At 39.0% G+C, this 144,179-nt stretch overlaps 1 pseudogene; it reads right to left on the reverse strand.

Annotated features, from left to right (window-relative positions):
- Positions 1-128,688: 128,688 nt before the first annotated feature.
- LOC100608580 (large ribosomal subunit protein mL50-like) lies at positions 128,689-129,167 on the reverse strand (annotated as a pseudogene).
- Positions 129,168-144,179: the final 15,012 nt, after the last annotated feature.

The raw sequence follows: 144,179 nt of genomic DNA on the forward strand, positions 1-144,179 counted from the left end.
CTCATAAAGGCGTCCATATAATTTCTTATTTCTATCTACCTTCAATATAAATTTCCACATAGATAGATAGACAGATATCTATATTTAGATAGACAGACAGATGTCTTAGCTATATGCTAGGAGCCATTTACCTAAGTACCTAGCACATAGCTAGGACATCTATCTATATCTATTTATGTATCTATCATCTGTCTATCTACTGTTATCCATATTTATATTTATATCTACAAATATAAGTAGACAATGATAGACAGATATAAGTAAATAACATACCTAGATATAAGTAAAAAGAGTGCCTACCTCTTTACTAGCCAAGCATGCAATAAGAGAGTGTTAATATTAATGATAATGAACACTTTACATTGGTACATCTAAGACTTAAGTATCTGGAGTTTCCTCTACTATATTTGACTTGTCTCTTTTTGCCACTGTCTTTACCATTCAGATCTTAGTCATAAATCATTGCAGTCATTTCTCCTTATGGATAAGTTATCTTTAATGTATTCTCTAATAGGTGAAGCATTTATTTTTTATTTATCATATTGATCAGTTCTCTAACTTGTGGATTTCTTCAGTTCACCATGTGAGTAGATTATATAATTTAAAGTCTCCTTAGGAAAAAATATGACTAAATAAATATATTTAAAAACTTAATGGTTGAGCCATTTAATATTCAAATCAAGTTTACTATGTGACCAGTCCTATTAACTGGGCACACATTGTCTGTAAGGACAGCCAAGAAAAAAAGGAGAGTTACTGAAAAATGATTGATTTCATGATTGTACACATAACTCTAAGTGTTATTTATTAGGTAAACTGTTAATCTCCAGAAAGGCAGTTGCTAGGATTCTTGCATTCCACTATCCCTTTAGAGTAAGAGTGAGCAAACCATTATAAAACTCTTATTTTTGTAGAGTGGCTTTTACATTTTTAAATAGTTGAAAAACTCAACAGAAGAATAATATTTGAAGGCATAGAAAATTATATGAAAATCAAATTTCAGTGTCCATAAATAAAGTTTTATTTGAGAGCAGCTACACTTAATCTACATATTGCCTATGACTGCTTTCTTACTACAGTGGTCAAGGTGGATAGTTGTGACAGACCCTATAGCTCATAAATCTTGAAATATTTAATATTGGCCCTTCATAGAAAAAATTTGCCAAATCCTCTGTTATAATAAGAGCCATCATTTGTGGAATTATTTTTACTGCTGTTTTAAACTGTATTAGTTGGAACTCTCTTGTCTGTAAGTGACAGAAACTCAACTCAAATATATATAAATATAGCTTAAACAAAAGACGATTTATTGGTTCGTGTAGCTTAAAAGTAAATCTGGTAGCAAGCATGATCAGATTCAAGGATAGGCTCTTGACCCAATCAGAACCAAAGTGATCTTTTCCCTAACTGATAGGCAAATCCTAAGAGAAAGACGCTGACTAGACCCTTGTGTTGGTGATGTTAATCCAGCATGTCTCAGTCCTGGAGTTACCCCAAATGGTGGCAAAGATGGCCTCTGGCCACTTTAAGTTACCAGTGGAAAGAGCCCACCTCTTTTCAAGTTGTTGCATTAAATGTCTCAAGGCTAACCCTTACTTTTCTAGATTGAGTGAGGTGCCAGGTACCACCAAGCATAATACCTGGACTGCATGTTGTGGGGGATGTTTGTGCAAAGGAAAATTAGGAAGAAGGAGAAATGACTGTCAAGCTGGCAAATCCAGCAGATGGCCACTGTAGTAAGAAAACAAGGTATTAGTTCTTCGCTTTCAATAGGTGAGAATACCTAATATCAAAAAGTTAAATGATTTATTTAAAATTACCTAGATGGAGAACACAAGCTGTGTAATTCTACCACACCATGATGGCTTTCTAAATAGTAGTTACTGAGGTCCCCAAGTGTATATTTATCAGCCTGATGGACTGTTTCTGAATGTTCCACAAATTAGCTTTCTCCGATGTCGTGTAAATACTCTTGTTAACTACACTGCCCAATACTCAATCCGTCTTTGTCAAAATAACTTCAGACATTTACCAAGGCCCAAGGAAGAGAAACTTAGATAATAGATTAGTTTTGTGCAGAGGAAGGGAGCAAGGAAGTGGAGCAAAGTTTTTGAGCAGAAAGTGTCACCCAGTGAGAGAGCCACCGTGTCCATAGGATTCGTGTGTGTGCGTGTGTATGAGAGAGACAGAGAGACAGAGGGGGAAAGAGAGAGAGAGAAAGGAGAGGAGGAGAGGAGATGCTTGGCTTTTGAGAGGTAGGGGTAAATGTACACTAGAAGGGGGCTTGAGAAGAGCTGCTGGAAGACAATTTCTGCCTATTTCACAATTTTGCCCCATCAGGATCCTGGAACACTTCCCGGGTGTAGACTGGTCTTTACCCAGAGTATAAACTGGGAGTAGAATCAATATGCTAGGCATTTCCATTTGCATTAGGCAAACAATAAGTTGATTTCTTAATAGATTTCTGAGGATAATGAAAGTGCACAGCTCAGCAAAGATGACTCACTTGGTGAGTCGGTTGTTTGATGCTGTCTCTTTATAAGTCATCACTCAAATCAAATTTCAGGTTATGCCAGTGTTTGGGGCCTCATCTCAGCTCAACTCAGGAAGAATTGTTGGTTCAACCCACTGGCCACTTGCCAAGTTTATCCTTTACCTTGGGAGAAGGTACTTGTCATCTATATGCATAGAACACGACAATCTTGGGAGCTAACACCAAAAGAAATAAAAAATTGTCATCTCTGTGGTTTTATATTCAGTTTCCAGATAAGCAAAATGCCTTAGAGCCTTCACTGTGATTTCAATCCAATTCCCAAACATTTAAAACAGCAGGGATATAATAAAGCAGACATTTAGCTAAACAGTGAGCTCAATTATGCTTTGCACAGACAACACGAACTAGATGTTAAATAAATGCCAATATTTATCAATATTTATCAGTGTTTTCCATTTCCAGACTCCAGAATTTCAACTTCCCATAAATTCCTTAGGAGTAAAAGTATAACCACAATCAGAGCTTCTATTAATATTAATTTAGTTCTTGTGTATTTGAACTTTGACATTTCTTGAAAGAATATAATTATTTTAAATCTGAGAAAAACCTTCAGGATCTATTAGACAAAGGTAAGTCTGGCACATTAAAATTGTAAACAGAGGTAAATCATGCTACAGTTCTATATCAAATTCTTTTTTTTTTTTTTTTAGGGATACATACCTATAAAATAAAATTTTATTTTAAAGTAAAAGAATGCTGCTATGCTGTTAGCCAGGTGCAGTGCCTCACATCCGTAATCCCAACAATTTGGGAGGCCGAGGCGGGTGAATCACTTGAGCCCAGAAATTTGAGACCAGCCTGGGCAACATTGCAAAATCCTATTTCTATGAAAATTTTTTTTTAATTGTATTTTATTTTTATTGATCATTCTTGGGTGTTTCTCACAGAGGGGGATTTGGCAGGGTCATAGGACACTAGTGGAGGGAAGGTCAGCAGACAAACAAGTGAACAAAGGTCTCTGGTTTTCCTAGGCAGAGTGTTTGTGTCCCTGGGTACTTGAGATTAGGGAGTGGTGATGACTCTTAATGAGCATGCTACCTTCAAGCATCTGTTTAACAAAGCACATCTTGTACCGCCCTTAATCCATTTAACCCTGAGTGGACACAGCACGTGTTTCAGAGAGCACAGGGTTGGGGGTAAGGTCATAGATCAACAGGATCCCAAGGCAGAAGAATTTTTCTTAGTACAGAACAAAATGAAAAGTCTCCCATGTCTACTTCTTTCTACACAGACACGGCAACCATCCGATTTCTCAATCTTTTCCCCACCTTGCCCCCCTTTCTACTCCAGAAAACCGCCATCGTCATCATGGCCCATTCTCAATGAGCTGTTGGGTACACCTCCCAGACGGGGTGGTGGCCGGGCAGAGGGGCTCCTCACTTCCCAGTAGGGGCGGCCGGGCAGAGGCGCCCCTCAGCTCCCGGACGGGGTGGCTGGCCAGGCAGGGGGCTGACCCCCCCATCTCCCTCCCGGACGGGGCGGCTGGCCGGGCGTGGGGCTGAGTCCCCCACCTCCCTCCTGGACGGGGCGGCTGGCCGGGCGGGGGGCTGACCCCCCCCACCTCCCTCCCGGACGGGGCGGCTGGCCGGGCGTGGGGCTGATCCCCCCACCTCCTTCCTGGACGGGGCGGCTGGCCGGGCGGGGGGCTGAGCCCCCCACCTCCCTCCTGGACGGGACGGCTGGCCGGGCGGGGGGCTGACCCCCCCCACCTCCCTCCCGGACGGAGCGGCTGGCCGGGTGGGGGACTGACTCCCCCACCTCCCTCCCGTATGGGACGGCTGGCCGGGTGGGGGGCTGACCCCCCCACCTCCCTCCCGGACGGGGCGGCTGGCTGGGCAGAGGGGCTCCTCACTTCCCAGTAGGGGCGGCCGGGCAGAGGCGCCCCTCACCTCCTGGACGGGGCGGCTGGCCGGGCGGGGGGCTGACCCCCACCTCCCTCCCGGACGGGGTGGCTGCCGGGTGGAGACGCTCCTCACTTCCCAGACGGGGTGGCAGCCAGGCAGAGGGGCTCCTCACTTCTCAGACGGGGCAGTTGCCAGGCGGAGGGTCTCCTCACTTCTCAGACGGGGCGGCCGGGCAGAGACGCTCCTCACCTCCCAGACGGGGTCGCGGCTGGGCCGAGGCACTCCTCACATCCCAGACGGGGCGGCGGGGCAGAGGCGCTCCCCACATCTCAGACGATGGGCGGCCGGGCAGAGACGCTCCTCACTTCCTAGATGGGATGGCGGCCGGGACGAGGCGCTCCTCACTTCCCAGGTGGGATGGCGGCCGGGCAGAGACGCTCCTCACTTTCCAGACTGGGCAGCCGGGCAGAGGGGCTCCTCACATCCCAGACGATGGGCAGCCAGGCAGAGACGCTCCTCACTTCCCAGACGGGGTGGCGGCCGAGCAGAGGCTGCAATCTCGGCACTTTGGGGGGCCAAGGCAGGCGGCTGGGAGGTGGAGGTTGTAGCGAGCCGAGATCACGCCACTGCACTGCAGCCTGGGCACCATTGAGCACTGAGTGAATGAGACTCCGTCTGCAATCCCGGCACCTCGGGAGGCCGAGGCTGGCGGATCACTCACGGCTAGGAGCTGGAGACCAGTCCGGCCAACACAGCGAAACCCCGTCCCCATCAAAAAAACACGAAAACCAGTCAGGCGTGGCGGCGCGCGCCTGCAATTGCAGGCACTCGGCAGGCTGAGGCAGGAGAATCAGGCAGGGAGTCTGCAGCGAGCCGAGATGGCAGCAGTACAGTCCACCTTTGGCCCAGCATGAGAGGGAGACCGTGGAAAGGAGAGGGAGAGGGAGACGGGAGAGGGAGACGGGAGAGGGAGAGGGAGACGGGAGAGGGAGAGGGAGAGGGAGAGGGAGACGGGAGAGGGAGACGGGAGACGGGAGAGGGAGACGGGAGAGGGAGACGGGAGAGGGAGACGGGAGAGGGAGACGGGAGAGGGAGAGGGAGAGGGAGAGGGAGAGGGAGAGGGAGAGGGAGACGGGAGAGGGAGACGGGAGAGGGAGACGGGAGACGGGAGACGGGAGAGGGAGAGGGAGTCTATATCAAATTCTTTAGCCATTCGCAGCCTCTTGTGTTAGTAGCTCCAGATTGATGGAGGAATTAGACTCTTTGAGAAAAGGAAATGTAATCAACATAGATTACTGTAATATGTTGGGGGGAAAATGATGTGTTTTTTTCTCTTTACTCTTTGCGTGTTATTTCCTCTCAAACTTAATAGTGGTGCACCCCCAGGCAGGTTAAAGAAAATGATTTCTTTGTCAATTGTCAGCTGTGATGAAACCAGCAAGGGGTTGGCAAAATAAGAGGGAATGTGAGCTCAAGACTTAATTAAGATGGAGGCTGAGCAGAGGCTGCTGAGAGGAGGAGAAAGAGGGCCTCCAGGATTCATTTTGCCATTCAGGAGCAATGTCATAAAAAGAAGAGTTTGCGCTGGGTACTGAGGAGCATTTGGGGATTCAAAATATGTGTGCGCAATAAGGATCAATTGTGCTTGCCTGCTCATTTCTTCTTCCATTAGCAGAAAACATGCTCTCCTCCTCTTTGCTCTGTCCATGTGGATTACATAGAGTTGACCTCACCTCATCGTGTCACTCCTCATCAATCATAGTAGTCACATGGCCCTCCAGACCATTAACATAATCTATTCCCTTAGCTTCAGTGAATCATCAGGGAAAGGTGTCAACCCAAGTCATTCCAATGGGAGCGCTAGTGCTTCTTCGGATTTATTGAAAAAGATCTTGGAAAATATCCAATAGAGTTTTTCCTATTTTCCCTCAGATTGCTGGTAGGTTGGAAGTTGGGTGCAATAAACTTTCTCATTTTCATGAAAGAGCCTACCTCAGAAGGAGACTAATATGGGAAAGCTAGACTTGAGTGACTGGCATCCACACGCATACAAAGATACTAGCATTCTTTGCATTTCTGAACCAAACAATGCCTGGTTTTCCTTGACCATCCAGTTATATAAGCCAATAAATCTTCTTACATTTTAATCTAGTCTGAGCTGAGTTTTTGTTGATTTTTCTAATACTTGCAAGTGACCTGACTTACACAAGTTCTCTATTTTCATTTTCATCATAGGTTACAATAGAAAGTGTACAAAGAAAAAAGAAATATGAAAAAGATAAGGAAAGAATCTATATTTATATTTTGTGTCAAGTACCAGATACCCTTGAAATAATCTCCTGTTTGGGAAACCAAAAGCATAGGTATTTTTTATAGCAAGATGTTTTTCTCTCCCTTGAAGCTATTGGGGGAGGATTATCATCTCAAGAGAATTTTCCCTTGCACATTTTATTACTCATCCCATCATCTAGTGCATTCTCAGTTTGAATTCTGATACTTTAAGATGCCCACTCCAATTTATGTTATGACAATCTAATCTTCAAAATATACTGTAAGTTCTGAACGACACCTGAGTTAAAACTGAATCATAGCTATAGAAAAGCTTATGAATAATCACTGTTACAGTACACCTCTAATCACTGTTACAGTATGCCTCTAGTTCTTATTTTTTAAAGCCTCTCATTCATAACTATTCTTTACAGAAATAACTATTACAAATTTCCTCATATGTATGAACACAGCAAAGAAGTTCTGTTATCATACAATGTAGGTAATGAAGACTTACATATTGATGTATTCTTAAGCCTTCTACCTGGATATAGTATTTCTGTTGTTATCATTATTATTTTGAAAAGGAAAAAGATGAAAATGGATAAAATAGTTGACCAGTTTTGAACAAAAGCCAACATTTCCTTGGAATCTGGTTCTTTTCCAAGAGCTATGAGTCACGAACAAATGAGATTATGAATCACTATCCCCAGCACAGAACACATTTATAATAAGGTTATCTATAGTTGCATTTTTTATATTAAAAATATTTTCTCAGAACAATTCAAAACTCTAACATAACCTATCTAACACTCTGGAGGATTTATTTTATCGGCTTGGAAGAATAAAAGGCTAGTTAACAATGAGAATCTAGAGACACAGGTTTATCTCCTGGCTCTGAATAAATTGCTGAATGTCTCTGGACGTATTTCCTCTGTGAATGTGATGCAGGACCAAATTGTATTTTGCAGTTTGATTGTGTCCATGACAAAATGATATAGCTAATGAATATGGCTTACCTGATTTTGTGGTTAAGGTAATGGTATTTAAGTACTACTTTTTGAAGAGCTGGATAGACAAGACAGTAACATATCTGTGAAAGCTAGACTATGTCTCCGTAACACTAAGCATCTTATTTAAAAATGAAAAAAATCTGTTAATCCAGTTGTTTTCTAAACAATTCCCCTTCAATGAAGTGATTTAAAATTTCCCGCAAAGCAGTGAATTTAACTGTAATAACAATGTTAAAGAGATTTTTCTCTGGTGAGGGTGATCCTCCTCAATATCTGCTCAGGCATGGAATCACAACCCCAGGGCTTTTCAGCCTCCTGCTGACTTTATTGAATGATAGACAAGTTTTGCATACCCCTTATCTTCTGTTAATCTTGATGTCTCAGATGCTGTAGCCAGCCTCCTCCCCTGTGCTTTCTTTGTCCATCATGTGAATTCCTTCTCTTTGGCATTCTTTACCTCCCTGGTGGTCTTTCTTGCTCTTGCTCTCATCTGTGGCTTCTCAACTTTGCTTTTGGACATGCCCAAATTCCTTTGCTGAGCAAATGCTCTTAAAATGGGAAGAGCACAGGATTTGTGTCCATGTGCTAGACTTTTATCTTGGCTTGTACTCTGCTCCCTGTTGGCTTTGTGACATCAAGCAAGGCATTTTGCTCATTGAACTGTAGTTTTCTCACATAGAAAATGGGGATAACAATGCTATTTGCCTTATAGAAAAGTTGGAGATGTTCAGTATAGTAAAAATATGTTATACTATAACAATGACTGGTTGACAAATGCAGAAGTCCAGTCCGTTATGCCCCACAATAGGTTGATCCTGCTATCCTGCAATGATTTAACACTTTGCTATTTATTAAATGTTCTAGAGCCATTTTCATTTCGGGTAGGAGCAGTTAGGGAGACTGTACCTTGGTTGCTTAGTATATTTACATTCCAGAAATATTGAGGGCTTTTCAGGAGCACTGACTAGTTTGAGGGAGCATGTCTTTTCCTACATGGATCTCCCAGTCAGATTTATCAGTTAGATCCTATGGTCATAGTTACTAAATGTTTTGAGTGCAACTCCACATGTCAATAAAAGTACACCCTCTGCCTCCCTGATCTCATGACTAAATTTCCATCCTGTTTTCATAGCCGAATTGTGACATTTATTTGAAGAACGTTTCTTGGTAGCCCCATCCCCTTAATTCTTTGGTTTTCAAAATGGCTGCATACCAAAAATTACCATGAATTTGAATTCCCTGTATCTCCTCCCCAACCAACAGAATCAGAATCTATCAAAGTGGGACTATTGTGTGTAATCATGCTCTTTTAGTTCATGATTACTTCAGGACTTACTTCTCTTCAGGTCAAATATCCATTTACTCTCTTATTACCACTCAATCAGACAGGCATGCTGAGTTTATGAAACAGAATCTAGGGCATTGCTTTGGTTTTATTATTATCTCTATTGTGCAGGTGTGGAAATGGAGACTCAGAGATGTTAAGTGAATTGCCTAAGATCAGATAAAGAGCAAGGGATAAAGGTGGACTCAAACCCAGGTCATCTAGTGCCAAACCCTTGCTCTTTCACTATGCCACAGAAGCCTCCTCCTCCTCCACTCATGGCATTTTATCTTTCTAACATGGTTGACAAGTCCACAATCACTGTGCCCAGTTCAATGGGGGATTTTTATCCTCACCCCTCATCCTCTCTCTTCACCAACCATGGATTACCAAGCGTGTCTCAAGACCATCAAAGAAAAATGCCAGACCACTCTGAAGCAGACCAAGGAAAAGAGATACATTAAAAACACAACTTTCCTTCACCTTGTGTGATAAAAATTGCTTTTTCACTGAACATTTTCATACCAATTGGTCTAATAAATTGAAAGAATAGTATATTGTCTCATTTTGCCTTCTTTATTATATTAACTTTAATGACTTCATATTTGTTTTTAATTAAAATCGTGTTGATATTAATTTTATGAAATTACTTAAGATGCTCCATAACCTTTGCTTGTGGTGATCTCATAATACTTCTGGTGCTAACAAACATGTTTCTTTTCAGATTCCGAGTTACATAATCATCTAGTAACCCATAAACTCAAATTAGTTAAATAAAAATAATAATAAGTTAGTTGGCATAACTTTACATACGAATTTGTAATTTATTTTTACCTAAAACTTCTTTCCCTTTTAGAAGTATTAAGAAGTCAACAATAGTCAATGAGTATAATAATAAATGCTTAGGTGAATTAGCAGGGTGTAAAGGCTCTTTTGAAGATTACTAATAATTACGAAAGATACAATAGGTGAGTAGTGGTCGGAAAAATCAATTCTTTGATGATATAATTTCTCAGACATGAAAAATTCTCTGAACAAACTATATTCCCAAGTAAACTGCAGTAAGTACCACTTAGGGGAATAGGATTGATATTGTACAATCTATCATACTCTTTTTTTTTTTTTTTTTTTTTTTTTTTTTTTTTTTTTGAGACGGAGTCTCCCTGTCGCCCAGGCTGGAGTGCATGGAGTGCAGTGGTGCGATCTCGGCTCACTGCAGGCTCTGCCCCCGGGGTTCACGCCATTCTCCTGCCTCAGCCTCCCGAGTAGCTGGGACTACAGGCGCCCGCTACCTCGCCCGGCTAATTTTTTGTATTTTTAGTAGAGACGGGGTTTCACTGTGTTAGTCAGGATGGTCTCGATCTCCTGACCTCGTGATCCACCCGCCTCGGCCTCCCAAAGTGCTGGGATTACAGGCGTGAGCCATCGCGCCCGGCCCAATCTATCATATTCTTAGTGCAAAGCTAGTCAGATAAATTTTTCAGTAAATGCTTTTTGGTTAGTAGGAATATTTGTTATTCTATAGATAAAAGAACTGGTTAACTGAACTTTTAATTCTTCAGCTGAGTAGTACATAAGTAGGACTCAAGCAATGAGAAAACCAAAAAATTGCCTGCTATCCACTGTCTGTTCAACCTTTCTCTTCCTATTGATTCAGTGAAATCTAGGGTAGTTCCCATGACTTTCCTGGTGAGTATCAGAGAACAAATCACTCTTTGGCCTAATACTACTCAATTCAGCCATTAAAATGCCAGTTGCAGTAAAAGTAAAAACTCAAAACTCCATTCAAATATAGAGCTCTTCCCCTCCCACAGCTTGGGGCTGTTGCAGACACACGAAGCCTTCAATGGAAAGGAGAGAGTGAGTTTCTTCTCTATTTTCCAGCATGGTGTTTCTACTCCTCCCTCCACTCCTGCAAGACTGCTTTTGACAATTCTGGGACTCAAGCAGGAGGAAGGAGGAGAAGTCCAGCAACTGATGCCATTACCCTGTTTATAACCCCTAACACTCAGTACAGGGTACCCATAGTTTCCATCTGCAAGTGCCATGACACTTCACCTGAGAGCTTTCTTTGGCTTATAGAGCCCATTCCTTCTACATTCACAGCAGGCCAAAACTGCTGAGGAAATAATGCTCCTTGGAGCAGCCCTCAACAGACGGCTGACAAGAATTGATGAAGACCCAGTTCCCTCAGTTGGAGTAACCCCAAAGTACATTCTTTACTGTGTCCCAGAGCTGAGGATTGAGCTCCACTTCCTATAGCTGTAACTTACTCAATTTCTTATGTGTTATGGGATTCCTTCTCTTCCCTGTCTCACTAACATTCCCCTGTCTATGCTTCTTGGGATCACCTCCCAAATAAACTATTTGTACTCATATCTGTTTTAGTACCTGCTCCTGTGGAAACCTAAACTAAAAGAAGAAGAAAAGGGAAGCCAATATCTTATTTGTAAAATAAATACATAGTATTAGTTTCCTGTGGCTGTAACAGACAGTTAACTTTCTGTGATCTTGCTGAATTCTTAAAAGAATTCTCTTCCTTGAGGCATATATACAGATTCTTCAGGATCTCCATTTCTGGAACCAAAAAACACTCCCGATGATCCTACCAGGCAGGGAGACATCCACCTAGGTGCATCTCAGAGAAGCACAGGGACTAGACTGGCTTGACCCAGGAAGTCAAGCAGCAGCTCTCCTCACCAAAAAAAGAAAAGAAATGAAATGAAAAAGTCTCCCAACAACCCCAATCAGGCAGAGAAACTATTATCTCTTGAAATAGGCTGGTATAAGCATAATATGTTTTATGTGAGGATCTTGGTAACCACAAAGGAAAATTCTTTAGTAGAATTACAAAACAAAAATGGAATGGATTTAAAGTATACTGGTATAGTAAACCATAAAACCACAAAGTAACAGCAACAGAGGAAGAAACAAAATATGTACAAAACAAGAACAAAACTAATGAAATGGTAGTAGTAAGTACTTCTTTATCAATAATTACTTTAAACATAAATTGATTAAAATCTCCAATAAAAAGACATAGACTGACTGAATAAATAAAACAAAAACAAGACCCAACTATATGTACTGGCCTACAAGTCACTCACTTCACTTTGAAGGGCACACACACAGACTAAAAGTGAAAGCTGGAGAAAAATATTCCACACAAATAGAAACAATGTAGCAGAGGTAGCTGTATTTATATCAGACACAATAGACTTTAAGTCAAACATTGTAAAAAAGAAAAAAAGAAAGACATTATATAATAATAAAGGTGTCAATTCATCAACAGAATATAACAATTGTAAGTATACATGCACCCAACATTGGAGCACCTAAATATATAAAACAAATATTTAAGAACCCGAAAAGAGAGAGAGAGATTGCAATACAATAGCACTAGGGGACTTCAATACCCAACTTCCAACCATGGACAGATACTACAGAGAGAACATTAATAAGGAAACACCAGAATTGAACAACACTTTAGACCAAACGGAACTTAAAGACAGGTATAGAACATTCCATCCAACAGCAACAGAATATATATTCTTCTCAAGGGCACATGAAGATGCTACAGGATAGATTACATTTTAGGGCACCAAAAAAAACTTTGGTGAATTTAAGAAGATTAAAATTATATCAAGTATTTTGTCCAATCAAAATGGTATGAAACTAGAAATCAATACCAGGAGAAATTTCAAAAAATGTAAAAATATATGGAAATTAAACAACATGGTCCTGAAAAATCAATGGGTCAAGGAAGAAATTAAACTGGAAATTCAAAAATACCTTGAGATGAATGAAAATAGAAATGCAATATGCCAAAACTTATAAAGCAAAAGCAGTTCTAAGAGGAAAGTATATAGCAATAAATACCTACATCAAAAAGTAGAAATATTTTAAATAAAAAGCCTAACAATGTAACACAAGAAACTTAAGAGGCAAGAACAAACCAAGCCCAAAATTAGTAGAAGGAAAAAACTAATAAAAGTCTGAGTAGAACTAAACAAAACAAAATAGAAACTTTTTAAAAAATGCAAAGGGTCAACAAAATGAAAAGTTGATTTTTTAAAAAGAGACAAAATTGATAAACCAAAACTATACTAACTAAGAAAAAAAGGGTAAAGATGCAAAAATAAAATAAAATCAGAAATAAGAAGGGAGACATTGCAACTGATAACATTGGAATACAAAAGATCATTAGAGACTATCATGAATAATTATACACTAATGAATTGGAAAAACTAGAGGAAATTAATAAATTCCTGGAAACACACAACCTGCCAAGATTGAGCCAGGAAAAAATGCAAAACCTGAACAGACCAATAATGAGTAATGAGGTTGAATGAGTAAGAAAAAGTCCCTGAAAGAAAAGCTGAATGGTTTTACTGCTGAATTCTACAAAATCTATAAAGAAGAATTGACACAAATTCTACTCAAACCATTCTGAAAAAATAAAGAGAAGAAAACTCTTTCTAACTCTTTCCATGATGCCAACATTGCTCTGATACCAAAACCAGAAAGGAAACAACAACCACCACCAAAACTACAGGCCAATATTTCTGATAAACATAGATGCAGAAATCCCCAACAAAATGCTAGCAAACAAAATATGACAACACATCAAAAATATACTACACCATAATCAAGTGGAATTAATTTCAAAAATGCAAGGATGGTGCAACATACACAAGTCAATAAATGTGATGCATCACATCACAGAATGAAAGACAAAAACCATGTGGTCATCTCAACAGATCCACAAAAAAAAATTGATAAAATTTAACATTACTTCAAGATTAAAAAATATCTCTCAACAAATTAGGCATAAAAGAAACATACCTCAACATAATAAAGGCTGTATATGACAAACCCACAGCTAACATCTTACTGAATGGAGAAAAGCTGAAAGCTTTTTCTCTGAGATCTGGAACAAGCCAAAGATGCTCATTTTCACCACCTTTATTCAAAATAGTACTGGAAGTCCTAGCCAGAGCAATCAGGCAAAAGAAAGAAATAAAATGCACATATTATATATATCTATAATGCATATATATATGAAATAAAAGGCATATAATATATATATATATATATACACACACTAAAGACTCCACCAAAAATTTAGAGCTAATCAACAAATTCAGTAAGTACAGTTGGAGGATACAAACTAAACATAAAAATTAGTAGCATTTATATACTACTAGTATCTCTTGAAGTAGGCTGTATCTCTTGAAGTAGGCCAGTAACAAACTAGCTGAAAAAGAAATAAATCAAGCAATTTCATTTATAAGAGCTACAAAAAAATTCCCTAGAAATAAATTTAACCAAGGAGGGGAAAGACCTCTACAATAAAAACTACATAAAGCTGATGAAAGAAATTGAAGAGAACCCAAATAAAAAGACACTTCATGCTCATGGATTGAAAAAATAAATATTATTAAAATGACCATACTATCAAAATCTATCAACAGATTCAATGAAAGTCCTTTAAAAATATCAATGCTATTCTTCACAGAAATAGAGAAAAATAATCCTAAAATTTATATTCAGCCATAAAAGATCTTGAATAGCAAAAGTAATCCTGAGGAAAAGGAACAAAGCTAAAGGCATCACTCTGCTTGACTTTAATATACACTACAAAACTGTAGTAATCAGAATGGCATGGTATTGGCACAAAAACAGACACATAGACCTATGGAACAGAATAGATAATTCAAAAATAAATATACATATTTACAGCCAAACTGATTTTCAACCAACTTGCCAAGAATATACCTTGGCGAAAAAGACAACCTCTTCAATATATGTTGCTGGGAAAACTGGATATCCATTTGCAGAAGAACAAAACTAAACCTCTATCTCTCACCATATAAAAAATCAACTCAAAGTGGATTAAAGACTTAAATGTAAGACTAGAAGCTATAAAACTACTAGAAGAAAACAGGGGAAATACTTCAAGACATTAGGCAAATATTTTATGGCTTAGACTCTGAAAGCATAGGCAACAAAAAAAATAGACAAGTGAGACTATATTAAACTAAAAACGTTCTTCACAGAAAATGAAACAATCAACAGACTGAAAAGTCAACCTGTAGAATGGGAGGAAGTATTTGCAAACTATTCATTCAACAAGGGACTGACAAAGAAAATATAGGGAGAATTCAAACCCCTCTACAGAAAAAAATATACAAACAATCCCATTAAAAAGTAAGGAAAGAGTCTACGTAGCTTAAATCTAAATATGAAAGAAAGAAGTCAAATTGTCCCTGTTTGCTGACAACATGATCTTATATAGAAATCCTACAGACTTCACCAAAAATCTGTTACAACTAATAAACAAATACAGTAGCTCTTCTCCAACCTCCCTTGCTATCCCTCAGCCTCTTTCTCCTTTCAATCTTGGCGCCACACTTCAATCTCTCCCTTCTCTTAATTTCAATTCCTTTCATTTTCTGGTAGAGACAAAAGAGACATGTTTTATCCGTGAACCCAAAACTCCGGCGCCGGTCACGGACTGGGAAGGCAACCTTCCGTTGGTGTTTAATCATTGCAGGGACGACTCTCTGATCATTCAGCCACGTTTCAAGGGTGTCAGACCACGCAGGGACGCCTGCCTTGGTCCTTCACCCTTAGCGGCAAGTCCCGCTTTTCTGGGGAAGGGGCAAGTACCTCAACCTCTTCTCTCCTTGTCTCTACCCCTTCTCTGCTTTCCTGGGGCAGGGGCAAGTACCCCTCAACCCCTTCTCCTTCACCCTTAGCGGCAAGTCCCGCTTTCCTGGGGCAGGGGCAAGTACCCCGACCCCTTCTCCTTCACCCTTAGCAGCAAGTCCCGCTTTCCTAGGGGGCAAGAACCCCCCAATCGCTTATTTTTGCACCCCAACCTCTTATCTCTGTACCCCAATCCCTTATTTCTGCACCCTGACCTCTTATCTCTGTGCCCCAATCCCTTATTTCCGTGTCCCAAACCCCTCTCTGCTTTTCTGGAGGGCAAGAACCCCACTCCCCTCCTCCGTGTCTCTATGCTCTCTTTTCTCAGGGTTTGCCTCATTCACTATGGGCAACCTTCCACCTTCCATTCCTCCATCTTCTCCCTTAGCCTGTGTTCTCAAAAACTTAAAACCTCTCCAACTCACACCTGACCTAAAACCTAAATGACTTATTTTCTTCTGCAATGCCGCTTGACCCCAATACAAACTCGACAGTAGCTCCAAATAGCCAGAAAATGGCACTTTGAATTTTTCCATCCTGCAAAATCTAAATAATTCTTGTTGTAAAATAGGCAAACAGTCTGAGGTGCCTGACGTCCAGGCATTCTTTTACACATCAGTCCCTTCCTAGTCTCTGTGACCAGTGCAACTCATCCCAAATCTTCCTTCTTTCCCTCCCGCCTGTCCCCTCAGTACCAACCCCAAGCATCGCTGAGCCTTTCTAATCTTCCTTTTCTACAGACCCATCTGACCTCTCCCTTCCTCCCCAGGTTGTTCCTCGCCAGGCCGAGCTAGGTCCCAATTCTTCCTCAGCCTCTGCTCCTCCACCCTATAATCTTTTTATCACCTCCCCTTCTCACACCTGGTCCGGCTTACAGTTTCGTTCCATGACTAGCCCTCCCTCTCCTGCCCAGCAATTAACTCTTAAAAAGGTGGCTGGAGCTAAAAGCATAGTCCAGGTTAATGCTCCTTTTTCTTTATCCCAAATCGGATAGCGTTTAGGCTCTTTTTCATCAAATATAAAAATCCAGCCCAGTTCATGGCTCGTTTGGCAGCAACCCTGAGACACTTTACAGCCCTAGACCCTAAAAGGTCAAAAGGCCGTCTTATTCTCAAAATACATTTTATTACCCAATCTGCTCCCGACATTAAATAAAACTCCAAAAATTAAATTCCGGCCCTCAAACCCCACAACAGGATTTAATTAACCTCGCCTTCAAGGTGTACAATAATAGAAAAAAGTTGCAATTCCTTGCCTCCACTGTGAGACAAACCCCAGCCACATCTCCAGCACACAAGAACTTCCAAACGCCTGAACTGCAGTGGCCAGGCGTTCCTCCAGAACCTCCTCCCCCAGGAGCTTGCTACACTTGCTGGAAATCTGGCCACTGGGCCAAGGAATGCCCGCAGCCTGGGATTCCTCCTAAGCCGTGTCCCATCTGTGTGGGACCCCAGTGAAAATCGGACTGTTCAACTCACCTGGCAGCCACTCCCAGAGCCCCTGGAACTCTGGCCCAAGGCTCTCTGACCGACTCCTTCCCAGATCTTCTCGGCTTAGCGGCTGAAGACTGACACTGCCCAATCGCCTCGGAAGCCCCCTAGACCATCACGCACGCCGAGCTTCGGGTAACTCTCACAGTGGAAGGTAAGCCTGTCCCCTTCTTAATCAGTACGGAGGCTACCCACTCCACATTACTTTCTTTTCAAGGGCCTGTTTCCCTTGCCTCCATAACTGTTGTGGGTATTGACGGCCAGGCTTCTAAACCTCTTAAAACTCCCCAACTCTGGTGCCAACTTAGACAATACTCTTTTAAGCACTCCTTTTTAGTTATCCCCACCTGCCCAGTTCCCTTATTAGGCTGAGACACTTTAACTAAATTATCTGCTTCCCTCACTATTCCTGGACTACAGCTATATCTCATTGCCGCCCTTCTTCCCAATCCAAAGCCTCCTTTGCGTCCTCCTCTTCTATCCCCCCACCTTAACCCACAAGTATAAGATACCTCTACTCCCTCCTTGGCAACTGATCATACACCCCTTACCATCTCATTAAAACCTAATCACCCTTACCCCACTCAACGCCAATATCCCATCCCGCAGCACACTTTAAAAAGATTAAAGCCTATTATCACTCGCCTGCTACAGCATGGCCTTTTAAAGCCTATAAACTCTCCTTACAATTCCCCCCTTTTACCTGTCCTAAAACCAGACAAGACTTACAAGTTAGTTCAGGATCTACGCCTTATCAACCAAATTGTTTTGCCTATACACCCTGTGGTGCCAAACCCATATACTCTCCTATCCTCAATACCTGCCTCTACAACCCATTATTCTGTTCTAGATCTCAAACATGCTTTCTTTACTATTCCTTTGCACCCTTAATCCCAGCCTCTCTTCGCTTTCACTTGGACTGACCCTGACACCCATCAAGCTCAGCAAATTACCTAGGCTGTACTGCTGCAAAGCTTCACAGACAGCCCCCATTACTTCAATCAAGCCCATATTTCTTCCTCATCTGTTACCTATCTCGGCATAATTCTCATAAAAACACACGTGCTCTCCCTGCCAATCGTGTCCGACTGATCTCTCAAACCCAAGCACCTTCTACAAAACAACTCCTTTCCTTCCTAGGCATGGTTAGCGCGGTCAGAATTTTTACACAAGAGCCAGGACCACACCCTGTAGTCTTTCTGTCCAAACAACTTGACCTTACTGTTTTAGCCTAGCCCTCATGTCTGCGTGCAGTGGCTGCCGCTGCTTTAATACTTTTAGAGGCCCTCAAAATAAGTAGAGGCTTTTCCTACAGGGTCTGAGAAGGCCACCGCAGTCATTTCTTCTGTTCTGTCAGACATAATTCCTCAGTTTAGCCTTCCCACCTCAATACAGTCTGATAACAGACGAGCTTTTATTAGTCATATCAGCCAAGCAGTTTTTCAGGCTCTTAGTATTCAGTGAAACCTTTATATCCCTTATGGTCCTCCATCTTCAAGAAAAGTAGAATGGACTAAAGCTCTTTTAAAAACACACCTCACCAAGCTCAGCCACCAACTTAAAAAGGACTGGACAATACTTTTTACCACTTTCCCTTCTCAGAATTCAGGCCTGTCCTCAGAATGCTACAAGGTACAGCCCATTTAAGGTCCTGTATAGACGCTCCTTTTTATTCGGCCCCAGTCTCATTCCAGACACCAGACCAACTTAGACTGTGCCTCAAAAAAAAAAAAAAAAAAAAAACTTGTCATCCCTACTATCTTCTGTCTAGTCATACTCCTATTCACCGTTCTCAACAGCCCATTTAAGCTCCTGTATAGACGCTCCTTTTTATTAGGCCTCAGTCTCATTCCAGACACCAGACCAACTTACACTGTGCCCCCAAAAAAACTTGTCATCCCTACTATCTTCTGTCTAGTCATACTCCTATTCACCATTCTCAACTACTCATACATGCCCTGCTCTTGTTTACACTGCTGGTTTATACTGTTTCTCCAAGCCATCACAGCTGATATCTCCTGGTGCTATCCCCAAACTGCCACTCTTAACTCTTGAAGTAAATAAATAATCTTTGCTGGCAGGACTATGCCAAATCTCCTTAAGCACTCTCTAATCAGACATCGAGTCGTCCCATTTCTTAGACCTTTTATACCTGTTTTTCTCCTTCTATTATTCCATTTAGTTTTTCAATTCATACAAAACCGTATCCAGGCCATCACCAATCATTCTATACGACAAATGTTTCTTCTAACACCCCCACAATATCACCCCTTACCACAAGACCTCCCTTCAGCTTAATCTCTCCCACTCTAGGTTCCCACGCCACCCCTAATCCCGCTTGAAGCAGCCCTGAGAAACATCGCCCATTCTCTCTCCATACCACCCCCCAAAAAATTTTCGCCGCCCCAACACTTCAACACTATTTTGTTTTATTTTTCTTATTAATATAAGAAGGCAGGAATGTCAGGCCTCTGAGCCCAAGCCAAGCCATCACATCCCCTGTGACTTGCACGTATACGCCCAGATGGCCTGAAGTAACTGAAGAATCACAAAAGAAGTGAATATGCCTTGCCCCACCTTAACTGATGACATTCCACCACAAAAGAAGTGTAAATGGCCGGTCCTTGCCTTAACTGATGACATTACCTTGTGAAAGTCCTTTTCCTGGCTCATCCTGGCTCAAAAAGCTCCCCCACTGAGCACCTTGCGACCCCCAGTCCTGCCCACTGAGCACCTTGCGACCCCCACTCCTACCCGCCAGAGAACAAACCCCCTTTGACTGTAATTTTCCTTTACCTACCCAAATCCTATAAAACGGCCCCACCCTTATCTCCCTTCGCTGACTCTCTTTTCGGACTCAGCCCACCTGCACCCAGGTGAAATAAACAGCTTTATTGCTCAAAAAAAAAAAAAAAAAAAAAACAACAAATACAGTAAAATTGCAAGAAACAAAGTCAACAAATAAATATCTGTAGCTCTTCCATACATAAACAACAAGTTACCCAAAAGCTCAATTAAGAGAACAATCTCCTTTACAATAGCTACCAAAACTACATAGAAATAAGTTTAAACAAGCAGGTAAAAATCTATACATTGAAAACTACAAAATGTTGATGAAAGAAACTGAAGAAGACAAATGAACGGAAAGATATCCCATGTTCATGGATTGAAAGAATTAATAGTATTAAAATGACCATACTTTCCTAAGCTATCTACAGATTCAATGCAATACCTATCAAAATTCCAATGTCATTTTATATAAAACAGAAAACACGATCCTAGTATTCACATGGAACCATGAAAAAGAGCCAACAAATAGCCAGAGCAATCATGAGCAAAAAACGAGAGGTATTACACTGTTTACAAATTATACTACAAAACTTTGGTAATTAAAACAGCATGGTTTGGGGGGAAAAAGAAAATAGACACATCAAAAAAAAAAAAAAAATAGAGCAGAATAAAGAACCCAAAAATGAACTCACTCATGTATGGTCAATTGATTTTCAACAAAGGGGCCAAGAATACAAAATGGGAAAAACATACTCCTTATAATCAACATTTTAAGGAAAACTGGATATATGCATGCAGGAGAATGACACTGGATCCTCCTTATCTCACACCATATTAAAACTAACTCAAAATGAATTAAAGACTTACAAGTAAGGCCAAAACCTATAAAAAGTACTAGGATAAAATGGGGGGAAAACTGCACAACATTGATCTGGGCAATAACTTTTTGGATTTGAACTAAAAATACGTGCATCAAAAGCAAAAATAGACAAACGAAATTACATGAAACCAAAAACTTTCTTCACAACAAAGGAAGCAATTAACTGTGTGCAGAGATTGGGAGAAAGTATTTTCAAGCTATATATTGATAAAGTGTCAATATCCAAACTATGTAAAGAGATCAAACAGCTCAATAGCAAGAAAATAAAAACCCAATTAAAAATTGGCAAAGGACTCATATAGATGCTTCTCAAAAGAAGATATACAAATGGTCAACTTAAATATGAAATAATGTTCAACTTCACCAATCATTGGAGAAATGTAAATTAAAAGAACAAGATATTATATCATATTTGTCAGAATGACTACTATAAAAAAAGACAGAAAACAAGCGATAGTGGGAATGTGGGGAAAAGGGAACATTTGTACACTGTTGGTAGAAATGTACAGCCATTATAGAAGACTGTTTGGAGGTTCCCCATAAAACTAAAAATAGAATTTGCCATGTCACCCAGCAATCCCATTTATTGGTTTTGGAATTTTTATTTTGAGACAAAGTTTCACTCTGACACCCAGGCTGGAGTACAACAGCTCATTCATGGCTCACTGCAGCCTTGACCTCCTGGGCTCAAGCAATCATCTCACCTCAGCCCCAAGTAGCTGGAACTATAGATGCATGCCACCATGTCTAGCTAATAAAAAAAAATTGCAGAGATGGGGTCCCATTATGTTCCCCAGGCTGATGTCAAATTCCAGGGCTCAAGCAATCCTCACAACTCAGCCTCCCAAAGTGCTGGAATTACAGGAATGAGCCACCATGCCTGGCCCCCATTCATGGGTATTTCCCCCAAAAGATTTGAAAACAGTTGGTCAGAGAGATGTCTACACTCCCATGTTCATTGCAGCACTATTCACAATAGCTAAGTTATGGAATCAACCTAAGTGTACATTAACAGATGGATAAATAAAGAAAACATTGTATACATACATAGTGGAATATCACTCATCCTTTAAAAATAGGAAAATTCTGTCATTTTGACAATGAAGATGGAAATGGAGAACATTACACTAAGTAATATAAGCCAGGCACCAAAAGACAAATACCTCATGTCCTCGCTTATATGGGGAATCCAAAACAATCAAGCTCATAGAAGTGGAGAGTAGAACAGTGGGTACAGAGGTTAAGGGTGTAGGGGAATGGGGAGATGATGATCCGGTACAAAACCTCAGAAGGAGTATGATTTTTTTAGATCTATTGCACAGTGTGGTGAATATAGTTAACAATAGAGTATTGCACATTTAAAATTGCTAAGAGAGTAAATTTCAAATGTTCTCAACACAAAAAAACAATGTTGAGTATTTTAGGTGATGGATATGGTAACTAGCTTGACTTTATTATTCCATATTGTATTCATAAATCATAACAGTACTTTGTTTCCCATAAATGTAAACGATTATAAATTGCCAACTCACAATTTTAAAAACAAACCTCATTTGAACATTCTGTTACATATACTATTATTAAATTTTAATAAAGTTTGTGTTCATATTATACATAGGCACTGTGATGGGTGAAGAATAAGACTCCATTTCTGCCCTAAAAGACTTTCTGTTTAATATAAGACAGATAGATAGATACATTATTACAGTATCAGAGGCAATGTACAATTGTAGAGTTTTACAAGACACAAAACTATTTACAAAGAAATCAATGATTAGTTTTATCACAGGCAGGGAAAGCAAGATATGGAATAAGTTAATAGAACTTTGTCAGGAACATGGGACGAAAGTCTGTGCAGATACGCAAAGAAGCATGAAAAGCATAAAACATTTAGGGAACCAGAAAGGATTAGGGACACTGCTGGAGTGTCCAGGTTGTAGGTGAGCCTAAAAAGAGATTAAGCTAAAAAAGCAGTTGGGAAAGGAATCAAAGTCTTTCCAAAGAGTTTAGACTTAATCCTGCAAGTTTTGAGGAATTTGTGAAGGATTTTAAGTAGGATATTGGCTTCTAAAGGTTTAGAGTTTTGGATAATCACTTCAACTGCTGTATGCAAAAGGGGTTGGAAGAAACCAATGTTAGGGGCAGGGAGGCTAATTAGGAATCTAGGGGAGCCAACTGGTACCATGGACTTGAATAACACAATGGCTATCAAGGGGGAGAGCAAACAGTAAACTACAAACACTTGAGGCCAAGGACTTGATTTTATTCATTTCTATACTCCAAATACTAAGAAAAGTGTCTGGTATAGCATAGACTATCAATAGAATTTGTTGGATGAATTAATGAATGAGTGATTTGTTGTTTGACTACATGCCCTAGATAAGAAATTAGAAATCTAGATTGGATTATACAGGGGAAGTAATAGTTGAAACTCAAGATTGGGGTGAGGAATGGATATATATACAGTACCCCCCACCCCTCATCCTTAGTTTTGCTTTCACAGTGTCAGTCACCCATAGTCAACTGTGGCCCCAAAATATGTGCGTACAGTACAATAAGATATTTTGAGACAGACAAAGGCAGTGTGTGTGTGTGTATTCACATAACTTTTATTTCAGTATATTGTTATAATTGTCCTATTTCATTATTGTTGTTATTAATCTTTTACAGTGCCTAATTTATAAATTAAACTGTATCATAGGTATGTATGTATAGGAAAAAACAGTATTTGTAGGGTTTGGTACCATGTTAGCAATAAACTGGGGGGTTTTGGGCAGTTGTTTCGAGAAAATCTGCAAGGAAATGGAGCTCAGATGCAGTGCAGAGAGAACCGGCAAGTAGAGTTGCTAACAGCATGTTCTGGCAACATCAATGTTGAGGGGTCTTTTGCTCTGGAGCCCAGCTGAATGCCAGCTCTTTCCTCTTCCTGATTATTCGACCCTTCTATTGGTAAATTCTACTTTTTGCTTAAGGTAGTTCAAGATGGGTTACCAAAACAATCCATAATTAATATACATTTGTTTCTTACGCACCCAGACCAAGAAAGGAACTCAATGTTTATCTAGATTATAAAACTAATTTTATAAGTGGGCCGAGCGCGGTGGCTCACGCCTGTAATCCCAGCACTTTGGGAGGCCGAGGCGGGCGGATCACGAGGTCAGGAGATCGAGACCATCCTGACTAACACGGTGAAACCCCGTCTCTACTAAAAATACAAAAAATTAGACGGGCGTGGTGGCGGGCGCCTATAGTTCCAGCTACTCGGAAGGCTGAGGCAGGAGAATGGCGTGAACCCGGGAGGCAGAGCTTGCAGTGAGCCGAGGTCCAGCCACTGCACTCCAGCCTGGGCAACAGAGCGAAACTCCGTCTCAAAACAAACAAACAAACAAATAAACAAAAACTAATTTTATAAGTAATAATTAAAATAACGATAATAGCTATCATTTACTGGGCACCTCCTATGCGTCACATGTTGGTAGGTATTCTATATACATGATTTGTAATCTTTATAACAGGCATCCAATGTACATATTCTTACCTCCAGTTTATAGGTGAGGAATTCAAAGCCCAGAGAAGTTTAGCGACCATGTAAGTCATAAAGGCAATTACTGGGAATTAAGAAGTCCCAATAATTTCCATGGATTATTTTTCTCTGCTGGATTACATTAAATATTGAAAATCTATGATGAAGTCTTCTGGAAAGGCCAATGTGTTAATTCACAAGAGCCCATGAAGTTACATAAAAATGATGGTGATTTAAAATAGATGATACAAATGATAGGTAAATTACATTTAAAAAATTATTAACTCTGCTTCAAGCTATAATTTTACATCTACTAAATTGCAAAACAGAACAAAATACTGCACAAGCACAGACAGTGTTATGGTGAAATGATGCCCTCATACATTGCTCGTAGCTGTAGAAAATGCTAAAAGCTTTTTGGAGAGCAATTTGGAAAAACATTTCAATAGCCATTAAATGTTCACATCCTTTGACTCATGTAATTTTACTCCTGGAAAAAATAACCTTAGGAAATAATCCAAAACAGTATTCATCAAGATGTTTACTAAAGCTATATTTATAACAAGACAAATTGGACACCTCCAAAATGTGCAAAAATCAAGATCTGTCTAAGCATGAATTTGTGGGTTTGTTAATTCATTTGATGAACAAATAATGAAATACCTACCATGTGCCAGACACTATGATAGACACAGAGGTTTACAAAGGTAAACAAGGTCAACACATAAGCCTGTCCTGTGTAAATGTTGTATGTCCATGTAAATTAGGAAAACATGAACATAAACAATAATTTTTATACTCTTATTTATAGCTATTTTTATTCCACAAAGAATATGAAGAGGCTTACAACATGATAGAGTAGAATAAACAAATGCATGACCAGGAAGAATGCACATTTTGAAAGAAAATCAATTTCAGGTAGAAAGAGTAGAGCTCTAAAAAATCCGTTTTGGTTAATAAGAGCTCAAATTTGGTTCTGAGCTTCCAAGCAAGCAAAAGAAAAAAGAAATATTATTAGTGACTGATTTATCTTATTAATGAAGAGGTAATACAAAAGTTCCTCAGGAGAAAGAAATGAGTCCTTACATTTTGTTCTAAAAGATATCTCTCTTTTTGTAAATGGCCAATAGGTGATACCACTTGCATCTCTTAGGGGTTTTGGAAGATGTAGAAACAAAATGGTTCAGGCACATGAAAATGTATGTAGAATTATGTAATGAGTATATATATGTGTATATCCCACATGTGGCCTAAAAATGAAAAACGTTATAATTAAAGCCCTTTTGTACCTTTCCACAATTTTATTTCTTGGTGTCTCTACCCAGAATTAATCATTTTCCTAAATTTGGTGTCTCTCATTTTTATTAAGCTCCATTCATATGTATACATTCATTCAAACAGATAGCATTGTTTTCATGAAATACATAGCGTTTCCATAAATGAAGTGTGTGGGGCCTCTAGCTCCTTCACTTTGTATTGCTGAATAATATTTTATTTTATAAATATGCACAATTTGTCCTCCTGTTGACGGACATTTAGATTATTTCCATTTTTTGCTATTACCAAGCTGCAACAAACTTTCTCATAAATATCTTCTTGTGATACATGATAATGCTTCCCTAGCCCTTTATCTAGAGTGAAATCACTGGCTAGAGGGTATGTGCATGTTCATCTTGGTTTGATATTGCCACATGGCTCTCTGAATTGATCATACCAATTCGCATCGAGGAAAACTAAATTTAAAGATACTCTGTGGTCATACAGCCAGGGATGCAACAATGTTCTGCTGACCACCACTTCCCTCCTTCTACAAGTTTCTACTTGTAGAAGTTTCTGTTGTAGGAACTTGTAGGGACAAGAGTAAGATTTATACTTAAAACTTACCCTTGGAGTGAGCATCTGATGACATCTGAGGCAGAGGAGCAGAAACACAATTGGAGCAAAGGTGTGGGTCTTCTACTGACTCCTGAGTCTCAATCCTGAATTCTCTCAGACACATTGTAGAGAGAGCTAGTTTGCAGGATGGGGCCTGAACCCACAGGGCCTGGAAGAGAAGTCCAAGCCTTGAAAACAAAACCTCTCAACTTACCTACCCTATACTCACATGTAGAAGATGGAAGAGTAAGAGACAGCATGCAAGGGAGCATACATGGGAGCCACCTCTGGCGTATGCGGCCCAACTGATGATCAGAAGAGAAGAAACTGCTCCTCCCTGAAGGACAGCTAGCACATGAGGTGTTGGGAAGAATACTGGAAAACTAGACAAGGCAGGGCTTCTATGTGACCATAGTTAATTTTGCTACCCCACTGATATTTCAACAACGAACATTTTTTAAAGTTTTCTTTAAACCATGGTAGTGGTGGACATGTTCATGTCTTTCTCCTTCATGAAATTATAAAAACCATCATGGTGGAAGGGACTGGCTGGGACGTTCAGCAGGGGTGCATGCCATGCACAGACAGCTGAAGTTTCCACTCTAGGAAGTTCCCTTTTTAAAGTTATGGCGAAGAGTGGAATTAATGTTTAGTGTAACCCTCCTGATAATCTTGGAATACCCTGAAGGTCATTTCATCTAATTTTTCAAACTGTAAATGACTTGGCTAATTTTAGGATTATTGGTTTATGTCCCCCCTTTCTTTAGTAGTTGCCAGTATTCAAACAATCTCTCCTTATCCATGAACTTATTATCTGCAATGTCATTTCTGCTGTAAAAAGAACTTAAAAAATTTTTCAGACAGCTGTGTGTAATTATAAAGGAAGAACATTTGTATACAAGGGCTTTCTACTTTGCTTCCTGCCCATTTCTGACCACTACAGATGACCTAACAGGCTCTCTTTTTTCTTTCTTTTTTCTTAAGATATTAGAGAGAAAGGAGATATGGTAATTGCCCAAAATCATCATATTAATAAACACCAAATAGCCATTACAAAATACATTTCCTATTCCTCACACTTTCCAACTCCAGTGGCAGAAACAATCAATAGACAACAAGGAATTTAAAGTGGTCTGAGGCTGAGAGGGTTATGTTGGTCCTTGCCTGATATACCCTCTCTCAATGTCATACAAAGGATGATGAACACCTAGCCAAGTATTACTTACTGTTGAGAAACCCCTGAAACTTCCTTTAAAAAAGTATTCTGCCAGCCCCTTCCTTTTTGTGAGGGAAACATTGCTTATTTTGTATTCATACCTGCTGCTTTTTTATTTCAAAAAGATTAATCTGACTCCCAGCAGCCTGATACTCCCATCTGGATTTTGCTGAAGATCATAGGAAGAGTTTCTTTATGTGAATTCACAGCCACCTACCTTCAGTCTCCATGTTATGGGAGAGAATAAACAGCTTTCATTCAATCATATTGGAATTTCTATTCCTTGTAACACAAACACAAATCAACCTCCAGGTATACACCCTCTTATAGTGACTCAGTGATTAAGTGCTGGCAATTCTTTTTTCCTGTTGTTTCAGGCTTCTGCCCTCTTTTTTTTTTTTTTTTTTTTTTTTTGAGGCGGAGTCTTGCTCTGTTGCCCAGACTGGAGTGCTGTGGCACTATCACGGCTCACAGCAAGCTCCGCCTCCCAAGTTCACACCATTCTCCTGCCTCAGCCTTCCGAGTAGCTGGGACTACAGGCGCCCACCACCACACCCGGCTAATTTTTTGTATTTTTAGTAGAGACGGGGTTTCACCATGTTAGTCAGGATGGTCTCGATCTCCTGACCTCGTGATCCGCCCGCCTCGGCCTCCCAAAGTGCTGGGATTACAGGCGTGAGCCACCGCGCCCGGCCTGCCCTCTGTTTTTTTAATGGCCGCCACAACTAAAGCTCAAGCTCAATCACTTCATGACTTGTTTGCTGATGTAGCTGCCAAGGGTATTCACCAGATTAATCTTTTATCAAACCCCGCTTTAATCATTTCTGTCCCATAATCAAAAGTCTTTATTAGCTCCTCACTAGTTCAAGTCTAAAAATACAGCCTATTTAGGGCACTTAGCAGCGTTCCCTAAATGCCTTTCCACTCCATTTTCTCCCATCCTTACTGGTGTAGTCCTTCAGCCCACACCTAACAATTTAGTCAGGGTTTCCAGGACACATATTGCTCATTTCCACCTTTGTACATTTCCTCATACTCTCTCACCAATTTGGAAGACATGAATTGACCAGGGGCTAGATATAGTTCTAAGTATGGAGAGGACAAAGATGAATAGATCAAAGTTCCTGCCTCTTCCTCTATAGCCATCTGTAGGCTCAATAACGGCCCCCAAGTATGTCTATGTCCGAATCCCCAGAATTTATGAATGTGTTACTTTATATGGCACAAGGGAAATTGCAGATGTGAAGTTAAAGATCTTGATTTGGGGAGATTGTTTGGGATTATTTGAGTGGGCCCAAATAACTACATTTACATAAGTTCAATGTTCTTTTTTCAGACGGAGTCTGGCTCTGTTGCCAGGCTGGAGTGCAGTAGCACGATCTCGCCTCACTGCAACCTCCGCCTCCCAGGTTCAAGCGATTCTCCCGTGTCAGCCTCCCGAGTAGCTGGGACTACAGGCGCCCGCCACCACGCCCAGCTAACTTCTTTGTATTTTTAGTAGAGACAGCGTTTCACCGTTTTAGCCAGGATGATCTCCATCTCCTGACCTCGTGATCTGCCCGCCTTGGCCTCCCAAAGTGCTGGGATTACAGGTGTGAGCTACCATGCCCAGCCAGCACAAGGTTCTTTATAAAAGGGAGGCAGAAGGGTCAATGTGGGAGAAGGCGATGATGTGGCAATGGAAGCAGAAATTAGAGTAATGCAGCTAGGAGCCTGTTTTTTCAACATTATCCCTAATTTTTAGCAAAAACCCTTGAGTAATAAGGATTGTTTTACAATCTTTCATGTGTTTTATTAAATCTTTTTATTTTCTATTTCCAAGTTCTTGGTTTCCAAGAATTTTTTTTAACATGAGCATTAATACTTACACCAGCACTACCATGCAATGAACACTTAGACAGCTTTGTTACAGAAAAACATTTTAGATTATTTTAATAGAGAGTGTTAAAATAATAGCTCGAGAGTCATCAAAATCATATGTACATAAACAGTAGTAAGCAATTCTAAGAAAGAACATTGGGTATTTCTACATAACCAGCTAAAGTGATACCAACATTTCCTCTCGACAGAAACACAATTCACAGTTTGCCTAGAGAGCCAATTGTGAAATTTGTAAACATTTTTTTAATTTGGAGGGAAAAATATAAGTGTTATGTGGGATGGGAGGAGGGGAGGACAGGACAGGTTTTTGTCGCAAGGACAAAAAACCAAACACCGCATGTTCTCACTCATAGATAGGAATTGAAGAATGAGAACACATGAACACAGGAAGGGGAACATCACGCTCTGGGGCCTGTTGTGGGGTGGGGGGAGGGAGGAGGGATAGCATTAGGAGATATACCTAATGTTAAATGACGAGTTAATGGGTGCAGCACACCAACATGGCACATGTATACATATGTAACTAACCTGCACGTTGTGCACATGTACCCTAAAACTTAAAGTATAATAAAAAAAATTTTTTTTGAATTGCTCAATTCCAAATTAATATACAATGTGACCACATTTATTGTCTTTACCACGCATTTGACCCTTGTAATACAAGGCCTTGATTATTTTAGCTGCCCAATCTCCTTAGCTATACTAGAAGCTTCCTTAAATCTTGTATCTTTCTTCCCTCCACAACTGCTTCTCCCCTCCCCACTTCCAGCATACTAGAATGCTCTGTTTAGGTATTTTCTTCAGAAACTATTAAATTTATTGAAGACTACCTGTTTGAAGCTCTGTAAATAATCACTTACCCTAAAATTATAATTTATGTTACAGTAAAATTAAGTTTTCTTATTTCACTCTTGCACTTTCAAGAATGAAAACAGGGAACAATAGATCAATGTCAACTCACAAGCATCTCAATTTATATGACTCTGGTACTTTAATTTGGAAGATTTGTAAATAATACCCAGTATTAGTTCCCCAGAGTTCTTACCTTTTTTTGGCCTGAAAAATCAAGTTCATAAAAATCTGAAACTCCTGGCTAGGCACAGTGGCTCACGCCTGTAATCCCAGCACTTTGGGAGGCTGAGGCAGGCAGCTCATTTGATGTCAGGAGTTCAAGATCAGATTGACCTACATAGTGAAACCTTGTCTCTACTAAAATACAAAAATTAGCCAGGCGTGGTGGTGAGCGCCTGTAATCCCAGCTACTCAGGAGGCTGAGGCAGGAGAATCGCTTGAACCCAGGAGGCAGATGTTGCAGTGAGCCGAGATCACACCACTGCACTCCAGCCTGGGCGACAGAGCAAGACTCCCTCTCAAAAAAATAAATAAATAAATAAATAAAATAAAAAATAAAAATAAAACAATAAAAAAAATCTGAAACTCATTTTCTTTCAATAATAATATTAAACTGATTCTATTTCTTCCAGGACACAGCATGGAATTAATTTTTGTAAATGGAAATATAAGCTTTGTCTTAAATTAAAATTTCCCTCAAAAGCTTTGCTTAATAGGTCTCAAAAGAAGTAGCAAGTTTCCATGTAGCAAAATGGAATGACATTTTAATTCACAAGTGTGATTCTTCAAAGAGAATGGACTCATCTAGTAATGATTTGCAGCTGGAACTTCAAAATACCAGTGCAAAGTAGAAGAAGATAGTTGTTATTAGTCTTTTAAATTCTACCCCAATGAAGCATTTAGAGGTAGCATATCCTTCTCACAGCAGAATATCTTTGATCAATAAAACTGGTACAAATAAGATTATAGAAATACTTAGGTACTAAATTATAGCCTTTGGTATTCAGTCTGGAGTTCAACTCCAAAGGTCAAATTGTTTTTTTATCTGATTTTGTTGATTTTGTTGTTATCTTAATTGATTTTTATCTGATTCTGTTAACTAGGTGGCATAAAGTGAACATGGGCAAAGGAATCCAGTTACTGAGTTGCTTGGACATTTTGATTTTTAAAACTATTATTAGTCCACCTAACTAGGAAAATGAAAATAGACTACAAGAGGCTACTTTGGGGTACTATAATTCTCAGATACAAAGTTTTTTGTTTGTTCCTTTGTTTGCTTGTTTTTAATCATGCAGCCAAAGAACAAATTGTTCTTCTTTGAACAAATTTTAGGAGATGGAATTCTTAAATTTTGGATTATGAGAGGTTAAATGAGTGAATTTTCATTTCCTTAATCCTAATGGCTAAAATAGCTTCAAAGAAGATTATGGAGGAAAAAATACTAACCTTTGAACGAGGCCATTATGATAATTTTTGAAACAATAATATTTAACTTTTATTTGGCTTTTATAACATTTCAAGCACTTTTATATGTATCACCTCATTAAACCCAAACAATAACTGATGAAGTACATAATATTGTTATTATCCCCCTTTTGGCTATATGGAAACAAAAGTAGAGAGATTAAATAACTTGAATGGCATCACATAGCTGAGAATGGAAGAGCCAAGATGTGAACCTTGGCTTTCTGCCTCCGGAGTCTAAGCACACAATCCCAGTATCACAGTTGTGTGAGGATCAAGAGGACACAACTAGAACTGCTTGTCCAGTGATCATATCTCACCATCCTCTCAGATTTTGAGTTTTGTATTAACATTTCCATAAAGATGTTATTTGTTCCAAAACAGTCACAGTTATATTGTCATTGTGAACTGTGCTGTTTATCTTTATAAACTCATCTTCTCTATGCCATTAAATGCTTTTATCCTCATGTTAATCATGGTATGCCTGCTTTCCTTTGTTTGTACAGTTGTCAGATGCTTCTTTGACTATTCTTTAACAATCAGTCTTTCTGAGTCGGTTTATTTACGTGTATGGAAGGAAAACTGACACATTGCTGTCAGACAAAAGGATAGATGGATTCCTCAGGTTCTACTGATAAAAGGCTTTGATGAAGGTAAAAGCTAACAATACAGCAGCAGAAATAAAGCCAGGTAAATATCAGGGAGAAACGAGATTTCTAGGCACAAATTCCTGTGTCCTTTCTATTTCATAGGATATGCTTTTTCCTTAGGTCCTTACCACAAAGATACATGCAAGATACTTGGTCTCCGAAGAACCACTTTTCAAAGAGGAGTTCTTCACACTTCTTGGTTACATAGTCAAAACCAGGCTATTAGAAATATAAACCAGGTGCAAATATCTCCATGTAGATTTTCTTTTTTCTGAGACGGAGTCTCGCTCTGTCGCCCAGGCTGGAGTGCAGTGGCGCAATCTCGACTCACTGCAAGCTCCGCCTCTCGGGTTCACGCCATTCTCCTGCCTCAGCCTTCCGAGTAGCTGGGACTACAGGCACCCACCACCATGCCCGGCTAGTTTTTTGTATTTTTAGTAGAGACGGGGTTTCACCGTGTTAGCCAGGATAGTCTCGATCTCCTGACCTCGTGATCCACCCGCCTCGGCCTCCCAAAGTGCTGGGAGTACAGGCATGAGCCACCGCGCCCTGCCTCTACCTTAGCATTGCTTTTTCTAAAAGCAATGCTAACAAGTTGGGATAGGTTGCCCCTATATGTCTTGGCTACTAGCACAGGAAAATAGTACATTTCACTTGTGTTAGCCAAGGGTTAGCACCATGGTTTTAGGCATCTCCAGAAATGAGCACAGGTGAGATTAAGCCAGTACTGACGTAGTCGAACCCCTGACCCTTGGTCAAGCTTTTGAAATTAAAAACTGCTCCATCATTTTTCTTTCTGCATCTTTCTCCACCGTTTATAAACCACAAAAAGCAGAATGACAAATGCCCTCTGCTTTTACCTTTAATCATTTGTATCATCCAGTAAGATTTTGGACTGCTTTATTTGCTTATTTATTTACTTGCTGAGACAGGTTCTCAGTCTGTTCGTGGTTGGAGTACGGTGGCACAATCTCAGCTCACTGCAGCCTCAACTTCCTTGGGCTCAGTGATCCTCCCTCCTCAGCCTCCCGAGTAGCTGGGACTACAGGCACATGCCATCACGTGTGGCCAATTTTTGTATTTCTTGTAGAGACGGGGCTTTGCCATGTTGCTCAGGCTGGTCTGAAACTCCTGGGCTCAAGTGATCCACTTGCCTCAGCCTCCCGAAGTCCTGGGACTACAGGCTTGAGAGGACTGCTTTAAATAACAGATTATTTTGCCAAAAAATCTCACACAGACATTATTAATCATGCACAAGTCTAACAACTCTCTTATCTCCATCCACTACTGAAACTTGAACTTTATAAAAGGTGTCAATAGATTGATTTAAAGTAATAATTGATTGCTAATAAAATCTGGTTCTTTTTCTGGCCAATGATTTTCATCAGAAAAGTGTCTTGTGGGAGTTTTAATTTATTCTGCCAATTTGTTTGATCATTGCTGTCAGTACTACCACAGGTTTGAACCAAATTTTTTCAGATATGAATAACGTGACATGTGTTTTGCTTTGGTGTGCAGTTGACAGATATATTTTTGCTATTCTTTTGCAATCAATCTTTCTGAATCACTTTAGCTGTGTGGAAGCAATACTGAAACATTGCCCTGCTGTCATTATAAATATGTGCATCATGACCCACCTTCTTCAGAAAGGAAAAAAAAAAAATGCTCTGCACTGAAATAAACCAAAAATAACAGGTCAGCTTGTCAAGTTCTGGTCCCTGAAATGAATGAAAGATTGAACATTTCCTGTTCAAGGAAGCAATTTCATTCTTGGCTTTTACAATGATAATGTCTGAAGAAATGCCCTGGTCTTTGTGACTATAATAATTTTGAAAACTTTCTGTTTTTTTTTCAACATGTTCAAGTAGTTATAAATTAGTAATCTTTGAGATCTTGGAATTTTTTCTTTAAATGTGTACTGTGTTTTTAATTGGTGAGACAGTACTTCTGATGCCTGACTCCCTTGCACCTCTTTGTAAGCAACATTCTTTTTTGTAAAATGCTGTTGAGGCTGTTTTCCCTTGACAAACATGCCTTTTATGGATCTTGTATATAATATTCTTTTTTGTTTTTTTTTGGTTAGTTGCGTGTGTGTGTGTGTGTGTGTGTGTGTGTGTTGATGTGTTTTGAAAGAGTCTCCCTCTGTCACCCAGACTAGAGTGCAGTGGCGTGACCTCGGCTCACTGCACTGAAACCTCCGCCTCCTGGGTTCAAGGGATTCTCCTGCCTCAGTCTCCTGAGTAGCTGGGACTACAGGCACCAGCCACCATGCCCCCCCTTTTTTTTTTTTGATTTTTTTAGTAGAGACAGGATTTTGCCATGTTTTGTTCTGTCCCAGGCTGTCTCGAACCCTGAACCTCAAGTGATCCGCCTGCCTTGGCCTCCCAAAGTGTTGGAATTATAGGCGTGAGCCACTGCACCCAGCCAGAACACTTTTTATAAATGATTTTTAGACCATTTATTTATCCTTGGCTTCTCTTTGATAAAAAATTGGATTTTTTCTTTTTGTGTAGGAAAAAATGAAAGAGCTATGCTTTTTCCTGCTGTCATACCTCCTAAACTCCTGCTATGAAGGAATAGAAATTTAAGAAGTAGGATGTTTATAGCCTTATAGGGCTACTTACTGTAATCCCTGCCCTCTTCACTTATTTAACACCTATTATGTGGCTGGCATACTTTTAGGCATTGGGAATACACCCATTAACTTAAATAAATAGTCCGTAATCTTGTTCTTCCATTCATTTGAAAAGAGCTAGGCAATAAACGAATAAATATGTGGTAATTTAGATTAAGTGCCTAGAAAAAAAAAAAGCAAAAAAAGGGAATAGAGGGTCAAGGTGGCAAGGTATGTTTGTGATGTCTCCGATAAAGAGACACAAATGATGTAAGGAGGTGATCTCTAGAGATACCTGCGGAGAAAATGTTTCTAGAAGAAGTAGCAGCAAGTACAGAAGTCATAAAGCAGGAGCTTGCTCAGGCAGTAAGTAGGACTAGAGAAAGCAAAGGAGACAGTGGTGGGAGAGGGGATCAGAAAGATGGAGTTGGTGTGGTGTAGATTTTTTAAGCAGCATGGCCCTGAACATTTATTCCAAGATGGAAAGCCTTTGATAGTTTGGAGGTGAGAAATGACAGGATCTTACATTTAAAAGGAACACGGGTTGCTGTGTGGAGAGTAGTCTGCAACAAAGCAGGAACCCTAGTCAGGGGACCAGCTGGGAGGCTGTGGCAATAATCCAGGTAAGAGATGATGGTAACAATGGAAGGGGGGATAATTCATTAGATTCTGGACTTTCAATTTTTTCTTCTTTTCAATGAGAGCCTATGATGGAAAAAGTGGCTCCTATAATCTGGTTGGGACAAGGAAGACAGATGATTAAGAGAAAACAAAAAAAAAATCTTTAAAGAAGCTTATGCAGGCGGTGGTGGTTGTCCTCTCTTCCTCTGTATGTCTAATTACTGAAAACATAAGAGCTTAGCTCCTGAACTATCACAAGGATATTGGTGGGGTCAGAAAGTGGAAAGGTCGAACAAACTAGACCAGGTGGCTTCCACATATGAGGCTCTATTGAGAAATCGTATTAACTAAAAAGGAAGAGGTAAAAATATCTGTTTAGGCGAGTAAATAACCCCATACAACTCCTAATAATAATTTTATAAGACTTTATTGAGATATAATTCACATATCACACAATTCAACCATTCGAAGTATAAGATTGGATGGTATTTAGTATATTCACAGAATTGTACAGTCATCATCACAATCGATTCTAGAATATTTCATCACCCCAAAAAGAAACACCAAGCAATTAGAAATCACTTTCTATTTCCCCCCCAAACTCTACCCCCCAACCTGGGGCAACCACATGTCTACTTTCTATCCCTACATATTTGCTTATTCTGTAGATTTCATATAAATGGAATTATACAATATATGGTCCTTTGTTACTGGCTTTTTTTTTAACTTGGCACAATGTTTTCAAGTTTCATCCATGTTGTAGTATATATTAGTCCTTCATTTCTTTTTATGAACAAGTAATATTCCATTGTATGAAATATATGGGACATGTATATAGATATACATTTTGTTTGTGAACCACTCGGTTGAGGGACATTTGGTGGTTTGCAGCTTTTGATATTAAGAATTATGCAGCTATTAACACTCATTCATGTACAAATGTACAAGTTTTTGTGTGAACCTGTTTTTGTTTCTCCTAGGTGGAATTGTTGGATCGTATAGTAACCTACAGTTAACTCTTTGAGGAACTGACAACTGTTTTCCAAAGGGGCTGCACCAATTTCACCAGTTTACATCCCCACCAGCCATGTGTGAAGGTTCCATTTTCTCCACATCTTCACCAACACTGTTATTGACTGCCTTTTTAATTATAGTCTACTAGGGAGTGTAAAGTACTATCTCATTGTGGTTTTGATTTGCATTTTCCCTAATGAATAATAATATTGAGATTATTTTCATCCATTTACTGGCCAATTGCATGTCTTCTTTGAAGAAATGTTTATTCAAATTCTTTGCTCATTTTAATTTAATTTGTCTTTGTGTTATTTGGTTGTAAGCCTTTTTAATATATTCTGGATACAAATCTTTTATCAGATATATAGGATTTTAAAATATTTTTCCCATTTTCTGCTCTTTCCCTTTCTTGATAGTGTCTTTAATGTACAATTGTTTTTAATTTTAAGCCCAATTTATTTATTTTTTGGTTGCTTTATGCTTTTGGTGTCATATCTAATAAATAATTACATAATCCAAAGCTATAAAAATTTACACCTACAGTGTCTTCTAAGAGTTTTATAGTTTAGCCCTTATATTTAGGTTTTTGATCCATTTTTCACTAATTTTACATATTCGTATAGGAGAGCCCATTTCGTTCCTTTACATGTGGATACTCAATTGTCCCAGGACTATTTTTTGAAAAGGCTATTCTTTCCTTCATTGAATTGTCTTGGCACCCTGTCAAAAATTAATTGGCCATAAATATATGGGTATGTTGTGATTTTTTAAAAATAAAATTTAATATGAGTTTTTTATTATGAAACTAATACATGTGCCATGTGTTGGAAAATGCAAAAGTAGAAAATAATGGAACCTAATATTTTTATTATAAATGCATATTTATTTAACAGTATATATTGTGTGTATATGTGTTTGTATAGATATATACCAACTCATAAGGTTATTATTATGATCTAAAGGAATCAAATGATACACTACAAAATGCTGAGAAAATATTAATTGGTATAGCTAAGATTTATTAAGCACTAATACATTAAACAGTCTGTCCTCAGCACTGTGAGTAATTATCTAATGTAATTCTCAGAACAACCCTAGAAGGAAGGTTCTGTTCTTAGGTCTACTTTACAGCTCAGGAAATGGAAACTAAGCTCCAAGTACTGCCTAACCACTTGTTAGAATAAAACCCTCTAAATTATGTCCTTAAGGTTCCATAGCAAGGTTTTACTCTGTAATACTTAGGTCTTCTCTATGCCTATGCTAGGCACACTTATACTCACAAACTCCTTAAAACGTGAAAGAACTCTATAGGGAGTATTTTTAATTTCCATTTCATAGATCAGGAAACAGAAATTCAGAGATTTGGCAAGTTACATGGCAGAACTAGAATGCAAATGTAGAACTTCTCATACCAACCTGTTGTCTTTCTGAAACACCTAAAGTGATTGAAAAATTACATTGACATGCATAGAAACATTGCATTTATATTTAATTTGGTTACTATAAGTAATTTAAACAGTCATAGAAGCTGACTCAAAATCTGACCTTGGGCAAGATTTCTGAATTTCAATTTGTTCCTTTTCAAAATGAAGATTTTGAGTAATTTTTAACCATGTTTTCCATCATGGATTCCTTTGGGAATCTAATCTAACACTTGACTTTTGGTACTCAAGAAAAATGGATACACACACACACATGCACACACATTCGTATATTATTTCTGAGGGTTTATGGACTTCTTAAGTTCCTTCAAGAATACCAAGGACCCACAGCTCTGCGGTTTCTAAATTCCTTCTAGCTCCAAAATTTCTGTGATGTCAAAACAAAATTCAGTGAAATATTGTAAAAATATTTAGAGAAACTAGTTTTTCTCCCTGCTTCAGCAGCAAAATCAAAGTAATGCAAGTTGGCGTTAAGTCAGCAAATGGATTTATTTCCAAAAAAAAAAAAAAAAGATAATTGACGAACAACCCACAAGCTGAACCCACATGGCAAGTCTTCCTGCAGAAAAATCCTTGTTTCTAAATTTAAAGTGCCCCACTCCTACGGCACATAAGATAATATTATTATTAGCAGAAAGAAAATTCATCGTGACATGGGTTTCAATAAATATTTATTTGGTATTTCTGGGAAGTGGGATGTTTCTGAAAAGTAACTGAGCTATGTGGATAAATGTAAAAGGATTTCTAAATCCTTTGGGCTAAGCAGGATATGAAGCAAAATGGTGGGAAGCAAGATATGCACTTTTTCAATTTGCCTAAAAAACTAATTTCAGTTTCTCAAAAAATACTGCCCCATTTCCAAGGGGCAGCCTGTTCCTTCCTAAAGAAGGGGAGCCTGAGAATTTAGATATTTCTTAATAACCAGGATAAGTAGCAGCCCAGGCCCAACATATATGACAATCACTCAGGAATTTCTAAAATCCACTGGGCATCCTCAGTTCAGAGGCCTGAAAGCACCTTGCGGAAAGCCCATCAAGAGCAAGCAATTTCAATAAGGAATTGTTAGCAATAAGGTGCAGTAGCAACACTGTGGTGCCACCATAAATGTCCACTGGTCCTGGTGAATTAGTGGCATATAATGGCCTCACTATCATTAGGTTGGCATCTATTAACATGTAAACCCAATTACAGGTAGGGCAAAAAGGGCAGTTACAAAACTGTATGTTTTAAAGTGATTCCATCTTTGTGAAAAAACAGAAAAGTGTTTACATGTAACAGCCATTGAAAAAAAAAGGAAGACTATCTAGCAAAATGTCAATGGTTGTTATTTCCAGATGGTAAATTTTTTAACCTTTTTCTTTTTTTTGCATTTTTCCCCAGTGAGTGTATTATTTCCATAATCAGAAAGAAAAATAATAAAATTATTCTCATTAGAAGGATAAAAGGTCTTATTATATAAAACTATCATTGACTAGATTTTTCTCCTGTTTTTGTATTTTACCAAATAGTTAAAAAAATCCAAATTGTTTTCTTTTAATGCATTGATTTTCATCTCTCTTGGTATACTCTATTTTTAATACTCACATCCTTATCCAAAAATAACCTTCAGTGTTTCTGATAAATTGAAAACAAAAAAAGCAAAGGAAGTAATCATCTTTGATTTATTGGTTCCTGATGTTTGAATTCACACAGACAAAAATCAGGACAGATATATTTTTCTCTGATTAACAGAGCAACCACTGTATTTATAACTCTGTAACACTAAGGAATTATTGAGCACTTATTTGTATAAGGTGCTTGAAAGGATATTTAGTTTTATAAGACACAGCCTCCACTCTCAAAGTACTATAGAATCTATAACTTCCAGATGCCAAACATGAAACTGGTGCTGAATCCAACCCGAAAGAATTTACTCCCAAAGGATTAACACTTGGCCTCTTAAGTACAGCTTTAGTGCATTCTTCCATTCCCCTCTGCCTCAGTTGAATACACTACACCCAGAAGATGTGCATGGCAGAGTCTGAAGGAATTATCAGCTGTCAAGTACATGAAGAGGGTCAGTTGGACCTTAGTTATAGGCAGAATGGGTGATGGGTTGCTTGCTATGAAATGAGGTGTGCCAGGCCATCCTCTGGCCAAAAACTAATCTATCTCCACCAAGACCTCAAGTAACCTGAAATTCTTGTATTATAGATATATTGCTTTGAATCTTGAAGACTTTTTACCCTTCAAATATTCCCCATGAATAGGAAAACATCCTTTGAGTGACAACAACTAAGCAACTGTTAGCTCACATCTTGAAAAGATATAAATTTATGTGCTATTTTTTCAGAACCATAAATCAGGGTACATGGTAAGTTTGAGAATACTTTTGTAAATAGTAATATATTTTTCAAAGTGATGAATTTGCCTAGAAATTCAGGATGTATAGTCACTATATCTACCATTACCCTTTTCTATTGGCTTAGAAAAGTTTGGAGACCTCACTGAGAAACTGCCCAATCCCTTCTTTCCTTCCTTCTTTCCTTCCTTCCTTCCTTCCTTCCTTCCTTCCTTCCTTCCTTCCTTTCCTTCACTCCTTTAAGGTTCAGTCTTTCCAGCTGTCCAGACATTCAAATAAAGCAGAAGGTCATCTGGCTTGAGTTGCTTTATATCCACTTGACACATAAAGACATAAAGCCCTTCAGGCCTGTGATGCAGATATTCAGGGAGGAAAGGAAGAAGAAATAATTAGCAGGAAAGGATGTTTACAAGGGTGCTGAGATCAGAGTTGACCTAATATGAATACATACATTCATATACACACACATACAGGACTGTGTCCAGGAGTGGCTCGTGCCATGAAAAGGTCTATACTGTTTATGACCTTATAGATTACCGGTTAACACTTGTTGTTTACTAAATCATAAAAAATGCCAAAAATGACTAGTAGTTATTAAGATATATTTGAAAGGGGGACATGGAGGAGCAGAGGAAAAGGAGAGCAGTCATGCTGTCTGTGCTTTTCACTTATAGATACTTTAGGAATATTTATTGAATGAAATAATGAGTAAAAATGATGGCAAGCATGATAATGGTAATATTACAGTAATAACCACATTAAAATGCAAGAGGTGAAAGACTGATAAGTAGCTTTCCATATGTCATCAAATTAAGCACACTCTTGTCTCCACATTGATATTTTGAAAAAGTACAAAACACACCAGCACTTCCCAAGGGGGAAAAATGTCTAATAAACAAACCAAAATACCAAGTCTTGAACCCTTGCCTCTGTCTTTGTTATTTTTGTCTGCTCACTTTTCCAAAACAAGTAACTACTGACATTCTCAGCCTTTATAAATTGGCCTGGAACTATTATTTCCACTGGTTGACCTTAACATGAATCAGAAGCAACCAAAACCTTTTGCTTTTGTTAATTACAGGTTTTGAACTGGTCAAAAACTTCATTTGAGGCAAGGCCAGGTGGTGGAAAGTCCGCGACCCAGACTTAAGTGAATCATCTGTCAAAAAAGGGAGAACATGCTTCTCCATCACAGTGACATTTAAGATAGTCTCATCTTCTAGTTAGGAAGTGCTTTGCACATGTGTTATGCAGAAATGAAGCAACTCCAACCAGATGACCTTCTGCTCTATTTGATTTCCTGGACAGCTGGAAAGGCTGACCCTTAAATGCGTGAATGAATGGATTGGGCCGTCTCTTAGTGAGGTCTCCAAACTTTTCCAAGCCAATGGAAGAGTAATGGTGGATACAGTGAATATACATCTTGAATTTCTAGGAAAATCTAACATTTTGACAAATCTATCATTATCCACAAAAGTATTCTCACACATAACATGAACTCTGACTTAGGGTTCAGAAAAAAATTGCCCATAAATTTATGGATCAAGTCTCTTACTGGACAGTAGCTTGTGATTATAGAAATGATGCAATAGAATTGTTAGCTTAGTTTAAATTTGTTATGTTGTTATAAACTAAGAAAAATTAATCTCGATTTAACCCACTCTGCTTCATGGACCAAATGTTACATCCCAAATGTCTTTGAATATAACTGACAATGGTCCAGGCCAAAGAACAATAGATAAAAGGAATACACTAACAAAAATAGTAAATGATAATGGAATTCTCTTCTTAATCAGATTTTCTGATTACCTAAGGATTAGGCAAATCAACTTTTGCAAAAATAAACTTTCTAAAATGTATGAGTCATCCTTAAGAGTACAAATCTGGTGAATGAAATTAAATCTGTTTTTATGGGCTCAGGGTCATTATTCTCTACTTTAATTTTTCAGGGGTCATTTCTGAAAGTAGATGGGCAGACAGTGCAAGCCATTGGGCTAATGCTGGCTTGGCTTTAAAGCAGATTCCAAAAGGTATTTAGGTGAGTGAGTTAAAAAATTAGATATATGCCATAAATTATTTTGTTTTTAAAACTTTTCTCCCAGTTCTGTTTACGATTGAAGGGTGCTATTTAATAAATCTGCCTATTTTCTCATTGCCCATCTTTTTCCTACCTGCTATTATTGGTAGATGAAGGTTTTGCTGCCATTTTTTTAGTCAGCTTCTCTGAATTCTAGATATTTCTTCTTATTCTCATTTGAATGCCTGACTGTATCTTTGTCTTGTGTTTGTGGGAGGTGTCTGTGAACCTTGAATAAGAAACACCATCTGTGGTTCACTTCCTTGGCATAAGAGTCCATTTGGAGAGCTTTTCTGCCATTTAAAATGAAACTGCTGTGCTGCCCTCTGGCTGCTTCTGATAAAATCTAACAGAACAAAAACCACCACCTTGTTCCCTATAGGTCTTTCTCAGTTTGGGATTTCATGATTGTATCACAGCCTAGTTAGATACTCACTAATCACATCAAGTTGTGATTTTATTTCTTTCTGAGGACTGCAGACACTTTGAAATAAATTGCCTTGACCCTACCACCTGTTAAGGTCCTCTGTAAGACTGCATGTGCACACTTGTGGTAATTTTCCAGCCACTAAGCTTGAGTGTATTTCCTGACAGTTCAAATATGCTGCTATTTCCCATTTTCACATCCCTTTGTTTGATACCTGCAGATCAGGAAAGTACCAGGTGAAATGCTATTTTATTTCCTGTACATTTTGCAAAAGGTAGAAGATTTTTAATGGTCTATCTCTGCAAGTGTCCAGAGGGGAATAAATAACTCATGTTGCTACACTGAAAATTTAATTATGATAAACACATTATATCTCACCAATTAGCTTCACCTCAGATCAGAAGGACACACACCTTTAGCTAGCCCATCAGACAGCAGAAGCAGTCTCTACTTTTACACTTCAAAATGCTGAAATTCCTTCCATCCTTTCCAAGATGATAACAATCTATCAAATTCACAAAATTTTAACAATAACTGTAGCTTAAATTTATAGAGGACCATTTGTCATTGCCTCTTGTTTGAAGAAGTTTTCAAACACAAAAAAATGAATGTTAAGAGACTTTCATGTTCAGTTCTGACAAGTAAGAGCTTAGAAATTGTCACTCCGAACTTTAGAACAAGAAAAAAAAAAAAACGCTGAACAAACTGAAAATCAATAACTTTTCTTGGACCATCAGAAAATTGAAGTCGCAGGACAAATAGCCACTCTGAAATCTGGAGAGATGAGAATATGAAGAAACACAGCCAAGATTAGCTAGCCCAGAGCAGAAGTTACTGGAGTCATACATTAGTAGAACTACCTAAATAGTTATTTGGATAAATTGCTCTAGGCTGAATGTAGGCTAGCATGAGAATGAGAAAACCTGGGGACTCAAGTCTTAGGGAGGCCTACCCAACTTTCATAGATAGATTTTACCTCCAGGAACCTCACCAGGTTCCCACAATAAAGAGCCAAGAAAAAATCACCTCATATCTTTAGCAAGGGAAGGGGGAAAATGATCATTTTGAAATGTTTTCAGTGTGTTCTTCACAACAAATTGCTCTGCTCAAGTGAAAAAGACTTCAGCAGAACCTTATCTCATATAGGCAGAGGAGCAATACCCAATTCCAGCTCTCTTTAGCCTTCTATCTCACTCGAGGAGCAAGAAGAGGGGAAAAAAAGAAGTTGTAGTGAAACTTACAGCCCACAAGACAAAGGCCCACAAAAACTCAGCTAATCTTAAGATTACTGAATACGACCCCTTACTCACTCCTTAGCATCACTTCAATAGGGCCTCAGTATAAACATAGATTACCACTTAGACTGTTTTAAGAAGGAATTCTTGGAAAGCCCAAAGACAGCAATGGGGACAAAAAGAAGAACACTAAAGGATTTTGAAATTCATAGCATCTACAGCTACAACAGACATTATAAGCAACATAACTCATAGCTACAGCAGCATAAAACCTCACACTAAAAGTCTATTTCTCTCACTTGTTACTACAAGTTATATCGTGTTTGGCTTTCAACAAAAATTACCAGGAATATAAAAAGGAATTCTGAAGTGACAAAGCAAGTATCAGAATCAGATTCAGATATGATACAGATTTTGGACTTATAAGACCTGGAATCTAAAGTAACTTTGATTATTACATTAAGGGCTCTAATGGAAAAGGTGGGCAACCTGCAAGAACAGATGTGTAATGTAAAGAGAGAAATGGAAACTCTAAGAAAGAATCAAAAGGAAATGCTAGAAATAAAAAACACTGTAAGATAAATGAACAATGGCTTTGATGCACTTATGAGTAGAGTGGACACAGCTGAGGAAAAAATTCAGTGAACTTGAAGATATGTCAATGGAAACTTTTTGAAGTGAAATGGAAAAAAAAAACCCAGAATATGCAAAAACTGTAAGGCAATTTCATAGAATGTAATGTAGCATAATTGGAATACCAAAAAAGAAGAGACAACAGAGTAAAAAAAATATTTAAAGTAATATTTCCAAAGTTAATGAAAGATGCCAAATGCAGATCCAGAAATTCAGAGAACACCAACAAAATAAAAATTAAAAACTCTATACCTAGAAATATCATACTCAAACTACAGAAAACCAAAGACAAATGAGAAAACTTGAGAGAAGCCAGAGGAGAATAAAAGCCTTACCTAGAGAATAAAAAGATTAAGGTTTATAGGAGACTTTTCTTTAGAAATCATGCAAGCAAGAAGTGAGCGGAGTGAAATATTTAGTGTTAGAAAAAAAAAGCCCTAGAATTTTATATCCAGCAAAATTAGCCTTGAAAAGATAAGGAGAAATACTTTCTCAAACAAACAAAAACTGAAAGAATTTATCTCCAACATGCCTGCCCTGAAAATCATAACTTTTTTTTGAGAAAAAAAGGTCTCCAGAGAAAAGCAAAGTGATAGACGTCAGAAACTCAAATCTACATTTTAAAAAGTAAAGCATCAAAGAAGGAATAAGTGAAGGTAAAATGAAACCTTATTTCTTCTTTATTGTTAATTGAGCAAATAGATTTTTTTCAAAGTAATAGTAGTAATTGTGTGATTATATCATATGTATAAGTGAAATAAATAAAAATGCAGCAATTTTCTAAGGGACAGGAGAAAGAAGCTGGGAATACTCTGTTATAAGATATCTGTGCTGAAAAGTGGTATAGTATTATTTGAAAGTAGACTTAGATTAGTTGTAAATGTATATTGCAAATTTAAGGAAAAATACTAAAATAATTTTTGAAAGGAATGTGAAATGGTAGGACAGTTTGGCATTTTACAAAGCTAAACATTGTTTTGTCATGTGATCCAGAAATTGCATTCTTAGGTAGTTACTTAACTGATTTTAAAACTTACGTCTACAAAAAAAACAACATGAAAATGTTGCTTTATTTATAATTGTGAAAAACTGGAAGCTTTATTCATAATTGTAAGAAAAACTGGAAGCAACCAATATTCCCTTCAATAGGTGAATGGATAAACTGTGATCATCTACACAATGGAATATTATTCAGTTATAAAATAAAATGAGCACCAATATTGATAGCAGCATTATCCATAATTGCCAAACAGTAGAAACAATCCAAGTATCCATCAACAGATAAATGGATAAAATATGGCATACATATGCAATGAAATATTATTCAGCCTTAAAAAAAGAATGAAATTTTGGCACATGCTACAACATAGATGATCCTTGAAAACATTATGCTGTGTGAAACAAGACAGATATTAAAGGACAAATATAGTATGGTTACATTTATATACAGTTTCTAGGATAGGCAAAATTATGGACAGAAAAATAGAGTTTACCAAGGGCTAGGTGAAGGAAGAATGGTGAGTTATTATTTAATGAGCACAGAATTTCAATTGGAAATAATTAAAAGTTCTAGAAATAGGTAGTGGTGAAAGTTCACATTCAACAACGTGAATATGCTTAATGCCACTGATGTGTACCTTTTTAAATGGTGGTTGAAATGGCAATTTTTATGTATACTTTCCCTAATATGCATGCATAGTAAATGTACAGTAAACATTTGTTGAAAGAGGGAAAAAAATTCAAATGAGCTAATAAGCCACAGAAGTCACGGATTAATCTAAAATGCATATTGCTAAATGAAAGAAGACCATCTGAATACTCTATAACATGTATAATTCCAATTGTATGACATTCTGGAAAAAGCAACACTATAGATACAGTGAAAAGATCAGTGGTTATTAGGGGATTGGGTGGGAGTAGGAGGAAGGTTTAAATAGGTGAAGCACCAGCAATATTAAGGGCAGTGAAACTATTCTGTATGATTCTTTAATAGTAGATACATGGTATTGCACGTTTGTCATAACCCATGGAACTTTATAGCACAAAGTGATATACCAACTGCATTAAAAAGTATGAAACAATTTCACTGGAGGCGATGAGGGGATAATGTGCCAACCTAAGTATTTCTGGAAATGAGTAGAGTCTGTAAGACTAAAAGCAGAAGGAACTACACATAAGCTCTGCACTCGAGTCAATAAAGTTATTTTCTATCAGATTATGAGTGCTTATATTGCTATAGATGTATACGGAACAATTAAGTAAATAGATGGTGAATGGTGAGAGCCAGCTTTCCCACTGTTGCAGTGGGAACTTAAAGATAAGCAAGGGAAGGAGGCAAGAATGATGATCCATGTGGCAATGAATTAATGCTAGAGATAGCATTTAGAATTCATGTTTAACTTAATATAGACATGCATGATTGCACATAGAAACATGTATATTTGTAAGTATTCACACATATTTTTCCTTGCTCAGTCAGCTGAGAGAGCCTGGAAGCAATGACACCCCAGTAGCAATAAGCACACCTAGCACCCAAATCTTGGTTTCTAATACTACTCTCCAATTAAAAGAATAAGGGATCCTTGGAGAAATGTTGGATTCTGGGACACATCTGAGACTGAAACAGGTAATATAAATGAGGAGAGTGGAGTATCACGTAGTGCCATAAAGTAAGGAAGTGCTGAAAAAACAAAGAACAAAAGCACACCCCTGAAAAACCCACATTGACAGCTGCATGTCAAAGAGACACAGAAGTCAACTGAAAGATATCCCAATGACAAAAGCTGGAATGATTGAGTTACAAAACAAAATCCCATTGTAATATAACCCAAAGTACAAAATGAATATCCATGAATCCATACTGATATAAATAAATGATTACGTAAACATAGGGATTGGAGATTCAAGATGGCCGAATAGGAACAGCATGGATCTGCAGCTCCCAGCGAGATTGACACAGAAGGCAGGTGATTTCTGCATTTCCAACTGAGGTACCAGGTTCACCTCACTGGGACTGATTAGACAGTGGGTGCAGCCCACAGAGGGCAAGCCGAAGCAGGGTGGGGCATCGCCTCACCAGGGAAGTGCAAGGGGTCGGGGAATTCTCCCCCCAACCCAAGGGAAGCCATGAGGGTCTGAGTCTGGGGAACGCCGACACAGATCCTGAGCTTGTCCCACAGTCTACACAACCCGCAAACCGAGAGATTCCTCTGGTGACTACCCCACCAGGGCCCTGGGTTTCAAGTACAAAACTGGGTGGCCAATTGGGCAAACACGGAACTAGCTGCAAGAGTCTTTTTTTTTTTTTTTTTTCATACCCCAGTGGCGCCTGGACCGCCAGCAAGACAGAACCATTCACTGCCCTGGAAAGCAGGGCTGAAGCCAGGGAGTTAAGTGGTCTGGCTTGACGGGTCTCACCCCCACTGAGCCCAGGAAACTAAGATCCACTGGCTTGAAATTCCCTCTGCCAGCACAGCAGCAATTTGAGATACACCTGGGACAGTCAAGCTTGGTGGGGGGAGGGGCGTCCGCCATTGCTGAGGCTTGAGTAGGCAGTTTTAAGGCCACAGGGTAAACAAAGCTGCTGGGAATTTCAAATTAGGCGGAGCCCACTGCGGCTCAGCAAGGCTGCTGTGGCCGGACTGCCAGATTGCTCCTCCCTGGACAGGGCATCTCTGTAAAACAGGCAGCAGCCCCAATTAGGGACTTATAGCAGACTTAAATGTCCCCGCCTGATGGCTCTGAAGAGAGCAGCAGACCTCCCAGCACAGCGTTCAAGCTCTGCTAAGCATCAGTGTGCCTCTTCAAGTAGGTCCCTGACCCCTGTGTATACTGACTGGGAGACACCTCCCAGTTGGGGCGACAGACACCTCATACAGGAGAGCTCTGGCTGGCATCTGGCAGGTGCCCCACTGGGTCGAAGCTTCCAGACAAAAGAACAGGCAGCAATCTTTGCTGCTCTGCAGCCTCTGCTGGTGATACCCAGGGAAACAGGGTCGGGAGCGGACCTCCAGCAATCTCTAGCAGACTGGCAAAAGGGGGGCCTGACTGTTAGAAGGAAAAGAAACAAACAGAAAGGATTAGCACGTCCACTCAAAGACCCCATCCGAAGGTCACCAACATCAAAGACCAAAGGTAGATAAATCCACAAAGATGGAGAAAAATCAGTGCAAAAAGTCTGAAAATTCCAAAAACGAGAATGCCTCTCTTCCTCCAAATCATCACAACTCCTCACCAGCAAGGGAACAAAACTGGATGGAGAATGAGTTTGACGAACTAACAGAAGTAGGCTTCAGAAGATGGGTAATAAACAACTCCAAGCTAAAGGAGCATGTTCTAACCCCATGCAAGGAAGCTAAGAACCTTGAAAAAAGGTTAGTTGAATTGCTAACTAGAATAACCAATGTAGAAAAGAACATAAATGAACTGATGGAACTGAAAAACACAGCACAAAAACTTCATGAAGAATACACAAGTATCAATAGCTGAATAGATCAAGCAAAAGAAAGGATATCAGTGATTGAAGATCAACTTAATGAAATAAAGAGACAAGACAAGATTAGAGAACAAAGAATAAAAAGGAATGAACAAAGCCTCCAAGAAATATGGGACTATGTGAAAAGACCAAATCTACGTTTGATTGGTGTACCTGAAAGTGATGGGGAGAATGGAACCAAGTTGGAAAATACTCTTCAGGATATTATCCAGGAGAATTTCCCCAACCTAGCAAGACAGGCCAACATTCAAATTCAGGAAATACAGAGAACACCACAAAGATACTCCTCAAGAAGGGCAACTCCAAGACACATAATTGTCAGATTCACCAAGGTTGAAATGAAGGAAAGAATGTTCAGGGCAGCCAGAGAGAAAGGTCTGGAGGTCGGGTTACCCACAAAGGGAAGCCCATCACACGAACAGTGGATCTTTCAGCAGAAACCCTACAATCCAGAAGAGAGTGGGGGCCAATATTCAACATTATTAAAGAATAGAATTTTCAACCCAGAATTTTATATCCATCCAAACTAAGCTTCATAAGCAAAGGAGAAATAAAATCATTTACAGACAAGTAAATGCTGAGGGATTTTGTCACCACCAGACTTGCCTTACAAGAGCTCCTGAAAGAAGCACTAAACATGGAAAGGAACAACCGGTACTAACCACTGCAAAAACATACCAAATTGTAAAGAACATTGACACTATGAAGAAACTGCATTAACTAATGAGCAAAACAACAGCTAACATCATAATCATCATAATGACAGGATAAAATTCACACATAACAATACTAACCTTAAATGTAAATGGGCTAAATGCCCCAATTAAAAGACACAGACTGGCAAATTGGATAAAGAGTCAAGACCAATCAGTGTGCTGTATTCAGCAGACCCATCTCATGTGCAAAGAAACACACAGGCTCATAATGAAGGGATGGAGGAAGATCTACCAAGCAAATCAAAAGCAAAGAAAAAAAAAGCAGGAGTTGCAATCCTGGTCTCTGATAAAACAGACTTGAAACCAATAAACATCAAAAGAGACAAAGAAGGCCATTACATAATGGTAAAGGGAACAATGCAGCAAGAAGAACTAACTATCCTAAATATATATGCGCCCAATACAGGAGCACCCAGATTCATAAAGCAAGTTCTTAGAGACCTAAAAAGAGACTTAGACTCCCACACAATAATAGTAGGAGACTTTAACACCTCACTGTCAATATTAGACAGATCAACGAGACAGAAAATTAACAAGGATATTCAGGACTTGAACTCAGCTCTGGATCAAGCAGACCTAATAGACATCTACAGAACTCTCCACCCCATCAACAGAATATACATTTTTCTCAGCACCTCATTGCACTTATTCTAAAATTGACCACATAATTGGAAATAAAACACTCCTCAGCAAATGCAAAAGAACAGAAATCATAACAGACTCTCAGACCACAGTGCAATCAAATTAGAACTCAGGATGAAGAAACTCACTCAAAACCACACAAATACATGGAAACTGAACAACCTGCTCCTGAATGACTACTGGGTAAATAACGAAATGAAGGCTGAAATAAAGATGTTCTTTGAAACCAATGAGAATGAAGATGCAACGTACCAGAATCTCTGGAACACAGCTAAAGCAGTGTTTAGAGGGAAATTTATAGCACTAAATGCCCACAAGAGAAAGCAGGAAAGATCTAAAATCGACATCCTAACATCAAAATTAAAAGAACTAGGGAAGCAAGAGCAAACAAATTAAAAACCTAGCAGAAACATGAAATAATTAAGATCAGAGCAGAACTGAAGGACATAAAGACACAAAAAACCCTTCAAAAAAATCAATGAATCCAGGAGCTGTTTTTTTGAAAAAGATCAACAAAATAGACTGCTAGCAAGACTAATAAAGAAGAAAGAAGAATCAGATAGATGCAATAAAAAATGATACACAGGATATCACCACTGATTGCACAGAAATACAAACTACCATCGGAGAATACTATAAACACCTCTATGCAAATAAACTAGAAAATCTAGAAGAAATGGATAAATTCCTGGACACATACAACCTCCCAAGTCTAAGCCAGGAAGAAGTCAAATCCCTGAATAGATCAATAACAAGTTCTGAAATTGAGGCAGTGATTAATAGCCTACCAACCAAAAAAAGTCCCAGGCCAGACAATTCACAGCGGAAATCTACCAGGGGTAAAAAGAGGAGCTAGTACCAGGGAATCCTCCCTAACATCTTATGAGGCCAGCATCATCCTGATACTAAAACCTGGCAGAGACACACACACACACACAAAAAGAAACAAAAAAAAAGAAAGAAAGAAAATTTCAGGCCAATATCCCTAACGAACATTGATGGGAAAATCCTCAATAAAATACTGGCAAACCGAATCCAGCAGCACATCAAAAAGCTTATCCACCACGATCAAGTTGGCTTCATCCCTGAGATGCAAGGCTGGTTCAACACATTCAAATCAATAAACGTAATCCATCACATAAACAGAACCAAAGACAAAAAACACATGATTATCTCAATAGATGCAGAAAAGGCCTTCGATAAAGTTCAACACCCCTTCATGCTAAAAACTCTCAATAAACTAGGTATCAATGGAACAAAACTCAAAATAATAAGAGCTATTTATGACAAACCCACAGTCAATATCATACTGAATAGTCAAAAACTGGAAGCATTCCCTTTGAAAACTGGCACAAAACAAGGATGCCCTCTCTCACCACACTTATTCAACATAATATAGGAAGTTCTGGCCAGGGCAATCAGGCAAGAGAAAGAAATAAAGGGTATTCAAATAGGAAGAGAGAAAGTCAAATTGTCTCTGTTTGCAGATGACATGATTGTATATTTAGAAAACCCCATCATCTCAGCCCAAAATTTCCATAAGCTGATAAGAAACTTCAGCAAATCTCAGGATACAAAATCAATGTGCAAAAATCACAAGCATTCCTATACACCAAGAACAGACAAACAGAGAGCCAAATGATGAGTGATCTCCCATTCACAATTGCTACTAAGAGAATAAAATACCTAGGAATCCAACTTACAAGGGATGTGAAGGACCTCTTCAAGGAGAACTACAAGGAAATAAGAGATCAAGGAAATAAGAGAGGACACAAACAAATGGAAAAAAAATCCACGCTTATGAATAGGAAGACTCAATATCGTGAAAATGGCCATACTGCTCAAATCAATTTATAGATTCAATGCTATCCCCATGAAGCTAGCTTGACTTTCTTCACAGAATTGGAAAAAACTACTTTAAACTTCATATGGAACCAAAAAAGAGCCCACAATCCAAGACAACCCTGGGCAAGAAGAACAAAGCTGGAGGGATCACGCTACTGACTTCAAACTATACTACAAGTCTACAGTAACCAAAACAGCATGCTACTGGTACCAAAACAGATATATAGACCAATGGAACAGAACAGAGGCCTCAGAAATAACACCACACATCTACAACCATCCAATCTTGACAAACCTGACACATACAAGCAATGGGAAAAAATTCCCTATTTAATAAATGGTGTTGGGAAAACTGGTTAGTCATATGCAGAAAACTGAAACTGGACCCCTTCCTTACACCTTTTAAAAAAAAATCAACTCAAGATGGATCGAAGACTTAAATGTAAGACCTAAGACCATAAAAATCCTAGAAGAAAATCTGGGCAATACCATTCAGGACATACATATGGGCAAAGACTTCATGTTCAAAACACCAAAAGCAAGGGCAACAAAAACCAAAATTGACCAATGGGATCTAATTAAACTAAAGAGCTTCTGCACAGCAAAAGAAACTATCATCGGAGTGAACCAGCAACCTACAGAATGGGAGAAAATTTTTGTAATCTATCCATCTGACAAAGGGCTAATATCCAGAATCTACAAAGAACTTAAACAAATTTACAAGAGAAAAACAACCCCATCAAAAAATGGGCAAAGGATATGAACAGACACTATTCAAAAGAAGACATTTATGCAGCCAACAGATATATGAAAAAATGCTCATCATCACTGGGATGTTTATTGTTGCACTATTCACAATAGCAAAGACTTGGAACCAACCCAAATGTCCATCAATGATAGACTGGATAAAGAAAATGTGGCACATATATACCATGGAATACGATGCAGCTATAAAAAAGGATGAGTTCATGTCCTTTGCAGGGACATGGATGAAGCTGGAAACCATCATTCTCAGCAAACTGTCACAAGATCAGAAAACCAAACATCATATGTTCTCACTCATAAGTGGGAGTTGAACAATGAAAACACACGGACACAGGGAGGGGAACATCACACACCGGGGCCTGTCGGGGGTGGGGGACCTAGGGGAGTGATAACATTAGGAGAAATACCTAACGTAGGGGACGGGTTGATGGGTGCAGCACAGCAAACCACCAGGGCATGTGTATACCTATGCAACAAAACTGCACGTTCTGCACATGTAACCCAGAACTTAAAGTATAATAATAAATAAACAAACAAACATAGGTGGGGAAGAATAGATGCCTCCTAGGCAGAAAAATTCCAGATCATTTATGTAGATACTCTACCTTCAAAAATGGAAAGCATAACCCTCTACTCCTTAAGTGTGGGCTGTGCATAATGACTTCCTTCCAAAGAGTATAGTGTGGAAAGGAGGAAAACTATAACTTTATAGTGGAGAAACCTGACAAAGACTACTTCAGCCAGGTGACTAAGGTCTATATCAGCAGTGATAAGTCATCTTGATAGTAGGAACTCTTGATATGATGTGATGAAATGGCACTTTATCTCTGTCACCTTCCGCCCAAAAACCCATAATGCCTATCTATTCATGAAGCAAATATTAGACAAATTACAATAGAAATTTGCCCTATAAAATGCTTGGCCCAGCCAGGCGTGGTGTCTCACACCTGTAATCCCAGCACTTTGGGAGGCCAAAGTGGGTGGATCACCTGAGGTCAGGAGTTCAAGACCAGCCTGGCCAACATGGTCTGAAGCAACAAGAGCAGCCTCTACAAAAATACAAAAATTAGCCGGGCATGATGGCAGATGCCTGTAATTCCAGCTACTCAGGGGGCTGAGGCTGTAGAATCGCTTGAACCCCGGAGGCGGAGGTGTAGTGAGCCGAGATCGTGCCACTGCACTCCAGCCTGGGCAACAGAGCAAGACTCCATCTCAAAAATAAATAAATAAATAAATAAATAAATAAATAAATAAATAAAATGCTTGGCCAGAACTCCTCAGAACTATCAAAGTCATGAAAAATAAGGAAAGTCTGAATAACAGTCACAACCTAAAGAAGACATGACAATGACATGTAAACGTGAATGGGATTCTAGAACGCAGAAGGCATGTTAGATAAAACTAAGGAAATCTGAATAAACTATGATCTCTCGTTAATAATAATATATCAATATTGGTTCATTAACTCTAACAAATATACAATTCTAATGCAAGATGGCAATAGCAGGCAAAACTGGGTAAGGGAGTGTAAGGGAACTCACTGTACTTCTATCTTCGCAATTTTTCTATATATCTAAAGTGTTCTAAAAATAGTTCTATTTTATTAAAAAAAGCAAATGTTAACATATTGAGAACAATAGGAAAAATGAATGTGCTTAAGTTATTTTTCCAGATACTCCTTAATTTGTAATTATGAGGGGAAAACATGTTCCAATTTGAAGAAAAACTATTACTTTATTAAAGAAACAGAAAAACAGAACAAAACAAAAACTGAAGTCTTTACTAAAACTTTCCAAATTGTTTAACATTTAGATTAAGGAAACAAGTTCTATTGTGTATTAAGATCAACAGATATTCTCAGATATACTCTCAAAATTGCAGTCAAAACTCTTAATTACTTATCCACCAGTTGATTTGGAAACAGGACGTAACATCTATGAATCTGACACTGCGCCATGCCTCAGCTACAATGATAAATCAAATTCAGCAAATAACTTCAAGGAGCTCGGTCTTATAGGGAAATTCCCTATAAACAGAACACTACAACAGTATGATCAGACCTCTAATTACATGATGAAATTTTGTTATGGAAACACAGAAGAGAAAGAGACCAAAGAAGACCAGAAAAGACTTCACAGAGGAGGTGACATTTCAACTGAGTCTGCAAGGCTGAATGAAAAATCCCAGAGCCCTCATAGACGGGACTGAAGTCTCTTTACCTTCTAGTTGCTGTGGCACAAGAAACAATGTGGGCAAAGGCCCTGATGCCTGTGGGAGCACAGTCTCTTTGGGAAACTTGCAATGTGGTGGGGGAGAAAAAGTGGCCATCTCATGAAGGGGTTTGTAGTCCACACTACCCTGATGTGTATAAGGCTATTTTCTCACTCTTACCATTGTGATCAACTGCAGAGAGTTCTAAGCTTCTGCAGTATACATAAGTGCTTTCTCTAGAACTCTGGCTATTTTTGCCTACATTGGTTTTGGAGTATGTGTGTGTGTGTGCTTTCCAGAGCTATACAAAGGCAACTCCCTTCCAGTGCTGTAGAATGACTGCTGCAACTAATACGCATGTTTTCTTCTCTGTGGAATGAGAGAAGTTTTGAGTCCCATGTGTGTTGTCAGATAAATGACCACTTCTGATCTGGGTACCATCTAGAAACACCATATCATAATATTCAGAAGTAATTTATTCTGTGCTTAATTCCTGTGTCGCTTTTCCAACAAAGCCTCTTCTCTGCAACCTCTGTGGTTTTACTCACTAACCATTTTTTGCTCTCTTTACTGTAGATTCGTTACACAAGCTTCCAAAAGGAAGCAAGTTCAATCATTCATTTATTCAAAAATATTGATTGGGTACCTACTATTTTATTCCAGGAATAAACTTGGATGGCTATATTTGTTAAAGTAATGCTATATGCTGCGGCAAATAAACTCCAAAATCTAGTGGCCTAACATAATAGGAACATATTTCTCACTCATGAGACAGTTCAGTGCAGGTGCTGGGCTGGAAGCTATTTACGAACCAGGCTTTTTTGATCTTGTGGCTCCACCTTCCTTTAGGGCCTCAAAATCCTTCACTTCCAGGGTCCAGATGTGAAGGAGAGGATGAGTAAGGCACATCTGCTTCATAATCACATCAACCTCGAAGTGATAAATCACATCTGCTCACATTCCATTAGTGAGAACTAGTCACATGGTCACAGGTAGATACAAGGGCTTGGTGGGGGAGCAGGCAGGCATGGGCAGCTGGACAATTTAGCCCTCAGTGGGGCAGCACCTTCCAGCCACAAGTCTACACTGTAGAGGCAGAATATGCATCTCTGATGGATGGCTAGCCATCTCTGCAACCCTGCTGGAGATTCTAAGACCTAAGATGAATCTGACTCATTCTGATACATGTGAGACTCTCTAACTAAACAAGACAGAAAGAATTAACACCTAACCAAATCCTTTCCATCTCTGCTAATTCACACCTTCTGAGAGTTAATTTAAAGAGCTAAAAAGAACCTAGAGAAAAAGTGTAAAAGCATTTTGCTAGGATCCATAAAAGTGGGTACTGACTACAACAGAAGACCATAGACAACAACTTGGCTTTCTGCCACAGGGTGCCAAAAATAAGGGTTTAGACCCATTGCATACAACAGAGTAGCCCATTATCTAATAGTGTGAGTTCCCAGGCTCAGGATTAGACTTCACCTAATGTGCAACATCACACTCCATTGCCTAGAGCCCAATTACTCCAAAGCATGAGGCTGTGCCCCCCAATCACTGTGCCTATGTAAGCAGATTAGAGTCACCACATTTTTTGTATTAAAGATGATCTGCTTTTTATTTACCTCAAATGATTTCAATTTCCAGGAAGCAGGAAGATGACAGAATGTGTGCTCGAGTAGGCAGCGGGAGGCAACGGGGCGGAAGTATCATTTCTGTCAGCATTGCCATCTTGCCCCTGGGAGTTCTAGCAAAGAGCTGAGAGAGGGATTTAGAACAGCAGTCACCTTTGATTAAGAACAGCGGTCACCCTCATTTTGCTCACTGAAGCTTTAATTGTGGATTCTGATCTGCTGGTTGGGGACTTTTGTATGAGACAGAAGCATGTAGCATTATCCTCGTACAACAGTGAATATAAATTGTTATTATATAATCCTAGCATGACTAGGAAACTGAAATTCAGTTTATCAGGATGCTCCCTTAGACCCTGGATTCATGTATCCATTGGAGGGGATTTCTATGACTCTTCCTTCTCATACTCCTCCATCCTCCAGTTGCCTAGGCAGGGCTTTTGCTCCACTCTCTACTGAGGCAGGGGGGAAAGTCTCCATCACCATCTCACTTTGTATCTTAACTAGTTCCTTGCCAAGGGAAGGGGACAGTTGCTGAACTGAGAGTTTAGCATCTACGGAGGTATGTTTCCAGCCCTCTGTTTTCTGTTTAATTATTTTTCTGCTGCTGCTTCTATTGTTTGTATCAGGGTGGGCAAATTGAAGAAGCAACATGGACTTTTTTCCACCTTCTCTGTGCTGTCCACCTCACAGTGGCCCTCTTCTTTTTCTTCCTCCCTGTGAGGGTGAGTTCTGCCTTCCAGACACAAGGCTGAAGGTTCATATATCCCTGGTATTCAAAATCTATTGGCAACTCTGTATATAAAGGGGTTTATTATCCTCCACTTTTAGGCAAATGAATTCGGGGTCTATTTTTGCTCCAATTCTCCCCACCAGCAAATCACAAGGTCTGAGCATGAGCAGATGTTAACAGAATGCTTCCATTTTGACTTCAGACTAGGCTATTTTCTCCCATCCAGCTTTCCCAAGGAGCCCTTTATTTGGAGAACTGTGTTAGTCTGTTTTCTCCCCACTAATAAAGACATACTCAAGACTGGGTAATTTATAAAGGAAAGATGTTTAATTGCTTCACAGTTCCCCATGGCTGAGGAGTCCTCAGAATCATGGTGGAAGGTGAAAGGGGAGAAAGACACATCTTACATGGCAGCAGGCAAGAGAGTGTCTGCAGGGGAACTCTATTTATAAAACCATCAGATGTTGTGAGACTTATTCACCACTGTAGGAACAGTGTGGGGGAAACTGCCCACAAGATTCAATTATCTCCACCTGACCCTGCCCTTGACATGTGGGGATTATTATAATTTAAGGTCAGATTTGGGTGGGGACACAGCCAAACCATATCAGGAACCATTAGGGCACCATTTGTAAAGCCAACTTATTAATCACTATTGATTCCCTGAGTCTGTTCCCTACCAGTTAGAACCAAGTGAGAGGAGTGATGAGAGGTTGGAACCTCTACCTTTTGACATGGATAAATGAGTTAAATAAAGGATCCCAAATAATCCTACTGTACAGTACTATGTCTATGTACCCTCAAATCTCAAAATATAATCAATTATGTAGAAACAATACCAACTGAAGGCACTTTTTTCTACCTCTTTTTCTTACCAAGTAATTGAAACCATATCATTTGTCCTTTATATACTTCAGGAAAAGTAAAAAATATGATAGGGGAATTGTGAGATGTATTGCCTACCATTTCTGGTTGTCAGTTTTAATGTTTGCTGAATACTGTATTGGCATATGACATCTGTCTTAAGTAGCAGCAATGCATCCTCTTGGACTCCCTTTGAGGTAATGCATCTTCCCTCCACTACTGAGCTGGGCCTTTTTGCTACCCCAACATTTTGCAGCTGCTGGAACCTCTCCTCAGGCTGGGATGCTTTCCTCTATGCCATCCAGAGTCCTAAAGGGAACACTGGCGGAAGAAGGGAATTAGAAAAAAAAAACTTAGAATTTATCTAGTTCACACATACCAAGTTAATATTTAATTTTTTCAAACTCATATCTTTTTTCATGGATTTCCTACAACTAACAATTTATGGTACTAAATCTGAATGAAAAAAATTCTGTAACCTGAAGAATTCATGTCCTAAGTTTTCTGGGATAAAAATAAGCAGAGCAGCAATTAAAATTTGTATTTCTCAGAAGGTAACAAGTATGGGGTCAGTACAGAAATCCCCTCAGGTGTCCTGAAGCCACCTCTCCCCACTACCTTACTGATGCTCTTATTGATTTTCTTCTCCTTAAATATGGAATGTATTTGCAAAGTCCCTGCACCCTCCCTTTTTGGAAAAATAAAGAAAACAACAAAGATACCCACTGTAACAGAAAAATAAAATATACTGTCAGCTGGAGAAGCTTATCCAGCCCTTGCTGGAGCAAGATCATTGTGGTCTCTGAAGAAAAGGAATGATGACAGAGGAGAGAAAAGTAAGCATAATAGAAGGACCAGACTGAGAGAAAGAGGGAGAAAACAAGGGTTATGGGGATGAAAGGAAATAGTAAGAAGGAGGAGGAATAAGACTGAGGAAAAAAAGGTATGTGTTTTGTGGGATAAACTTAAAATCACAGAAGGCATAAAGTATCTGCCTGTAAGTCAGGAAGAGAATATATGGTGAATAATTGCATCTGTGCAGGATAAATGCCATGGCAAGATATCACTAATCCAGGGGGTAAAATCCATTCTCTGCCACTCAATTGCTGAGAAAACTTCCGTAGCTCCACATGACCTGCGACTGAGGGGCAAACACTAAAGTGGCAGACACTGGAGGTGTATGATAATATGCCTCCATTTTTCCAAATACAATGGGATATCCCTTCACTCCCTAAGGTGAACCTCTTCTCCCACCACATGCTTACGTCCTGCAAGTCCAGAGAGTTGCTGGCACTGCTTGACCACACTTCTGCCCCTGCCTGTATTACCCTTTTCATTCTTCCCACACATCTACACGGAAATCCTATTCGACTATCAGGACTCACTTCACATTCCATCTCTTCCCAGAAGTTTTCCATAACCACCCCAAGCCTCAACTGATCTCCCCCATTCTTTGAAATCTGGTTAAATTAGACCTGAATTATTCTCTTTCTGAAAGAAGTTGGAGAGTGAATGAACAAATGAATGAATGAAGCAAATAAACTGTTTGCACATTTATTTACATTCTTAATTACTCATTGCCTTGCAGTGTTGATTACCGCATGTGTAAACCTTTCTCTTCTCTTACAGATTGCACACTCTAGCAAAGTCAGAACACAATAGACGCAGCATCACAAAAATACTTTTAATACTGAAATTCTTCTGCCTCTCTACCTTCAATGGATAACATTTCTTAGTGTCAATCAAAGGGAAAAGGTGTTCTATATGTGAAATTCCTCTTTGTCTAAATGTGTCTGTGGAATTCAGGTTCTAGTAGATTCTGTTTTTTTAAAGAAACATCTTCTGCTTCAACTTTTAAAGAACAGGAAGCAATTTCTGAAAATCAAAGGAGGTTTCCCTTTTCCACACTAGCATCCCTCTTGGAAGGAAAGACGACTCCTGCCTGCTGAGCCATGTGGAACCAGGAACTGAGACAATGTCACATGAAAACTGTCCCACTGACTCGGCACTCATTTGCGTGATACTGTTTTTAAACAGAGTTTGAAGAGCCACATTCGCTGAGACCAACTGGCACGAAAAAAGTCTACCAAGAGTAAGCTTATAGTGGGGGCCACATTTTCATTGTTAATGTCATGATTTTAAAAAAAATACTTTTTAAATTCGTGAAAGTAAGTTTATTTTATCTTAGATTTAATCACATTAGACAAGATTGTAAATATACTCTATTTATTAGCAAAGACAGAGTGAACCAAACAGAGATAGCTAAGTTTTCTGACAAAACTGATTACATAACACAACATCGTTCATCATACATTCAACTTACACAGTATGATTATGAAAAAAATTACTTTTGCAAAAGTATTTAAGAGTGTCATCAATTTTCCAAATAATTTCTCTCAATACTTTGGTAGGCAAAGACTGTACCTTCTTTTGAAGGTATCATATCATTGCCCTTGCTGATTCTTTCCTCCAGCATTTTCTGCTCAAATATTACCAGATTTTCTTTGTCAATGGCTTTAGAGGGATCTACCCAGCTCTTCAACATTAACTTATTATCTTCAGGAAATCCTGCATCTTTTATGAGATTAGAAGTTTCACTTTATTATTGAATTCTATGCATTCACATTATATTACCCGTTATTAAGCAGGAATAATGTTAGATCAAAAAAGATATTGACCTGTTGGGCCAGCTAACATAACAGTGATAAGTAGTAAGAAATAATTGAATTGACTAATTTAATACAGGTGTTTTTCAAATGGCTATTGCTTTCCCATAGAGCTAAGTGATGTCTGGATCTCAGAGAATAAACACTAGGACCATTAGGATCCTCTACTGTATACTTCAGTGCCAAAGTAAGTCTTCAGAATAAATTGATCTGCAAACAATTTGCTTCTAGTCTTTGAAAAAAATAAATACAGAAATTTAAAGTTAATTAAAGTAACTTTTATAAAAATTTGGCATTTCTGGGACAACAAAGCATGGATCAGTGAATCTGTCTAATTGAATGAGATATAGACTATTTTGGGTGTTGTTGGACTTATGCAATGAGCCAGCATGCTGCAAGCTGCATACTAGGCATTGTGCAGTAGAAAGACCATGTGTTAGTCTGTGATGAATTGGGATTTTTAAAAATTGATACTTCACCACAGATACTTTGAGAAATACTGCTCTCTTTTATTCCATATAGCATCCAATGGTTCAAAAAACCATAAACCTTACCCATGTGGCAATACACGTCCTATAGTAAACGCATCTTTCCAAGAGGGACTTTTGGTCATCCCTTTTTTTTTTTTAATAAAGTGACAAATCCTTTGTTTAAAATTTTTTTTCTCTCATTACATTTTACATCTGTGGATACACTTTACCATTGTAACTTTCTGAAATGAGCTGTCTCAGAATAGAATTCCTGACTTGTGAGATAGAGATCCCCATTGCTGGAGTTGTTTAAGCAGAAGCATGAGAACCACCTGGGGATGATTTTGCTAAGGGAGATTAGTATATGAGATGAATTTTGGAATTGTCAAATTCCTTCTGACTTAGAGATTCTTCAACCATATGACGGGACTTCAAATAGTTCATGGGAAACTGGAATTGAAAGATAAAAGTTTTAAAAAATGAATTTTATTTCTCAACATAAGCTCTTTGAAGTTCAAGGCACTTTTGGAAGTGATGATACCAGCCATTTAGCCCATCCCTAAAGAACTGAGAATCCTGGGAATTTAATCATGTCAATTCAATCTGTTTTACATTATTAACTTAAGAATATTGGGCACCCTTTATGGATTTTTTTAAGATTAGAAAACAAGCCAGGTGTGGTGGCTCACACCTGTAATCCCAGCACTTTGGGAGGCTGAGGCGGGTGGATTACTTGAGGTCAGGAGTTCAAGACCAGCCTGGCCAACATGGTGAAGCCGTGTCTCTACTAAAAAAACAAAAATTAGCTGGGCATGGTGGCATTCACCTGTAATCTCTGCTACTCGGGAGGCTGAGGCAGGAGAATCACTTGAACCCAGGAGGCGGAGGTTGCAGTGAGCTGGGATCATGCCATTGCACTCCAACCTGGGTGACAAGAGCAAAACTCCATCTCAAAAAGAAAAATTAAAAAAAATATATATATATACACATATTTGTTTATTATACTTTAAGTTCTGGGGTACATGTGCAGAACATGCAAGTTTGTTACATAGGTATACATGTGCCATGGTGGTTTGCTGCACCCATCAACCAGTCATCTACATTAGGTGTTTCTCCTAATGCTATCCCTCCCCCTGCTCCCCTCTGCCAACAGGCCCCAGTGTGTGATGTTCCCCTCCCTGTGTCCATGTGTTCTCATTGTTCAACTCCCACTTATGAGTGAGAACATGCAGTGTGTGGTTTTCTGTTCTTGTGTTAGTTTGCTTAGAATGATGGTTTCCAGCTTCATCCATGTCCCTGTAAAGGACATGAACTCATCCTTTTTTATGACTGCCTAGTATTCCATGGTATATATGTGCCACATTTTCTTTATCCAGTCTACCATTGATGGGCATTAGGGTTGGTTCCAAGTCTTTGCTATTGTGAACAGTGCTGCAGTAAACATACATGTGCATGTGTCCTCACAGTAGAATGATTTATAATCCTTTGGGTATATACCCAGTAATGGGATTACTGGGTCAAAAGGTATTTCTAGTTCTAAAGATTAAAAAACAGAAAGAAGTCAGAAAGAGCCAAATCAGGACTGTAAGGTGGATGGTAATGATTTTCCATTGAAACATTTGCAAAATTGCCCTTGTTTAGTAAGAGGAATGTGCAGGAGCATTGTCATGCTGGGAAAGAACTCTCTGGTGAAGCTTTCCTGGGCATTTTTCTGCTAAAGCTTTGAGTAACTTTCTCAAAACACTCTCATAGTAAGCAGATGTTATCATTCTTTGGCCCTCCAGAAAATCATCAAGCAAAATGCCTTGAGCTTTCCAAAAAACTGCTGCCATGACCTTTGTTCTTGACTTGTTCTCTTTTGCTTTGACTGGACCACTTCCACCTCTTCGTAGCCATTGTTTTGTCTTCAGCATCATAGCGGTAAAGTCATATTCCATCCCATGTTGCAATTATTTGATGAAATGCTTCAGAATCTTGATCTTACTTATTTAAAATTTCCATTGAAAACTGCTCTTGTCTGCAGCTGATCTGGGCTTAATGGTTATGGCACTCATTAAGTGGAGAGTTTGTTCAGCTTTAATTTTTCAGTCAGAGTTGTGCAGACAGAATCAATTGAGGTGTCTATGGTGTTGGCTGTTGTTTCTGCTGTTAATCATTGTTCTTCTTCAATTAGGGCACAAACAAGATTGATTTCTTTTCCTTCTAAATTGATGTTGATAGTCTGCCTCTGTGAGCTTCATCTTCAACCCCATCTTGTTCCTTCTTAAAATTAGTTATCCATTTGTAAACTGCTGGTTTGGGATATTTTTCTCATAACTTTTTGTAAAGCATCAGTGATGTCTCCATTCTTCCACCCAAGCTTCATTATAAATTGATGTTTGTCCTTGCTTCAAGTTTAGCAGAATTTATGTTGCTCTGATAGGGGCTGTTTTCAAACTAGTGTCTTATCCTTCTTAGTGCCTCAAACTAAGTTCTGTTCACACACACTATAACAAGTTAGTTGTAGTTTATTTTGGTGCAAAAAAATTTGAAATACATTTATAGTTTCTTCATACTATGCATTTTCCAAGGACTTTTTGAAGACCCCCCCTCATACTTCATCACTAAGGGAGTCCAGCTAAATGAATTTCTAGATGTTTTTCCGGAAAAAATAAGCGAGACACAAGAAACAACCACGAGCAAAGAAACTTGGAAAGTAGTGGATACATTTAAACAAACACGGAATATATAAATATAAAATAATCATAATGAATTATTTTCCAGGTTAACCCCATTACTTAGGTGCACAATTTTGAGCCTCGTAATCATTGTTCTGGAAATACTATAGTTTATTTTTGTAGCAGACCTGCTCAGTGCTCACCTGCATAACACCCCCAGGACAGGCATTTGATCACTGTAAGACTGGAGCTCACAGTTAAAGTCTTCTATTTTCTTCCCCCATACAGACCAGCCTGAGATGCTATGGTTCATAAGCCTATGAGAAAACACCCCATGAGATCAAGCCATCAGTTCTTCTTGATATCAAGCAGTGGCCAAGTTTTTAAGGGACTCTCATGCTGATTCTCTTTTCTTTCCAGCCTCACTTCTCTTTCCTTTCATTCCCACTCCCCTGATATAACAGTAGTACATAAGTGTTTGCATCAGTCTCTGCTTTCTGGGGTACCAAAGCTAAAGCAATAATTATATTAATGCAAGCCAAGTCTCACATGCTTTCCTGTTAGTCCTATTATGCCACTAATTTATTTTGAAATTTTATCTAAAACTCTGAAATCTGTTTCTTTGTTGCAACAACATTAACAACAACAATAATATAACTAGCATACACACTGTTTATTGTAAGCCAGGTGAGTGTAGATGCTATATAGATATTAACTCATCCAATCCTCCCAACATACCTAAGAGACAATTACTTTTATGATTACCAATTTACAGCTGTGGAAATTGAGATGCAGAGAACTCAAGAACAAGCACTTAATTTGCTTGTCCAAGATCACACAGCTGGTAAGTCGTAGTCCCTGGAGTTGGACCAGACACAGTCCTCGAGTCTGTGCTCTACTCGCTCTTTTAGGTGCATTTCCACTGCTAGATTTTTAAAACCAAGCATGGGATTTTCTATTTATTTCTCTTCAATTTTATCTCATTAGAGTTCAGTTTATCGTTTAAGCCAGTCAATAATTTTGGGATGACCATTTATCATTATCTCTTTTCACCAACCTTCCAGTTTCTTACCCCATTGAAACTTCACTGGCCTTCCACTAATATTTTTTGCTAGTCATTAATAAAATGATTAGTCAGGCAGGCAGATATGAGGACAAAGTCCTATGACAAATTGCCAGAGATTTACTTCCAAGTTGATCAATCTTGATCAACCAATAACAAATTTAATGTAACTATAGCATAGTCCCTACTTATTTATCTCATCTACAGAGAGAAGCAAGAAAGATATCGTTAGTCACCTTAATAAGATCCAGTCATACTACATAAAAGCACTCTCTGAATCTATTGCTCTAATAAATAACCCTATTAAGAAAGAAATTTGGTTTAGTGACATATATTTCACTTTTAGTCAATCCATATCAACTCTAAATGATCATCTTGTTTCTTGAATCATCTGTTTGTTATTTTATTCCAGAATTTTGCTTTGGAGGAATCTCTAGCTCACGAAAGAAAAAAAAAAAAAAACCTTCTTTCTTGTAAAAAAAAAAAAAAAAGTTCATCTATTTTTTCCTTTGCAGTTTTTTCATATGTCTTCCAGTCCATAGAGTTCCATAAAGGGTACAGAAAATGCTTCTTACCTGCAAGCTATCTTTGTGCCTCACAGGGTTATCTCTTCAGATCAGAAGACTTGAATTTACTTAGAATGAAAAATGTTCAACAGAAATCATTCCTGTCTAGATCATCAATTCTCTTTCATTGAACTGGCCCTGGCCTTTGTGTCATTTTATACAATGGAAGTTCAGTAAAACTTGTGTAGTTCTGCCTCATCTTTAAGTCACGGATGTTGCATTTACAACTACTTGGAGCTTTTTAAATTTTGATTCTCTCAAGTGCTTTTACATCATATTAACAAGCTTAAGTATCTGTAAAGTTATTTTTTATTTTAGTTAACACATAATAATTGTACATATTTATGGAATACAAAGTGATGTTGCAACGCATGTATACAATGTGTATTGATCAAATCAGGTTAATCAGCATATCCATCTACTCAAACATTTATCATTTCTTTGTATTGGAAACATTCAACATTCTTCTAGCCATTTGAAAATATACAATAAATTATTAACTATTAACTATATGCACACCACAGTGCTATAGAACAATGAAATTTAATCCTCCTATGAAATTGTAATTTTGTAATTATTAACCAACCTCTTCCTATCCTCCCCTCTCCCTACCCTTTTCAGTCTCTAAAAACTACAATTCTCTTCTCTGCTTCTATGCAGTCAACTTTTTTTAGCTCCCATACGTGAGAACATGCAATATTTATGTTTCTGTGTCTGTTCTCCAGGCTCATCCTTGTTGCCGCAAATGAGGATTTCATTCTTTCTATGGCTGAATAGTATTCCATTGTATATATATCACATTTTCTTTATCCATTCATCTGATGTTGAACACTTAGGTGGAGTCCATGTGTTGGCTATTGTGAACAGTACTACAATAAACATGTAACTGCAGATTTCTCTTCAGTATACTGATCTCCTTTCCTACATATAAAAACCCAGTAATGGGATTGTTGGATTATATGGTAGTTCTATTTTTAATTTTTTTAATAATCTCCATAGTTTTTTTATTATGGCTATAGTAATTTACAACCCCACCAACTGTGTATAAATGTTCCATTTTCTCCACGTCCTCATTAGCATTTGTTATTTTCTATATTTTTGGTAATAGCCATTCTAACTAGAGAGAGATAATATTGTGGTTTTGACTGCATTTTCCTGATGATTTGTGGTGTCGAACATTTTTTCATATACCTGTTGGCCATTTGTATGTCTTCTTTTGAGATATGACCATTTGAATCCTTTACCTATTTTTCAATTAGATTATTTGGGTTTTTCCTGATAAATTATTTGAGTTCCTTATACAGTCTGATATTAGTCATTCCTTGTCAAATGAATAGTTTGAAAATATTTTCTCCCATTCTACAGGTTGTCTCTTCACTCTATTGATTGTTTGCTTTTCTGTGAAGAAGCTTTTTAGTTTGATATATTCCCATCTGTCTGCTTTTGCTTTTGTTGCTGTACTTCTGAACTCTTACCCATAAAATCCTTGCCTAGGCCAACGTCCTGAACCATTTCCCCTGTGTTTATTCTAGTTAAGTCTTCAATTCATTTTTAGTAGATTTTTATATATGGTGAGAAATGGGGGTTTAGTTTTCTTCTTTTACATATGGATATCCAGTTTTCCCAGTAGCATTTATTGAAATGGCTGTCCTTTCTCCAATGTATGTTCTTGGTGCCTTTGTCAAAACTCCATTGGCTGGAAATATGTAGCTGTATCTCTGGGTTTTTTATTCTCTTCCATTGGTCCGTGTCTATGTCTATTTTTATGTCAGCATCATGCTGTTATGGTTACTGTAGCTTTGTAGTAAATTCTGAATTCACACAGTGTGATGGTCCAGCTTTGTTCTTTTTGCTTAGTATGGCTTTGGCTATTCAGGGTCTTTTGTGGTTCCATACAAGTTTTAGGAATTTTTTTTCTATTTCTGTGATGAATGTAATTAGTATTTTGAAAGGGATTACATTGAATCTGTATGTTGCTTTGGGCACTATGGTCATTCAACAATATTAATTCTTCCATTCTGTGAGCATGGGATGTCTTTCCATTATTTTGTGTCTTCTTCAATTTCTATTGTAGCTTTTACTGTAGGGTTCTTTCACCCTTTAGATTAAATTTATTTCTAAGTATTTTTACAAGTATTATAAATTGAATTGCTTTTTTCCATTTCTTTTTCAGCAATTTTGTTATTAGTGTATAGAAATGCTACTGATTTTCCTATGTTGATTTTGTATCCTGTAACTTCTCTGAATTTGCTTATCAGTTCTAAGAGATGTGGCTGATGCTGAAATCTTTGTTTTTTTTCTGCATATGAGATCTTGTCATCTGCCAGGAGAGACAATTTGACTTACTTCTTTTCAATTTGGATGCCTTTTATGTCTTTCTCTTGCTTAAATTCTCTGGCTAGGACTTCCAATACTATGTTCAGTAAAAGTGGTAAAAGGGGGCATCTTGTTTGGTTTTAGTTCCACTCAGTATAATGTTATATATAGTTTTGTCATATATGGCCTTGATTGTGTTGAAGTATGTTGCTTCTATGCCTAATTCATTGAGAGTTTTTGTCATGAAGGGATGTTGAATTTTTTCAAATGACTTTTCTGTGTTTATTGAGAGGATTATATGGTTGTTGTCCTTCATTTTGTTGATATGACATTCATTGATTTGGGTATATTGAACCACCCTTGTATCACTGGGATGAATCTCGCTTGATTATAGTGATTTACCTTTTTAATGTGTTGTTGGATTTAGTTTGCTAGTGTTTTGTTGAATATTTCTGAGTCTGTGTTCATCAGGGATATTGGCGTATAGTTTGTTGTTGTTAATGTTGTTGTGTCCTTATCTGGTTTTGGTTTGAGGGTAATTGCAGAATAAGTTAGGAAGAATTGCCTATTCTTCAATTTTTTGGAATATCTTGAGAATAATTGGTGTGGTTCTTCTTTAAATGTTTGGTAGAATTTAGCAATGAAATCATCTGGTCTTAGGCTTTTATTTGTTGGGGGACTTTTTATTATTGATTGGATCTCATTACTCATTAATAATCATTATTAATCTGTTCAGGTTTTTTAATTCTTCCTGATTCAATCTTTTTTAAATTTTTGTAATTATCTTAATGTATTTTCAATGTGAGAATTGAAGCTCAGTTCCTACATCAGTACTTATTCTCCACTGAAAGAATTCTTTTAAAAACACTCCTTTGGTTTTGTTTTGTTGTGTTTTTTTGTTTATTACTAGTTCAATCTTGGTAGGTAATATGTGTTCAGGAATTTATCCATTCCTCTAGGTTTTCTCATTTCTTGGCATATACTTCTTCCTTGTAGGAAAAAAAAGAAAACAAAATTTCTGGGGGCTTCAGGATGGCTGACTAGAGGCATCGGGCACTAGCCTCCTCCACAAAAGAGAACCAAAATAGAAAGTAGATAATTACCCTTTGAATAGATCACCTAAGAGAACACTGGAATTCAACAGAAAGTGACAGAAAACTCCTAAGGCAAGAAAGGAGAGGGAAGAGAAGCAGCCTGCCCAGCAAGGATTGGCTGGGAGCCCTGAGAGCCTCCTCAGTTCAGAGAAAGAGTAAGTGAGAAATTCCCAGCAGTCTATTCCCACCAAGAACTCCTGCAATCCTAGCCACAGGAGAGCCCCTCGACCCTGATGGAGCCTGAGACTAACATAAGGAGCTGCCTGGAGACTGCTCAACAGTTTCATTCCAGGGATGGGCTCATTTGGAGTTCTATACCCCTCCCCCAAGACCTAAGCAGCTACAGCATGGTATCATTTTGAGAGATCAGCCATCACCAGACTGCATCGTGCCCTAGAGCCCGATACCCCTTGCATCTCCACATCCCTGGAGCCCTATCGTCATCCCCATCAGTAGTTACTGCAACTGTTGGCTGCCACCATGGCCAAAGTGCACCCACCTCTCTGGCAGCCAATTTTCCTCCCTCAGCAGTGGGACTGGCCACATGAATTTGCACATGCCCTGAGTACAGGCTCCTCTACCTAAGCTGCTGCTGCTGGCAGTTGCTACTGGGGCCAAAGTGCAAGCTACTAGCAGCAATCCCACTGCCCCTAGCTGTGTGACTGCCGCACATTTGTGTGTGCATTGAAGACAGACTTCCCTACCCATGTCCACCACCACCACTGGTTGCTGCCATCAGGATGGTAGGATGAGCCATGTGTGATAACCCCACCACCTGTAGCAGTGAGGCCTCCGCACATTTACATGTGCCTTGAGGACAGCTCCCTCACCCACAACCACTGCCTGGTGCCAAATTAGGCACTCCCCAGGTGCCTACCCAGGTGTTAGAGGCTGCTGCTTCTAACAACAGCCCCACCTGCCCCAGCTGCAGGGATACAGAGCAATTGCATATGTCCTGTGGGCAGGCACCCCCACTCACCACTTCCACTGCCTGCCTCACCGAAGAACTTCACCAGAGGCCTGGGAATTAACCCACCTCTGCATACCGAAGTCAGTGTTCATATGCACCATCAGGAGTCCTATGAACATGCCTGCCAGACCCGGCTCCACTATCCTCAACCAGTGCCTGAACATGCCATTTTCAGGCCTAGAGATCACCCCACCTCATCCACCACAATTGGCAGTAGAACACTCCTCTCAGAGGCCTGACGATGGGCCCACCTTGCCTGCTGCTACCACCACAGTGGGCACCAACCTGCATGCACCACCTGCTGGCCTGGAGACTGACACACACAGCCCATTGCAGCTACTGCTAACACCAGCATGGGCCACTCGTGAATCAGAAGGCTGTCCCACCACAACTACTGCCATTGCCCATGCTATGCCCACTGTCCCACTCACTTGCTCATCACTGCTCATCACTTGCTCATCATTTGCTCATCAACCCAAGGACCTGCCCACTCACCTTGCTCATCACTGCCACTGCCTGCACCTAAACAAACCAACTGTAATCTCAAGAATTGGCCCACATGGGCCCAATAACACAGGTGCCATAACACAGACACATCCAGCTCGTCGATGCCATCACTGGGGCCCAAGGACTGGCACACCTGACATCTCCATCACTACCAAAACTTCACCACAGCTCCTACTAACAACCACACCCTAAATCACTAGGGAAATCAGACCCCACTGACACCATTTAGAGCCAAATAAATTATACAGACTACACCATTGCATGCACCCAGAATGAAAGCCAAAGTGTCCTACCCCACCAACTCCGTAGATACATTTTCAGCTCTTCAAAGTAGTCTCTAATAATCCTTTGTATTTCTGTGATATCAATTGTAATATCTTTTTTGTTTCTAATTTCATTGATTTGAATATACTCTATTTCTTACTCTAGCTAATGGTTTATCCATTTTGTTTATCTTTTTACATACCAATTTTTGTTGCATTGATACAGTATATTCTGAGTTATTTTTCTCTATTTTGTATAGTTCTACTCTGATCTTTTTTATTTCTTTTCATCTACTAACTTGGGATTTGGTTTGTTCTTGCTTTTCTAGTCCCCTGAGATGTGTGTTAGGTTGTTTATTTGAAATATTTCTACTTTTTTTAAATGTAGGCATTTATTGCTATTAACTTTCCTCTTATTACTGCTTTTGCCATATCCCATTGGTTTGGGTACATTGTTTTCTATTTTCATTTGTTTCAATATTTTCATAAAATTTTATTCTGAATTTCGTCATAGACCCATTGGTCATTCAGGAACATGCTGTATGATTTTCATGAATTTGTAGTTTCCAAAGTTCCTCTTGTTATTGATTTCTAGTTTTATTCCATTGTGATCTGAGAAGATATTTGATATGATTTCAACTTTTTTAATTGTTGATAATTGCGTTCTAACATATGGTTGAGCCTGGAAAATATTCCATGTGCAGATAAAAAATGTACATACTGCAGCTGTTGGATGATGTGTTTTACAAATGTCTCTTAGATTCATTTGGTCTTCTGTATAGTTTAAGTCCAATGTTTCTTTGTTAATTTTCTTTCTAGATGATCTGTGCAATGCTGAGAGTAGGGTGTTGAGGTCTTCAGCTACTATTTCATTGGGTTCTCTCTCTTTTTAGCTCTAATAATATTTGATTGGTTAACGTATTTGGGTGCTGTAGTATTGAGTACATATATATTTATAATTGTTGAAGCCCCTTACTGAATTGATCCCTTTATCATTAATTAACAACCTTCTTTGTGACCTTTGATGTTTTCAACTTAGTCTATTTTGTCTGAAATAAGGTTTCCATATGCACAGAATATCTTTTTTCCATCCCTTCACTTTCAGGCTATGTGTGTCATTACATGTGAAATGAGCATATAGTTGGATCTTGTTTTATTTTAATCCATTCAAACAATCTATCTCTTTCAATTGCAAAACGTAAGCCATTTATATTCAATGTTGTTATTAATAGGTGAGGACTTACTTTGTCATTTTGTTCATTGTTTTCTCGTTGTTTTATGTATCCATTATTCCTTTAGTCCTCTCTTATTGTTTAGCTTTGTGTTTTGTTTGTATTCCATAGTGATAACATTTGATTTCTTTCTATTTCTGATGTGAGTTTCATATTTTCATGTGTTTTCATGATGGTAGATATTATCATTTTGCTTCCAGATGAAGGACTCCCTTAGCACAGGGCCAGTCTAGTGGTGTTGAATTCCCTCAATTTTTGCTTGTCTTGGAAAGACTAGTTCTCCTTCATTTCTGAAGGATAGCTTTGTTGGGTATAGTATTCTTGGCTGACAATTTTTTTTCCTTTCAACGTTTTGAATATATTACCCCATTCTCTCTTGGTCTAGAAGTTTTCTGCTAAAAAATATGTTAGCCTGATGGAGAGTCCCTTGATGTGACTTGATGCTTTTTTCTTGCTGTTTTAATAATTCTTTGTCTTTTGACAATGTGACTATAATGTGCCTTGGAGAGGAATTTTTAAGCTTCCTGTATCTGGATGCCTATATCTCTCCCAAGACTTGAGGAGTTTTCGACTATTATTCCTTTTTTTTTTTTTTTTTAGACAGAGTCTTGCTCTGTTGCCCAGGCTGGTGTGCAGTGGTGCAATCTTGGCTCACTGCAAACTCTGCCTCCCAGGTTCAAGTAATTTTCCTGCCTCAGAATCCCGAGTAGCTGGGATTACAGGTGCTTGCCACCAGGCCTGGCTAATTTTTATGTTTTTTGTACAGATGAGGTTTCACTATGTTGACCAGGCTGGTCTTGAACTACATACCTCAGGTGATCCACCTGCCCTGACCTCCCAAAGTGCTGGGGTTTCAGGCATGAGCCACCATGCCCAGCCTCAACTACTATTTCATCAGGTAGGTTTTATATGCCTTTTCCCATCTTGATTCCTTTTGTAATTACCATAATGTAGACGTTTATTCAGTTAATGGTGTCCCATATTTCAGAGATTTTTTTTCATTTTTAAATTTTTTTCATTTATTTATTTATTTAACTAATGGGTTTTTTCTTTCTTTTTTTTTTAAGTTTGGAGCAAGAGTTTAATAGGCAAAAGGAAAGAACAGCTCTCTGTTACAGAGAGGAGTCCCAAGTGGGTTGCCAAGTTGTGGTAAAAATGTCAAGGTTTTTATAAATGGGCTAATGAGGAGGGGGCTAGTGAGGAGAGGATGTCCTGTCCTCCTAGGGCCTGAAGATTTAGTTGGGACTAGGTGTGCAATCTGTATAGAAAAGAGTTTTTATCAGACTTTCAGTCTGTGTTTCTTTGCTTTGCTTATCTGGGAGGGAGAGTTTCTGGGTCTGTGCCCATACACCTTCTGGCAGCTACAGGAATCCCTCCACTCCAGTCTGCTTTTAGCTTCCCTATCTTAGTGTGCCTAAAGGGGAAAGAATGTGCTTATTAAGGCCCACTGTTTTACTGGGGCCCATTGTATAAGTGTGAAGTTTGGTGATTACCCAGGAGACATCCCCCCAACACCCCACTAATGGGTTATTTAAAACCTGCCCTCATGTTCAGAAATTTATTCTCCTGCTTGATCTTGTCTATTATTGAGCTTTCAATTGTATTTTTTATTTCATTCACTGAATTCTTCAGTTCAAAGATTTCTGTTTCGTTCTTTTATGTCTATCTCTTTGTTGAATTTCTCACTTATCACGACTTGTTTTCTTGATTTTGTTGAATTGTCTATTTATGTTCTCTAGTATCTCAGTTGTCTATTATGTTCTCTTGTATTTCACTGAGCTTCCTTAAGATTATTATTTTGAATTCCTTTTCAGGCATTTCATAGATTTCCTTTTTGAAGGGTCTGTTACTAGCGAATTATTGTGATTTTTTGGAGGTGTTATGTGTCTTTGCTTTTTCATGTTTCCTGAGTCCCTATGTCAATATCTGTGCATGTGGTGGAAATCTCACTTCTTCCAATTTTATGGAGCAGTTTTCATAGCGAAAAACTTTTTTCTGTAGATATGTCCTGCAGTGTCAGTTGGGTAGGGTGCTTTGCCTTTGGTTCCTGGTGAGAACACTAGTGTAGTTTCTGTATGATTTCTTCAACTGTAATCAACATCAGCAGTGTCTATAAGTGCTTAGTGGCCTAGGCTACAGTTGTTTGTGGAGGCTGTGGCATGGCTTTTCTGGTGATACTGATGCTGGGTAAGCCAGTCCTCAGGCACCTAGATGGTATGTGTGTTGGTCCCACTGCTGGAGGGAGTGGAATTGCCAGTGGGGCAGCAGCGCACCCCAGGCAGACTAGTCCTCCACCCCTGCATGAGTATGACACTGGAGTCAGGTAGAACTTGTACAGTTCTTCATCTTCAGACCACTCAGGTCATATTTACAACTACTTGGAGCTCTTTTAATTTTGATTATCTCAAGTGCTTTTACATAGCATTAAGAAACATAGCATTATGCTATGAAAAAGCATAAGATTCTTATTCAGCCACAACCACCCACAGGATAGTAGTCTGAGAAATACCATCTTCTCAGGACCATTCTTCCCAGTCCTCCTTGAGGGTACAGGCTATCCACTTCTGTGGTATTTATAATAATTTGTTTATTCTCTTCTATTTTTTTAATATTTAAAATCCTCTTCCACTTCATTTATAATTTATTAATAATTCAAATTTTATCATAAAGTACATTTCTTATGCTTAATACCCAAGTACAGATTTTCAAGTAAATATTCAGCCTGAGGCTGTAATCTGCATCTAAATGGAGCTTCCTCCCACCTCCAGGTAGCATATTCAAAAGCAGTCCAATGTGAAGTATGCATGAGATAAAAATTATTACCCCAAGGGCATTAGGATTATTGTGATCTGTTCCCATTTCCATTCCTGAGATGACAGCAAGATACGTTATATCTTAATGTAATTACTCTTTCTTCAGACCATGATCTACTGTAAATTGCGTTCACTTTGTATTTGTTACACAATGGAATTATGGCATTTGGGTTTTGTTGTTGTTGTTGTTGTCGTTGTTGTTGTTATGTTTGCTTTTTGAGGATGAGAAGATGATGTACAGGACATGTGTGTAAAATATTCCTTTTTGAAGCCTTTGCCATCAAACCAGAGAGTATAGCAAGCTGTGTGCTGAAAAGTTAAAGTCTTGTCTAATTCTGAAAGGGCAATATCAAGGTCAGTTTTTTCTATTGGTGCAGGCTACTTCAGGCTGCATTCATTTGCTGTCGGAGGCATTGTCAGTGAAAATGAGAGACAGAGTTAATTTTTAACATTAGAAAAATTCCTCCCTTTCATGGAAAGCAGTTTCAGCAATGGCTAAGTACTCAATAAATATTAGAAATTACTTTTATTATTTTAATTTCCTACAAATAGTAAGAAATTTTTATTTTCTTTCTAAGTTTATCTTTACTGTTTGTTAGCACTTTTTCCTATTCAGGCCTCCACTCCAGTTCCAGATCAATATGTCTCAAATATCCAAGTATGTGCCAGCTGAATGGGTCCTATTTCTGGTCTAAAGACCTATCCGTGTATTTCTCCAAGACATTTGGGTTCTGCAGCAATAAATTCAGGAAAATACTTGGCTTTGGCCAAGCATTAATCTACCTGGGATTTGGGGGTGGAAGAATATTTGGGTTCTGCAGCAATAAATTCAGGAAAATACTTGGCTTTGGCCAAGTATTAGTCTACCTGAGATTTAGGGTGGAAGCACATTGGAGGTCTTTAACAATAACTATATTTGTGCCTGAGTAAGGGGGGCAATGGACCAGGCCTACCCTGTCATTGGATTCTATAACACTGAGATCAATGGGATACTTCTGGCTCAATGAGGGGGTCTACATGATACATCTTGGCCAGCCTCATTTGGGCTCAACCTCTGATCTTCTGACTGAAATTTTCTAGAGGAAGGACGTGGAAATCTGAATTTGAAATGATTTTTATCAGGCTACTTGGGGAAACCTGCATTAGTGGACACTGCGTTCTGTTTTGGTAACCATTTTACAGAAAACAGGTGCCATACAGCTTCAAAGGCCCAAGATCTCAGAATAAATAAATGGTAGAGCTGGGATTTGAGCCAAAAGCAAAGCTCCCTCTGTGCTGAGAGATGGCCTGAGTCTATTATTCCCTCTGGCTTTCCCATCTTCCTTGATTCCCTCCCTTTAGGAAACAGAAGTATAAGCATTAAAATAGAGGGTCCTTCATTACTTGAAATTCTGTTCTTTCTGAGGGTGGGATGCTAGTCACTATGACAAGACTCAATGATACAGTCCTGACTCAGGAAGTCACAATAAGAACATTGCAAATCATCAATCACAAATGCTACATTTAACCCACCCAGATCAACCCAATCCCTTTGACCTTTGCCACTACTATGTGAGAGGAGACGGGGCAAAGCAGACAGGAGGTTATAGGCTCAACCATTTAACGGATGTGGGATCAAATTTTGGCAATGCTGCTTATTTGCTTCTCATTCTCAGCCTCAGTTTTCTCATCTATAAAATGAAGGTAATAGCACATAGCTATTCTGTGGACTACTGTGTGCTCAGGACACAACAGGTATTTAACTGATTGTTCCACTGCATCTGTGATGGTTAATATTAGCTGTCAACTTGATTGGATTAAAGGATGCCTAGATGTCTGGTAAAGTATTGTTTTTTGGTGTGTCTGCAAGAGTATTGCCAGAGGAGACTGACATTTGAGTCAGTGGACTGGGAGAGGAAGGCCCTCCCTCAAGGCTGTGGGCACCATTCAATTGGCTGCCAGTGTGGCTACAACAAAGCAGGCAGAAGAAGGTGGGATAAGGTTGCATGCTGAGTCTTCTGGTTTCCTTTTTTCCTGTGGTGGATGATTCTTTCCATTCCTCCTGCCCTTGAACATCAGACTCCAGGTTCTTTGGCCTTTGGATTCTTGGTCTTGTACCAGTGGTTTGCCAGGGGCTCTTAGGGCCTTTGGCCACAGACTGAAGGCTGCACTGTCGGCTTCCCTGGTTTTGAGGCTTTCAGACTCGGGCTGAGCCACTAGCAGTTTCTCTCTTCCCCAGCTTATAGATGGCCTATCGTGGGACTTCACCTTGTAATCGTGTAAGCCAATTCTCCCTAACAAACTCCCTTTTATATATGTACATATATCCTATTGGTTCTATACCTCTGGAGAACCCTGACTTAAGCATCCAAGACCCAGGTTAGAGAGCAGGGGAGGAAGAAATGTGTTGTGGGACCTTGTGACACACAGGGTAATGGAAAATTAAGGAGAGCACTGAGATAAAGTGCTTTACAGCAATTAAACTGTTTTTCCCTACAGTGCAGATCTGCATTGTAAAAGTATTTACAGGTGTCTAATTTTGTTGACTATGCAGGAAGCCACCTCGGCAGGATAAATAGAGCTGCCCAGTGCATTTTTGTGCTCTTTATTTGCAGAAAGGGAGATAATTAAAGAACTAATAACAGCCTTCAGGAGCTTGCATGCAGCAGTATCCTAGCTGACACCACACACTCCAGGCCAGGAGCCCTGAAGGATAAGCCTTTAGACTTGACAAGGGCCTATGCCTTGTGCTTCTGATTATTCTGTCTCCTGCTCATTTCTCACCAGGCAGCAAGGAAGAGGTAAGCTTCTTTTGAAGTCCTCATTCATTAATAACTGGAGTTACCTGACAAACATACTTTACATTTAACTTGAGCACTGGGAGACTAAGATGAGGACAAATAAAGGGAAGGAAACTAAAATTTATCAGTGATTAGTGTTGTCTAAGTATCATACTACTGTGTTCTCCTTTAAAAGAACTTTATATTTTGACATAATAGTACACTCACAGGAAGTTGCAAAAATAATACAAAGAGTCCTGTGTACCTTTCACCCAGCTTCCCTCTATGCAGGAGGCTGGGCAATGGGATGAGCAGAAGCATGTAGGTAGATGCAAGTCATTGTTAGTGTCCCAGTTCTTGATTTGGTTGGTAGTCTTATGGGTATCCATTGTATTATTATTTTAGTTATCTCTATTTTACTATTTCTGTTAACATCACTAATTGGGAAGCCATTAGATTCAGTGTAACCAGTCTTAACCAATCAGAAACTGCCAACTAGCCTTTCACTAGGGACTTTCCACTGGAATGATCCAAATAAGGCTACTTTAACCAATCAAATATTTTATTTGCCCTGCTTTTTTATTCACCTTCTAAAAGCTTTCCTCACCTGCTCCTTTGGCAAATCCCTGAACCACTTGTGGTCTGAAGCTGCCCAAATCATGATTTTCTGTCTGCTCAACTAAACTCTAAATTTGAGGGGTTTTTTAATTTAATTTAATTTAATTTTACATTCCAGGATATATGTGCAGGACATGCAAGTTTGTCACATAGGTAAACATGTGCCATGATGATTTGCTGCACCTATCAACCCATCACCTAGGTATTAAGCCCTGCATGCATTAGCTATTTATCCTGATGCTCTGCCTCCCCACTACCCACATCCCCCCACTGCCACCTAATAGGCCCCAGTGTGTGTTGGTTCCCCTCCTAGTATCCATGTGTTCTCACTGTTCATCTCCCACTTATAAGTGCAACTCTAGAATTTTAATGTGCCAGTGTTTATCTTATAACATTTCTTACAGTTCTCTGGCTTGACTGAGACAGCTGGACATCAGCATTCTTCTGATGCTCACCCTTGGGGTCCAGTCACAGCTGGGAATGGAACATTCAAAATGGCTTCGCTCACATGTTTGTGGCCTCAACAAGGAAGAATGGAAGGTGGGTTTCAGCAGGGACAATGGGACACTGGGCTTCTCTCTCCATGTGGTCTCAGGACTTCTCCTTCTCTACCGCCTTTCCACACGGTCTCTCCTTGTGGTCTTTCCAGTAGAGTCATTGGGCTTCTTATATGATGGCTCAGGACTCCAAAGTACACAGAAGCAGAAGTCACCAGGTCTTCTGAAGACTGCCACAGTGACCCTTCTCCTGCATTCTCTTGGCTAATGTGAGTCACAACACCAGTGCCGATTCAATGTGATGTGACATCAATACCAGGAGGTGTGGTTCACTAGGGGATACCTTTGGAGAGTAACTATCATGTTTGAAATATAATAGAGCTTCCAAGGACCAATACTGACCCAAAAAAGTATTGTATCATATTGTATCATGTATTGTATCATATATATGTTAGTGTATACAAATAATATCTAGAAGGATCAAAATTGACAAATGATATTTACTTAAACTAAAGAGCTTCTACACAGCAAAAGAAACTCTCATCAGAGCTAACAGACAACCTACAGAATGGGAGAAAATTTTTGCTATCTATCCATCTGACAAAGGTCTAATATCCAGAATCTATAAGGAACTTAAACAAATTTACAAGAAAAAAACAATCCCATCAAAAAGTGGATGAAGGATATGAACAGACACTTCTCAAAAGAAGACATTTATGCAGCCAACAAACAAATGAAAAAAAAGCTCATCATCACTGGTCATTAGAGAAATGCAAATCAAAACCACAAAGAGATACCATCTCATGCCAGTTAGAATGGAAATCATTAAAAAGTCAGGAAACAACAGATGCTCACAAGGGTGTGGAGAAATAAGAACGCTTTTAAACTTCAATCATTGTGGAAGATAGTGTGGTGATTCCTCAAGGATCTAGAACCAGAAATACCATTTGACCCAGCAATCCCATTAATGGGTATATACCCAAAGGATTATAAATCACACTACTCTAAAGACACATGCACATGTATGTTTATTGCAGCGCTATTTACAATAGCAAAGACTTGGAACCAACCCAGATGCCCATCAATGATAGACTGGATAAAGAAAATGTGGCACATAAACACCATAGAATACTAGGCAGCCATAAAAAAGAATGAGTTCATGTCCTTTGCAGGGACATGGATGAAGCTGGAAACCATCATTCTCAGCAAACTAACACAGGAACAGAAAACCAAACACTGCATGTTATCATTCATAAGTGGGAGTTGAACAATGAGAACACATGGACACAGGGAGGGGAACATCACACACCAGGGCCTGTTGGGGGATGGGAAACAAGGGGAGGGAGAGCATTAGGACCAATACCTAATGCATGCCGGGCTTAAAACCTAGATGACGGCTTGATAGGTGCAGCAAACCACCATGGCACATGTATACCTATGTAACAAACCTGCACATTCTGCACATGTACCCTAGAACTTAAAGTTAAAAAAAAAAAAAGGTCGGGTATGATGGCTCATGCCTGTAATCCCAGCACTTTGGGAGGCTGAGGCAGGTGGATCACCTGAGGTCAGGAGTTCAAGACCAGCCTGACCAACATGGAGAAACCCTGTCACTACTAAAAATTCACAAATAGCTGGGTGTGGTGGCATATCCCTGTAATCCCAGCTACTGGGGAGGCTGAGGCAGGAGCATCACTTGAACCCGGGAGGCAGAGGTTGTGGTGAGCCAAGATCATGCCATTGCACTCCAGCCTGGGCAACAAGAGTGAAACTCCATCTCAAAAAAAAAACAAAAAACAAAAAACAAAAAAACTATACCATGCTGTCAACACTGTGTTATTTCTGCAGTTGGAATTACAGGACACTTTTATGTTTGAAGTTACGTATTTTTCTAATGTTGTGATTTTAACTAATGAATATATCTGTAAAGTTGGGTTGAGCATGGGCACAGTGATATGATTTCAAAATCAATACTTTCTCAGGGACCAAAAGCCAAATTTTATCTCCCTGAAGAAAAGACATCAGCTGGCGGCTTGAACAGCCTGGCAACTTGAGACTGTTTGACAGGTTGTGCATGCTACACCCATTTGTCAATCCATGTTTATAGGTGGGCATCCATCTTCAGAGAATTAGGACTTTATCCTGTTCAGCCAGGCAGTTGTGGCCACTGGCTACTGATGTGACATGTGAGGCCTGTATTTAGCATGTATCATTAAAATACATTGGGTTCATTAAAAAGAGGAATTGCAGCACATAAAATATAATGTTTGAGAACTGATGTATGGAAGCTGATATGGTTTGGCTGTTTCCCCCCCAAAATCTCATCTTGAATTGTAATCCCCATAATTCCCATATGTCAAGGGCAGGACCAGGTGGAGGTAATTGGATCATGTGAGGAATCTCTCCCATGCTGTTCTCTTGATAGTTAGTGAATCTCAAGAGATCTGATAGTTTTGTATGTGTCTGGCATTGGCCCTGCTTGTACTTTCTCTCTCCAGCCACCTTGTGAAACAGGACGTGTTTGCTTCCCCTTCCACCATAATTGTAAGTTTTCTGAGGTCTTCCCAGTCATGCAGAGCTGTGAGCCAATTAAACCTCTTTTTTTTAAATAAATTACTCAGTCTCGGGTATTTCTTCACAGCAATGTGAGAATGAACTAATGCAGAATTCATTCAGTTATTCAACAAGTAATATGGCTTAGGGGCTGGAGGATCAGGGCTACCCAGTTCTGGCCAAAGAGAGAAGAGGAAATCTGCTGGCTGGCTTCTAGACAAAAAAAAAAATCCTCTCTGAGAAAAAGAAAAATGTATATATTTAATAATAATAGCAGCTACCTTCACCCCTAAACTTCAGCCAACTTTCTGCTGGAACCATCTGCCCTGAGTACTCTGGAGACGTCAACAGTTAGCCTTTCTTTTTTTTAATTGACAAATAACAATTATGTATATTTGTGGGGTATAATGTGATGATTTGATCTATGTGTTCATTATAGAAAGATACAATCAAGCTGATTAACATATCCATCGCCACACCAACTTATCGTGTGTGTATATGTGGTAAGAATGTTAAAAAGCTATTTGGACAACTTTGAAATATGTATTACATTATTATTATTAACTGTGGTCACTATGCAGTACAGTAGATCACTGAAACTTATTGCTCCAGTCGAACTGAAACTTCATACCCTTTAATCAATGTCTTCCTTTTCCCATCCCTCCCCCCACACCCCTGGTAACCACCATTCTACTCTCTATTTCTATGAGATTAACTTTTTTAGATTCCACATGTAAGTGAGATCATACAGTATTTGTATTTCTGTGCCTGGCTTATTTCACTTAGCATAATGTCTTCCAGTTCCATCTATGTTGTTGCAAATGACAGAATTTCCTTCCTTAGGGGTTGTCGTTTCTCAGGAGTGTGCCAGGAGGACTTCATTCTGCTTTGTGAGGGTCAGACCAGAAGCCTGCCATGCTCTTGAACAGTAACATGCTGCCCACTCACCATGGTGGGTCTATCCAACAGGAAGAGGGTCTGGAATGAAACAGGCACACAAACACACACACACACACACACACACTTTCTATCATTTTAGGCTCCTTTAATTAAATGTAAAAGAATTATAACTATTTCCTTGGAGAACAGGAAACTAAGGGAAAGTGACAGTTGGCTTTAACTGCCTGAAAGGAAAACGAATTAGACAAATCTATGTTTGAACCCAAGACAGAACAGGAATCATAAATTTAAAAGAGTTAAAAGAAAACAGATTTCAATTTTTTTATGGAATCAACCTGGAGTGTTCATCAATGGATGAATGGATAAAGAAAATGTGGTATATATACACAAAGGAATACTATTCAACATTAAAAATGAAGGTCATCCTGTCATTTGTAACAACATGGATGAACCTGCAGAACACTATGTTAAATAAGCTAAGAAACAGAAAAATAATTACTGTATCTCACTTATATGTAGAATCTAAAAAAGTCAAACTCACAGAAGCAGAGAGTAGAATGATAGTTACCAAAGGTTGGTGGGAGGGGGTTGTAGTAGGGGTTCTGGGGAAATGTTGCTCAAAGGATAAAAAATTTCAGTGAGACAGAGAATATGTTCAATAGATTTATTGTACAACATGATGACTATCATTAATAACAATGAATTATTACTTGAAAATTAGTATATTTTAAGTATTCTTACTGCAAAAAATAGTATGTGTTAATTATCTTGATTTAGTCATTGCACAATATATACATGTTTCAAAACATTATGTTGTACACCATAAATACACACAATTTTTAATTTGTCAATTTAAAAATAAAATAAAAATAAAATAGACCTGGATGCCTCATTGAGTCATGAATTCCTTGTCAGCAGATATATTCAAGCAAAAGCCAAAGTTGTTTTAAAAAGAATTAAAGTATTGGGAAGATAATTAAATTGTAAAAGCTTCTAATTCCTTTCATTTCTGAGACACTTTGGTTCTACTGTATGACATGGCTGTGGCCACAACAGCACTGTGTAAGCAGTCAAATATAAAACATTTGCTAACTAGAGTGGAAATGACTTGTTCTTAGTTATTTTGGACAAACCTTTGCTTTCTCCTATTCTGATGAGACTGAAAGTGCATTTTCAATTATTCATAAAACTTTTAGTCACATGGTTGCTTTGACACTGAGCTTCTCCAAACACCTGGGCAATGTGGATCTCCACTGAGGGATGATCCTGAGAAATTAATACTCAGTTTATGTAGTAGAGTCACTTATCCAATGAGAATGAGAGCCCTGTAGAGACAAGATTTCTGATATTTTGTTTTTTATTTTGAGGATTAATAAGGAGATCATATAAAATGTTCAACTTTGAGGTTATGGGACACATGAATGAGGTTTTAGAGTATTTATAAGAGAGCTCATGCAGTCCCCAGGGCTAAGCTGAGGTCCAAAGTAAATGTGGCAAGAAGGCAAATTGTGAGAGATAAATTTACAACAATTAGAGCTGTCTGAAATGGGATGAAGTATCTTGTGCAGCCATGAGCAGCCTGTCAGCACTGAGGATTCTCAATCCAACTGGATGGCCACTTACAAATTAGTACCAACCTCCGGGGGCTTGGATTAGAAGGTCTCTAAAGTGCTGATTCTCAAAGGATGGGCCCCCAGTACACTGGTTGCCTAGGATAGTTTCTGAGAGCCTAAAACCAATCCACACACAAGTCCTCTGCTCTCTTCTATGACAAATGACGCACAGCTCCCAAGATCTGTTTTATAAGTGCAATTAATACTCATAACCTACCAAGAATTATTAAGGATAGCCAAACTTTAATTATTATGATAATATCACATTATTTTTCATTAAACAACTAATACTCAAATACATTTGTATTCATTTTCTATTGCTGCATAGCAAATTACTACCAACTTAGCGGCTCAAACTAACATCCATTTATTATCTTATGGTTTCTGTAGGTCAGGTGTCTGGGCATGGTGTGGCTGCACTCTCCTGGTGTCTGAGCATTAATGAGAAGTAGAATTGCCCCAGTAATAGATTATGCACATTTCAATGCTCAGAGTATCATAAGGCTAAAGTCAAGGTGTCAGCCAGGCTGCTTATCTCATCTAGAGCTCAGGTTCCTCTTCCAAGGTCACATATTTGGTGCAGAATTCAGTTCCTTGCTGTCATAAGACTGAGGTCCCTGTTTGCTGGCTGTTGGCAGGGGCTTTTCCCAGATCTTAAAGACTGTCTGTATTCATTGACATGTGCCCGTCTCCAACAATGAGAACTCCTCAAATAGAATACACTTCTTACTTTGAATCTCTGACTTCTTCCACCTCTGACCTCTAGACTCAGATGGTAAGGGCTCGTGTGATTAGGTTAGAGCCACCTGGGAGTAGTCTCTCCTTTTCCTAAAGTCTCTGTGCCACCAAACATAATCTAATCATGGGAATAAAATCCATCAAATTCACCATCCCGGGGACTATGCAAGATGTGTACACTAGGGGGAAGAGCTCCTTGGGGGCTACCTTCGAATTCTGCCACAACCACCACAACCACAACACTTTAATTGTAAAGTCAAAGTGTCACAGAAAGGACTAGAGTTCTACTTGACCACCAGCCACAGCTACCAGAGAGATCCACTTTATCAGTTTGGCATTTATCCTTCTAAATTTTACTATGGACTTGTATACATCTCCATATACGTAAAATATGAGATGTAGTCTTTTAAAGAAAATTCTCAAACTGTTCTATAGTTATTATATAGTTTTATAGTTTGCTATTTGCACTCAACAGTATACGTTGAGGATATTTTCTGTGTCCGTTTAAAAAATTTACATTGTTTAGTTTATATTGTTTATTGCTATACCATAATTTATATAATTTTCCCTCTATGGATGGACACTTTTCAATTGTTTGCCATTTTTGACTGCTATGAACAATGTTGCAGTGTGCATCTTTGAAGGTCCCTCCTGGTGTCTGAGTATGAATGAGAAGTAGAATGTCCAAGACATAAAGTATGCACATTTTAACTTATAGAAGGCAATGCACAATTAAGAGACAATATTCTTAAATATAAAATATTGAGTAAAAGGTTAAATTTTTCTTTTTTATTAAAGCACCTCATATATGCACCCTTTTGATTCTTATCATCAAATTCCTTTTTCACTAGGAACTGTGAAAGCATGAGGTTGGTGGGCAATAGGGCTCGCTACCTGCCTAGGTTGCCAAAGATTCTACAAGTGTGGCCAAGAAGCTTAAAGCATTACCAAATGCCTGGGCTGTATCATCACACTTAACTTGTTTATTGAACTTGCTTATTAAACTTGTGAGTTCACAAGTTTATTGAACTAGTGAGTCATTGGAAGCATCTAAAAAGTGGGAGGCCCGCTTTCCCTCTGGGTTGCAGCCACAGGTGTTTATTGAACTTGTGAGTCACTGGAAGCATCTAAAAAGTGGGAGGCCCGCTTTCCCTCTGGGTTGCAGCCACAGGTGGGGTGGGGCAGGCACACCCATAGCTTATGGTTTCTCCCAGCTGGGAATATCTCTGGGTGTCAGATGCCAAGCCTGCGGGACACAGCCTCAGCCGGTGACTCTCATAACCAACAAGTGTTCAGTGGTGGGACTGGCAGCAGGTTAACCATGTCTTAACCATGACTTAACCTATCACCTGCCAAAGTTCAATTCAAAATTTTTATACAACGAATCACATAAAATTTGCTTTCCTGGAATAAATAAGCCCTTTTCCCCTTAAAATAAGACAATGAAGTAAGCTTGTTAAATATCATTTATAGTAACTGTTCATCATATTTATCCAGAAATGAGAAGTAAGAGACTTATACCACAGAAAGAGACTTAGGTAAGACGTCCAAAAACAGTTTTCTGAAGAGGGATGATCAAACCATAGAACCAATTACAAGAAGAAAAAAAGATACATTATTTTTTCCCCAGGGGCCTTAAGAAGCCAACAAACACCCATTATTGTATTAGGCAAAGTTAAGGAAGGAAAAGTAACTAAAAACCTTTGATAGCACGAACCAATAATCAGACCACATCTTATTTCATACCCAGCCAAAGCTGCACAATACATAATTTGAACTCTGTAGAACCTTCAGATAAATGTGGTCACGAAAAACCACACTCTCTCCCCACAGAGAGTTACTTGAGATGGAAAGAAACTGATACCTGAATACTTTTGGATAGACCAGGCCTCCTCTTCAACACACTAATCTTTTATGTATAAGTATGTATCAAAGTTCAAATGACCTTGAAGTTCACTTGGTGCAGGTGTAATTTTCTCCAGAGGGAAAAATTGGTAGTCACTGTGAATTTTATGCTCTATTAGCATTGCTGACTCAACATCAGTTTTAATTACTTATAATCTGTTGAGTTAATACTTTCACAAGGAGAAAATAGTGAAGCCAAAAGTGTCTCACCTTCAAAGCTGATGAGGGACCATATTACAATATTCAAAGACTGCTGAACGTCTGCTCATTCTAAACATTAGCTCACCCAGTTGCAAAGTGTGGAAATATAATACATTACTTTAAAAATAAAATAAGAAAAATAAATAACTTGCTATTGCTGTCGAAAACATTCCTTATTGTCTTGTAAACAAACGTTTGACAGAATTTCAAAATTTTAAGTTCTTCACCTTTTCCTACAGAGACTTCAGTAGGAAGAGGAAACAAATGCTGAATTATGAGTCAGTAAACCAGAAATTGTTCCTTGAATGAGACACTTAACTTCTCAGTGGCTCAGTTTTCTTTATTGAATTGTAAAATTAGAGAGTGGTTAGTTTTTTCTAAGTTACTGCCAGCTTTCATAGTAAAGGGACAAAAATTCAATTATCAACCATTGGAAAAAATTTATTTTATTACCAATATGTATGGAATTTCCTAATGACATGCATTCACCTTCCATTGCAGGGACATTCATGTATTATTAGTAATTACATGTAAGAAGCAAAAATGTAAAGACATTAGAATTTTCCTACTGATCCCCTGACTATTTTGAGTTTAATAAAGCAAATTAAAAAAAAAAAACTAAGCACTCTCAAATTCCCCTCATGTGCTCCTTCATTTCTCTTTTAAATAACTCTGATAAAGATGATGGAATGATAATTCTACAATCATCTTTTCAATGTTTTAGGGATCACTCATATCAATAAACACCTTCCAATTTCCCCAGATGTTTTGGAATGTTATGTTCTGCAGGATTGATGGTGATAATTTGCAATGGTAGCAACTGACAATATTTGACCCTGATCAGAAATTAGATAGATGACAGTGAAACATAATGCTATCCAACACTTGTAACATGATTTATAGTTTCTAAGTTTGGTCTGAACAAGGCCTGCAATCAAGACCTAAGATGACATTCACAGAGCACTCATTCCGCCTTGGGGTGCACTTTACTTGAAAGAACTAACAAGAGAAAGGAAAAGTTAAGGATTGGGGCAGAGGTAGGCAAATCAGCAACTACACCTCCTCGCATTTGAAGAAGGGCAAACTGCTAAGACCTCAACTTTGTTACTAGACCATAGGCACTGGGGAGTGAGTACTCACTACACACATTTTTGCAGGCCCCCTGTGCAATTTTCTATACTGAGTTCTTTGGCTATGTCCAGCCAAATTTCTTGTAGTCTGTACCTTCATATCATTTTGCATTCATACTAATCAGCATTTTTCTTGGTCTTCCAATTTGGGCCATCGGGCAGAATCTGGGTAAAGCCACCTAGGCTATGCTTTTACTTCCTTCATAAAAATTGTGATGATGAAGTTTTATATGATTTATGATCCTTTATAACTTTTTGGCCAATAATTGGACTGGGTTCTGCTCTAGATAGCATTCCTGAATAGTTACTTGTTCCTAAACTAAGTGCATCACAGTCATTTGATAACCATTTTAAAATACATATTCCATAACTCCACTCCAGACCAGGTCTAACTCAGAATATGTCAAGTTTCCCAGGGAATATGTTTGTGTGTTGCTGGGGTTTTGTTGGTTTGTTACTGAGACAGAGTCTCACTCTGTTGCCCAGGCTGGAGTGCAGTGGTGCCATCTCAGCTCACTGCAACCTCCACCTCACAAGTTCAAGTGATTCTCCTGCCTCAGTCTCCCTAGTAGCTAGAATTACAGGTGTGTGCCACCATACCCATCTAAGTTTTGAATTTTTAGTAGAGATGGGGTTTCACCATTTTGGCCAGGCTGGTCTTGAACTCCTGGCCTCAAGTGATCTGCCTGCCTTGGCCTCCCAAAGTGCTGGGATTACAGGTAAGAGCCACCACACCTAGCCTATTGCTGTTTTTAAAACAGCTACCCAGCTGTATGTAATGTAATACGTTATGTATGTAATGTAATACGTTATGTATGTAATGTATATGTATGTAATGTAATGTAGCCAGTCCAGATACAGAATATGGACAGATATGGAATCTGCTGAGAATTAACTGAGATGCAGAGGACTTGGTCCCAGCTGTGATCCTCAATGTTGTATGACCCTGGCTCAGATTTACAATTTCTGGACCTCATTTTTCCCAACTATAAAATAATAAAAATTAAAGTCCTGTCCTTAATGATCCCTCCAAATCTAACTTTCTGTAAAGCTAACAAAGCCAATAATTAAAATGCTAAGGAAATCAATTAGTGCCTTTAAAAAAAAAAAAAGCAATACATTAAGTTGTTTAATGAGCACATTTTCAGTGGCACAAGGAACTAACTAAAAAGAAATTGTTAGCAGAGAGGGTGAAGATTCATCTGCATGCTTATTTTAAAAACTCGTGTGTGTGTGTGTGTGTACATAAAATACAATGTAAATCCAATGAATAATGGAATTTGCATTACAATTTTGGCATACATTCATCTTGTTGGAATGGATGATTTTTCTATTTTCTGAAATGTGTACAGTCATGTGTCACTTAACAACAAAGATCTGTTCTGAGAAACGTGTCGTTAGGCAATTTTGTCATGTGAATGATGTAGAATGTACTTACACAAACCTAGATGGTATAGTGCTATAGCCTACTACACACCTAGGCTAAATGTTATAGCCTATTGCCCTTAGGCTACAAACCTCTTCTGCATACTGCTATACCGAATACTGTAGGAAATTGTAACACAATGATGAACATTTGTATATCTAAACATATAAAAAGCATAATAAAAATACGGTATTTTAATCTTATGAGACTACCATCATATGTGCAGTCCATCATTGACCCAACACTTTTTATGTGGTACATGACCATAGAGAGCATCTTATAAATTAAGCTTTTTTTATATTAGAACTAAAGAGTGATGAAAGGTAAGAAATGATGAACAAAATTTAGTTGGCCAAAGGCTTAACATTGGATATTAAACAGATAGTCCTGCATAGAGAGTTAAATAAACTTAGAGTTAACTGGACAGATTCTGTGGCCAGCAAGCAGGATCAGGTGGTGTTGCTATGCCTTACTTGGAAGTTCACAGGTGTTAAGCCTAGAGGGGGTCTGTAGAGATGCTGTGGAGTATGGGTGGGGGAGTGGAGGAACATCCCAGACCTCATTAGAAAAATATATAACAAAAATAACAGGAAAGTACTTGATACTGGGCCTCAGATGAAAAGAGCAAAGCAGGAGAGAGATGAAAAAAAGATGAGTAAGCAACAAGTCACAATCTAAATCATGGACCACACAAAGGGGTTGTTTAGAACCATCCACCTAACAGTATCCTTAAACATGGTCCAGCAGAAACTCCAAGACTGAGTGTGGATTCCTAATGGGACCAAGCTGTCAGACAGACTTAGCCAAGGCCTTTCTACTTGACATTGGAAAATAACACACAATTTCAGATAAGTGACTCAAAAAGTAAGGGAAATTGAACAGAAACAAATGAAAAATCTTACAGTGAGGTCGGCTATTCCAACTGCAGAAATGTACAATGGGAGTGGCGTGTCTTAACAGCAGGCTGTGTGAAATCAGCTTGGGTTGATTTGGTTTGGGAGGTGAAAGCTTCACAGGAGTGCCGCCTCTTAGCCCTGGGGAGCTTGTGGAGACCAAAGTACATGGAGAGTCTGTGTTACTTCTGACAATAATGGTTAATACTTATCAGATCTCTATTATATGCCAGATACTTGGCATCATTCCATTTCATCTTCTGAGGTTGACATTGCCATTTGCCCCCATTTTACAGATAAAGAAACCAAGGTTAAGCAGGGTTGATTTTCTTGCTCAAGATCACATAGCTGATGTGTGGTGAGATAGGGTTTTAGCACAAGCCACATGGCTCTTGAGCTAATGCTCACCTGTTACGCTTTCTTCCCTTCATTAGGGAGGAGTGGTATACCCATGAGGAATCCAGCTTCAGTTTCAGTTGGATTAAATGACCCCAACCACCCTGCCCATCCTTAGAAGTCTATGATTCCAGACCCTGCACTGCCATCAAATGGATGTACAGACTTTGAAAAGTCTTTTCCCTGAGCCTCATTTCCTTTTTCTATAAAACTAAAAATCAGAAGAGTCTTAAACATTTGTTAGCTGCTGGATTCTTCAAATAAAATCTTGCTGAAGCCAAACATACACATCAGATAAAACCAGGGCTGCTCTGACTGAAAAAACAGTAGGAGCCCACCCTGACCAATTTATCAACCGTCCCAGTTCCCTCCTGTTGTTGCCTGAGGCCCCTGCCCTCTAGCTCCAGATTCTACTAAATATGTGTGAAATCCACTGGGCTAGATTGTTTCTAGGATCTCTTCCAACTGCATGATTCATGCTTCATGGTCTAGATATTATCAAAGTTACACAAATGTAGCAAATTAGAGTAGGCGCTCCAGCATTCAGAGTAACCTCTATGGGTATAAGTTGAAATTATTACCCCTCCTTTCTTTCAAGAACCTGTAGAGAAAGCCAAAGGCCCAAGTATTGTGAGAGATACTTGGAAAATGATTGTTTTGCATCCTAGGAAAGTGATTAATTTGAAAGAACAGCCAGTTATCAGCAATACCTGATGAAGAAGCATTAACATTAACAAAATATATGGCCAAAAGATAACATTGATTTCTCTGAGTTAGTGCATAGATCTGGGATCAGCAAATTACAGCCCTACACCTTTTTTTTTCTTGATAATAGCTTTATTGGGGTATAATTCACATATTATACAATTCAATAGCTTTCTTTTTCAGTATATTCAAAGACTGTGCAATGAGGACCACAATCAGTTTCAGAATATCTTCATCACTACAGGAAGAACCTCCTTATCTTTCATCAGTCATCCCTCAACCTCCTTAACCGAGGCAAGCACTAGTCTCCTATCTGCCTCTATAGATTTGCCCATTCTGGACATTTCATTTCAATGTAATCACACGATATAAGATATTCTGTAATTGGCTGCTTTCACTTAGCATAATGTTTTCAAGGTTCATACATGTTGCAGCATATATCAGTACTTCATTCCTTTCTATGGATGAATATACCATTTATATTGTATGGATACGTCTGTTGCATTTATCCATCCATCCATCGATGGATATGTGGGTTTGTAAAAGGAAAATAAAATCTCAGGATCCCAAACTCACTATGCCAAACGGAAAAGTTAAGCTTCAAAACTGAGTCAACAAAAACAAAAGCAAACAAACCTTCCTTTTGACCGAAGAGACAGCTGTAATTTCACATGTTTACATTATCATATGTAAAATGTAGATCTGCAAAGAACACAAGACAAATGAATGCCTAATTGACTTTTTATCCCAATCCTCTCTTTTCTTGTGTAAAATGTGGATTCAGTGGTTGCTAATCAAAGCCTCAAAGATTTGTAACTGCTTGTCTCACTATCTAACCCCCTTTTTTTCCCTCTTTCCTCCCTCCCTTTCTGCCCATTCTTTCTCCTTTAAATATTGAAGCTGTCAAAACTTATTTGGAAAAAGCACAGGCTACAGATTCTACTGTAATTTGTGTTTCTTTTTCCCAGGTGTGTCCTCAACCTTAGCAAAATAAACCTCTAAATGTATTGAGATCTGCCTCACTTTTTGGTTTACAGGTTGTGTCTGCCTTTTGGAAATGGAGCAAGTGTCAGTGTCTCCATGTTGCTCCCCCACCACCATTTGCTGTCACTCTTGCCTTGAGAAATCAGATTAGGATAAGGGGAGTAGCCACAGACAAGAATTCTCTGTGCTTTCCACCCAGAAGGAATTTTAGGTGGAAGAAGAGAAATGGCCTCTAAGATCCTTCCCTTCCTGGCTGTTATTTTCCAAAGCCTAAACTCATGTATAAGCCTATGTGATGTATCCTAGGGGGAGAGAAACAAACATCCCTAAAAAAGGCACCAGAGAGAAGGTAATTCTTCCTATTTCTAGGGACACAGAGGGCCAAGTGGGAAGAGAGACCACTAGGCCTGGGGAGCAGCGGGCAGCCCTTGGCAGTGCCCTGGGACTATCAGCAGGGAACGGTCATCATTCCCCCCAATGTGTCCAGCAATCAGAGGGAGAGGGCCCTGGGTCAGTGGGCAATTCCTTCAGGAGAGAACCCCAGTAGGGACTGAAATTTAATTTCTCCCTTGACTACAGGGCTAGAGGCTCAGAATTACTATCATGTTAGCCTAAAGTTGCATTCCAAGCTGAGTTTTTGGACTGAGATTCATACTCACAAGAGACAGGAATGACTACAGGAGACTAATAAAATAAATAAGTGTGTGACTAGGACTCAGAAGAGCAGTGCCCCAAGCCCTCCCTGTTGGAGGTAGGCAAGAACAGAAGGAAAGCAAGTATTAGATTGGTGCAAATGTAATATCAGTTTTTGCAATTACTCTTAATGGCAAAAAGAGCAATTACTCTTGCAGAAACCTAATAATTCAGACAAATTCAGAATGGCCCCCACTCTTTGGTACTAAAGGTGAGGTTCAGGTGAATATCAGGCACAGCAGCTCCAGTAATCAACAGATGCTCAAAGACAAGACCTCTGGGCCACCTGAGTGAGTCCTTCACTTCTATTTCTCTTTGTAGTTTGTATTTTATCCTGAGCTCCACTGCAGGCTTTTCTTTTTTATTTAAGTAAAAGAATATAGTACAGAAACTACATGTTTTAATGAATATATATATATTTATATATTTATATATATTTTTTATATATTTATATATATTTATATATTTATATATTTTTTATATATTTATATATATTTTTTTATATATTTATATTTATTTTTTTTGTATATTTACATATATTTTTATATATATATATCTCTTTGTGACTATTAACAATTCCTTTGCTCTATCATGATGATAGATTTCTATAATCATAGCTATTTTACTCCTGCCAAAACCTATTTCACAGCCAGCTTGCAGGCACCAAAAACCAAAAGTGGGTGGATAAATGTGAATTTGGAAGTAAATTTTAGTAATGTCTTAAGATGTGCTTTTAACAGAAAATTTTCCTCCCACAGGAGGCAAAGTCATTGCTCTTGTCCTTTCCACCAGAGGAGAGTTTATTTCTTTTTTTGTATTTTACTTTAACCAGAAGTCTTCTTACCTTTGCAACTGTGTCACCAGTGACTCCCCACCACCCTTGGTCTTCAGCCCCAAGGGAGCTGCTTATCATATCTTACTGACAGTCCCCTGTATCTTTGTGCAGAATATTCAATTTGTTCCCTCTGTCTACACAATCCCTCCCTCCTTCATTCTCCCAGAGCACTTTATAGCTACTTCTGTCTCTGTCCAGATTTTCCTGACAAAAGCCAAATTATCATTTTCTAAAAGTCCATTGAATTGAAGACTCAAATACGGCCCCAATTTTATAACAATTCTGAAAGTGAATCAGTTCTAAAAATGTGACTTAGAGACCATGAGATCTGGAAGGCAGGAGAGTGTTCTGTCTCGTTAGCTGTCTCTCCAGTGCCTAGAACAGCGTCTGATGCACAATGGATGTTCAATAATGTTTGTGGCATGAAAATGTGAGATCACATAATTCAAACTTAAAGCTGTTGGAACTCTAAATTATTTTGAGCCTTGAGAGGAATATAACTATGTGGCCTAAGTCAAGCAGCATGCAGCTGCAACTTCTGTTTTTTCCTGTAAATGATTAGAAATAGCCGAATGGCGTCAGAGATTAAGAGCCCCTCTGATCATTACCCCTCCTCAAAGAATGTTAAAGAAATCTTCCTTAAAATGTAGCAAGCTACAACCAATCAAATCGCTGTAACATATACACTGGCCTTGAATGGAAAATGTTGAACCCTGTGAAAATTCTCGGTTTCTGCCTACATAAGTGAAACCTTAACTTCCCCACTTGGGAACACTGATCCTATTCTTTTGGAATCTCTTTCTTGGTGGTCATTTCTAAACTTTGTGCTGGAATAAACTCAATCGTATTTTCTGACTCTCGTTGTTTCAGGCTGACAAATAAATGAAAACCTGGGCTTTATTCTGTTGATTTTACAATACCCTGTTCAATCCTTTAGGAGTTATGAAAAGGCCATATTTTTACTTCCTTTTCTCTAAGGCATCATCGTGAATGCTCTGCTTGACCCACCCTCCTCCTTCCCACTTCTCTCCTGGAAGAAGTCGCAGGAATTTTAGCATTTTCCAGACAAATGACAAGTAATACTTAGAATCTAATTGTTATAGAAATGCAAAGTTCAATACCGGGACCAGGTATCTGACAGGACAGGAAAAGCTATCGGAAAAGCAAGCCTTTAGCTTTCTCCATCTCATTAGTGTACCACTGAGACAAGTTTGTTTTCATCTCTGTGGCTTTTTTCATAGTTCAAATTACCCGTCAGTACTTAGAGACCCATCGCTCAACTAATGCACTTTATTAACATGCAACAAACCAAGAAGAAGAATATTTTAACTTGTGAGGCACTTCAAAGGGAAAGAAATAATTTGCAGTCTTCAGAGCTACCCAGAAGCACACACTGCTTTTCATTAGAGAAAGGCAATGTTGGCAGGCATTCTGTTGGCGCAACATCCTCTTAAACAAAACCTTGATGCTAATTTCTCCCTGGCTAGCAAATCCATCATGACAATTAGTTCGCTCAGCATTTCACTTTCCAAATGGCAAATAGAAACACAACTTGAGAATTTTCCTACAGATCATTTCCTGAAAACTGACATTTCCTGAAATCCTGACAGTTAGGCTTAGGGGTTTGCAGAAGGGGAAGCCTAAAAGGCAGGTGGCTCCAATACAAGCATTTGGGAAGGGATGCATGAGCGGGTCTCTAGCTCTCTATTTGGCAGCTTTCATTCCCCAATTCTTCACCCAAGGTCAGAAGGGGTGCCTAAAAAATGTGTTCTTTCATGCCCTTCCAGTGTATTTCCCCAAACCCATTTATTATCCTCTACCCCAATGAGACAGCCCAGGCGTGGGTTCAGTGTAGGTCAGTGTGGGAGCTGCCATTCTTACTTCCCATAATCCTGTCCCCTCTTATGCTGAGTGACCTTGATTTTCAGCAGTTAGATTCACCAAGAAGGCAAACTCCTGAGATGGTAACTGAGATCATACTGAGCTCAGGCCAGGGCAACAGGTAGTGTAGAAGCCCTGGAGTAGAATTCACAAGACCTGTCATCCCAAAGATAGAGCATCAGTCTCAGGTCCATAGTTAGTCCACTGGCTGAGAAATCTCAGTCAAGTCACTTAACTTCTCTATGCCTCTTCCATTTTTCATGTATAAAACAGAGATAATAAGAGATAATAAAACATAGTCTTGCTTTTTTATTATGAAAATCAGAATAGGAAAATAAATTTAGTAATTGATCATTGTTACTGGGTAATGTCCCCACTAAAAGTACCTTCTGCAAGTTAGCAGGTGCTCAAGAAGTGATGCTCACTCTGTTCTAAATAATTCACTTATTTAAATTGGGCTGTAACATGTACCATACATTTCACCATTTTAAAGTGGCCAATTCAGTGGTTTTTAATATATTCACAAGGTTGTGCAGCCATTACCACTATTTCATTCCAACACATCCAAAAAGAAACTTCATACCCATTAGCAGTCACTCACATTCCCTCCATCTCCTCAGCCTTAGGCAATTTTGATCTCTATGGATTTGTTCACTCTGGACATTTCATATAAATGGAATCACGTAACCTGTAGCCTTTGGTTTCTTTCATTTAGCATAATGTTTTCAAGGTTCATCTATGTTGTAGCATGTATCAGTATCCAATCCTTTTTATGACTGAATAATATTCCATTGTACGAACATACTACATTTTGTTTATTCATTCATCAGTTGATGGACATTTGGGTGATTTCCACTTTTCACCTATTACAAATAATGTCATCAAGAATATTCATGTACAAGTTTTGTGTGGATGTGTGTTTCCATTTTCCTTGGGCATATTTTCCTAAGAGTGAAATTACTGGGCTATAGAGTAATTCCATGTTTACCTTTCTGAGGAACCGCCAAATGTTTTTCCACAGCAGTTGCACCATTTTACATTCCCACCAGCAACAAATAAAGGCTCCTATTCCTCCACGTCCTCACCAGCTTCATTGACTTTTAGGATGTTATTTTCCTTTGTTTATGGAACATTTCTAAAATGCGGGATGTGATCTTCAAAGGCTGAAGGGAAAGGAATCTAACCCTGAAAGTGGCTCACATGGGACTTTGGAGGGGGCAGGAATGGGAGGCTACAAGCTCTACAGAGAGTCAGAGCCTCTGGGGTGGAGAAGCTGCAAGGTCCCCTGTGGAACATTAGTGAGGGTCCTTCTGGCCAACCTAGCACAGGCAGTGGTCTCTACTATGACTGGAGTCACCCACCTGCAGAAATTCCAGTAGTGACAATAATAGGTTGAAATCCACGGCCTCTACCCCGTTGTCTTAACACTGAACTTTCAGAGAACTTGAAAATTGAGCTCAGAGCTGGATACAATTTTTAAAATAAAGAAGTCATCTTTCACCTGTAGCATTATAAAGCACTTCATAACTGTTTACATCTGCATAGCATAGGGAATATATATTGTCATCCTCAGATTTTTTTTAATTTACTTTATGGATTTAGGGATACAAGTGCAGTTGTATTACATACATCTATTATGCAGTGGTGAAGTCTGGGCTTTTATTATACCCATCATTCATATAGTGTACCTTGTACCGATTAGGTAGTATTTCATCCCTTACCCCCTTCTCACCCTCTCACCTTTTGGAGTCTCCAATGTTTGTTATTCCACTCTGTATGTCCCTGTGTTTATACGACACAGGTTCAGAGAGGCTAAGAAATTTGCAACTAACTAGCAAGTTTAAGAGCTGGAATTCACAGCCTGGTGGGGTGAAAAACAAACCCTTTCTGTTCCCACCACACCATCCTCATCTTAACCATAGGATTCTAGGGCATGCAATCTACAGTTTGAGACTGAAGGTAATTGGGAAAAAAAAAAAAGGAGAGGAGAAAAAAGGGCAAGGGAAAAAAAACTTCCTGTTGAGCAGCAGTTCCTCTGGCCTGTGCTTCTCTTTCTCTGGCCTGCGCTTCTCTTTCTCCTCTTTGCAATACAATGGGTTGTCTGATGTGTCCATGCTTAAAAGAGGGCAAATTTGGACTAATTTGAGTCAAAAGACAGTTTACTTTATTTCTATAAGAAGGGGGATGATAAGCAAGCTGGACATGTGTCATTTTTGCAGGATTGGGAAAACGTAATGCGCTGAGGGAGAAGCATATACTCTCCTAAGTGTTCTCCAAACTAGGAACAATCTTTAATTTTTTTGTAATTGCATTCGTCAACTTACTTTATACATTTTAATTTTGTTTAGAATTTGATTTCATCTGCTACTTGTTTCTTTTCTTTTTTTTCAAAACAGTCTAACGCTTCCAATTTTCTTTCTCTTTTTAATCTCAAATTAAGGCCAGAAAGATTTAGTCATTTTTAAAATTTCATAGCTTCATTCATCAATCTCTTAGTTCGCTTTTTATTGCCTAAGCAAGAAACCAGCTGGCAGGATCTTAACCATGAGAGGGAACATTAATCAAACCCCAAACTTTGAGATGATACATTTATAATGTAATGACAAATTATTAATAACATCCTCTTCATGAAGCAGAGTAGGACATTAACATGAAAAAAAATTGAGGAGCAAAATATAGGAGAAAGTGTTCAGTTCTACCAAAATAGAATGTACAATTAACTCTGTTAGAAAATGAAGGATGTTCCCTAGAGGGTTACATCTTTCCACATTTATATTATTTTCATCACTAATTGGCATTTTTTAGAACCTGTAAACTCATGTTTTTATTTAGTGATTATGTTTTAATATTCCCTTTTCAATTTTTATCAGTTCTCCTCTGGAAGCTCTCAATATGATATCTTACTCATATTTATTGGAGGAAAGAAGCAGATTACAGTCAGGATTTATTGTACTTGATGAAAGAGACTCACTGGATAAGGACACAATTTGAACAATTAAGTTGGGGAAATTTCCAACAAAAAGATATTCCTAATTCTTTAATTATATGATTTCATGCAATAGAATAATCTTTGTAACACCTTCAAAGGGTAGTGAATTAACCAGGTTTCTTTCAGCTGAAAGTGACAGAAACCCAACTTAAAATAGGTTAAACAAGAGAGAGAGAGAATTTATTGACCAATGGAATTGAAAGGAAAAGTTTCTGAGGGGAATAGAAATTTCATCTTTTTTCTTTACCTTCTTCTCTTTGTTCATTAACTTCTTCCTTCCTCCCTTTCTCCTGCCTTCCTCTATTTTACTCAAATCTCTTCCCAAGTGTTAGGGAATAAATGTCTGTGCTCCCACACCCCAAAATTCATATGTTGAAGCCCTATCCCCCAAAGTTATAGTATTTGGAGGTGAGATCTTTGGGAGATCATTAGGTTTAGATGAGGGTAGGGGCCCCATGATGAGATCAGTGTCCTTATAAAAAGAGAAACAGACCGGAGCTCACTTGTTTCCACTCCCTCTCCCCCGTCTCTCTCTCTCTCTCTCTCTCTCTCTCTCTGTCATGTAAGGACACAGCGACAAGATAGTCATCTGCCAACCAAGGAGAGAGTCCTCACCAGACAATGACCATGCTGGAAACTTGATCTTAAACTTCACAACCTCTAGAACCAGGAGAAATAAATGTCTGTTGTTTAAGCCATGTAGTCTGTGGTATTTCATCATAGCAGCCAAAGCTGCCTAAGATACCGAGCTAATACACTTCTTTATGTGTAATAATAATTTAAGCAGTTGATATTTTCACTGGATCATAGCTGAAGTAAGAAAATTAATGAGTTTTCTATAGCAGAGCAATTTTTGAAATGCCAATGTTTATAGAATTTAAGGATGAGCTTCAGAAACCTGAGCCTGAGGACTTAGAACTGGGGACTGAACTCAGTATATCTCTCTTACCTCAGCTCAGCTCATTTTTACATGTCAACCAGCCTCATGACCTCTTTCTGCAGATAGGCCTTCCCTAGGTGGCAGGAACAGGGCCACTGGTAATTCTGCAACCCTACCAGAAAAAAAGCACATAGTTTTTTCCAGCCATCAAAAATCAACATAATCCCAGAGTAGGCTTCTGATTGGCCCACTTGAGTGACATGGATATCCCTATGGCCAGGATCCTTTCCAGGAGGGGGATTGGAAGATTTGATGCATGGATCAAATTAGCTACACAGTCCACATGAAATGCAAATTTGTTTTGCTCCCTCCATGGCAGCTAAGTATAGTACAACATATTAGGATGTGAGAAACCTTGCCTAAACCCCCACATTTTCCTGATAACTCACTAGCCTTATACAAGTCTCCCCATCACCAATTCAAGCTCTGCAGTAAGCCACACCGCTTTATCAGACCCTGGACAGCCTTTCTAGGCACTGCCACAGGCCACTAGAAACCGTTGTTTATATTGAAATAGCAGAACTTACTGTGACCTTTAAAAATAAAGTATTAATTTATATCCTTATGCTGTGGTCTGAATGTTTGTGTCTCTGCAAAATCCATGTGTTGATATCTAGTCCTCAATGAGATAGATTAATGCGCTTATAAAAAAGGCCTAAGGGAGGCTGTTTGTCTCTTCCACTGTGAGAAGGCACCATCATTGAGGAATGGTCCTCACCAGACACTGAATCTGCTGGTGTCTTCATCTTTGACTTCCTAGCCTCCAGAACTGCAAAACACAAATTTCTGTTGTATATAAGGCAGCCAGTTTATGGTATAAACAGTTTATAACAGTTTTGTTATAGCAGCCTGAATAGACTAAAACACCTTATATATTCCTTTACGTTTCAACAAAAAGTGGGTGTTGCTTTTTTTTAATAAGATAATGCATGATGAGTATTTGGGCCCTCAGGGACATAATTAATTGAGAGACATTTTAAAAGAGATTTTTATTACAGAAACTAATATTATGAGAGCACAGTCACTGCCACCTGATCCATCTGCTTATTTTGGGTGGTAGAAATTAAACAAACCAACAGAAGCAGAAGTGGCTTTTCACTAGGAAACCACTTTTAAGTTTTATATCACACATATTCAATCATCATTATGAATTATCTTAATTTCTACCAAACTCTAAAGCAACATGTTAGTTTGGTAACTGGTTGCTTGCCCCTGAAGAAAGAAAAGACTGAAATTTTCACTGGACATTTTAATGGGTTTGGAGCTTCCTAGACAGCATCAGTGGTGAGCTTAAATTCAGATTTCTGATTGGGCAGCCGAACTCTTAATTTAGAGCCAACGGTAGCAGAGCGTGGCTCAATGCTAAACATTGGACAATGGTATTAGGGAACACAAAGTCACCTGCTAGTACAATTTTATCTCATACCATGCTCTGCTAGTTGAAAAGCAAAACAGGAAATGTTCATGAGATTTGCTTCAGAGAGAACACTTTATCTTGTTTGGAAGGCAATTACTAAAGAGAAAAGAGCACGGGCTTTGCCAAAAGTGAGATGAATAATTGAATCTCAGCTCTTCCGTGCACTAGTTGTGTGACATTAATTAAGTTACTTCATCTTTCAGAGACCCTGAAAGGAATCACAGTTACTTTGCAATGTGGTTGTTAAGTATAAATGAATATATGAATGTGCTTAATATCAGATACAGCATATTTTAATGTGCAATAAATGGTAGTTTCTTTCCACTCTTTGAAACTGAGAAAAAGGCCAAGAGACATAAAAGGATTCTACTCAACTGTTCAAGAAAAGCATCTGCTCTGTTGTGTTCATCCTATTAGAAAAACCCCCACTTGATCCAACATCTGATCCAGTTTCTTACCCATTTCTTGACTCTGCCTTAGAGCAAATCTCCAAAGAATTAACTATCCTTGCTGTTGCCAATTTCTTTCCTCACTTTCCTTCTCAAACTCATCTCAATTAGGCTTCCCTGCCAAGAGAAAATGCTCTTGATGAGGTCAGTAATGAGCTCTCATGGAGTCCTCCTCCCCTGCTGTTATTACTACTCTCTTGATGACGTTAAGCAATCCTTTGGCCTTAGAAACCACCAATTCTATACTGACAGCCCCAAAATTATTATCTCCTTCCTGAGCATCTCCTTTGAACTTCAGATTCTTACATCCAATTGCCTACTCAATATCCCTACCTTAACATATGACAAATATCTCAAACTTAACATGTCCAAAGCTGAACTCTTAATCTTCCCTTTGAAACCTATTCACCCTAATTCCATAATCTTCCCATCTCAGTCTATGGAAACTCCATCCTTTCAGATGTCGAAAACAAAGTCCTTGAAGGCAATCTGTATCCATGAACTTTCACTGAGTTATGTCACAATAACAACAACAACAAAAATCTAAGAAGCTTAGAGCAACAATTCCTGCTTGCTCATGTTACATATCAGCAGAATGTGGACTGTGACTGTTTCACGTCTTCTCCACTTCAGAATCTAGGCTGAAGGGATACCCCTATCTGGGACATTGCCTTTCTCATGACAGAGGACTGAAGACGCTCCACATGATGGTGCTTAAATATTCTGCTGGACAGGGGCATATCACTTCCCAATTCACTGCATGGAGCAAGTCACATGTCCAATCCTGGTGACAGTGGGGTGCAAGGATAATTCTCCCAGAGTGATGTGCTCTGTAGGAAGGACCCGCAAATATTTTGGCAATAATACAAGCCACCACAGAATCTTTGACTCCTCTGATTCTGTCAGATCTCATATCCAATCCATGAGGAAATCCAGTAGGTTCTCTCTTTTTTTATTTTTATTTTTATTTTTTCAAACAGGGTCTCACTCTGTCACTTAGACTAGAGTGCAGTGGTGTCATCATAGCTCACCGTAGCCTTGACCTCCCAGGCTCAAGCAATCCTCCCACCTTAGCCTCCCAAAGTGCTGGGATTACAGATGTGAACCTCCACACATGGCCCCTGTAGTTTCTATCTTCAAAATAGATCCAGAATGCAACCATTTTTCATCACCTTTAATACCCTTCCCTGGTTCAACATAGCACCATTTAGTGCCTAGAGTATTTATTACAGTAGCCCCCAACTGTGTTTCTGCCTTGGCTTCCATACTGCCTGTTCTTAACTCAGCAGTCTGGATGATGCTGTGGAAATATAATCCAGATCATGTCAACCTTCTGCTTAAAACCTTCCTATGTATCTCCATTTCTCTTAAAATAAAAATCAGTCTTTACAATGGGCAATGATCTACAACAGCAGCCCCCAACTTTTTGACACCAGGTAGTGGTTTTGTGGGAGACAATTTCTCTACTGATGGTTGGGGGATGACTGAATGGTTTCTGGATATAACTGTCCCACCTCACATCATCAGGCTTAGAGTCTCATAAGGAGTGCACAACCTGGATCCCTTGCATGCACAGTTCATGACATGATTTGTGCTCCTGTGAGAATCTAATGCCTCCAGTGATCTGACAGGAGGCAGAGCTCAGGCAGTAATGCTCTCCCTCCTGCGTTTCACCTCCTGCTGTTCAGCCTGATTCCTAACAGGCCACAGACCAGTAGGGGTCTATGGCCCGAGGGTTGGGGACCCCTGGTCTACAAGACCTTACATTATCTGTCCAACATTCCCCATGTCCTTCCTAACTTCATCCCCTGATATCTGCCCCCCACAACTTCAATCCAACCACATTTACCTTCTTGCTTTTCTTCCAATCATAGGTACACCCCAGCCTCAGGGCCGCTGCACTGGTTCCTTTTGCTTAGAAATCTTGTCCTTCGAATCTGTGCTGTGCTTACTCCTTCCTGTCCTTTAGGTCTTCAGTGTACCTTCTCAAGCCTACCTCAGTCACCTCATATAAAATTTTAGCTCCTTACCCCATATTAATTTTTGCTATGAAATGATACATTAATTAACAACATCCTATTAATGAAGCAGACTACGATATTTATTGCATTTTAATTTACTACCTAATTTACTTACTGATTATTCTTATTGTTACACTCTGCTAAAATGTAAGCCTCACAAATACAGGAAACTTTGTCACTATTCCCTAGTGAATCCCAAGGTAGAGGTATCTAGAACCCTAAATATGACTAGTTAGACCCAGAGCAGAACAAAGTTGGGTATATGGTAAGTGACTCAATATTTGTTAAAATGAATTCAGTGAATGAATGAAGCTTGTACAATTTTCTTTTTTTGCCTCATCAATTTTTCTCCTTAACATTGTAAAGTTTAACTGTTCTGTCACTTAGGAGGTATTCCCATTAAGTATCTATAGCTGATATACAAACGTCTTTGTTCTTCATTAAACTTTATACCCTTTAATTTCCCAAAGGAAAAATAATAAGTATTGGATCAAGTAAAATTGAGACTCATTTTGTCAGAGAAAAAGTTTTGCTATTTCTCTAACAGCATTACAACAGTAATATTAACATTTAAAACACTTGGGTGTTTTGTCCAGACTTGAGTCAGTGATGGGGGTTGAGGGAAAGAGGTGGGGACAATTGTTTTCAAACCTATGCTTAAGTCTTAGAGACTTTGTTAAAGAAACCCCAAAATTATTTATCTAGAAAGAGTAGCACCTTAATTATAATCATTTATGAAAGCAATAGCAGATATATATATAAAATAGCTCAGAAAGAAGGAGAAATGATAAATGCATATATTTCCAGATAATACTAAGTTATTTTTTATTTTGAATAAGACCCTATAGTTAAGCTGAGGTATTTTTGCAGCTCTGCAGTCTCCTTGGAGGAAAACCAATTTTTTTGGCTATCGTCTCCCTTTTACTCTTTTCTAAATCAATTGAGCCAATCTCTCCTTAGTATTTCAAATGCCATCATTGATAAAGTCTCAACCAATTCCTCCATATAGTAACAGATATCAAAATACTTAACCAGAGTGGTATGAATATTAAACCAAAAAGTTATAGGTAGAATTAGTACAGAGAAAATAAAATTGTGATAGCAGCCACATTGGTTTTGCATATAATGGACAAGGCCCATGGATAGATTATTGGAATTGACTGCGTAAGACCAAATGTTTGTTTTCTTCATAACCAGAAATACATAAAATGAAAATATTTCAATGAGGATGGAGGAGCTATTGGGCAAAAGGTACCAAGTCATGAAAATGTACAATGGTCATACCACAAACGGTCTATAATTACAGAGAAGACAAGCTGTTCACCCAAAATTCATGGTCTTCCTTTCAGAATGCACAGCTGTTACTAGAAAGTTCCTGTCCAACCAGACCCTCTTGTAACCAGGTGGAACCATGTGACAAGGTCTCATCAGTGGAATGTAAACAGAAAGGATGGCATCCAACAGAATGGGGGCCACTTCTTGGCAATGTGATTAAGAAACAAGTACCTTCCCCTAATCCTTCCTCTTCTGCTAGCTGGAAGCAGACTTGGAGGACCTAGGGGATGGGCACCCAAGGATGGAAGGGGCCTGGGTCTGTGGATCTCCATGAAGGGAAAGCTCAAAGTCTGAAAACTCAAATGGACTGTTATCTTTTAAAATATTCAAATTTGGAAAAGAAAAGCCATGAACATATTCATTCATAGCATTATTTATAACAAAAATGGAAATAAACCTTAATAGCAAGAGATTCATTAAGAAAATCATGGAGTTGCTTCCAATATGGCCAAATAGGAACAGCTCTGGTGTACAGCTCCCAGCAAGGTCGACACAGAAGACAGGTGATTTCTGCATTTCCAACTGAGGTACCTGGTTCATCTCATTGGGACTGGTTGGACAGTGGGTGCAGCCCATGGAGGGTGAGCCAAAGCAGGGTGGGGCATCACCTCACCCAGGAAGTACAAGGGGTGAGGGGATTTCCCTTTCCTAGCAAAGGGAAGCCGTGAGTGACTGTACCTGGAGGAATGGTACACTTCTGCCCAAATACTGCACTTTTCCCATGGTCTTTACAACCAGCAGACCAGGAGATTCCCTCCCGTGCCTGGCTCGGTGGGTCCCAAGCCCACAGAGACTTGCTTGCTGCCAGAACAGCAGTCTGAGATTGACCTGGGACACTGGAGCTTGGTGGGCAGAGGGGCGTCCGCCATTGCTGAGGCTTGTGTAGGCAGTTCTATGCTTACAGTGGGAACAAAGTGTCAGGGAAGCTCAAACTGGGTGGAGCCAACCACAGCTCAGCAAGGCCTACTGCTTCTCTAGATCCCACCTCTGGGGGCAGGGTATATCTGAATGAAAGGCAGCAGACAGCTTCTGCAGATTTAAGCATCCCTGCCTGACAGCTATGAAGAGAGCAGGAGTTCTCCCAGCACAGCGTTTGAGCTCTGATAATGAACAGCCTGCCTCCTCAAGGGGGTCCCTGACTGGGGGACACCTCCTAGTAAGCACCAACAGACACCTCACACAGGTGGGTGCCCCTCTGGGATGAAGCTTCCAGAGGAAGATTCAGGCAGAAATATTTGCTATTCTGCAGCCTCCGCTGGTGATACCCAGGAAAACAGGGTCTGGAGTATACCTACAGCAAACTCCAACAGACCTGCAGCTGAGGGGCCTGTCTGTTAGAAGGAAAACTAGCAAACAGAAAGGAATAGCATCAACATCAACAAAAAGGACATCCACACCAAAACCCCATCTGTAGGTCACCAACATCAAAGACCAAAGGTAGACAAAACCACAAAGATGGGTAGAAACCAGAGTAGAAAGGCTGAAAATTCCAAAAACCAGAACATCTCTTCTTTTCCAAAGGAACACAACTCCTCACCAGCAAGGGAACAAAACCGGACGGAGAATGAGCTTGACGAGTTGACAGAAGGAGACTTCAGAAGGTCGGTAATAACCAAATTCTCTGAGCTAAAGGAGCATATTCTAACCCATTGCAAAGAAGCTAAAAACCTTGAAAAAAGTTACACGAATGGCTAACTAGATAAACAGTGTAGAGAAGAGCTTAAATGACCTGATGGAGCTGAAAAGCACAGTAAAAGAACTTCGTAAAGCATACACAAGCTTCAATAGCTGATTCGATCAAGTGGAAGAAAGGATATCGGTGACTAAAGATCAAACTAATGAAATAAAGTGAGAAGACAAGATTAGAGAAAAAAGAGTGAAAAGAAACAAACAAAGCCTCAAAGAAATATGAGACTATGTGAAAAGACCAAATCTACGTTTGATTGGTGTACCTGAAAGTGACGGGGAGAATGGAACCAAGTTAGAAAACACTCTTCAGGATATTATCCAGGAGAACTTCCCCAACCTAGCAGGGCAGGCCAACATTCAAATTCAGGAAATACAGAGAACACCACCAAGATATTCCTTGGAAGAGAAACCCTAAGACACATAATTGTCAGATTCACCAAGGTTGAAATGAAGGAAAAAATATTAAGGACAGCCACAGAGAAAGGTCAGGTTACCCAAAAAGGGAAGCCAATCACACTAACAGTGGATCTCTCAGCAGAAACCCTACAAGCCAGAAGAGATTGGGGGCCAATATTCAACATTCTTAAAGAAAAGAATTTTCAACCCAGAATTTCATATCTAGCCAAACTAAGCTTCGTAAGTGAAGGAGAAATAAAATCCTTTACAGACAAGCAAATGCTGAGAGATTTTGTCACCACCAGGCCTGCCTTACAAGAGCTCCTGAAGGGAGCACTAAACATGGAAAGGAACAACCGGTACCAGCCACTGCAAAAACATGCCAAATTGTAAAGACCATCGAGGCTAGGAAGAAACTGCATCAATTAACAGGTGAAATAACCAGCTAGCATCATAATCACAGGATAAAATTCACACGTAACAATATTAAACTTAGATGTAAATGGGCTAAATGCCCCAATTAAAAGACAAAGACTGGCAAATTGGATAAAGAGTCAAGACCAATCAGTGTGCTGTATTCAGGAGACCAATCTCACATGCAAAGACACACATAGGCTCAAAATAAAGGGATGGAGGAAGATCTACCAAGCAAATGGAAAGCAAAAAGAAGCAGGGGTTGCAATCCTGGTCTCTGATAAAACAGACTTTAAACCAACAATGATCAAAAGACACAAAGAAGGCCATTACATAATGGTAAAAGGATCAATTGAACAAGAAGAGCTAACTATCCTAAATATATATGCAACCAATACAGGAGCACCCAGATTCATAAAGCAAGTTCTTAGAGACCTAAAAAGAGATTAGACTCCCATACAATAATAATGGGAAACTTTAACACCCCACTGTCAATATTAGGCAGATCAAGGAGACAGAAAATTAACAAGGATATCCAGGACTTGAACTCAGCTCTGGACCAAGCAAATCTAATAGACATCTACAGAACTTTCCAACCCTATCAAAACAATATACATTCTTCTTAGCAGCACATCGCACTAAATCTAAAATAGACCACATAATTGGAAGTAAAACACTCCTCAGCAAACGTAAAAGAACAGAAATCACAACAAATTGTCTCTCAGACCACAGTGCAATCAAATTAGAACTCAGGATGAAGAAACTTACTCAAAACCACACAACTACATGGAAACTGAACAACCTGCTCCTGAATGACTACTGGGTACATAATGAAATTAAGGCAGAAATAAAGATGTTCTTTGAAACCAATGAGAACAAAGACACAACGTACCAGAATCTCTGGGACACATTTAAAGCAGTGTGTAGAGGGAAATTTATAGCACTAAATGCCCACAAGAGAAAGCAGGAAAGATCCAAAATTGACACACTAACATCACAATTAAAAGAACTAGAGAAGCAAAAGCAAACACATTCAAAAGCTAGCAGAAGACAAGAAATAACTAAGATCAGAGCAGAACTGAAGGAGGTAGAGATACAAAAAACCCTTCAAAAAATCAATGAATCCAGGAGCTGGTTATTTGAAAAGATCAACAAAATTGAGACCACTAGCAAGACTAATAAAGAAGAAAAGAGAGAAGAATCAAATAGAAGCAATAAAAAATGATAAAGGAGATAGCACCACCAATTCCACAGCAATACAAACTACCATCGGAGAATACTATAAACATCTCTATGCAAATAAACTAGAAAATTTAGAAGAAATGGATAAATTTCTAGACACATACACCCTCCCAAGACTAAACCGGAAAGAAGTTGAATCTCTGAATAGACTAATAACAGATTCTGAAATTGAGGCAATAATTAATAGCTTACCAACCAAAAAAAGTCCAGGACCAGATGGATTTACAGCCAAATTCAACCAGAGGTACAAAGAGGAGCTGGAACCATTCCTTCTGAAACTATTCCAATCAATAGAAAAAGAGGGAATCCTCCCTAACTCATTTTATGAGGGCAGCATCATACTGATACCAAAGCCTGGCAGAGACACAACAAAAAAAGAGAATTTTAGGCCAATATCCCTGATGAACATCGATTCAAAAATCCTTCATAAAATACTGGCAAACCGAATTCAGCAGCACATCAAAAAGCTTACCCACCACGATTAAGTCGGCTTTATCCCTGTGATGCGAGGCTCGTTCCACATACACAAATCAATAAACATAATCCATCAAATAAACAGAACCAAAGACAAAAACCACATGATTATCTCAATAGATGCAGAAAAGGCCTTCAACGTAATTAAACAGCCTTCCATGCTAAAAACTCTCAATAAACTAGGTATTGATGGAACATATCTCAAAATAATAAGAGCTATTTATGACAAACCCACAGTCAATATCATACTGAATGGGCAAAAGCTAGAAGCATTCCCTTTGAAAACCGGCACAAGACAGGGATGCCCTCTCTCACCACTCCTATTCAACATAGTATTGGAGGTTCTGGCCAGGGCAATCAGTCAAGACAAAGAAATAAAGGGTATTACATTAGGAAAGGAGGAAGTAAAATTGTCTCTGTTTGCGGATGACATGATTGTATATTTAGAAAACCCCATCATCTCAGCTCAAAATCTCCTTAAGCTGATAAACAACTTCAGCAAGGTCTCAGGATACAAAATCAATGTGCAAAAATTACAAGCATTCCTATACACCAAGAACAGACAAACAGAGAGCCAAATCATGAGTGAACTCCCATTCATAATTATTACAAAGAGAATAAAATACCTAGGAATCCAACTTACAAGGGATGTGAAGGACTTCTTCAAGGAGACCTATAAACCACTGCTCAACGAAATAAAAGAGGACACAAACAAATGGAAGAACATTCCATGCTCATGGATAGGAAGAATCAATATCGCAAAAATGGCCCTACTGCCCAAGGTAATTTATAGACTCAATGCTATCCTCATCAAGCTACCAATGACTTTCTTCACAGAATTGGAAAAAACTACTTTAAAGTTCATATGGAACCAAAAAAGAGCCCATACAGCCAAGACAATCCTAAGCAAAAAGAACAAAGCTGGAGGCATCACACTACCTGACTTCAAACTATACTACAAGTCTACAGTAACCAAAACAGCATGGTACTGGTACCAAAACAGAGATATAGACCAATGGAACAGAACAGAGGCCTCGAAATAACACCACACATCTACAACCATCTGATCTTTGACAAACCTGACAAAAACAAGCAATGGGGAAAGGATTCCCTATTTAATAAACAGTGCTGGAAAAGCTGGCTAGCCATATGTAGAAAACTGAAACTGGATCCCTTCCTTACACCTTATACAAAAATTAACTCAAGATGGATTAAAGACTTAAATGTAAGTCCTAAAACCGTAAAAACCCTAGAAGAAAACCTAGGCAATACCATTCAGGACATAGGCATGGGCAAAGACTTCATGACGAACACACCAAAAGCTATGGCAACAAAAGCCAAAATAGACAAATGGGATCTAATTAAACTAAAGAGCTTCTGCACAGCAAAAGAAATTATCATCAGAGTGAACAGGCAACCTACAGAATAGGAGAAAATTTTTGCTACCTATCCATCTGACAAAGGGCTAATATCCAGAATCTGCAAACAACTTAAATAAATTTACAAGAAAAAAGTAAACAACACATCAAAAAGTAGGCAAAGGATACGAACAGACACCTCTCAAAAGAAGACATTTATGCAGCCAACAAACATATGAAAAAATGCTCATCATCATTGGTCATTAGAGAAATGCAAATCAAAACCCCAATGAGATACCATCTCACACCAGTTAGAATGTCAACCATTAAAAAGTCAGGAAGCAAGAGTTGCTGGAGAGAATGTGGAGAGATAGGAAAGCTTTTACACTGTTGGTGGGAGTGTAAATTAGTTCAACCATTGTAGAAGACAGTGTGGTGACTCCTCAATGATCTAGAACTAGAAATACCATCTGACCCAGCAATCCCATTACTGGGTATATACCCGAAGGATTATAAATCATGCTACTATAAAGACACATGCACACGTATGTTTATTCCAGCACTGTTCACAATAGCAAAGACTTGGAACCACCCGAAATGTCCATCAATAATAGACTGTATAAAGAAAATGTGGCACATATACACCGTGGAATACTCTGCAGCCATATAAGAGGATGAGTTCATGTCCTTTGCAGGGACATAGATGAAGCTGGAAACCATCATTCTCTGCAAACTATCACAAGGACAGAAAACCAAACACCGCATATTCTCACGCATAAGTTGGAGTTGAACAATGAGAACACACGGACACAGGGAGGGGAACATCACACACCGGGGCCTGTTGGGGGTGGGGAGTGGGGGAGGGATAGCATTAGGAGAAATACCTAATGTAAATGACAAGTTGATGGGTGCAGCAAACCAACATGGCACATGTATACCTATGTAACAAACCTGCATGTTGTACACATGTACCCTAGAACTTAAAGTATAATAATAAAAAAAGAAAATCATGGTTTATTCACTTAGATTGGTCATTATGTATTAAAGCTGAAGAAATTTATATAAAATATACCCTGGAGCTGGTGAGAGTATAGTTGGAGAGGTGGTGAGGACAGATGGGTAGACAGATGATTGAGAGAGAAGGGGCCAGGGGATACAACAGAGAGGGCAAGAAAGAGAGAGGAAACAAAGCAGAAAGGAAGAAAGAAAATGGGCAAATCACTAAAAACCTGAGCTTAAGGAGAAGAATCATGTTATACTCTGAGCCCACAGACACACACACACACATACACACACACACAAACACAAAAGATGCTCTCATGTCTGAGAGGTTTCAACTGTCGATGGAAGGCTTCCTCATTCATGCAGTTTGGGTGACTGGTGGTTCTTCCCCACCATTTCCTGGAAGCCAGACTTCACAAATAAGGCTAAGATCAAAGGAACTCAAGCTTTCACCCTTTATACTTTAGTGGCTTAGAAATGAGTACACTTTCACCTATCATGTACCTCTCCCTGTCATCAGTCGCTTTCTTTCAGGAATGATGGCACTCTACTTCCTTCTAAAATATAAGCTCCTTAGGAGCAGGGTCATGTCATTTGCAACTCTGCATCCATACTGGTGCTAGCACACAGCAGGCTCTCCATGGACTTATTTAGTAATTTATTCTACAAAAGTTTAACATGCCTACAATGTGCCTGGCCTTCTTCTAAGCCCTGGGTGCAGGACTGTGAGCAGTCACCGCCCTCATGCAGTGCATGGCCAGTGGAAGCATGTGTCAGGTTGGTGCTACCTGTTTCCTCCCTCCCTGACACAGAATCCATCTGGGCTTAAGGACATAGTTACAACACTTCAAAAATAGATTTAAGAAACTGTCCACTACATACTCATTAGAATGGCTATAAGAAAAAAAGATAGATGATAACAAGCGGGGAATATGTGGAAAAATTGGAACTCCCATACGTCGCTGGTGGGAATGTCCAGTGGTACAGCCATTTTGGAAAATAGTCTAGCAGTTTTTCAAAAGGTTAAAGATAGAATTACCAATGGCACAGCAATTGTACTCCTAGATGTATACCCAAGGAAAATGAAAACATATGTTCACAGAAAAACTTATACATGGATGTTCATAGCAGAATTAGTCCTAATAGCCAAAAATGAAAACAACCAAAATCTCCATTCATAGGTGAATGGATAAATAAAATGTGGTATACCTGTACAATGGAATATTACACAACCACAAAAATGAATGAAGTAGTGATACATGCTACAATATGAATAAACTGTAAAAATATTATGCTAATGAAAAGAAGTTAGTCACACAGGACCACATATTGTATAATTTCATTTATATGAAACTCCCAGAATAGGCAAAGCAATTGAAACAGAAAGGAAATTAGTGATCGCCTAAGCCTTGGGATAAGTTGGGGAAATAGGGGGTGGTGATAGCTAAGGAGAATGGGACTTCTTTCTAGGGTAATGAAAATGTTCTAAAATTGATTATGGTGATGATGATTACACAAGTCTGTAAATATACTAAAAAACATTTAATTGTATGAATTATATTATCTGCAAATATATCTCAATAAAGCTGTTTTAATAATAGAAAAACTTGTTCAATGAATAAAATATTAGTCTTTGGTTTGAAGGTTGGGTGTTTGGAGTTAGCAGGAAACCTTCTACATGAAGTTTGACAATGATTTTGAGAATCTAAAGCTCCTTTCAACACAACTCAATGGTGTTAGCAAGAGAGTAATTCAATTCATCATAGATTTTTAACGTTTTTAAAAAACTGATAATTAGCATCCCATGACAATAAACTGTCTTTTTTTTTTAATGGCAGAGGCATTAGAAAAAGTCACCAGCTCTTTTTTCAGTAGAAATACAATATCCAAAGTTGCACAGCTGGAGTACATCAATAGACTGAACGTTTTTGCTTCCCTGACAACTGTTAGCAACAATGAGTCAGACAGGAAACAGCTAGCCCTGTCTTTCTGTCCAGCTGGAATACACTCATTAAATAATAGATGACAACAGAAGTAATGTTAGCAATATTTCAGTATAAACCTTAAAGTAAAATAGTAATTTAAAAATCTGTAGTGGATAATGCAATATGTATATTACAGAATAGTGTGTTGGGAGCAGATCTGTTTCTACAACAAAAATGCCAATGAAAACATGGGTTTTATCATTTGCAGCATTCTAAAGTTAGTCCATTAGCTGAGTTATGACACTGAAAGTTAGACTAGCTCGGAAGGGAATTGGCCATTTATTTGTGTCCCGACCACAGGCAATCTGCCCTTCCTAGATGATGGGAGAGGAAGAAGCTGTGGCCTGTGGCCTCAAGGGGTCTCAGTTCAGTGCCTGGTGTGGCTGCAGCTTTTCAGCCTGCTGGGAGGGATGGTGTTTCATACCCAGGGGCAGGTCAGCCTGAGGAACGCTGTGTGCCCTCACCACATACACTATCCCATTGCAGCAAACCCCTGTAATGTTTACTTTATAGTTTTGTTGATATGATCTCAACACCATTTCCATGTTTTATTCTGACAGGGCCTTGCCCTGGGTTCAGTGTCTGTGTCTGTTGATTTAGACACTTCCATGGTATGCAGAGATCACAAAACTCTCTTTTCTAAAACTAAGGCTGGCTACAACACTAGGTAAACTGGTTCAAATGGCACTCTTTGTTTACATTCAAAATAGGCTTTTGAATGTCAACAAAGAAGTCCTTTCGGGTGGCAATGCTGCACATTTGGCATTATTTCTTTATTTTCTACTATTAGTTCTAAGGAATAAAATCTTGCCCTTGCCACAATCCCATGCAAATAATAGCAGAGAGCTTTATTAGTAATGGAAAGTCAGGATTGATACACCTGGTTGAGATACATTTTGACACAGATCAAAGTCCTCCCTGAGCACTCAGTCAGCTGTATGCTCAAGGGCAAGGCTTTCATCCTCTCTGTTCCTATAAAATGAAGGGATTAAATTACATGCTTTCTAAGGTCCTTGCTGCCTCTAAGGTATTTTTCCTTTAACTCAGCTAGAAATGGCCTCTGTAGAACCCAATCAACTCTGTTTCTCATTAATATGCAAAATTATTATTATGTGAGAAATTGGCTCTCGGTTACTCATTCAAGAGAAATAATCAGAATTCATAGCAAATGGCACTTATCTTTTTGCATTTAGGATTTTGGCTTTAATTTGAGACTCCCTTCCCGAAATGCCAAATGAAAGAATTTAAAACAAGCAACAGCTAAAAGATTCCTGGCCAAGAAATTGCTTCGGCAGCATCTTGATTTCTCAAGTCATTTTTTAGACCTTTCTCTGCAGTTGTGTTCTGGCAAATCTGATGGAATCAATATGTCCTTTATGGCCAAACTGTTTTCTGGCTTCATCTAATCATCTGTTCTAGAAAAAGCCATTAAGTCAGTAAAAAGAAGTTGGGGAAAGTTTTACTGCAGAGAATGAGGCGTTTTTTTTTTTTCCAATACAAAACACTGACCCAAGAGGAAAAGTGCGCATGTAGGAGTTTCAGAAATCAAAGTCAAGATCAGTCTTAACCATGAGCAGAGTTAACTGTGGCCCCGTCATGTGTTGGTCTAGTGAAGACTACGACAATAAACTTTTTTCCGCCCTGACTTTCACTCAAAACCTCAGAATACAATAGGAAATATCTCCTTTAGATCAGCAAACATCCTATTTTAAAATATACATTTTCTGGTGAGGTGTCAGAGAGGAAGATGAGCACGCAGGTGAGGAGTTCAGGGCGCTGCCGGGAGTGGTGAGATTGCAGTGCTGGGCTTTTGGAAAAATCCCCCAAGAACATCAAACAGCAAAAAAGAAAATATCTCCTGAGACAAATCTCCTCACATTTTGGGTTTCATTTCTTCCTCAATAATCTTGATATTTGTTTTTCATTTCAAACCATCTCATATACTTCTAGGAGAAAGGCAAAGTATGAAATTGAACTATTAACTAGGGCTGGGTGCTGGCTGAAGCAAAAAGATGGCTGCTCTTTCTTAAAGTTGAAAGGAAAAGCCTTCACCCTTTCTTATTTGAAAAGATTCTGTAGTTGTGAAAGCCTTTTGAGGCCCAAACTTTGAAGAGACAAATTCTGTGTTTTGTTTTGTTTTGTTTTCCTAGCAGATGTGCCTCTAAACAAACCAAAACAACAACCCCTCTTCTTGAGTGGTGGTACCATCTTTCCAGATTCTGCCTTTAAAAAACTTAGAGGATAAGCAGAGTAGTAGGAGGCTCAGTCCTTTGATTGTGCTGTATTACAGGCACACCACACAGCTCGGGGCTGTTCTGGGCACAAAGAAGCTCCACTTACCCTGATTCTGCAGAGTGAGGAGGAGTGGCAGCAGCACTGGTTTTCTCCCCTTTCAGAGACGCTTCACTCGCGGAAGTCAGTGCTCAAGCACGCTAACCAGACAGACAGAAAACCTTGACTGGGTTGTATCCAGCCACTGTAACCCAGGCCCAACCCCTGCAACGTCATCGTTCGCCTCAGCAAGGGGCAGCTTTGGTTCGGAGGAGAGTCAGCAACAGAAACTACAGAAATGGAGCCAATCGACAGCCAGGCCCTTGAGGGATGCTGAGCTGAAGCTACCTAGGATGCTGTAGGCTTCTAGTATGAGACCCTCAGATCTATCGCTGGCACAGAGCCCGTGCGTGAAGACATAATTTGTGTTCTCATCAACTCACCATCTCCATGAAGCCTCCCCAGACCCCTGAAACCCACGTCGATCTCATCATGACTGCCTCCCTTCAACTTTCAGCGCTTTCAGTGTTCATCTCGCCTACTGATGCCAGTTGTTTAGTGTGGCTCACTCAAGGACTTTGAGGGAAAACATCCTGAGCTAGTTTGGGGCCTGGTAGGAAAGAGTCCCATGACGCCATGGCTGAGTAGGGATGTCCACCATGAGCGGACAGGAAGCAGAGCAGTGATATTCCAGCCACATTTCCTGGCAGTGTGCCGATGACATTTTCACTTACCTTAGTTCCCAGTGGGGAGATGAAGTCCTTCAGCTCTAAGGCCATGTATTCTGCCTCTCTTGTATTCTCCCCCAGCGCCCAGCACAGTGCTAGAAACATTTATTTACTTGTTTTGAACTGTCATTGCAAACTTTCAGCAATTCTAGAATCACTGGCACAGAGTCTGCACGGCCATTCTATTGGTTTGCTACGCAATCTCAGTAATCATCTCAGAACCTTTCAAATCACATATCCTTTCTCTCTCTCGCTCTCTCTCACTCTTTCTTTCACTGCATTAGTATAGATGATTGGGGTGATAAAATGCCACACATTAGAGAACATTGACATATGGTATATAATCAAGTGCCTAATTACGTGGCACACATAGCAGGAATTCAGGGATAATGAACATCGATATGTAGGCATACCCGGTTTGTGAGTGGATTCTCTTGTTTCACAAATATTTATTGAGGGACTGTTATGCGCCAAGACAGTGCTAGGCACTAGAAACAATTATCTCAAAATAATAAGAGCTATCTATGACAAACCCACAGCCAATATCATACTGAATGGGCAAAAACTGGAAGCATTCCCTTTGAAAACTGGCACAAGACAGGGATGCCCTCTCTCACCACTCCTATTCAACATACTGTTGGAAGTTCTGGCCGGGGCAATTAGGCAGTAGAAGGAAATAAAGGGTATTCAATTAGGAAGAGAGGAAGTCAAATTCTCCCTGTTTGCAGACGACATAATTGTATATCTAGAAAACCCCACCGTCTCAGCCCAAAATCTCCTTAAGCTGATAAGCAACTTCAGCAAAGTCTCAGGATACAAAATCAATGTACAAAAATCACAAGCATTCTTATACACCAATAACAGACAAACAGAGAGCCAAATCATGAGTGAACTCCCATTCACAATTGCTTCAAAGAGAATAAAATACTTAGGAATCCAACTTACAAGGGACGTGAAGGACCTCTTCAAGGAGAACTACAACCACTGCTCAATGAAATAAAAGAGGATACAAAGAAATGGAAGAACATTCCATGCTCATGGGTAGGAAGAATCAATATCGTGAAAATGGCCATACTGCCCAAGGTAATTTATAGATTCAATGCCATCCCCATCAAGCTACCAATGACTTTCTTCACAGAATTGGAAAAAACTACTTTAAAGTTCATATGGAACCAAAAAAGAGCCTGCATCGCCAAGTCAATCCTAAGCCAAAAGAACAAAGCTGGAAGCATCACGCTACCTGACTTCAAACTATACTACAAGGCTACAGTAACCAAAACAGCATGGTACTGGTACCAAAACAGAGATATAGATCAATGGAACAGAACAGAACCCTCAGAAATAACGCCGCATGTCTACAACTATCTGATCTTTGACAAACCTGAGAAAAACAAACAATGGGGAAAGGATTCCCTATTTAACAAATGGTGCTGGGAAAACTGGCTAGCCGTATGGAGAAAACTGAAACTGGATCCCTTCCTTACAACTTATACAAAAATTAATTCAAGATGGATTAAAGACTTAAATATTAAACCTAAAACCATAAAAACCCTAGAAGAAAACCTAGGCATTACCATTCAGGACATAGGCATGGGCAAGGACTTCATGTCTAAAACACCAAAAGCAATGGCAACAAAAGCCGAAATTGACAAATGGGATCTAATTAAACTAAAGAGCTTCTGCACAGCAAAAGAAACTACCATCAGAGTGAACAGGCAACCTACAAAATGGGAGAAAATTTTCGCAACCTACTCATCTGATAAAGGGCTAATATCCAGAATCTACAATGAACTCAAACAAATTTACAAGAAAAAAACAAACAACCCCATCAAAAAGTGGGCAAAGGATATGAACAGACACTTCTCAAAAGAAGACATTTATGCAGCCAACAGACACATGAAAAAATGCTCGTCATCACTGGCCATCAGAGAAATGCAAATCAAAACCACAATGAGATACCATCTCACACCAGTTAGAATGGCAATCATTAAAAAGTCAGGAAACAACAGGTGCTGGAGAGGATGTGGAGAAATAGGAACACTTTTACACTGTTGGTGGGACTGTAAACTAGTTCAATCATTGTGGAAGTCAGTGTGGCAATTCCTCAGGGATCTAGAACTAGAAATACCATTTGACCCAGCCCTCCTATTACTGGGTATATACCGAAAGGACTATAAATCATGCTGCTATAAAGACACATGCACACGTATGTTTATTGCGGCACTATTCACAATAGCAAAAACTTGGAACCAACCCAAATGTCCAACAATGATAGACTGGATTAAGAAAATGTGGCATATATACACCATGGAATACTATGCAGCCATAAAAAATGATGAGTTCACGTCCTTTGTAGGGACATGGATGAAATTGGAAATCATCATTCTCAGTAAACTATCGCAAGGACAAAAAACCAAACACCACATGTTCTCACTCATAGATAGGAATTGAACAATGAGAACACATGAACACAGGAAGGGGAACATCACACTCTGGCGACTGTTGTGGGGTGGGGGGAGGGAGGAGAGATAGCATTAGGAGATATACCTAATGCTAAATGACGAGTTAATAGGTGCAGCACACCAGCATGGTACATGTATACATATGTAACTAACCTGCACATTGTGCACATGTACCCTAAAACTTAAAGTATAAAAAAAAAAAAAAAGAAAAGAAACAATGGCCAGTGAAACTGGCACATGGAACTCTTTCATACCTGATCCTGTGACATTTACAGGCTCTTCCACTCCCAGCTGTGTGTACATATATGGGTACCCAGAGCAGGGAGCAGGCTACTGCCACCCTGAACCACCGAATGGGGACCTCAGTGCCCAGTTTCCAGCAAACCATCTTCCACACAATAGGCAATCACCTTTTCAATTTTTTTCACCATAGGTTAGTTCTGCCTATTCTACGAGTTCATATAATTGGAATCATATAGTATGCACTCTCTTGTGTATGGCTTGTTTCACTCAGAATATTGCATTTAAGATTCATCCATACTGTTGCATGCTATAGATGTTTGCTCTAGTATTGCTGAGTAGTATTCCATCACGTGGATATACCACAATTCACAATGTACCACTGCTATTTGTGAACATCTGGACTATTCTCAGCTTGGGGGCCTACTCCCTTCTTGCCTCTCATTTTGCCTTCTGCCTGCTTATATGGGCCGTCCTCCCGTATTGAAGAGACTGGTCCATAGAGACAAACTGACAAGGGTTGGAGCTACTTGCAGAGTGACATTAGCAAGTTGTTAGGCTTCTCTGACTCTCCATTTGCTCTTCTGGGGACAATAGTGATAACACCTAGTAATACCTTAGAGTGGGAAGGAACTCAAAGAACCAGAACCTGGAACATCGCAGTATTTAATAATAACAGCTTTATTTTTATGACTATTATATTAGTTTCCTATGGCTGCTATAAGCAAGAACCACAAACTTGATAGCTTAAAATAACAGCAATGTATTCTCTCACAGTTCTGGGGTCTAAAAACCCAAAATCAAGGTGTAGGCAGACTCATACTGTCTTTATAGGCTCTAGAGGAAAATTTGTTCCATGTGTTTCTCTGAGCTTCTGGTGTTGACAGTAAACCCTGCGGTCATTTGGCTTGCAGGCACATCATTCCAGTCTCCACCTCCATCTTCACATGCATCCTTCCAATGTTTTTTGTCTCTGTGTCTCTTCTCTTTGTGTCATAATGACACCAGTCATACTGGAATACAGGTCCACCCTACTCCAGTATGACCACATTGTACCTAATTACATCTACAATTACCCTATTTCCAAATAAAATTCACATTCTAATATTCCAGGAAAAGCATGAATTTGAGAACACTATCCAACCCGGTACAACTACTCCCCAACTAAATTGTAAAATAATTTACTTAAAGGATTGTGTTTTATATCATATTCCTGTGCGTCCCTCAGTGGTCAATAAATGTTTAAGTGAAGCAGAAATGGATAATGATGATGGATTTAAGCTGTACTTTGAGGATTGGTAAGAAGAAAAGATCAAACAGCAGAATAAAGCATAGAATTTTAGCCTCAGTTTCTGTAGATTTCATTGTATATTTTTTGGGAAGTTTTGGAGTCAAGAAACTAATATACTTCCACAAGAAGTTAGCATTTTCATGTAGCTAATCAGAGATTCATGTTGTTCCACCTAGGAGACTTAATAAAAAAATAAAGTTAGAAAAAGATTGAAAGTGATTTTCGGATTTTATTTCAGCTATAGTAAGACATTTCTTTAACATTTGTTCTCAGATAAAACAGTGCTCTGACATTCTCCTAGACCTGGTGAATTCCCTCTAGGAGCAGAGGTTGCTGAAGTATATAAACACTGCACCACAAAATCATTCACTTCCCAGTTCTTCAGGTAAGAACAGAAAAAAAAATAAAGTTCAAATTCCCTGTTTACACAAGGGTAGATATTAATAGGGACCACATATATCCTGATTTATTTTGTACCTTCTCTGTTGTTTATGTAACTTTGCCCTGATGGCCAAATTCCATAGGAGTAGGGTATGCCAAGTGTTAGAATCACAATTAGATATAAATTAGACAAAGTTTCAGTCTTATTATCAATAATATCCAACTATAGACATATAAAGGATATATGAAGCCTACCTGGTTCTTCTTATGGTCTTCAATCACTTTCTAGAATAAAAAGATATAAAACCTCCCCAGTAGTGTTATGTCTCAAAGATTATGAAACATTTCTAGTAGCAAAAAAAAAAAAAAAAAAAATACCCCACAAAATGACCATTTTCTCATTGGTAGTCTTCTATGTAGTTCTGCAACCTGGTTATAGGAATATACATTTTTCCTAAAGGACTCAATAAAAATGCTTTTATTTTGAAAGTAAGCAAAATAAACCTAAAAGCATTTATATTTTTCTGAACTCACAACAGTTCTAAAGTAGTTTCTCTTCACCCCACTAAAATAATTGCTTGAAAGTTTGCCTAACTATCCAAACCAATTCCCACACGTCGTAAGAGAAAAAAAACAGCAAAGCCAACTATATAGTTAAGCAAAAAAGGCCACCTGCTTACATAGTGAAGGTATGGAGCAAAAAAACAAAGGAGCTCCTCGCATGTCAAATATGATCCATGCATGCTCTTCCACTTTTACTAAATTTTGTCAATTATAATCTAGTTTGATTTAAGCCTCAAAGAGTTAGATTAAAATTCAAACTCTTGCTGAGAGAGATAACAAATAAATAAATAAATAAATAAATACCTAGAAATTTACATGTCTAGGTAAATTTATAATATCAGATGATGTCTTGGTAAGGACCTGAGGGAATGAGACCTTGTGCAAACACATTTTTGCAAGTATGAGAACTACATTTGCAATACTCCTTATGGTTCACAGAGTATCTCCTTATTTTTTTTGTAATATCTTTATAAGAATCCAATAGAGAGGTTTTTTAAAAATTGATGTTATATTCACATAACATAAAATTAAGGACTTAAAAGTGTACATATCAGTGGCATTTAGTACATTCACAATGTAGTGAAATTACTTCCTCTATCTAGTTCCAAAACATTTTCATCATTCCAAAATAAAACCTCATACCCATAAAGCCGGTGCTCCCCATTTCCGCCTCCCCTCAGCCCTAGGCAACCAGCAATCTGCTAACTTTATGGATTTACCTCTTTCTGCTGTGTCACATCTATAGCCATTACATTATGAATGACACAAAACATTAAGAAAATATTCTCTCAATGTTCGAATATTATTCTCTCATTCAACAAAGAAGTCACTCATATCATTGACAGATGGAATAAGTAAAGTTCCAATACATGACATTATATTTAGTTTAATGAATTTGTATGCATATGAGAAATAGGCTAACAGTGGGCCAAATATAATAATGACAATAAATTTATTGTGAAAAGAATTAAAGCATTGGATGCAACTTCATTTGTCAAATCATTGTTGAATTACAACATTTGGCTAAGGATACAAGAATTAGACAAAAATCAACAAAAAATTCTGGCAGAATCAGTTAGCTATGTGGAATTCACAATAAAGAGTATTTTTATGATAGTTTTTAAATGTGGCTACAAATTCTGAACAATAAAATGGTAATAATTTGTGTATGTATATATGCATATTTTGGGAAAACTGGTTATTAGACATTTACCAGTACAGCAATACCCTCAAGCATTAATGACTTGAGTCTTTAAAAAGAGAAGAAGAATAATACTGATTGCATAAGGTTAGCATGAGTTTCTCCTAGTGCAATTTCTGGCAAAGAGTAAGAGCAGTAAGTATTAGCTATTGTTATTTACAGACAACCAAACTGAAGTTCATTGGAGTTAAGTAATCAGCCAAAGGTAGTTTAGTTTGCAAAATTATACACTCTACTATAAGCTTCTTGAAGACATGGACTTCATCTCATTCAACTGGAAGACATTCCCAGCACCTTGAGAAAAATTCACGTATTTGATACTCCAATGTGCTACAGAAAATTATTTTGAGGATTCTAATCCAGAAGAAAGAGCACTAGATTGATTGTTGGGAAGACTGGGCTTGGGTGTCACCATTGCCACTAATTCAAGAGAGAATTTTCACAAACCATTTATTGATCATCTCAAACCCTTCACATTTGTGTTCAACTTTGATCACCCTAAAATTTGTACTAACACATTTATACTGTTATAGCAGTATCAGTCAGACTCAACCACAAGCTTGGCAGGTCATGTAATGCTATTTAATATCGAGTATAACATATTGAAAGTCAAGGATAAGAGTTACAGGTTTAAGTTCACGCCAGTAAAAAATTAAGTATTTGGTACAACAAGCAAGACCTTTGCAATGTGACTGTGTAAGAGAGGGTGGTCAGGGCAGAACTGGTTCTACTCTAATAACAACAGCACTACAAGAGTATTTAAATATCACAATAAAGTTGGATGCTTTTTGTGTCAATGTGAGGCTACACTGTATTATAATTATTGCAATTAAAATATTATACATACATATACAAATAAAACAATTACAATTATTGTAATTATTATTCTAAGTAATTATATGTAATATATTTGATTGTGTGATATATTTAATTATATAATAAATATAAATTATATAATAAATATTATATTATAAACTATATAAGTAAAATTATTATTGTTATTGATTTCTGTGCTACTTGATCTCAGTAAAACTTCTGGCATAAATGCCAGTATTGAAAACTGTGCTGTGAACACACAGAAGTGAGGACACCTATGCCAGTCCATGTTCTTCTAGTGTGCTTTTTACTCTGGAAGCAGTTTTGATGTCTTCCTATCCAGCTCTTTCTTCTGTGGGTAGGTTTGGTTCATCCTGGTATTCACAAGGAAGGTTATATCTTCCAGCTGAGGGTTCCTACAGGATGGTAAAGGCCTAGAGGTAGCAGAGACTGATCAGTATCCCAACAGGCTTCTATCTCCACTTCCAGCCTTTTGAACCAAATGAAATTGGCAATATTTGACTGCTTCTAACCTTCATAGAATTCAACTTAAAATTTCTACTTCATTCTCAAGGAAAATTCTGGAAACACTTGGATTTTGCTATTTGGACTTCTTTTTATTTGCAGTGTTCTGCTTCATTTGTAACTTGAAAAAGACAGTTCCTAATATATGAATCAGGGTTTAAGGATATGTTTTCTAAATGAAAAGAATTCCTTTCTCATACTCAAGCACTAGCTAAAATCACTCTAAACAAACATAAGATAGCTATTTGATAAATAAAGAAGGGACTGCAGTGAAAAATATCAGTAACCTCTTAATGGTAAATAATTTGAAGAAAGAGCACAAACCACCAGATAATGAATATCTGTTCAGTCATGATTAAATTTTACTTTACCTGTTAAATGTTTTAAATTATTAAATTTAACCAATAAAAATAGGCTCACACAATTCAAATAAATGCTACAGGGGTTGTAGATATACATACATACGTACACAAATAGCAAATGTATTTTCTAGTTTTGCCCACTGGGAGAGCCTAGAAACAGCAACATTCCAATAGTAATGAACTCATAAGTGCCCAGATCTTGGTTTCTAAATATCATTCTCCAGTACAAAGAACTAGAGATCCTTGGAGAAGTATTTAATAGTTAATTTCAGGGCTGTATCAGGGAAAACATAAAAATAAGCCTGCTTCATTTTGTGATATCAGAAAGTAAAGAAGTGCTCGAAAAAATGATGAAGATGGCTGGGCACGGTGGCTGACGCCTGTAATCCCAGCACTTTGGGAGACCAAGGGGGGCAAATCGCAAGGTCAATAGATCGAGACCATCTGGTCAACATGGTGGAACCCCATCTCTACTAAAAATACAAAAATTAGTCGGGGGTAGTGGTGCGCGCGTGTAGTCCCAGCTACTCAGGAGGCTGAGGCAGAAGAATCGCTTGAACCCGGGAGGCGGAGATTGCAGTGAGCCGAGATCGTGCCACCACATTCCAGCCTGGGCGACAGAGCAAGACTCCGACTTAAAAAAACAAACAAAAAAAGATGATGATGAAGACATGATGAAAGGCACAGGGGCCAACCCAAAAGTGCTCCCAACAGCCAAAGTTTGAATAATTTGAACAAAATAAAGAATGATAGTTTGGGATTAGAATAAAAAGAATAAAATAAATATTCGTGAGTCCATCCTGATATTAATTTTTTAATGAATAAAGAAATAAATGGGAAAAGGAAGAACCACTGTTTCTTTCAGAAAAATTCCAATTAATAAATGTAGAAAGTATGAAGAAATAGTATATCATCATTAGACTACCACAACAATAATGATGGCGGCTGGCTCAATCCACTGACAACTACTAAAATTCATGGGCAAAGATTTAAAAAGAAATAGAGTATTTGCATAGTCCCAATGTATCTTCTCCAAAATAAATACTTATTAATTGCAAGGAAAAAACAATAACTGCACAGTGGAGAAAGGGGCAAACGCCACCTAGCCAAGCAATCAAGGTGGGCATCACTATTAACAAAACTTATTGACGAAGTCATATACCCTTTTAGGATGCGATGCACTAAAAAGGGAACATTGCCTTTTTGGTATCCTTCCCAAAATGCAAAACCTCAGTCTAACCTTGAAACATATTAGACAAGCCCAGACTGAGAAATGTTCTACAAAACGTCTGACCTGAATTCTTTACAGCTGTCAAGATCATGAAAGACCAGGAAAAACTGAGAAACTGTCACAGATTGGAGAAGAGACAATTAAAAGCAATGTGGGATCCTGGACAAGTTTCTGGAACAGGAAAATAAGGACATCAGTTAAAAAAAAAAAATATATATATATATATATATGAGATCTAAATAAAGTCTAAAATTATATTAATAGGATTATATCAATGTTAATTTCTTAGTTTTCATAATTGTTATGTGGTTATACAATACGTTAACAATAGAGAAGGCTGGGTGAAAGGCATATAAGAAATATGCTGAATTTATACGTTTTCTATAAGTCTAAAATTAAGTCAAAATAGGAAAAGTGCAATTTAAAATAAAAGAAAATATAATACAGTATAACAAATTCTACAAGGATGTCCCCATATTTGCATTCTAGTCTCAGTAGTATCATTACTTTATTCTGTGCCTTTTGGCAAATCTATTCCCTCCCCTGGGCCTCAGTTTCCTCTTTTGTAAAATAAGGGGAAGAGACAAGATAGTCTTTAAGATTCTACAATTAATTCAAAGAGTCTTGTTCATTGTCTTAGGGTATGAGAATGTTGCCTATGCTCTACTCACCAGGCAAATAATTTTAATTGATTCTCATTACAAAGAAATAAATGATTATTATAGAAAATTTGGAATATTCAGGAAATCAAATCACAGCTAATATGTTAGAATATATTCTTCCAATCCTTTATTAATGTATGCCCATATGTGTGATGTGACTTTTATGAAAATACTATCATAAAAATAGTATCATAGAATACACAATATTTTTCTTGCTTCTTAAAACTTTTCCCCAGCTTTACTGAGATATAATTGGCATATAATAAACTATACATATTTACTTCATGTTTTGATGATTCTTGACATATATACACACCAGTGAAACCACAATCTGTAATGATTTTCATCACCCCAAAAAGTTTTCTTACGTCTCTTTGTAATCCTTTTCTACACCCCTCAATGTCTCTTTTTCCTCTCCACTTTTTTCTTAAGCAACCACTGACCTGCTATTACTCTCGATTCATCTGCATTTTCCAAAATTTTACATAAATATTATCTACTTGTTTTGTTTGGCTTTCTGTAATCCCCTAATGGGTTATTCTTGCCTGCTGCACAGACAAAACCAATTCACTGAGACCACGGTATTGCAGTAAAGAAATAGTTTAATTAATGCAGAGCTAGCCATGCAAAAGGACTGGAGTTATTATTCAAATTGGTCTCCCCGAGAACTCAGAGACTAGGGTTTTTATGAATGATCTGATGGGCAAGGGCCTAGGGAATGGGTGCTTCTGGTTGGTTGAGGGTGAAATATAGGAGTGTAGAAAACAGTCCTTGTGCACTGAATCCATCTCTCAGTGAGGTCCACAGTACCAGTTGAGTCATGAGTCCCACGCCCAGATGGAGTCGGTCAGTTGCCAGAATGCAAAAGTCTAAAAAACATCTCAAAAGACCAATCTTAAGTTCTACAATAGTGATGTTATCTATAGGAGCCATAAGGGAAGTAACAAATCTTGTGACCTCTGATGACATGACTTGAGCAGCAAGGAATTATAGAAAAGCAAGTTAGGAGACAATAGCTGGTTATCATTTAACTACATCGGCATTTCAGAAGAATTTAGGTCCCTCCCATAATTCTAATCTTGTGACCTTTCATTAGTCGTAAGAAAGGTGGTTTCAGTCTCTGAGCAAGAAGGAGGTTCATTTTAGGGAAGGACCTATTATTATCCTTGCTTCAAAGTTGAACTGTAAACTAAATTCCTCCAATGTTTAGTTTGGTCTATGCTCAGGGATGAGCAAAGACAGCCAGCCTGTGAAGCTAGAAGCAAGACGGAGTCAGCCATGCTAGACTTCTCTCACTGTCATAATCTGCAAAGATAGTTTCATTTCTTCTCTTGGCATAATTATTTTGATATTCATCATATTCTTATGTGTATCAAGAGTTCATCCCTTGTTACAGTTGAGCAATATTCCATTTTGTAGCTATAACACAAGTTGCCTATCCACTCACCTGTTGATGGACCACTCGGGTTGTTTTCAGTTTGGGACTATTATGTAGTGAATCACTATGAATATTTATGTACAGTTTTTGTTTGGACATATGCTTTTTTTTCCCTTAGATAAGTACCTAAGAGTGGAATGACTGGGTCATACGGTAAGCGTATGCTTAACTTTTAAACTGCCAAGCTGTTTTCTAAAGCAATAACAACACTTCTCATCCCCACCATCAGTGTATGAGACTTCCAGTTACTTCACAGACTCAGACACAATTGGTATAGTCAGTTGCTTTCATTTCAGACATTTTTTTAACACTTTAACCAACCTTTAATTTCAAAAGAAATTAATCTAGAATGGTCAATAATATACAACATCCTTTTATGTTTCTTTCATAGGTATCTATGTAATACAAGTTTATTTGTATATTTGTAATATATAATAACCTATCTTAGATATGAGTCCTAAAAGGATGAACATATTTTCTTGCAACTACTACTTTATGCCTATGAAGGGTCTGAGCTTGTAATATCCTCCTGTCTTACACCCAAGTTAATGACAGTGTCCTCTCAAAGTTTTTCATAAATTATTAATGACCTAATTTCATTTAAAAAATGATTTCAGCAAATATGAAAATAGAAAATCCTATTATTCTTTATCCATTCATAATATGAGAAAAAAAGAGATGATACATTCCTCTATAGAAAAAGTGGGTTTAGAGAACAGTTCTGATAGTATTTCACATGGCAAAGTATCAAAAAGCCTAAAAAGCAGCCCCCTTGCTCAGGGGGATAAAATGATTTCAATGTATTTCTCTTCTGAATTGCTTAGTAACTCCAAGTGATTTTCAAATTGGGGGGCAGATTACTGGCATTGAGTTCATAAAATTTAGATCTATCTTGAATAGGGACATTATAGAAACCAAGAACATCTCTAATCCTGCACAACTGGTGGAGTCTGGAATTAGGGACTACATGACCCAAGTCATAAGCTAAATGTGCCAAAAGATTGAACTGTAGACAACCATCTTCCAGGGAAATGTCTTGCCAATTACTAGGAAAACATGAGCCAAAAACTTATTTAACATAAGATTCCAAACGACTCTGGAGACCTTCAGGTGGTGTATATGTTTGGCTTCGTAAGGGTGGACGCACTGGGATAGGTTCTTTTTTCACCTCTTTTACTGTCTCAGCAACCACTGGCTCTTTCTCTTTTCTGGATTGAGACCAAAATTCTCTTCAGGTGCCCCTGAGACTGTCCACATAAAGACTCTTCTGATAATGCTGGACACAGATTACACCACCATCTTCAATGAGATCCATTTCAGCCATTCTAATGAGAGTGTAGGGGTATCTCACTGTGGATTTAATTTGCATTTCCCTAAAGTCTAAAGTTAGTAAGCCTCTTTGCATGTGCTTATTTGCCATCTTTCTATCTTCTTTGGTGAAGAGTCTGTTTAAATCTTGACCATTTTTAATTGGGTTGTCCCTCTTTTTATTATTGAGTTGTAAGATATCTTCATATATTCTAGGTGCAGGTCCTTTGTTAGATACATGTTTTACAAACATTTTTTTCCCAATTTGTGGCTCGTCTTTTCATTTTTTTAAACAGTGTTATAATTAGAGTTCATGCTTTTGTAGAATATTTAAAATTTTGCAAATCTATCGTCACTAAGATTTTCTCACCTATGTTTTTCTCCAGAAGTTTTGCAGTTTTAGATTTGACAATGTGTCTATAATCTATTTTGAGTTGATTTTTATATACGATATGAGGTAGAGATCAACATTCTGTTTTTGGGGGGGGGGTTTGTAGTTTTTGCATATGAATATCTAATTATTGCAGAGCCATTTCTTGAAAAGATCATCATTTCCTAATTTGCTTGTCATAGCATCATTACCAAAAATAGGTTTCTATGTACTGATCATTTCTGGATTCTCTGTTTTGCTTCATTGATCTTTGGTTTATCTTGACACCAGTAACACATTGTTTTGATTACTATAACTATCTATAATAGTAAGCCTTGAAATCAGGTAGTGTTAGCCATTCAACTTTGTTCCTATTTTTAAAATTTTGATTTGGCTATTCAAAGCCCCTCGAACTTCCATATATATTTTAAATCAGTCTGTCAATGTCTACAAAAAAAAGCCTTCTGGAATTGCAATTTGAGTGTGTTGAACCTATAGATTACTTAAGAGAATGTTGTTTTAACAATATTATGTTTTGACCCATGAACATGATATATATTCCCCACTCAACTAAGATCTTCTTTAATTGATCTCAGCAATACTTTATAGTTTTTAGTGTACAGGTCTTGCATATCTATTGTCAAATTTATTTCTAAGTATTTCCTGTGTCTCGATATTACTATAAATGATATTTTGATTTTCAATTGCTAATTCTTAGTACACAGAACTATAACTAGTTTTTGTATATTGACCTTGTATCCAACAACCTTAATGAACTCATTTATTATAGCAGCTCTTTTGTAGATCCTGTAGAATTTTCTAAATAGATAATCATGTTGTCTCCAAGTATAAGGCAATTTTACTTCTTCTTTTCCTGTGTGTTTGCTTTCAATTTCTTTAATTTCCAAGCAGCTTTGCTCCCACTGTCTGAATTGATAAAAATGTGTGTGAGGTTTCATGGGTCAAACAGACATTGCTCAAAGTAGTTAGACTTAAATCATTTTACTGGAAGCCACCCAGAGTCTCAAGTACAGAAGGAAACCATGGCAGCAGCAGGATATGAAGTGGATGGCCTGGAGCAGGAGCTGGGAGCAGGGAAATTGAGGGTGATTGAACTAAAGCCAGACCTCCAATGCCAAGGAACCAGCCCTGAGGAGGCTTCCGCCTTGGAGCCTCTACCCCCATGAAATCGAAAATTTAGACACTCGCCATCCAGTGGGCATCAGTGATCAGGCAGTCAGTGTTGGACAGGGAAGTATCAACAACCAAGAGAACAACAAAACCAGTTAGTTAAATAAGGGACTCTTGTCCTCTTCCTCCCTCCTCTCTGTTCCAACACAATGAAGGGTTTGAGCCCAGCAGAGGGGAGTAGGAAGGGTTAACTGAGTTCATTTCCCCACCCACCCCCGGGGTAAGGGAGACAAATGTAAAATAAAAGATTACATCATGCAACCTCTACCCTGACACACACATATACACAGCAGTCCCTGGAGCCACAAGCCTTTCCGATGATAGAGAGAAATTTTTAAGTCAGTTAGGAGATTAGAATTTCAAAAAGATCAGATTTCCAATAATCAAAGTGACCAGGAAATTGTAAAATTTTCCTAAGATGTCATTAAGGGATCTGCTATCCAGCATGAAAGGGAGGTTCAACATAGGTCAACATGGGTCAATGGGGGGCTGTGACAATTGAAAAATAACAATTCAATGTTGTACTCCAACCAGTTAAAAGGTTAATAATCCAGATGTATCTGACTTAAATATGTGTCTCTATTAAATTAGTTGACTCAGTATAAATAATGAATTTATCTGGACAAAACTTGTTAAAAAGACCTTCCTGCTTGATGCTAGAACAACCTTTGCCAAAGTGGCAGACCCTGATATGGTTTGGCTGTGACCCCACCCAAATCTCATCTGAAATTGTAACTCCCACAATTCCCACATGTCATGGGAGGAACCCGGTGGAAGGTGATTGAATTATGGGGGCGGGTCTTCCCTGAGCTGTTCTCATGATAGTGAATGAGTCTCACGAGATCTAATGGTTTTAAAAATGGGAGTGTGCCTGCACAAGCTCTCTTTTGTCTGCCACCATGTGAGATGTGCCTTTCACCTTTCATCATAATTGTGAGGCCTCCCCAGCCATGTGGAACTGTAAGTCCAGTAAGCCTCTTTCTTTTGTAAATTGCCCAGTCTCAGGTATATCTTCATCAGCAGCATGAAAACAGACTAATACAGACCCCATGCCTGGGACCCATTGAACAGGGCTGGAGGAAGCAACTGCAAGCTCTAAAAGCAAGTAGTCTTACAGAATGAGAAGATTTAGGTAAAATGTTTTTGTTGGGCCTCTATCCCCTTAGCAGTAAAGTGAAAAAGATTGCAGTGTATTCTCTCTGATCATCTTAGCTCCACTTTCTTTGCTTTTATAAAATGGCCAATTAATATTTTCCTCCTGCTTTTACATGTTTGGGATTTATCTCAGAAAGAATCATCCATCCTCAAATACACCATGCCTATGCATGCCTATGAACTTCAGCACGTTTCTCCCTTGCTTCTTTCCCACTCACCACCTGGAAAACACTCCCTCATCCTTCAAGCTCAGCTTCTGTGAATCTTTCTCACCCCCTCCCCATGTGAGAATGTCTGCTGCCCTCCTCTGATTCTCACAGCACTCAGTTTATTCCTCCATGTAAAGAGTTTTTTTTAAGATATTGAGTCATATCTGCTGTCTTCTCTTTAATCCATCCCTCCTTTCTGTAGATAACCCAGCTTCCAACCAGTTTACAAGCAATTCTCCATTATATAAACTTTAGGTAATGGAAAAACAAAAATAGAGAAAGTGATCAGAGAGGCTATGCTGATCTATTATAGTAGAGAGATAACCTGAGAGGGAACTGGAGAGCATCAAAGAATCCTGCATGAGCCAACTTTGAGGTAGAATTTGGGGGAGTTTTCAGTGAAAGAGGAAAGAGCTTTCAACAAATGGTGCTGGAATGGTTAGATATTCCTATGCCAAAATGGTACCTCTGTACCATAGCAGCTTTGCAGATGTGAGGCATGCAAGTAGGAGAGGAAGAGGATGTTTTGTTACATTGTATAAATGAGATTGCTTTTGGCATTGTTTTTTTTTAATTTTTGTGGGTACACAGTAAGTGTATATATTTATTTATGGGTTGCACTGGAAATCTTTTGATACAGGCATACAATGCATAATAATCACATCAGAGTAAATGTAGTATCCATCACCTCAAGCATTTATCTTTCTGTTACAAACAATCCAATTATACATTTAGTTATTTTTAAATGTACAATTACATTATTTTTGACTACAATCACCCTGTTGTGCTTTGGCATTCTTAAAGAACCTTCCGGCTGGGCGCAGTGGGTCACGCCTGTAATCCCAGCACTTTGGGAGGCCGAGGCAGGCGGATCCACGAGGTCAGGAGATCAAGACCATCCTGGCTAACACGTGAAACCCCATCTCTACTAAAAATACAAAAAAATTAGCCAGGCGTGGTGGCGGGCACTTGTCGCTCCTGCTACTCGGGAGGCTGAGGCAGGAGAATGGCATGAACCCGGGAGGTGGAGATTGCAGTGAGCTGAGATGGCGCCACTGCACTCCAGCCTGGGCAACAGAGTGAGACTCCATCTCAAAAAAAAAAAAAAAAAAAAAAGAACCTTCCATAGAGTTGAAATTGCTTTTCAGTCATTATACACTTAAACTATTGTGCCTTTGAACATGATGATGTAGTGAGGTTGGGGCTTTATTCTGGTGACATCTGTCTCGTAAGTCTTAGCAACTTGAACTTTTTACTTTCATGTCTGTTCCCTTCTTTTAACCCTCCATTCCCACTCCACACTGTCTTTGAGAGCAAGCACTTTGTCTTATTTATTCATTTCCCCTTCCCCAAGACTAGAATTTGATGACAGCAGTGACTGAATGATTCCCCTAGAAAATGAGACTTTTTCTGGAACTCTACATACAGTCCACAATGGGTTCTAGAGGAATTGCCTGGGAACTCACCAAATGGATACACAGGGGAAGGTAGTATTGTTAGGATACTTGTCCTTTCCAAATCTCATGTTGAAAGGTGACCCCCCTAGTGGGAGGTGTTCGGGTTATGGGGGTGGATTCCTCATGAATGGCTTGGTATCATCCTTGTGGTAATGAGTGAGTTTTCACTCTGTTAGTTCATGTGAGAGCTGGTTGTTTAACGAGCCTGGCTCTCACCATGTGACACCCCTGCTCCCCTTCACCTTCCACCATGATTGTAGGCTTCCTGAGGCCTCAGCAGAAGCAGATGGTGGTACCATGCTCCTTGTACAGTTTGTAGAAGCATGAGCCAAAATAACCTCTTTTCTTTATAAATTACCCAGCCTCAGGTATTCCCTTCTAGCAATGCAAAACGAACTAACACAGAGGCCTTAAGGACTCTGGAGTCAAAAAGGTCTGGATTCTAATACCAGTTCTGCCACTTAGGAGTTGGGGGACTTCTAACTCTTTAAGTCTCTCTAGAGTTCCCTCAACTATAAAATGGTGGCAATCATTGTGCCTGCAACATAGAGTTGTTATGAGAATTAAATACATTAACATATGTTAAATACTAAGTACAATGCCTGACACATGCAAGCATTCATAGTATAGAGAAAGATATATAAAGACATACTATATCTATTTATATTCAAATATATACAAACATATTCAGCTTCTGCTCTAAACCCTCCCTTAAAAATGCCCTTAGCTTCTAGATATGTATATATTAAATCTGCTATTTAATATATTATGTATATGTATATTAATATACACAGACATTTTATTTCTATAAAGAAAGAAACACATCAACAATAATACTATCACAATTTTTTATAAGTATGTTTAATTGACTGAAAGAGAGCATTAGGCACATGAAATCTGAATGTATAAATCACTTTAAACTATTAATGTAACTCATTTTGCATTATACACATATCTGTCAGGCAAAGGTTAATAGAGAGTTTATGAAATTTGGAATGCAATTAAGTCTCACAGGAATCTCAGCTGGAGGCCATGCCAGTTTCTATGGCAACCAAAGGGCTCAGGCAAGAAGTGGGGGAGGGGGAATTAATTTAAAGGCAAGATAAGCACATAAATATAGCTCTTGCCTACCTTTTCTTCTGAGCTCTAATAAACAATCCTTTCTGCCTTTAAATTATTATGCATAGTCAAGTGTAAGTCAGATTGGTTTTTCATTTCCTAGAATTAAATACATTTTCCCAAATGTTTAAAGGTGATTTCAGTTTTTTAAAATGTATCACTTCTCTGGATATCCAGTTTATAAGTGTGTCAGGTGCAGTCTCAAATTCCTTGGGGGAAAAAAGGAGAGGAGATAAAAAGAGCAGGACAAGATGTTGAAGACGATTAGGGGATACTGTGAATAACCTTCTCAACACCAGCTAATGAGGCTTTACTTAGGATCTCAGAGTTGCAATCAGACCAAAGGGAGAAAATGTGGCCACAAACAAAATTGGTTTTCCCGTCACGAATTTTATAACATCACTGAATTGAAGGAGACTTTAGGGACCACCTAGTCAAAAGATTTGATTTTATCACCAAAAACACTTAGCTTAAGTAGTTAACTAAGCACAACTATGGCTGGAATTCAGGAATCTCAGACTCCTGACTGCAGCTTGCTTTGTGTTCCATACTCCACTTTATTCTCTTTCACTTCTTTCTTGTATGTAGAATTCAGGAACGTTGTTAACCATTTTCCTTCACAAGTAGTTTCCAACTGTTGAATTTCCTGATCTCCAGATTACTGCGTATGATCTGATTTGTTTTTTTAAAACCAGATGAATCTTATTTTGGTATACTCCACCTAAGCTCTTAACTTGGTTCACATTTGGCAAGTAACTTCCACTTTGCCGTGAACACTGGTTTACGGAAGTTCTACAATTGCTCGTCTGTTTTATGCTGTCAAGCCAGCAGCTGCGTGTTCATGGGCAGCAACATGCACCTGTACGTGCCCCATGCAGTCTGTGTAAGGACAGACTGAAAAAGAGAAGGGTTTGGGGGAATTCCCGTAAGAGACACAAGATATTGACCAAAAATAGACATGACAGCTCTTCCAAATCCAAGTCTCTAAGAGGAAAACTTGCAAGTGGAAGTCATCCTCCAAGCTTTAAAACTGTGTTTGGGCTGTATTTATTGTGGAGTTATGAGGACCCCAAGATTTTGACATAGTAAGGAAGATCAAATTGCCAAAAGAAAGAACCAACTGTGATGACAGTGGTTGGAGTGAAAACCTCAGGCTCACTTGGCTGAATCTCTTGTCAGGAATCTCTCCCGACCGTCCAGTGATTGATCAGCTCTGGTAAAGCTGGGCTGGCTTGAAAAGTTTCTGTTCTGTGCACCTTTCCTCAGCACCAAGGTCATGGAATATTTGAGATTACTATGGGAAGCTGGTTGGAATGAACCAACCCTTGCTCTGGTGAAATTGAGAGTCAAGAACACAAGACAGCCAAAGACTCTTAAGAAAATCCTGTTGTGTAGTCTCAAATTTTTATTCTGTGACCTCAAGTTATTAGGGGAAGAAAAAAAATGTGATAAGGAAAAATAGAATAGTGTGTAATTCAGCCAGCATTGTTGAAACAGTGAGTGCCTGCTACCTTCCCAGGGTTTAACAAAATCTGTTGTTTCTTTGTTTCACATAAATAAAATAGATAAATTCTGTAGTGGAAAACTTACGGTGACTTCTCCGGGTCTCTGCCCATGTGTAAAAAGGGTGTTCGGTACAAGTGAGGAGACAGATAGCTGGACTAGAATCCAAATCTCAATCTCAAAGACTGAGAAAGGATATCAAAAGTTCAGATCAGATGTTGACCTTACCAATCTCTATAAGCCACAACTTCTTTCTTCTCATTCATAAAATGGGAACTATCCCTGCCACGCCTACCTCACAATGTTATTATGTAGGTAAAATAAAATTGTGATTGGAGATTTTTTTTTTTATTGTGACAGGCACCCTGGGTGTAGAGACACTGTTTGCCCTCCCTCTAATAGGGACACTTGTGTTTTATTATTTATTTATTTATTTTGAGATGGAGTCTCATTCTGTCACCCAGGCTGGAATGTAGTGGCTCAATCTTGGCTCACTGCAATGTCCAGCTTCTGGGTTTAAGCCATTCTCCGGCCTCAGCCTCCCAAGTAGCTGGGATCACAGGTGCCCACCGCCATACTCAGCTAATTTTTGTATTTTTAGTAGAGACGGGGTTTCACCATGTTGGCCAGGCTGGTCTCGAACTCCTGAGCTCAAGCAACCTGCCCACCTGCCTCGGCCTCCCAAAGTGCTGGGATTACATGAGTGAGCCACCATGCCCAGCCAACACTTATGAAGGACACTTCTCTACCCACAGCCTCTACTGAATAGACGGCCATGGTTTTTCATGTGACCATATCAATTTTCACATGCCCACTCAGTCCCAGATGACACAAAAGGCCGCTACTCTAACATTTGGCCAAAGATCTTTGTGGCCTTGCTCAAAACAATAAACTGAGTCAATCAGACTAAATTTCCCAGAAATTTGAACCAAAACACATGGAAAACAATTTGTGTGTGACCGGTGGGAACTGTAGCTAAAAAAATCCGAACAGACTGAGCAAGCTCACGTTAGGAGAAGCAGAAAGCATGAGGAAGGAGGAGTCAGCTGGTAGCAGGACAGAAAAGAGATGTGAGGAGGGGAGCCGAGCCCACCGAGAGCAAAGCGCAGAACTGGAGACCCAGAAGCTGCTGCCACCAGGGTTCCGAGAGGCCTCCTGCAAACAGCAGGTACCAAATCTTGCTTATCCCACATTCTGGATAGTTCTCTCCAGTTCTTCCACTGTCACCTGAGTCCATTATTTTAAAATTAATTAATTAATTAATATCCTCCCATTATTCAACATAAATTCTTAAACCCACTTCACAAGAGCTAATTTGAGTAGGTCTCTGCAACCAAAGAGTCTGAAAAATGGTTGCTGGTTAACTGACACTCACTCTTGGCTTATAAAAATGGCTTTGTTCAAGTGTTATAGTAACAGCTTATCTGAGTGCCTAGACCTGATAAATTTGTGTATAGCCAAACAGGCAGCAACTTGGTGAGTGGAGCCTGATTGATCACAGATGTTCTCCCTTGCAAGTACAGCCCTCTTCCCTGCCCCTGCCCATACCCACACATAGCCCTATACAATTTCTTCGAGTTTCTGGCATTAGTATGTCTTATCCTGGACTAGGCATCTTATTTTCCCCATTTGGGAAGGTAACACATTAGTTAGCTAACCCATTAAAGGTATTTGCTTATATGATCAGACCTTTTCCTGTCTGTTAACGCAAAAACCGTACATGAAGTAGTAACTTAGGGATGCAGGAATGACTCAGTGAGGTTAATGGGACTGTAGAAACCAGGTGAATTGCCAATGGCCAAATAAAGGTCCCAAGAGAGCAGGAACTTGATTTTTACCTGTGGATCAGATATTACCACAATCCACAGAAAAAGCACAGAAAAAAGCATTGTAGAATGTTAGAACCAGAAGAGACCTCTGAGATCACCCATTCCATCCATCTAAGGGTAAGAAAATGGGCACGGCAGGCAGGTCCCGTGACTTATCCAATACATATCATCATAATAAAAAGCCTTATGAGCAGAGGTCAGAGAGAACTCAAGAGCAGAACCTGCTTTCCTGGCTGAGACCCTCCCCAATGCTATCTCTTTCAGCCACTGACAAAGTTTTATCAAGATCTTGAAGGCCAACATTTTAGAAATAAGACTTCCTGAAATATCTCTGCATATCTCACCTACCTGAGGACAGTGGCATTCTAAAAGTAGAAGCTTGTTGCTTGAGAGGGACTTATCAAGACTCACACAGGTTCTGTAATGCCACATTTCCCAGCCTGACCTTTCACAACCAGGGACACAATCCAGGGTGATTTGCAGGGATTGACTTATGTTTACACATAGATAAAGGTCAATGAAGCAAACTGTGGAACTCTTTTCCAGTTTCTACTTTTCTAGCTTCAGTGGAGCTGCCTCTACCATACCTTATTTTTAGTTTGAGAGAAAAGCAGCTAATGACCATGAACTTTCTGATTTTCTGATTTGAATCTCCCACTCAGCCTCTGCTGATAATTGATGGCTCTTGGAATTTTTTCTCTGCTTTCATTCTGTCTCTGCTTTCATTCTTTCTCCTTGTAATACTCACAGGATGGTGACTCTTTCCTACGGCTGCTCTATTTTCTTGCCTTCTCTATGTCACTCACACAATATACAAAGAGATGTTCTCACTTGGCTCTGCATTCTCAGGTTTATCCAGTAATTGGGTCCCTAAAAAAGTTTTCTGAGTATTTCAGGATACTTTCCAGATGGCTGTGTGATTCATACTGTTAACTATTGAACAATTTTCATTGTTCCAAGCTTCTCTCCAAAAAGGTTTTAAGGTATAATCCTTCAAACTTTCAGTTATGACAGCATCATAATGACAATCATGAGTAATAAATTGCAAAATTTCCAAGGCAATTCTCCTGATGAGTTCTGAATGAGTCCTTGTATTAGGCCATTCTTGCATTGCCATAAAGAAATACCCGAGACTGGGTAACTTATAAGAAAAGAGGTTTAATTGGCTCACAGTTCTGCAGGCTGCACAGGAAGCATAGCACTGGCATCTGCTTCTGGGGAGGCCTCAGGAAGTTCTTACTCATGGCAGAATGTGAATCAGGAGCTGGCACATCACTTGGCCAGAGCAGGAGCAAGAGGAAGAGAGTGGGGCGGGAGGAACCACACAGTTTTGAACAACCAGATCTCATATGAACTCAGAACAAGAGCTCACTTACCACCGAGGAGATAGTCTGTCATTCATGAGGAATCTGCCCCAATGATCCAAACACCTCCCACCAGGTCCCATCTCTAACACTGGGGATTACATTTCAACATGAAATTTGGGTGGGGACAAATATCCAAACTATATCAGTCTTTAATATTATTCAATAATATCTTTCAGGTCTCCCGGAAAACTTCAGTTGCCTTTGCAAAGTTATGCACTAACTATTCAGAAAGCATGCCAATATTGCAATGTTAACTGCATTGCATTCCATAAATGCAATGCTGGGTATGCTTCACTGCAGTCTATTTCTGTGGCAGTTGATGCTTGATGGAATGAAATCAAAATGTTCAGTCGTTCTGAGGAGCACCAAACCTCATGGGACAAGATATTTAACTTTTCTGAGTTGATTTTGTTATTTTTTCTAAATAGTGGGGAATTTCAAAGCTCTCTGAAGTTCCTTCTAGCTCTGTAATTCTATCATGATGAGATGAAGGAAGAACTTTAGAATCACATAGTGCATAAAAGTCATTATTCAATTCAATAAGTGTTTATTGTGAACCCTAGGGCAGAATACCAGAAAGAATCTATGAGAGAAAAAGGGCTAAATAGGACATGATCACTGCCCTCTGCTTTGCCCCAGCCTAAGAGAGAGGAGGGATGGGGAGGAAATCATCAAGCACAATGTGTTCACTCAAAACGGCATCATGGGGAAGCAGCAGTGGCCCAGACTGGGGTAGCTGTACCTCTGTAACTGCATCCCAACTTGACCCTCTGGTCCCGCTGATGTGTAATCAGTAGCCATGGGGTTGTAGCTGCAAGTGGAAATCATATGACACAGAGCGACATAGGGTGATACCTTCCTGATAGATACTCAAGGATTGCAGAAGACAGAACAACGAATGCATTTGAGAAATCAGTAAAATTTGGAGGCAGGGGAAACAATCGTTTCCCTCATCTATAACTTGGCTGGTTGTTAAGTTGTCCAGCAACAAGAATAGCCAGGGATATGACAGGAATAAAGAGACTATAACTCAATTTGGAAGGAAGAGGAGGTGGAGGATGAAAACAGCATGAAATCCTGGGGAAAAGAAGACTATTATTAGAGGGGGGTGGTAACCAGTGATCTGAAGCAGCAGATGTCTGATGCCTTTGAACGTGATGCCCACTAGGAGTCTGTGGGCACCTACAGTGAGCACAAGACCAGCTGAACCTCTGTGCTAAAGGCTACTGATGCTCACTGCCGTCAGCTCACTGCATCTTCCCAATGGCCCTGAACAACTGATTGCAGCCATGAGTCCCAATAAAAGAAGAAGAAAATACACACTGAATGAAGTTCAAGCATACAGCTGGGCAGCAGGTTGCAAAACTGGCTGAAGGATAAGCCCCCAACCAAATCACTGCTAACCCTTATCTAAGTTCCCAGGAATCCTGGAGCTATCTCTTTATAAAGAGGAGGTCACACAATTCCAGGATTTTCATCTTACCAAGGTTATCTCCATCCCAAGCCAACAGATCGATGTTAACCCTATGTCAGTTTTCTAGTCTCTGAAACTATTAGATCATTGAAAAAGTGCCCCTGGAATATCTTACGAAATGCTGTGGTTGTGGATTTTCATGCTGTTACCACATGTGGCAACAGAAGCTGAAAGATTCATATACACATGGTCTTCATTACATCTCTGTGAGAAAATCTTGGAATCACTGGACTGCATCCTACGTTTCTCTCTGCTTCCATACCCCCACTTCCCATCCCCATTTCTGAATCAGGGGCAGGGTTGTGTGATACATTTACTTTATTCTTGTATGAAATACAACAAGGAGAACTTGACTCCCCACAACCCTTGAAGAAGTGACATAGCCATAAATGGTAAGTGCTGAACGTGTTTTGAGGGCCTGTGTTGGGCAGATGCCTTTAAGCTTCTATGGTAAACATAGACTATGAAGTTTAGCCAACACCTTTGGCAATGTCTTTCCTAGGAATCACTCCTGAACAGCAGCACATTCTTTTAGACATGGATGTAACTACAGGCCTCCTGAAATAAAGATCTAGAAACCATCTGGGGTGACAAAACAAAGCCAGATTGGATTGAGACCTGTGGGCCATGTGAGGCTGTGTGCAGGGAAGGGGGAAACAGTCAGAGGTGACCCCGCACCTTTCCAATGGTGCAAGAGTTGGAGGGCACAGGGAAAGAGAAAAGGAATCCCAGGAAGATTCCTTTCTACTGTCTTTATAGACGTCATCTCACCACTTGTCCTCCCTTTTCCTGCTCCCCAGAGAAATAAGAGGGAAGCTGTAGTCTTGAAGCTTATGTCTCCACTGACAAAGGCTCAGGCACAAATGCGACTACTCAGAGACTGTCCAAGGAAGGAGAAGAGGGCAGGCCTGAGAGCAGTCCCCTATGCAACAGCAACATTTAAGGAGCTGGTGAACCAGGAACAGAACACCTAACTAACCGAAAAAGCCCGGCCAGGTGGTCCAGGCACAGCCAGAGGGAATGGAAAGAAGAAGCAGGTGTGGGCCACAGCATCACTTTCCACAGGGGTCCTGGTGACTGTAGATGACTTTCTACTGAAATTCACATTACAAAATCAATTAACCTTTGGTCAAGACTATGCTAAACTCTAAAGGAGAATTTTGCATTTGAGGTAATATATAAGTAAAAGGTCAAAATGAACTATTTGATGCAATGGAATGGGGAATCCACCCTTTGTATATTGTGACAGTTGTTTATGTAAAAAGTTGTCATTGAATTTAATTCGGCAGTTTTTCCTCCAGTATTTTATGACGAAAATTGTAAAACAGAAAAGTTTCTTTTTGGGGGGTTGCTGAGTTGGGAGGTGTGAACCTGAAGCTTTTGGTGATTGTTTTGCTTGCCAACTACAGAGTGCCTGCATACAGAATGAAGACAGGAAGAGAAGAGCAGGGCCAGGGAAAAACAGAAGGCCAAAATAGGGCCCTGACAGTTATTGTTTGAGCTCTTGAATCCATCAGGCTTTGAAATTGGGTTGAGACCTATACTTTGTTTATCTGAATCAAAATTATTTTCTTTTCTTGGGAATTTATTTTTTATTTATTATCTTTCTTTTTAAATTAAACTTTAAGTTCTAGGGTACATGTGCACAATGTGCAGGTTTGTTACATATGTAAACATGTGTCATGTTGGTGTGCTGCACCCACTAACTCGTCATTTACATTAGGTATTTCTCCTAATGCTATCCATCCTGCCTCCCCCCACCCCATGACAGGCCCTGGTGTGTGATGTTCCCCTTCCTGTGTCCAAGTGTTCTCGTTGTTCAATTCCCACCTATGAGTGAGAACATGCGGTGTTTGGTTTTCTTTCCTTGCAATAGTTTGCTGAGAATGATGGTTTCCAGCTTCATCCATGTCCCTACAAAGGACATTAACTCTTCCTTTTTTATGGCTGCATAGTATTCCATGGTGTATATGTGCCACATTTTCTTAACCTGGTCTATCATTGATGGACATTAGGGTTGGTTCCAAGTCTTTGCTACTGTGAATAGTGCTGCAATAAACATACGTGTGCATGTGTCTTTACAGGAGCATGATTTATAGTCCTTTGGGTATATGCCCAGTAATGGGATGGCTGGGTCAAATGGTATTTCTAGTTCTAGATCCTTGAGGAATTGCCACACTGTCTTCCACAATGGTTGAACTAGTTTACAGTCTCACCAACAGTGTAAAAGTGTTTCTATTTCTCCACATCCTCTCCAGTACCTATTGTTTCCTGACTTTTTAATGATCGTCATTCCAACTGGTGTGAGATGGTATCTCATTGTGGTTTTGATTTGCATTTCTCTGTTGGGCAGTGATGATGAGCATTTTTTCATGTGTCTGTTGGCTGCATAAATGTCTTCTTTTGAGAAGTGTCTGTTTATATTCTTTGCCCACTTTTTATGGGGTTGTTTGATTTTTTCTTGTAAATCGTTTAAGTTCTTTGTAGATTCTGGATATTAGCCCTTTGTCAGATGGGTAGATTGCAAAAAGTTTCTCCGATTCTGTTGGTTGCCTGTTCACTCTGATGGTAGTTTCTTTTGCTGTGCAGAAGCTCTTTAGTTTAATTAGATCCCATTTGTCAATTTTGGCTTTTGTTGCCATTGCTTTTGATGTTTTAGTCATGAAGTCCTTGCCCATGCCTATGTCCTGAATGGTATTGCCTAGGTTTTCTTCTAGGGTTTTTATAGTTTTAGGTCTAACATTTAAGTCTTTAATCCATCTTGAATTAATTTTTGTACAAGGTGTAAGGAAGGGATCCAGTTTCAGCTTTCTACATATGGCTAGCCAGCTTTTCCAGCACCATTTATTAAATAGGGAATCCTTTCCACATTGCTTGTTTTTGTCAGGTTTGTCAAAGATCAGATGGTTGTAGATGTGTGGTATTATTTCTGTGGGCTCTGTTCTGTTCCATTGGTCTCTGTTTTGGTACCAGTACCATGCTGTTTTGGTTACTGTAGCCTTGTAGTATAGCTGGAAGTCAGGTAGTGTGATTCCTCCAGCTTTGTTCTTTTGGCTTAGGATTGTCTTGACAATGGGGGCTCTTTTTTGGTTCCACATGAACTTTAAAGTAGTTTTTTCCAATTCTGTGAAGAAAGTCATTGGTAGCTTGATGGGGATGGCATTAAATCTATAAATTACCTTGGGCAGTAGGGCCATTTTCACGATATTGATTCTTCCTTTCCATGAGCATAGAATGTTCTTCCATTTGTTTGTGTCCTCTTTTATTTTGTTGAGCAGTGGTTTGTAGTTCTCCTTGAAGAGGTCCTTCACATCCCTTGTAAGTTGGAT

The sequence above is a fragment of the Pan troglodytes genome, chromosome 8 (genome assembly GCF_028858775.2).
Source record: "Pan troglodytes isolate AG18354 chromosome 8, NHGRI_mPanTro3-v2.0_pri, whole genome shotgun sequence".
Taxonomy (NCBI): domain Eukaryota; kingdom Metazoa; phylum Chordata; class Mammalia; order Primates; family Hominidae; genus Pan; species Pan troglodytes.